Here is a 144,179-nt window from a genome sequence, read left to right as displayed (position 1 = left end):
CTTTCCTCGAACGCGAACTTTCCGCGGAACAGATGATTTCAGTTTCCAATACACAGTCCACTCGAAACAATTCCTTAAGTAGTAAAAATAACCCAAATATAAATTCAAATCAAATAACACCCAAGCGTGTTTTTGCAACAAGTACGGCGTCAGCCCAAAGTCGACCTTACAACGATACAAATAAGGTTCGATCTTGCTTGAAGTGTAAAGGAATGCACTCACTTAATAAATGTTTGGAGTTTCTAGACTTATCAATCCAAGATAGATTTGCATTTGTTCAAACAAATAATGTATGTTACAATTGTTTATGCCCCGGGCACGACTTAAGGAATTGTAAATCAAGTTTTAAGTGTCGTAAGTGCAATAAAAGACACCATACGTTAATTCATTTAGAATCAAACATTCCGCGACCGGCTATCAACGAAGCTGCGGAATCTGTTGCCGTCTCGCTCGCTCTTACGGAGCAGCCCGGCCCTAGCAGCCCGTCTGCAGTTCACGGCGTAAACGAACAGAGTTTAGGTAATGTAGGTAAACGGCCTAGCACGGTTCTATTGTCAACAGCGTTGGTTGACCTTTATTACGTAGGCAATAAAATTGCTACTATTCGCTGTATGATAGATGGGGGTTCACAAGCAGCTCTAATTACAGAATCGTGTATGCAACGACTTAATTTACCGCGACATCACGATAGCGAGCCTTTGGTCGGTGTCGGCGACTTGCCGCTGGAACCTAGGGGTACCTTCGTGTGCTCAATTTCGCCTAAGGGCAAACAAAGTCCGATTATTCCGTTAGAGGCTTCTATTCTGGCGAAGTTAACCCGCCAAATGCCTAGTGTACCACTAGCACCTCTCGCTGATTGGCCTCATTTGCAGGGCCTCGCTTTGGCCGACCCTGAATTTCATAAACCTCAGCCGGTTGATATGATACTAGGCGAGGATATCTTCATGGATATTGTTCGCGATGGCATTGTCAGGGGTAAACCTGGAACGCCCACCGCAATTAATAGTGTGTTTGGTTATTTGCTAGGAGGTAAAGTGAACTTTACTTCCAATGTTTCGACTCCACGCCATACTTGTTTTACGTCGTTCGACAACGACAATCTTCAGAAGTTTTGGGAGCTGGAGTCAGTACCAGAGTTGCGGAGTTACACTCCCGAAGAAAAGCTATGCGAATCCTTTTTTCAAAAGACGCATAAGCGCGACGACACAGGGCGATACGTAGTCGCTCTGCCATTCAAGCCCGACGCACCGCCGCTCGGCGAGTCTCGGCAAATTTCTCTAGCACGATTCCATAAATTGGAATACCGTCTAGAACGTAACCCCCAGTTGAAGGCGGATTATCACGCGTGCCTCCAGGAGTACGTGGATCTCAACCACATGGAGCTCGCGGACGATAACCCCCCCACTGGCGCGAGTTATTACATACCCCACGATTCTGTGTCAAAAATTTCCGAAACTACACGCACACGCGTAGTATATGATGCTGGGTGTCGCACGACAAGTGGACACTCCTTGAACGACACCTTGTTGACGGGTCCTAAGTTACACTTAGACATCGTTGACGTTCTTCTAAAGTTCAGAGTGCATAACATTGCATTTTGTTCCGACATCAAACAGATGTATCGCAATATTCTTGTGCGTGAAAGTGATAGGGACTTTCAGCGCATCCTTTGGCGTCAATCGCCCGAGGAGCCTCTGCGCGACTATAGGCTTCGTACCGTCACATTCGGTGTAAGTAGTTCCCCCTATCTCGCATTACGCACAATCAAACAGCTAGCTCATGATGAAGCTGAGCGTTTCCCACTCGCCTCACCAGTCTTACTAAATGACGTCTTTGTCGACGATGTGGTGACCGGTGCAAATACCATAGCCGAGGCCCTCGCTCTGCAGCAGGAGCTGATAGATATTTGTGCCACGGCCGGGTTCGAATTACGTAAATGGCAAAGTAACTCGCCCGCTATTCTCGCTGCTACGCGATCCCCAGATTCTCATGGTGAGCGGCGCGATAATGTTCATTTTGCCGAAATGGAAAATGACAAAGGGGTCAAAGTCCTTGGACTTCAATGGAATCCGGGATCAGACTCATTTAGTTTCAAAGTACAAAGTACTTCTAAGGCCTGTACGAAGCGGGCAATTCTCTCGGAAATTGCAAAAATTTACGACCCACTCGGGTTATTATCTCCGGTAACATTGTTTGCCAAACATCTAATTCAATTGCTATGGTTAGCAAAGGTTCCCTGGGACGCCGAAGCCCCTATCGATATAGTTAACTCATGGACGAGTTTTGTTGGCGAGCTCCCGCTCTTATCTCAAATTTCATTTCCTCGTCATATTTTTAATATTGACGACTTCGATTCAATCGAAATTCACGGATTTGCAGACGCAAGCCAAATTGCATATGCCGCATGTGTTTATATACGTCTTACGGACAATACCGGTAAGGTTCAAACTTATTTAGTCATAGCTCGAACCCGCGTAGCACCTCTTCGGATTTGCCTTACTATCCCGAAAATGGAATTAATGGGATGCGTGATCCTCTCAAAATTGATAGAACGAGTAATGCCTATTTACGGTGATCGCATTCGCCCCGATCAAGTGTACGCGTGGTCAGATAGTTCCGTCGCGCTCGCGTGGCTTAAGTCACCCCCGCACGAATGGAAAACGTTTGTCTCTAACCGCACCAGTGAGATTTTGTCCCGTGTCCCGGCGAGCTGCTGGCGTCACGTCCCGTCAGCTGACAACAGCGCTGACCCGGCGTCGCGCGGTCTGCTGCCCGCCGCGCTCGTACAAAATGACTTGTGGCTCCATGGTCCTACATGGCTCCAACAAAGTCACGACTCCTGGCCTATACAAAAACCGGTAATAAACACAACGGAGGAAAAACGTAATAAAAATGAATCGACAAATGTTAATTGTGCATGTGTGTCCACACTACCTACTTCCCCGGACGATGATACTCTTATTACGCGATTTTCGTCGCTAGGTAAATTAGTTCGCGTCACGGCATTGATATTTCGTTTCTATAATAAATGTAGAAAACATAAGCAAACGCTCCCGGAGTACATCACCGTACCAGAGTACTACTTTGCATTAAAGCGACTCATATTGATTACGCAACAACAAGTGTTCGACGACGACATTAAAAATATTTCGTCAAATAAATCCCCTTCATTACGTTTGCGGCGTCTCGCGCCTATTATAGATAGTGAGGGATTATTACGCGTCGGCGGACGCATTCATAAATCGTTTTTACCTTATGAGTCAAAACATCAATTAATTTTACCTAAACGACATCCTCTTACAAATCTTATCATTGACGATGTTCATATACACGAATTGCATGCCGGTCCGCAGTGCGTGCAAAACTCGCTCTTACAGCGATATTGGATCATTTCGGGTCGCGATATTGTGCGTCTGCGCGTGCATCGGTGTATTCCATGTTTCCGCGCACGACCTACTCGCGTGCAACCTCGCATGGGCATGCTTCCCTCGGCTCGCTTGCGCCCCGCGCGCGTATTTAGTAAAACCTCGTGCGATTTTTGTGGGCCATTCTACGTTCGCGCTAATAAAGTTCGTAATGCAAAAATAATAAAATGTTATGTTGCGGTTTTCGTATGTATGAGTGTTAAAGCTGTACATCTTGAGTTAGTTTCCGAACTTTCTACGGAAGGTTTTTTAGCCGCGTTGCGTCGTTTCACGTCCCGCCGAGGATATTGTACAGACATATATACCGATTGCGGACGTAACTTTGTTGGTTGTAATAATTACCTTAAAGAATTATACGCGTTCTTACGTAACGATTCGGTCATGAGCGCTCTCAACCAACAAACCTTAGAACAAGGATTAACTTGGCATTTTCAGCCACCGTATGCTAGCCATTTCGGTGGACTATTCGAAGCGGCTGTTAAGAGTTTCAAAACCCATTTATACCGCGTAATTGGTACACAAACGCAAACATATGATTCTATGCACACGCTGACCTGTCAAATTGAAGCGGTACTGAACAGTCGGCCGCTGTGCGTGCTAAGTTCGGACTCTTCTGATCTGTTGCCCCTTACGCCGGCTCATTTCTTAATCGGAGAGCCCTTAACGGCCCTACCGGACGTTTCCTTGATTGACGAAAACCCTAGTCGTCTTACGCGTTGGCGCTGGGTACAGCAAGCTGTCCAGCATTTCTGGCGTCGATGGAGTCGCGAATATCTCCATCAACTGCAACAGAGTACAAAGTGGCTTCAAGATCGCGGTCCCGCCATCCGTGAAGGCACTGTTGTTGTAGTTTGCGATGACCACTTGCCGCCGTTACAGTGGAAACTCGCACGCGTTCACGCTGTCCATCCGGGCACTGATCAAGTTATTCGCGTCGTAACTTTAAAAAGTGGGAACACGTTGTTCAAACGACCCGTAGTTAAGGTCTGTCCTTTACCTTTAGAATAATTCCTACTATCGTTACGACTCTTAATGTTAGCATTTAAGTTAGGTATAGGTTTCTTATCTTTCTAAACTTTCGTAACGTTACTTTTAAAAGTCACTACGTGCTTTTAAGGTGAGCGGCATGTTCCGTCGAGGAACAGATTAGTATTAATTAATTTCTATGCATATTTAGATAGGTATTTTTTTCTTACATACAAAGCAACACAATTAGGATAGAATATATTTTCATGTATGTTAGCGAGATATTTTTGAGCTGGCAACTACATTTATCTCAAAGCCCTTCCTTCCGGCGCGACCTATGACCGCGCCACCTAGCGAAGATAAAAAAAACTTCTCCTGCCGTTGAATCGAAATGGCTGCGATCGCTCCGCGCTCCGGTTAAAATAATTCATATCTCGAGTTCTGTCGCTGCAATTTAAGTGAAAATCAACCAGAAACTACTCAGTGACCCAGTGCCCCTCATGGATATATGCAGCTGTCGATAAAAGCAGAGGATTTCCAAATCACCATACATAGACCACCACGCGGTCCGCCAAGGCGCTTCTGGATTTATGTAAGTTTGACCTCTCAATATATATCGCCGCTACACTTCCACCTCAAAAAACTAAATAGACAGAATTGTGCCCACCATCTGGTTAATCATTTTGATCCTTTAGATTGGAGCAAATGGCTGAAAACGATCAACATTTTTTTCAGTTCGTATAAGATCGACGCAATTCTGAATGATGATCCCAGTATTGATAATCGTCCTTATGCAACGGTACAAGTTAATGGTATTAATATGACAGGTTTACTCGATTCTGGTGCTGCTATAACTGTGTTAAAAAGTGAGGCTCATCCAGCACTCCAAGGTTTACCTATTCATAAGGATCAAATTATTTCAGCCATAGGGGTTGGCAAACGTGTTATGCAGAGCCGGGGTTACATTAACTTGCCTGTACATTTTCAAGATAAGTTCCGTTTTATTACCGCTCATATAGTGCCAGATGTAAACACGGATTTTATATTAGGCGTAGATTTTTGGCGTAAATTTAATATTCTTCCTAACTTAAGTAGTATTACTTTTCGTAATGTGTCAGTAGTACAGGAGGAACCAAAGCCAGATAATCCTACATTTATTCATGGCTATGATCATTTAAGCGTGTCGGAGAAGTCCATTGCTGACAACATCATTGCACAGTTCGAGGATATTTCTGCCGAACGCAAGGGTTTAGGTAAGACCAGTCTTATTGAACACCGTCTAGATACCGGGGATGCTCAGCCGATCCGGCAACGGTATTATCGTATGTCGCCTGAGAAACAACGGATCCTCGTCGAACAGGTCGACGAAATGCTTAGTCTCGACGTTATCGAGCCCTGCGAAAGCGCCTGGTCTTCACCTGTCCTACTCGTCACGAAGAAGAATGGTCAGCCTCGTTTCTGCCTTGACAGTCGCAAGCTGAATTCCGTTACTCGTAAGGATGCGTACAATTTACCTTATGTTACGGAAATATTGGACAATCTGCGTGACGCTCGCTACCTTACGAGTATCGATTTGTCCAAGGCCTTTTGGCAGATTCCAATTGCTGTCGAGGATAGGGACAAAACTGCCTTCTATGTTCCTGGTCGTGGTACATTCCGTTTTAAAAGAACCGCATTTGGCCTCACAAATGCGCCAGCAACGCAGCAACGTTTAGTTGACCTTCTCTTCAGAGAATTTGACTTAAAAGTCTTTGCCTACTTAGATGACATAATTATAGTTTCCGAGGACTTTAATTCTCATGTGTCACTTCTTCTGCGGGTATTAGATAAACTTCGCCAAGCAAACCTGACAGTAAACTTGGAAAAGTGTCAATTCTTTAGAAGTCAACTTAAGTACTTAGGATACGTTGTTGATAGCCAAGGTCTTCGCACGGACCCAGGTAAGGTAGACGCCATCTTAAACTATCCGACACCTACTAGTGTCAAGGACATAAAGAAATTTTTAGGAACTGCCACCTGGTACCGTAGGTTTGTGCCACAGTTTAGTACAATAGCAGGTCCTCTTAATCAGCTGACATCCACGCGGAAAGGTAGACCGCCTTTCAAGTGGACTCCTGAAGCCGATGCTGCCTTTAGCAAGCTGAAAGAATGTTTAGTTTCAGCTCCAGTGTTGTCTTGCCCTGATTACAACAAGTCGTTCGAAGTGCATACAGATGCGAGTAACTATGGCGTAGGAGGAATGCTGACTCAAATTATTGACGGTAAGGAACACCCGGTAGCTTACATGAGCAAATCCTTGTCACCGGCTGAACGTAATTACAGCATAACGGAGCGTGAAACACTTGCAGTAATTATAGCTCTTGAGCATTGGAGGTGTTATTTGGAGAATGGACAGCCGTTCACTGTCTTTACAGACCACAGTGCCTTAAAGTGGTTCCTTTCTCTAAGTAACCCTACTGGTCGTCTGGCTCGCTGGGGAGTACGTTTGTCGTGTTTCAATTTCGAGCTCAAACATCGTCGAGGCGTGGATAATGTGATTCCCGACGCTCTTTCCAGAGCTGTCCCTATTAGCGCTATCGATTTGTCAAATTCTTACCTTAATACGTCAGATGCATGGTACAAAAATATTTATAACTCTTGCTTAACAAAACCTCAAAATTTTCCTAATTTTTTCATTAAGAACGGTTCTTTGTATAGATTGTGTAAAAATAAACACGAGCAAACCTCTGAGTTCTCTTGGAAGGAAGTCGTCCCTAGCGAATTTCGTCACGATGTTTTGGTACAAAATCATTCTGAACCCATGGCTGGACATCTAGGTATCTTTAAAACGTATCGTCGATTGGCGTTGAGATACTTCTGGCCAGGGATGCATAACGACGTCGTAAAATTTGTAGGCTCGTGTAATAAGTGTTTACAGTATAAACATCAAAACCATCAGGTGCTTGGTGAAATGGGTCGCCCCAAACAATGTTGTCGACCTCTTCAAATGGTTTCGATTGACCTTATGGGCCCTCTGCCTATCACTCGAAAACAAAACCAATATATCCTGGTCATAACTTGCTGTTTTTCTAAATTTTGCCTAATATTTCCTATTCGTAATGCCACTTCAACTATAATCACCAAAATTATAGAGGACCAATTTTTTTTAGTTCATGGGGTTCCTCAAACAATTTTTCTCGACAACGGCAGTCAATTTACTAGCGGCATGACCGTAGATTTGTTTAAAAAATATAATGTACCCAATGTATTCTATACGCCTAGATACACACCGCAGGTTAATCCCGTCGAACGTCAGAATCGCACAATTGTCACTTGCTTATCAACATTTGTCAATGAAGATCATAGGACTTGGGATTTGTTTATACCAAAGGTACAGTTTGCCATGAATAACGCTGCAAATGAAGTAACAGGTTACACTCCTTCGTTCTTAGTATATGCCAGAGATCTTGTGACTTGTGGTACGCATTACGTGGATAATGACCTCGGTAGGAACTTAATGTTTTTACCACGTGACATTTACGCCGAAAATCTAGGTTGCATGTCTGAAATATTTGATAATGTACAGGCAAAGTTATATCAAGCTCATGCAAAGAATACCGCTCATTATAATCTACGTCGTAAACATGTCGAATTTAATGTAGGAGATATAGTAATGAAACGTGCTTATGTTTTAAGTGACAAAGATAAGTACTTCAGTAAAAAACTTGCTCCGAAGTTTATACAGTGTCGTATTCTTGAAAAGAAGTCGCCTTTGGTTTATGTTTTGGAGGACATGTCTGGCAAGAATTTAGGGACTTGGCACATAAAAGATTTAAAATTATCAGGTTTAAATAAATAATATATGTTTTATCAAAATTGTTGCATTATTTCCCAATTCGCGTTTTTAATATCTATCTCAGTGCTTAAAATGTATTTGTATTGGTTTCCGGTTGAATGATAACTGGTTACCTGCAAAAGTCCGGGCGCATTAGCATCTGTAGTTAAAAAACTAGATACTAATGTTTTTTTATGATTGCGTGATGTATGATAGGTAGAATGAAATAGTAAATGCAAATACGAAAACGTATATTGCGCGGATTTTATTCTGAGGAACAAAATCCTTTTCCGGCGCCAGGGGGTAATGTAACGTTGCACGTACATATTTTAATTATAAGCTTTAATTATTTTATTTTTACACCTTAAACTAATATAATTTTAACGAATTAACTTATTTATAATCGATTTTAAATTATTACGGCATGAATTATTATTTTACATTTTAATCTTAATTAATTATTATTTTAAATTTTACTAATTATTTATTTATACACTTTTATTAATGAATTTTATATTTACATAAATTGTCTTATTCTACTTTACTATAGTAAAGTAAGACTAAATAAACATTTTGATGTATAGTTATAATCAAATTATATTAGGTATTGCATGTATACTCGGACGTTCACACTTTATTCGTACCGACTGTACTCGCGACCGGCCTATTGGCTGACGTCATGGAAAGATCTAGAAGCCGGTTGCGCGAGCGCAGCCCTCCCGCCGCTGTCCGCGGAGAGTCAGTCCGCGCCAGCCACCTTTGCATACGCACGTACCGCCGCGCACACGGAGCCTATCCGTGTCGTCTCGCGCGCCGTACGAATTTTAACCTTTTTAATTTAATTGAGGTGTGCGCGGACACCTTATTAATTTATAAATTTGCTCAGCGACGTTTTCGCATATTACGATTCCCGCACCCACGTATTGGTAAGTGCAAAGTGTTGAACGTTTCATTAGAATAAGTAGCTTTAGTGTTAAAGTAGTTTGTTATTCGATTCATATTAATCGCAAAACCTAAATTTAATATTACGTTCCATTCCATCTTTTGCTAAATGCTTTTAGCTCCAGAATGATCTAGCAATTTCCTTTGTTCTCGTAGTGGCGGGTACGAGTAAGTATGTGTACGTACCCTCCTACTTATTTAAATTCACTTCTTTGTTCTTTGTTCTTCTTTCTTTCTTTACTCTGTGCTTTTCCTTCGTTTTTGTAACTCCGCTCTGCTTGTGAACACAAACACGCTTTCTGCTTATGGTGCACCGGCTTCCCCATGGTCCCATCATCATCATCACAGGGTGTTCACAAAAGCAGAGCGAGCAGGAACACCTTACTAAGACATCTGGAAATCCACAGGGTGCGTCGTAACGTTTTAAATCCAAGACCGTCGGCCGACAAACACCATCACCACCTCGACGGCAGGGTTGGAGCCATAGCCGTTCGCCCGCCGTCGCCCCTGCTCCTCTTCAGCGCTGTCGAGTGATACCCACCTGCTGCGGACCCTCGACCAGCCAGGGCAGTACCGGATCTCGGGTGCAAATTTAGACGGGCCTTGACCACCCACGACCCTATTCAAAACTTAGTTTTTTTATTCAAATAAATACTTAATTTGTTAACGAGTTGGTAGTACTTCTTTTACCTCCTCTACCAACAGGGACGTACTTCCCCCTTAACGTTACAGGATATCTCACGTTAGACCTGTGGCCTATTTTATAAAGCTCAAGTTACAATTTACAAGCTGAAGTCTCGTTCTAACACATAGGGTTAGAAAGAGACTTCCGCTTGTAAATTGTAACTTGTAGCTTTATAAAATAGGCCACGGGCCGGAGCTTCCGACGCTTACTTTTCTATGACAGATGACCGGTGATCACGTGATGCTTTCCAGCTCCGGAAGCGCCGGCCCGGACACAGCCCGGTCTAACGTGAGTAATCCTTTATTCGTTCAATATAAAAAAGTATACCAAACTAATCATACGGTCGATACACTACTATCATCTATCCGGTCCGGTTCTTTGCAAATATACAAGTATACCGGTTCCCTCTTAGAATCCTAAATACTAGATACCTAGTTTGTTGATACTTGTAATCACTTAATAACTTACTTTACTTGAAGATAGCCATCGTAAACAAGACCTGGGAGTCATTATAATTGAAGTATGTAACTAGCAGGATGATATTAACTTTAATGCTTAAAACTTTTTATAAAGATACACTCTTAGATACTTGATTTTTGAACGGTTTTTAATTTGTGTACAATTTAGTTAGCAGTTTTTTTTTAAAGGCGTATTTATCATTGTATAATACCACGAAGTAGGGAAATAAGCACAAAACCGGCTTAATTATAAGAATGATAAGCGTATACTACTGCCTATGCTGGACGCTTGCACTATTTATGGCTTATGACTTTATCGCTAATCGCTACGTCTTACGTAGGCGAACAACGCGCGAACGCCGCGCGGCCGCCGCGCCGCTTCGCGTCTAAATCGCTCACGTACGAGTAGGACATACCTATACGTATCAACGGTTTGTTTCATCCTCGCCGCGCCGCACCGCGCCGCGCCGCCGCCGCGCCGCGCCGCGTTCGTGCGTTGTCCGCCTACGTAAGCAGTAGCGAGGCGGATAGGCTCGAGTGCTTTGAACTGCCAAGCGATAATGGAAACGCATGTAACGATATCTTTTGTTTTATTTACTCGTTTTTTATCTCACAAGTCTCACAATATAAGTTTATTACATGTGATGTTTCCAAGCAAAAGATTCCACATTGTCGTTTAATTGGCAGCAAGGAGCTACTGTCATGGGCTAAATTAGAAAATGTTCATATTGGAAAACAAAAAACATTGTTGCGCCGCCGTACAGTCACCCGCAATAATATGTTACACAACGAAGGCCGCAAAAATATCTGACGCGATCTTATTTGTAGAGCCATAAGAGCTTGTCACATATTTTTGAGGCCTTCGAAGAGTAACATATAGGTGCTATTTCAATACTAAGATCTCATACTTTAATATTGTAAAAAAAAAGTAAAGTTGTTCAGTATGACCAACATAATTATACTTACACTCATAAAGTAGTGTATAGGTATACACTCGTAAAGTAGGGATTACTATTCAAAAAGCATCACGTAGATTCATAACATAACAGCATCTTTTTATGTATTCGTAACGCGTTTTCTAAAATCGATTTAAATATCCCGTTAGATCACTAAGCAAATTTTATGAACTGACAATCTTAATAAAAAGCCCAAGTAATGGCTGTGCTTCGCCGATGTTTACATGGAACAAGCCCGATTCGAGTTTGAAAACTTGTACCTAAGTGTAAGGCCTGAGTGGACGCTCGAGTTGGGCGTGCAGCGGAGCGGGGCGTGCGGCGTGCATGTTAAACAAATGCAAGCGTAGGTATAGGAGCGGCCTTAGTGCACGCTGCTCAAATCACTTGTGAGCCTAACGCCACGCTGCACGCCCCGCCGAACGTTCCGCTTCGAGCGTCCACTCAGGCCTTACACTATCGCCCGCGCTGATTGGTGCATGCGCAATGAAGTGAAAGTCGTGAGATGTGCACCAATCACCAAGATCGTCAAGGTCGTATCAGAACCATTATAAATTGTTGAATCTGAATCGGTTCGTGGCTAACTTCATCGACATTGCAGCTTTTAAGCAAGTACAGTAGTGCACACAAGTGTTTTGTTATGGTACACAGAGTGAATATAGGCAGAGGCAGGCGTGGCTCACTCCGCGATTTCGTCGCGTCGCTACAAGTACCTACAACTACATGCGGCCCACACCAATGTTGGTGTCTAGCCTTGGTAGTTGCTGCGCACCGATACGGAATGGACGCGCCACCTAGCGGTCATATCTGTCGTAATAGACGCGCTTTGTTAGATAGTGAATCTTCTGTACCTAGTGTACTATTGTTTATTCTATGGCAGAGGTAAAATAGCTGTGACGATACTGGTTTCCCAACTAGCGAGCTGTGAATGCCTCAAATCCGATATGTGGCTATGTGCATGAGAAATCGGCTTGTCATGTTATGAATTCACAGATTTTTCTGAAGAGGATAGTGGACGATCTCTTCTCCATACAAACTTAGTCCGCAATTTTCCTCCTTCGATTCTTATTAAACAACTAGCGACCCGCCGCAGCTTTGCACGGGTTAACAAATTATACACAAACCTTCCTCATGAACCACTTTGTTAATAGGTGAAAACCACATGAAAATCCGCTCAGTAGTTTTTGAGTTTATCGCGAACATACAAACAGACAGACGCGGCGGGGAACTTTGTTTTATAAGGTGCAGTGATTTGTTACGGTTTAGAACTGTACGACCTTGACAATCGTATTGGGGTTTGGCGCGCATCTCACGCACGATTTCCACGTCATTTCGCGTGCACCAATTAGCGTGAGCGATCTTCAAGACCGTACCAAAACAAGATGGTAAAATATCAATTTGTTAACGTAGAATCGGTCTCAAGAAGAACAAACTACAATCCTCTGTGGCCCATCTCTCCACGTTTCTCGGCAGATTTATCACGCCCTCTGTTGGTGACAAATGGAGCGGCGGGATGCGTGATGTATGAGCCGATACACTGAATCCCAGAAAAGGGAATTCATAAAGAGTTACAACACATAGGCCAATTCGAACGTGAACATCAAACCGATATTGGAATCATATCAGATACGCCGCGAGCGTCTCGCTCGCACTAATACTTGTGAGGACAAGTCTGAGCGAAATGAACTCTAGAACAATTCGAATGGTGGACGTTAGTTACTATAGTTTGTTTTTTTAGCATTAAAAAGAAGGTACTTAAACAATCTTAACGTGTCTTTTTTTTGGCGATGGCGGGCCACCGATTTTTGACGAGATACTTACAGGCAAAAATTTGGTCAGTTTTTTTAAGACCGTAGAATTAAATTTAGGTAAGTAGTTATAAAATATTACAACTGTTGAAAATCGACTGATTTCTACCTACAATATTTTATTTTTATTTTATATATTCGCGTTTTTACACTACATCTTTGTTAAAAATAATGATAGGTAAGTTATTCCATAAATTAGCAAAAACAATATCAGAAATCGTACACAAGTCTGAGTAAAACATACAATAAAGGGAGGCCACAATTAAGCATATTATATGTCTGTCCGTACATCCATTATCGCATTAGCCCCCTAATATGACGTATGATGGAAAATCTCATTATGACGCAATTTATGGAGCATGCTCCTTTATATCATTATAGGATAGGGATCTCATAATGCAACATATTAAAATACGTAATACGGATATAATAGGAACCGGAAAAGCAGACACGGTTAACTAAAACTAGAGTCACCTCTCACAGCTATATTCGAACTTTAAGATACATCAAATATTAGATATAGAAACGATATGAATCGGATATTTCAATGTCAAACAAGTGTCAAAAGTGACGTTTCTTCAAACAAAAACATCACTTTTGACACGTGTTTGACACTGCAAAATGTGCTTCGAAATAGGCTAAATGACAAGTTTTTATTAATGGTATTAGAATGATATTGGAAGTATGTCAGTTAGCTGTCATTCGCGCGTTGATTTCACTCAGACTTGTCCGCACAAGTATTAGTGCGAGCGAGACGCAACAATTTTATTGCGTCTCGCTGCAGCGAATGCAACTCTAGCTTGATCTGCTTATAAAAAACCGGTCAAGTGCGAGTCGGACTCGCGTTCCAAGGGTTCCGTACAAGTCCGACTCACGGTTGACTGCATATTTCTAATAGGTTTTCCTGTCATCTATAGGTGTATTTTTAGAGAACTATTTTGTGTATTTTTAGACCCAGTAGTTTCGACGATAAAAGGCCCCGGGGAAAGGTCGGACAGACAGACAGACGTACGAGTGATCCTACAAGGGTTCCGTTTTTTTCCTTTTGAGGTACGGAACCCTAAAAATACTAAACACTTGTGTTCCTGACTGTACCTGTCCGAAGGCGCTTCGCAGGAGTGACGGGCAGTGATAAGAAAATTGCTCAATCAATTATCTTACTTTAAAACGCTTTTATAATTAACATTACACGGCGGAGCTTTTTCACGCTCGTTTGTACAATGCGTTTTTTAAAACGCGGCGTTTTTATGATTTATTTTTTATTTTACTAATAAAATGTAGTTAAATGAACTGAGTAAGAATTGCGATGTTTTCCACATATGAAAGTTTCAGAAACTTCACACATTTTTGTATGGGGATTGAAAATTCTGAAACAACAAATGGATATTTCTTATATTTCTGTGAAATTTTCAAGAAATTTCCGAGAACTCCCAACTTTTAGGAAACTTTCGCATTAGCACATCTGCAGCGGTTGAGTCACTGCACCTATCACCTTGGTGAATCACGGCAGTCACGGCACCTATTTATGCAATTAAAACGGCACGAGGCCATGCGCTTGGCGGGGAACAGAACCCTATGGAGGAACCTGGTCTTCAACAGAAGGACATGATGTCACGATCCTCAGTATTGAGGGACCGACTGAAGAAGAAGAAGCGGTTGAGTATTAACTTAACGTTTATAACCCGCTCTTACAGCCATATTCGAACTTTAAGATACGTCAAATATTAGATATCGAAACGATACGGATCGGATATGTCACTGTCTTTTATTTGACGTTCGATATCTAATATTTGACGCATCTTAAAGTTCGAATATGGCTGTTAAACGCTGCGTATAACCGCCCAAAACAAACACAGTGCGTGATAATAAGTTCATTTACTTAATACCCAGTGTTCAATCATAAATTATGCTGCACTGTAAGTTGGTTCGCGATGTGTATTGGTGCATGCGGCGCATATTAAGATGATATGATGTAATATATGCTAGGTATTATGATAGTAATATATGCTTGCAGCGGCAGCTTGTTATATAGGTATAGTCTGTCAAGCTTGATATGTCAGTAACAATGTAAAGCAAATTAAAGTATGGTATCCCTAGGAAACGAACAAAAAGCAGAAATATACATCGAACAACGATGAAATGTACGCAAAATAAGATACAAATGACACGCAGTTTTCGAACAATTCAAACGTGGTGTTGCTAACTTGCGATTTTTGAAATTTGCCACCTTTCTCTACTGACAAGATTTGTTTGACCAAGTATATTCTGAAGATAATTTTAATTATCGTACTATTAAATGAAATAATAACGATGATGTTATTGATTAAAATTAGTATATCATATGGGTTACCTACTTTCGTAATTTAATAATTTTAAGGGAATGGAAAAAAAACGTTTATTTCATGTCACTGCTCGCTAAAGACATTGTTTTTCCTTTTTTTGGTCTTTTAATCAGCACACCACCAGGCGTGGCTCACTCCGCGATTTCGTCGCGTTGCTACAAGTACCTACAACATGCGGCCCACACCAATGTTGGTGTCTAGCCATAGTAGTTGCCGCGCAACGCCACGGAACTGACGCCTGCGCCACCTAGCGGTCATATCTGTCGTAATAGACGCGTTTTGTTAGAGAGTGAACCTTCTGTACCTAGTACTTTTATTTATTCTGAGACAACACTAAAAATAATATCTAAACGTTTTAACGAATTTTCTTTTATAAATAGGTATTATAAATAAATTAATTACCCTTCTGTAAATAAATAACTAATTTGTCTACCAAAGCTTAAGCTCTCTACTCTATATTGACTGAACTTTTCAAAAGCGCATTATATTCAAAATTAATCGAACATATTCAGCTTATAGAAACCCAATAAAATAAAGCTTTGGAAGCTGCAAATACCTGATAGCTTTCACGAGTTAACACTATTTAATTGTAGATAGTGAATTTTGCTTTTAATATAATACAATGCGGTGTCGTAATACAGTGCATTAAAATAGGTACTGCAAAAATTTGTTATACTTATTCAGATAATAGGACCTTTTTAGGGTTCCGTACCCAAAGGGTAAAAACGGGACCCTATTACTAAGACTCCGCTGTCCGTCCGTCCGTCCGTCCGTCCGTCTGTGACCAGACTGTATCTCACGAACCGTGATAGCTAGACAGTTGAAATTTTCACAGATGATGTATTTCTGTTGCCGCTATAACAACAAATACTAAAAACAGAATAAAATAAAGATTTAAGTGGGGCTCCTATACAACAAACGTGATTTTTGACCGAAGTTAAGCAACGTCGGGCGGGGTCAGTACTTGGATGGGTGACCGTTTTTTTGCTTGTTTTGCTCTATTTTTTGTTGATGGTGCGGAACCCTCCGTGCGCGAGTCCGACTCGCACTTGGCCGGTTTTTTTTTATTTCTACCCAATAGAGGTAAGGGTAGCTTTAGTTAGTAGCATATCGCAGTCCATCTCGCTCGCACTGATGGATCAGTGCAATCGGGAGGAACTGCGAGCGAGGTCACACAGTCGCTAGCGTAAATCTCAAAGTCAAAGTCAAAATATTATTTATTCATGTAGACCTAGCAACAAGCACTTATGAATAGTAATAAGTTATTACTTATATATTATCTTAAGCTTATTATCAGAGCAATTTATTAATAGTATTATTCCATACTAACATTGGATTATTTTGCAAATCAAATTTAACACTAAGAATTTCACAAACGAGTCGTCAAATTAACATGATGTTTTTTTTTATAAAAAAAATACTAGTCTAGAATGTTTCTAGAATAAAATCGATGCAAATGCCAACTCACGGTAGCCGTACAGTTCTCAATCTTTGGTTAAGCATTTTCCTTCTATAGGTAACATAAAAAAGGGAAATTTACAGAACCCTCGGACCCAAACTTATTTTAACTTGACGACGGACGTCATAATAAATTAATAATTATCTCTCATGACCTGTGGATTACGGACAAAGAACACATTCTTGTTTACTTTTAAGTTCTTTCAAGTATAGGTAAGTAAGTAAGCCTCTATAAGGAAGGAGCTGTCAAAGTGTCTTATAGAGGCTTCTGGTGACCAGCCAGCCTATTATGGATAGCTTTATCCATCTTTATCCACGTGATAAAATAACTGTCACTGTTTAACACCGTGGGAAAGAAAGTGACGGACACCGTTTTATCACGCTGTCACGTAGACAAGAACGACCATCATATCCGTACAGAGGGCTGGCCAATATTTTACTCAGCGGATCAGCATTGCCATCCAGCGGGGCAATGCGGCCAGCCTTCTGGATACCCTACTGAGCGACCACGACCTAGGCCAATTTTTTTATTTATAAGGTTTTATTTAAGTGTTTTTATTAAATAAATGTATTATGGCCAAAGTCAAAAGTAAGTAACTTGTATCTTTATTTGCCTACTTAATTTAAAAATGTTGCATTTTTTTAACCGAGTAACCGTTAGGCCAATCAAATTAGATCCAATAGCGTTTTGAGGAATTAATTCCCAGCTATTGGAAACCATTTAATTGACCGAAACGTAGCGAAGGTCTACGTTTTGACTCGGGCATTTTGCTTTTGTATGTCCGGATGTTCTCCTCTACAGGTCACAATTCTCAACCGATTCTTGTGAAATTTTGTGACCAGATTCTATGAGTAAATAATTTTTTTTTGTCGATCCCGTTTTTGGAAATTTTCAAAAATGGAGGAGTTGTGATACCTCGCGCTTAAACAAATAGTCGTATCGATATCATAAGAGTATTGTCTTTTTGAGACATATTTGCATAGTAAATGGCAAAAAATGCAGAAAAATTGTATTACTGATGGTTTAGGCGGTATTTAGATATTTAGTTTGTACTCGAGAATGAGTAGCCGAATTTCGTCAGCTTAGCTAAGAACTATCATGACGCATTTTGTAAACAATCGCTTTTTTTGTTTGCACACAGAAAGTCTGGGTTCGATCCCCAGTAAGACATAACTTTTTGTATTTTTTTTTTTCACTTAAACTTCGATTTTTTTTTTATAAATTAAAGAAAATCTTTGTATTGTTGATTGATCAAACCGCTGTGTGGCGCTGTCATCGTGCACGGTCCCAATAAGCTATGCTCGCGAGGTCTACAGCTCACAGAGCCACTACTACTTTGATTTAGTCCTAAATGCGCGTAATCCATGTTCTACATCGAGTGGTTTTTTCAATGCATGGAAAATTTTGATCTCCCGGGCTCCCAAAATGTATGCACACCTCCTGGGATTGAGCATACTCGGATTGTACGCGCTTAGGACCAAATGAAGGTATTAAAACAATTTCCAGCTTGCTGGGAATTAATTCTACGAAAAAACGATTTTCTGCTATTTTATAACCAGATTTTTGGTTTAAGTATTTCAGAGTGTTAGCTGAAGAATCTCTGGGTACGTAATCTTGTAAGAACATCTCATCGTGTATTGCCATGATTTGGCTGTTATTTTGTATGGCTTTTGCCTCAGCCGACGCATCAAACTGCAATCTTTGCTTATAAGGCCACTGCCTCGGTCCTAATCCAATAAACATTAAAGAAAACGACAAAGTCACACCAAATTCCATCGATATCAACAACAACATTCTATACTATATAAGAAATGGCTCCATAGAAGCAATGAACTTGGATAACTATACTGTGAATCTTATACCAAATGTTGGAACATTTGAAATACAATATTTAACCGTAGATCAAATTACTGGAGACCTTTATAAAGAGTATTACGATCGACCTTATTACAAAATCTATAAGGATCAAACTCAAATCGATGTGCTTAAAAAAAGTAAAGATATGTGGTCTTATAATGGAACAATATATTGGGTTAACAGCGGAAAGGAACTATGTTTTATAACAGGATCATCGCCTCTACATACTGTTGCTGATTTTAAAAACATCAAAGTAAAGGGCGTAACATTTGACAAATTTGGCAATATGTATGTTACTACTAAAAATGAGGTTTACAAACAAAAACCTAATGAGGACAAAAGTATTTTACTATCAGGACTTGAACACAAGGTACTTACAGATGTCAACGGTGATGTATATGTGATAAATTCACATAGACATTCTTATATATCAAGTGGATTTAGAAACAGACCAGTTAAATATAGTCGATGCGTTTGGAGCTAAATATAACAACTATGAGTATTACATGCTTGATAAATAAATTATTCTTATTCTTATTCTTAATAAAAAAAATATAATAATATTATAGCCAAGAGGAAAACTACAAATTTGTGGTACCACTTTAAAGACTCTATGTTGCAGTGCAGAGTCAAATATTCTGACAAGTTTAGGATTGGTGTGGGGCTGGGCATTATTCCTGAAATAGAAATAATTACGCCAGACAAAAATAAATAACTCATAGCCAATAAACCAACCAATTTAAAAATCTATCAGTACGGCTACAATCAGTTTGTCACTGACATAAACGCCATCGGGAACGTAATTTACTTTCTATACATCTCGCTCTTACTCGCACATTAGTGCAAACCACACGAGATGTATATTAGAAAGTAAATTACGTTTTCGACAGCGTTTATGTCAGTGCCAAACTGATGGTAGCCGTACACCGGTTTATAAGTTTTTCACGTGAAGTCAGAGGTATCTGCATGGATACTGGTACCTATTATGTAAATTTTGATAGTTTATTGTAGAACGATAATTATAATATGACACAAAACTCTATTTTGTAATTTTTTAAATAAACGACTTTCGATTTCATATAGTTTTTGGTCTCACTTATCCTAGTTTCAATGGCACATGTTATTTGGTACTTAAAATATTTATTGTTGGAACTTGAAAAATTTTGGAAGGTTATGGTCCTAGGTTCGAATCTCGGTAAGGGCATACATTTGTGCTGTCACGTTGAGTTGAGTTGGGACCATTTCGTGGCACTTTCTCCTATCTAAAATTACTGAACGCGCTTTTGTCAAGGGATCCTGAAAGTGATTTGTTTGCAAGTCGATGGGCAAGTGTATGTCTGAAGTATTGCGAGGCGATGGATGGTAGTGGTATTTTATAAAACTGTTTTTGTAAAGTGTTGTGTACAGTAGCGTATAAGTTAACTCTAAATTGTACAGTGATTTGGTTTATACTGTCAGACTGTATACATTTTGTTTGAATAAATAAATAAAAAATAAAATCTATGTATTTTTTTTTGTAGGTATATTTTCATCTCCTGTGTTTGTGTTTACGAACAAAGTGTTTCTTATCTTGGACTTGGACCTGGTATATTTATTTCTAAGATAAATGTATGTTTTATTGTTAAGTATATTGTATTAATTATCTGTTAAAGATTTTTTTTTGTAATTGATCACAATCCAATGGAATCTGCTTCGAGAAACATCATGCTATACCTACCCTGCCCTGACAAGATTTAATTTGGGCTCATCATGTTGCGGATTTTATTAACCTATTTATTTATTTTAAAATTTACGTATTGCACATCAATAAAGGTACAATTGGCGGACTTAATGCCTCATGGCATTTTCCTCAGGGCTAAATAGAATCTTATTATGGGGCCTAGCCAAGGTGACAATCGCTTGCGCTACGACAGCAAAACGCTTTATGTCTTTCTATCACTCTTCCATATTAGTGCGACGGTGACACACAGTGACAGTTGCGTTTCGTTCGCTACGGAGCGTAAACGATTGGCATGTTGGCTACGCACCCTGATCTACTTACTCGTAGAAACATGTTTGCGGTTACAAGGGTATGTTCGTACATAGAAAGTTTGTTCGAATACAACTTGTTCGAAACTTTGCGCCGCTTTCATGAAGTACGAGGTACGAGGCGCGATATTTTATTTTTAAGTTAACCTCCAGAAAATTACTTTTTAGCTACAAAAACAAAGTTGCAAAATTGCCGGCTATGCGTAGCGTGAACCGGCTGTCGATTTACACAATTTTGGAGCCGTTAAATAGGGTTGACTTTGGAATTTCAGTCACATTTTATTTACAATCTTTTCTGCGATTCCAGGGTAACCTTTTAAGTGTATTGTTCTTTAATAAAATAATGTCTGAGATCTTCAATGGTAGTTTATTTTAAGATTATATCACCTTTATAATTAATTAACATTTTTAGAACAGAGATAGATCCTATGCGTGTAGCTGTCATTAGTAGCAGAGAGCGGGGCTCATAGAAGGTAGGATCCTATAGAAGTGGTATACACGTGCCTCCGTGAGAGACAAAACATAGGCAATGTGACACTATGATTGGTCGAATTTATTTGTTGCCCACCATAACCCATACTAATTTACGGTGGGGAATAAAAAAAATGTGAGACTGTGACAAGGACAAACAATAATAGCGCTTTCGCTGCTACTCCTACTGAAAGATACATAAGACTATCCCTTTAGGTCATTTCCCCCCACCCCTCATGCCCGAGTTAAAATACTAGATTCATGGCGGGGCTAGATGTCATAGCTGTCAGGCTAGTCTTGTTACACATATCAATGATAAGGTTCCTTTACACTCTACTACAATAAGCAAGTAAAACATTTGTTTGATTTTCTTTTCTAAAAACTAAATGGAACACCTACACTTCAGCTACTCCAATTCTAATTTAAATGCCGAAGGCTGTTTCAGGCTTTTAGTTAGGCCTAGGTTCAAAGCAAGGCGCTGAATGCCTGGCATAAGGCTCTAACAATGTCAAACGTAGGAATATTCATGAGAATCATGACATGAGTGTGGCAGGATATAGTGCGTGACTGAGCACAAATTTTGCTTCAAGCGAAAGGACGGTTCAATTTTAACCGACTTTTGAAATAGGAGCTCCTAGGTTTTTAGGGTTCTGTAGTCTTATGGCAAAAGCGGAACCCTTTTACTATTGTTATGTCCGTCTGAATTTTACATCCAAAATTATTCGGAAATTATAAGTTATATTAAAATTTATTTGGAATGCAGGTGTATTTTGTGAGTTATTTACTACTTATTTAGAACTACTATGTGACTAAACTAAAAGTAAAATTTAATAGGTATATTTTGCTCGCCTCTAAGACACCAAAAAAAAGGTCGTGTACTTACATACATTTTTGGAACGTTGGCTTATAATTTATAACAAAAGAAAGGGTATTTTTTGAATACAATGAAGGTGATAACACAATTAAGTTTCTTTTAAACGTTAAAGTAGTGTAATCGTTGTTGCGGATGCATCAACCCACAGCATAGTCGCGCTACCCCCTCTGCCACACACACGGTAGCGTTACTCCATCTTCGAGTCAATCCCGTGTCGTGATTGGTCCGTGTCTTTGAACGGACCAATCACGGCACGGGATTCGCTCACCTCGTCCCCCCGCACCCCCGTATTTTTGGCAGCATCGGTTTCATGAAATAATTGGCCTAAGCTCAGCCTAGAGGTTGGATTGTCAGTGCACCAACCCAACGCTATTAATAGCTGAGGCAGCAGGGCACTGCCAATGTTATCAAACAAATATTCTAGACTAGAATAGAAGTTTTGAACTCCTAGTTATTTCGCAATGTTTTTGCCGCTGATGCACTATAATTAAGTTGCGGGCGTGTTGTTTTAAGTGTTCGTCCGTTGCTAATTGAGCAAACATGGATTTACTCGATATCTGCCTGTTGTTATGATTGACAATATTCTGTCATACTTAACATATGACTTATAAATATGTTTGTCAACTCGACCATACTTCGTCATTGGTTAGTATTCATTAAAAAAGCGCTGGTGGCCTAGCGGTAAGAGCGTTCGGCTTGCAATCCGGAGGTCGCGGGTTCGAACCCCGGCTCGTACCAATGAGTTTTTCCGAACTTATGTACGAAATATCATTTGATATTTACCAGTCGCTTTTCGGTGAAGGAAAACATCGTGAGGAAACCGGACTAATCCCAATACGGGCCTAGTTTACCCTCTGGGTTGGAAGGTCGGATGGCAGTCGCTTTCGTAAAAACTAGTGCCCACGCCAATTACTGGGATTACTTGTCAAGCGGACCCCAGGCTCCCATGAGCCGTGGCAAAATGCCGGGACAACGCGAGGAAAAAGAGACGTTAGTATTCATTAATTGTCATGGGACAATTAATATTAATCAAATAATCACTTAGTCTCATTAATCATTACATGGCCGATCAACACAATCCGCTCCATATGACCTCTTTCAACGTAAGGGCTGAGAAGGAAAACTCCCTGATTAGAACAGGAATCTAATCCCAGAGATATATTGCCTTTACTTTCCCTTTATTAACGCCAGAAATGGCCGCGGATAACTTTTGATAGGCTTTTTTGTTTTGCCACGGGAAACAATTTAATGTTTTGAATGAAAAGGGAATGAGAGAAGTGTAATGTAAGTTGTAATTGAATTCTACTCTAGCAAATTTGTAAAAGGCAGGCACATTGCGGTAACAGTAACATTCATTCATTCATTCATTCTTTTAAAATTATAGCTTCAGTTTAGTATGGGACTATTTCGCCAGTTTCAAGGTATTAGGAGCAAGGTAATACGATTAAAATTGTACGGTTAGTACAAGACAGTGTAAGGTGATTTTATTCGCTCTTGTAAAGCGATAGGCCTTTACAAGAAGCACGTGGACTACCGGCCGTAGACTCCAAAATGGTGGTTAAACGCACTTGAAGATTAATTCTCCATTCACTGCACACGACCACATTAGTTTACTGTATAAAAAGCTATCGGTATTACACTTTAATATGAATGAGAAAAGACAAAGGAATTAATCACGAGCCTAACTATTAAGATGGCGCTCGAACCGGTAACATTCATTTTCTCAAAAATGGACGGCAAAGTCGACGTTGCCGGTTAAAAAATAGGTCGCGAAGTGCGTAGTTTATGGTCATTCAAAAAATTAAAAAGTTAAAAACATTGCAGTCTCGATTTCGGGACTGCAATGTCGCATACAAATTCCATTATTTAACGAGTTCCAAACTTTTTAAAACTTCAAATGGCCATATCAAATGAAGGCATAGGTCCCTTAAACAGCCAAACAGATGATCAGTACTTATTATTATAAAGCCTATAACAGGCTATCGCACCGCACCGCGACCTTGGAGCGTCGCACCCATAAGTGAGAGCGAGAAACAGATATCTCTTTCTCACTCTCACTTATGGGTGCGACGCTCCAAGGTCGCGATGCGGTGCGATAGTCTGTTACAGGCTTAATGTTGGTACCGCGACTATTTAGGTGTCTCAAATAGTTTGGCGTATTTTCAGCAGAAAAATACACTTCTTTTTTTTTAAAGGCGGCAAGCTAATTTTTTTAATGGTTGTACTTTTTTCTGTGAAAATTAATGGAAAATTAGAACGTTGCTTCTGTAAGTTCTGTAAAATATTTCTATTTTTTGCACCATTTTTGAGAAAAGCACTATATATGACTCGGCTGGAAGGCTACTTGCTGGCTTCGGATTCAATTAAACGGACTCCCAAGGTCGTCCGTTTAAAACGAATCCTCAGCCTGCAAGTAGCTACTTCCGAACCTCGACAATAATGTACTATTTATTGCTTGTAATTGCAATGACTAACAGGACAATTCGAACGTACCTACACTGGGATCAAAATGACATGACAGTTACCTATCTACCTACTTATCCGTACCTATATGTATTACCGCGGGCGAGAGGTAACATTATACGGGAATACGGCGCTATATGTATCAATCAATCAATCAAATATACTTTATTCACGTAGGCCTAGCAACAAGCATATAAATAGTAGCTACTTATTACATCATTATATTATCTTAAGCTAATTTTCAGAGAAATATCGCGCCTGCACGTTTCCGCCACGGCTGACGAGGTGGTGGAATATGTTCGCAAGAAGATACGAAGAGCTGAAAGTGTTCCAGCTGCGATCGCGCCATTACGTGCACTTCACCTAGGGTTGCCAGATGGTCGAGATTCGGCGGGATTCTCCCGATTTTTAGCATGTGTTCCCGATTCCCGACAAAGTGAAAATTGTCCCGAAAAACAGCTTCACGTCATAAACAATAATTTCAAGTTCCGAACTGTCGTCGAGCGAGCAAGCGACCCGCGTCGAGCCCGTCAGCGCGCGCGCGGGGTGCGCGTGGTGAGAGTGGGCAGAGCAGCTGACGGAGTGCCAATAATGTAAAATATCGTCGTTTTTAATACAATTAATTTAGTTTGAATGGTTTTTTTTCCCGACTTAAGGCCCAAAATCCCAAAAAATTGATATTTTTTCCCGATAATAGCGCCTTTCGATCTGGCAACCCTAACTTCACCTCGTTCGTGGTGCGCGTGCCGCGGCCGCTGCTGGAAACCATCTCGAGCGCGGACTTCTGGCCGAAGGGTGTGGTGTTTCGGTGGTTCCGTGGGAATCTGCCAAATCCTACACCGGAACATGCGACACAATTTTTAATAATTTTTAGCTTGTAAGATTTTTATTATTGTATATATGTGACACCGTAAGATTGTGAACCCGTTAGTTTGTAAGGTTTGTAGTTTTTTAAGTTTTTTAGGTTACAGTTTTTCTTTGATTCCTTGAATTTTTTATTTTTATAATTCAGTCTGTGTTTTATAGTTCTATTATTAGTATGTTCTTTTTGTTTTCTTCGGATTTTAGGGTCCAATGTTTTTTTTATGCCTGTATGTTTTCATTTCTATATGTACCTATTATATGTTGTGGCGTTAAATAAATGTATTTTCTTTCATTCTTTCTTTCTTTCTAAGGCATCTATGGAACTTAGTTGCCTGACAATAAATGATATTTGATATGATTTTGATTTGATTATTCAGAAATCATTCTGATGTATTCGCCTGAAAAACTTTTTTATTATTTACCTATTCACGGAAAACCAATCAGGGACGATTTTATGATCATAATTTACAATTTACTATTTTCAAGAAGTAGCATATATTATAGCGGGTTCAATAGACTTCCTAAATAATCTCGATAGTTCGTATTACTCTGCAATGTGCCTACACATTTATTTGGTTAACCAAAACGCCGGTTTCGTCGCAATTGCTCTTTAAAAACCACAGGCGTTTGTTTCACGAAGTACGTGAAAACTGGGGTAAACGAATTTTCTCGGGAAACTCACTTTATTGTTTAGCGTATTCTTCATTTTTCACATTAAAACTGGTTTACAAACGGTTGTTACGACTTTTACTTACGTGGCAGCACAGGTACACAACAAAACATTATACAAAATTAAACTACCTAAGTAATATAAATGGTAAAAGCTAGTAGGTACAACGAAAGCGTGTACAAACGTATCTTATTGAATCCATAGGGCATTACTTCGAAAATACGTCGAAATCTTTACTATGAAGAATTTCACGTATATTTACGTGAAATTCTCCCGAGAATTTTAAGAGCTGAGCTAGGTTTTCAGCACATGTCAAGGACCGTAACGAGCACTAACGACCTATTCAGACGTATGATCTTGCTTATGGTCAGCTGAACTTGCAAATATGTACTCTATTTTATGGTAATACGAGTGTAGGAGCTGCATTTTTAAAGTGTTGTGTTTTAACTTTAACACACCTTTCCTTAGTTCCACAAAAATATGTTTTTGTAAGATAGATATATCGCAAATTTTATAAATAGAGAATGGATGTAGCAAGTACTACATCCATTCTAAAACGAAATAATAATAAATATTTACAAAAACTACATTTACTTATATGGAAGATAATCATTCAATAGATTGATAAACTAGTGTCTCTGTGAGCTGTGAGATCTGTATATCTATCTATCTGTGCTGTAGACCTAGCGATAAGCTTAAAGAAAATAATTCCATTCCGTCGAAGAAAAAATATTCCGAGTATTTTGATTTTTTATGGCCAGAATGGCATGAAATACCTAACTAATAAAGCAGTAGTGAGACCCAGACTTCACTCTAGAACAATGAATGCAACTTTGTACAGAATTAACCCTTATCTTGGCAAGGCTCAAAATATCTTAAATATAAATATTTTTTTAGTTTTTGGTCACCTATTGAGCATTCTAGACTATAAAAAAATAAGGAAAAAAATCCAAATTTTCCAGTTTCGGAAAATCATATGTATCATATTTGATACAATGCCAATCCCTCAACAAACCAGTTACCTACTTTTTAGAAGAAAAATTTGGATTATAATAAAAATAAAACATGCTTATTAAACGCAATCTAAACCATCAGATGACTATTATACCTGTAAAAATCAATTATATCCACGAATACCTGATCACATGGAAGAAAAATTTGATCCCGTAAAGTTTCAAAAAACTCGTCGTATCATATTTGATACAATGCCAATCCCTCGACAAACCAGTTACCTACTTTTTAGAAGTAAAATTTGGATTATAATAAAAATAAATAATATTTATGGCAGAATTATTTTCTTAGGTAATAAAGTTAAACTGCTAGATTTTTTAAAGTTCCGTGTATCACGGGTGTTACAATGCCAAGATAAGGGTTAACAGTCTGTATTATTCACTTATCTTTGCCACAATAACAGAAGCCAACATAATGTAGTAACAAAGTCCTTTGATGTTTGTGCAATAATAAAACGCAATGGCGCAGCTTGTACCTACTCTGTACTGCATTCGATACACATGGATAGGGCCATTATACTACGACAATTATGCGAAATAGTTATTTACGATACAAGTGCATAAAGTAGGAAATGCGCAATCAATTAAAACACGATCGAAGGGACTAGGGGCCCGATTCGGATTTTGAACTAGACATCTATTAGATGTCTATTAGACATCACCAATATACGACAACGATATGTTTAAGATCTTGCCTGTCAAATTTGACATTTGTGCGATTCTGAGGGCCTACCGCGAACCACGTTCGACGTGTTGCCTCCCTGTCACACTTACGTACGAATTTACAAGTGCGGCAGAGATGCAACACGTCGAACGTGGTTCGCGGTAGGCTATCTGGAGATACTCTTGAGAACGATTTCCACAAGATATTTTAACGTAAAACTGACATTTGTTGCCCGAGTTGAGCTGTAAAAGAGAACTAGTTGAAATCTAAACTACAACGTATCTAGTACATATCGTATGGTTCTCTAGTCTAGAAAGGATCTTGTTTTCCGAATACCGCGGTATTACATAGTAGGTATTAGTTGTAAATTCTTGAGCAATTCAATACACTTTTAATCGGTCACGACACTCGTGACATCTATTGACAAGTAGTAGTAGTGTCGGTACTGATAAATCCGCTAGGCGCTAGGTACTTGATGCCATAGAGAAAAAAATACATTGATTGCTCACTCCATACATCAGTTTTGGTACCAAAAAGACTATTAATTTCAGTGTCTACATCTAGCATCGAGTAGCGGAACTATTAGTACTGCTACATCTATTGTCAAGTAGCAGTACTGATAGTTCCGCTACTCGATGCTAGATGTAGACAGTAGACACTGAAATTAATACTCTTTTTGGTACCAAAACTGATGTATGGAGTGAGCACTCTTGTCTTACTATATTTCTGTTAATGCGCAAGATGTCGACTATGAAAATAAGCAGCATTTTCGTTACACGCATGTCAAGTCTTGTATTTAAATAATCTCATTTGTAATTTTATATAATTTATGTCTCTCCTATGTATCACAACAATTTTTAATGTACAAATGTATCCAAGAATTGAGTGTCGGTACAAACCCGATAGGTTTTGAATTCATGTAAGATTTTAATATAGAATAAAAAAATAAAAAATTAGGGGATTGGCGGTCAAGGGAATTGTGACCTATATTATACAACACAATACAATACAAATACTCTTTATTGCACACCTCATTACAGAAAAGAATACTAAGAATACAGAAAAGAAGTCTTATCGCTAAAAAGCGATCTCTTCCTTCTCTTATCCCTCTTCTTCTCTTTCTTTTCTTTCTTTTTTCTTCTTCTTTCTCTTCGATTATAGTTGTTTGCCATCCTGTACTGCCGTATGTCAGTAATCCGTACAGTTATCCTTACGCCCGGGCAGCCAGATCGCATCTTAATGCCCTATCTGCTAAACAAACGTTTGTATGGCGCTGCTAATTTCTCTCTTGTTTGTACTTAATACTATACGTATCATATAGTCTACTGTCCATTTAATGCCTGGCTTAAAAGTCGAACCTACGCCAAGAAAATTGAGTAAGTATAGATGCAGTAATGTCGCACCGTAACGTTGCAACTGTAGTGCAGCTGCAGTTAAGGCCCCAGTACACAATGGGCCATCGCCGGCCACTCCAAGTTACGCATTTATGCGTTAGAGGGAGCAAGTGATATTGCTATCTCATTCTACCGCAAGGCTGCGTCCCTTGGAGTGGCCGGCGATGGCCCATTGTGTACTGGGGCCTTTATAAATAGAAACGGACTGTCGCCTTTAAAGCAGTAACACACACCGTACTGTCACGGTGCGGTGCGGTAATGGAGTTACTAATGTGTTGCAGAAAGTTTTTTGACATAAATTTGTATTGCATAATGTTACATGGCAGAAATGTCGTTTGGCAGAATTACCTTTCGCATAGTATCATTTAGCATACAATCACTTCGCAGAGTTTTATAATCCAGAAGCATATTTTGGCATACTGTTGATGATCATAATAGTATTTTAATCGAATATTGATTTCGCCGATAAATACTATTTTGGTGGCATAAAGCTATCAAGTTTAATTAAAGGTGATGTTTATGGCAGTTGACCTTACTTTTCTGGAAGCCGTTCGTTTTTGTAGGAGGTCGCAGCTCTAACCAAACCTAACATATTTTTCTGACAGCCATTCGTTTTTGTAGGAGGTCGCAGCTCTAACCTAACCTAACCTATTTTTCTGACAGCCATTCGTTTTTGTAGGACCGGGTCGCAGCTCTAACCTTTTTTTATTTTATTTATTTTTTATTAGGTGGGAAAATGCATTCCACATACCACACGGGTGCGAGGGGTGACCCGAGTGGTTATGTGGGACTCCCGTCTAGGCTAATGAGACCCACGGTATACCCACTAAAAACCCCCCATATGCCGCCTCGCCGCCCTATTGGTGGGGTTACGGGGACGCTTGCGTAAGCATCCGCGACCCCACCGGCGGCAGCCGCCTACGAGCGGCTCCTTCGCGAATGCCCGAAGGCCCTTCACGTTAGGCGCGCCAGATGCATGGTTCGACGCGCCTTCCTCCTCGGCCTCCGTTCTGCACTGTAGCGGACCCCCCGAGCCCGCCACAAGGAAGCCACGGACGCCAGAAAATTCGCCGGCGCCCGGCGACAGATCAGGTCTATGGTTCTCGCAGCTCTAACCTAACCTATTTTTCTGACAGCCATTCGTTTTTGTAGGAGGTCGCAGCTCTAACCTAACCTAACCTATTTTTCTGACAGCCATTCGTTTTTGTAGGACCGCATCCGGACATCTACCGTAAGAATTTAACTTAAAATGTGTAGTATCGCTTGAAAACGTATCTGATTGATATTAGTTTTTTCTACTCGTCGACGCCAATGCTTGAATTAATACTTCGTATACCAAAGTGAAATCGCATACTTTTTTCACTATGGGACCCCAACTCAACTATAATATTCATTTCGATACAGTTTAGTCAACTATAATGAAATTGACCAATCGAAAGCGCGGAGCAAGTACCAGGGCCTCATGAGTTACGAGAAGGTGTCGTTGACTAACCAGCCGGGGGCGCGGGGCGCGGGGTCGGGTCGCGTACGAGTATGAAGGTATCGCGGCTGCTCGCGAATCTTAGCTGTATACTTTTGTTTTTTTTTACCTACATATATGATTCTTCTACTAGTTTTAAGTTTTTTTTTCACTCGTAGAAAAAGTATTGTATACAATAGTGATATAATCAAGCTTTTCAATCTCGTACCTTATAGGTTATAGGTTATAGGTATTCGCGGGCTTGGTTTCCGCAACTCGACGTCATATTATTGCGCCTATTTTGCGTGATGGGTTGGCGGCCTATTCCTGCCAACCCAGCTCTACCAGGAAGCCTAGCAGACCCTTGACGTTGCCGACGACTTCTGGGAGCGACCCCGGTGAGCCGAGGTGTTGTGCCCGGTATTCTGCCACCCCTGGGCATTCGAGAATGACGTGGGCGGCTGTCTCCTCTGCCTCCATGCACGCCCTGCAGAGGGGGCTATCTGTAACACGTAGGGTTAGTAGGTGTTTGTTAAATGAGGCGTGGCCGGTTATGGCCCCAGCTATAAGCCGGAGCTGTGGTCTCTTCAGCTGTCGCAGCCTCCGTGACAGATTGGGGTTGAGTGTCGGGAGGGCTTCCTTCGCCTGCCTGCAGGTGCCTAGGTTAGACCAGTATTGTTGGTGTTTTACCTTGGTGTTATGACGCAGCATGTTCCGGAGCCAGGCAAATGGCAGAGGTATAATTGGCTCAGGTCCTGCCACCTTCAGTTCCGAGCCACCTCTCGCCAGGATGTCGGCTGCATCGTTACCTCGTGAGTTGCTGTGTCCTTTGATCCACTGCAGAGTTACGCCATTGGTGGTACATACCTCTGACAGAGCTTTGTGGCATTCGTAAATTAGCCCTGAAGTGAGAGTATAACTTTGTAGAGCTTGCAGTACTGATCGACTATCAGAGAGTATGCGGATGGGGTAGTCCAATACTTCCCTTGAGACGATTGCGTGTGCTGCCATTATGATGCCCATACATTCCGCCTGGAAGACTGTGTTATGGGCACCAAGTGGTGTTGAGATGTGTATGTTTAGGTCCTCTGAGAAAACCCCAGCGCCAGTGCCTGACCTTGTCTTTGATCCGTCCGTGAAGATTCTCAGCTCCCTTGGGTTGAGTCCTTCATGGGGTTCTTCATGTAATTGTATTTTGTATTTCTTGTCGAAGACGAACTGCTTGGGTATCCTGTCAGTCACCGCTTCTATGAGCGGTTCCCTACCTATGGCCTCGTAGAGGATTTCGGTGTGTGGCACCCTAGGCGGTCTCCAGAGATTAGATTTTTTAAGACGTACCGCCGCAGCTAGCGCTTCCTGTTGTATAAAGAGGTGCAGCGGCGGCAGGCCCAGTAAGGCTTCCAGGGCCATCGACCTTACTTAGGCAACTCAGCAAGCATCGTTGCCTAAACACGGTACTCGACTGAAAAGCTCTCCATTATAACACGATTGTATAATAAAATACTATTACCCTCTAGCCGCTCAAAGGCCCATAACAAAGGTCTACCGTTATATTCTATTTTGAATCCTTATTTTAACAAATCAAAATTTGCTTTTGTCTTGGCAAGTTTTGATGCGTGGACGGTTAGAGTTTAAGAACCGATAAACGAGTTAATCGATTAGGCTAATGATATATCCGTGTTTAAAACTAACACTAAATTATTATAAGTGCCGATTAGTAAATAAAACGTCTGCCCGTAACGACGAACTCGCATGTCCGCCATCGTTAGTGCACTAATGAGCGAGTGTGATTGCGGGAAACAAAAACATGAGGAAGTGGTAAAGATTTTCAAAGGATTCTAGAATTTTCCGGTGGAGGTACCTACTGGAAAAATAGTTCAGTAATATTTAGGCTAATTACAGTTAGTGCTATGCTAGACCCTGGAATGGAAAAAGAAAATAACATAATATTCTTTCGTCTAACAATTGTTTACAAGTAAGTTCATTGACCCTGTCACCTGCATGTGTAGGGTTGGCAACAAAGTCGTTTTTAGGGTTCCCTACCCAAAGGGTAAAAACGGGACCCTATTACTAAGACTCCGCTGTCCGTCCGTCCGTCCGTCCGTCCGTCTGTCACCAGGCTGTATCTCACGAACCGTGATAGCTAGACAGTTGAAATTTTCACAGATGATGTATTTCTGTTGCCGCTATAACAACAAATACTAAAAACAGAATAAAATAAAGATTTAAATGGGGCTCCCATACAACAAACGTGATTTTTGAGCGAAGTTAAGCAACGTCGGGCGGGGTCAGTACTTGGATGGGTGACCGTTTTTTACTTGTTTTGCTCTATTTTTTGTTGATGGTGCGGAACCCTCCGTGCGCGACTCCGACTCGCACTTGGCCGGTTTTTTTACATGAATGTTTAACATATTTATATAGTTTCCTTGGGGAAAATGTAGTCTTAAAGCTAAACTATCTCCCATTTCTGGAAAGGTCCGTCGTTCTGTTCCACTCTGTATTTTGAATGCAGGCAATCTTAAAATATCCTTCCTAGACACGTTCCTAAATTAAAATGATATCATCCATAAACTTTTAAAGAAATAAATAAAGATATACCGACTAGGCTAGGAAATTTTGCTATTAGATACGAGTAGGGGCCCATTTCTCAAACAGTATTAGACTTGTATTAGACTAATATTATTAGTCGACGAACTGTCAAACCGTAAGGGTTACCATGGCAACACACTAATAATATTAGACTAATACGGTTCGAGAAATGGGCCCTGGGCACCTACTCCGCCAGTAATATTGGGTTAGGAAAACATCACCCTTCTTTTAGGACAGTCAGGAAATGTCAATAACCAATAATGAAGCGCCACACGTACAACATATTAAGGAAATATACATACCTATATTTACTTATACATATATGTACTTATGTTGATACTCTCTTCGGAAACCCGTCACGTTTCTAGTCTAATGAGATCGGCATGCTATTAGTGACACATTCTGTACCTAGTATTTGTTACCTAGTATATTATACTTGTTACTTTCTTTATATGGTAGACTTTTAAGGATGACTCACGCTAGACCGGGCCTGGGCCGGGCCGGAGCTTCCGGCGCTTCGTTTTCTATGGAAAGGACCACGTGATCACCGATCAGCCGTCATAGAAAATGACATGCCGGACTACCCCTAGCCCGGTCTAGTGTGAGCATTGACATATATATATCTCAGGACTAGCCTTACGGGCAATAAGAATGAAGCATGAATGGGGCCAGTACAGCGGTGTGAAAACGCTGCAACGCGATTGGTGACGAGTTCGCATCTCGCGCGCGCGGCTGCGCGATTGGTCGCAAGGTCGCAACTAGTTGCGTTAGACTACACGATTAGCTGGAATTCGTGAGTGACACCGCTGAACTAGTACCATTTTTAGTGCACGTAAGGCCAGTCCTGAGATATAAGTTAATGAGTGTGAGTCATCCTTTATGCTGTCAAGTCAGTGGGATGCAGTGAACGCATATAAACGTGGGATGTCTTCAGAATTTGCTTGGAATACCTGTAATATGTAGGTACCTTTAGTATCCCGGATTGTATACTCGTACGTATTTTTACGCAAGTATTTTCGTACTCGCGTATAAAAGTTAGCTCTTTTATCGCATGATCGTATTTTATATCTAATTTGTCTCCGCGTTGATTCGTCGGGGCGGCGCGCGGAAAATTTACAATTCCACCCTTAAACTTATTAGTGAGCTTGACACCGCGAGATTTTGAATACGAAGCGAAGCGAAGGGTTCCACAGTATTCTTGGCAACGTAAATACGTAATTTTACAGTCTTTTTTTGCTGCATTAAGCGGAAGCGAGACTTGATCTGACTTTTTTTTAAATTATAAATACATGTACCTATGATTCACATTGTCCTAATACCTGAAATAGTTGTCTGTTGAAATATCTGTCTGTCACAATTCCTTAGTTCCTTAGTTCCTTACCCTTAAACTTATTAGTGAGTTTGATACCGCGGGCGGGATTTTGAATTCGAAGCGGAGCGAATGGTTTAGTATGTTATAATGCTATGTTAAATATCAAACTACAACATAATGGCCATGTTGAAGTACAATACTATTAATATCTTTATTCCAGAGATTCCACTCTTTCCAGAGCTAGATCGGACTCATAACTCTCAGATACGAACAGCTATTTAATTCATATGCTCAGCACAAATAATGGATCTCATAGGGATTAGAACTCAGGACCTCTTTTGTAGGCACTCAATACCAACTAGGCTGCGGAGACCGTTCCACCACACTTTTTTGTAGAAGACAAGAAAATTTTCGTGAAGAAGATATTATACACCAAAGAAAAAGTGACCGAGGCATCTTGTATGACTGGATTTAAAAAAAGCAAAATAGAATATCAGAAGCGCGATAATTTTGACCCATCTTTATCATCTGTCATGCTATGCGTCACTTTCGCACTTACATATTTGTTAGAACGTGACAGCCATGGTGACAAATGATAAAGAGCAGGCCATCTTAGCCATACTGGAACGCACTCAAAAACTTTATATAGGTACCTACCGATATCGGAGTTGTACAATTAATAAAAATAAATACATTCTATTCTATTCTATCCTGGCGTATAAAAGGATGCAATAACCACTGAAACACGTCTGCCTTTCTCATTAGCATCCAGACACTACAACACCATACAAACCCGCTTCCAAAACGACGTAAGTGCACCTAACTTATGCTACACTTACGCTTTTTACGCATCGCTTAACGTACAACAACTCCAAAACGGCGTAAATGCATAATATAATTCATACACTTTCACTCTTTCGCAGCAGTGTTCGCAGCGGTATGTTTTAGCTGTAGTTTGAAACAGTCTTAAGAGTGGAGATTGCGAATGGACATAGGACGTGTTAGAAGGAGAGGGAGGATAGTGCATACTTGTCGTACTTGTGCAATTGTGGTGTAACGACGGCGACGCGACATAATTACAGGATGGGCGGTTTTCCATTGGATTCGACACGATTCTTCATACGATTTTTTTTACTGATAAAAATATTTAAACTATAAACAAACACACAATTCACAATAAAATTATACGCATTATTTTAAAGTGAAGTAAGATTTATTTTACCGTAGTCCATTACAATTAGCTTACTGTATGAAATGTTTTACAGATTTCTTTAGGAAAGTTGCCGCCCCCATATTTAACGTTGACCTTTGGCAATATCAGTCAATTGCACATTTAAATTATTTTCCATTGCTATTCATCACGCAACCCATCTATATTTTAGAGAAAATGACGATATAGTTGGTCAAACCAGTTTGTCAGTAAATAAGAACAAAAAATCTATAGGCCTTTTATTTTGGCTGCTAGTATTAGTGTAAGACAAAGATAGTATGATTCTCTCTGTCTATGTTTGAAATAAGACAGTCCTTTGACAAACTATAGCTTAGCGGCCGACGCTCACTGGCAGTAGAGAAGCAAACTAAAGAGGTTCGCCACCTTTTCTGGCCACTGACGAGCCTTCCAACAGTCCAAATAGCGTGGCTGCACTCCAAAATCGGTCCGTGAATGTCAAAAACGTACAATGTTCATTAAACGGCATCCTAATCGTGGATTTCCATTTGGATTGAAATCCAGCACGCCACTCCATTTGCAACGTATCGGCGTGACGACTTTGGTAGAACTGACCGTCAATGCAAGAAACGTACACCAAACGTGCGCCACGCCATCTGGAAACACTCCAAACGCTCCGTGAATGTGCAAAACTACATACTTGAATTTTTATTCAGTCTGCATGGCGCTGCCACCAAGTAACGACACGACAACGAATTATGGTACCTACGAAGTATGGACGTATGAAATGGATCGATCGTCAGTGTACTAAATAATTGGATGCCGTCCGTTTGGATGAATCCATTGTAACGGCATCCATATTATTTGGAAGGCTCTTCTGTGGCCTGCTTTGGACGCCCGATCGACAGTGGCGACCGACGGATCAAATGGAAAAGCACGTAAGGACTCGAGTAGTAAATACGTGAAAACAAGTGAAACTCGACGCAGTGTCGCCTCTCGTGCCACGCGTCTCACGGGTGCGTGGGTTAAAACATGAATGGGAGGCGTTTAGCGTCATTTTACTAACTTTTATTAAACTTGCAATGTTTGTATGTAAGTACGTTCGGGTCAAATATTGCAAGAAAACCCATCAAAAACTTTAACAATATCAAGAAATACTAAAATAATAAAAAAGAGCGTCCAAATGGGCCGAATATGTACTTCGAGAGGCACTTGGGTGTACATAGCTTTTTATACGACTGCCCCCAAAAAATAAGTGTATTGTATACTTCAACCATACCTACAAGCACCAAATCGCAGCGATAATGTTGCGTTTTTGCATCAAAATTGCTCCAATCGCTCCGTCAAAACGCCAACATGCATTAAATGCGTTTTTACGTCCGCTGGCGCTCCATATTTGGACGACCGGTCCCCCAGACTACACTATGCAGCTAATATGTACACGGTTGTAGAGGTACTTGGGTGTACATAGCTTTTTTACTGTAATTCTTGTGTATACGAGTGTTTGTCTGGCCGTCTAATCGTGCTTATGGTGTTCCGTGTTACTTTCAGGGTTCAGTAGGCAGCCTTTTAACACAAGTTTGTTTTTAACAACAGTTTCACTTGTAACTAAAAAAAACTAAAACAAATAAATAACAATGTAAAAAACACTTGCAAATAGATCCTTCAACCTTCTGATAGTCCTATCGAAAAAATTCCCAAACTCTAACATTAGTTATTCTATCTGTCCGTTTAATTTTGAGGATCCTTCGATAAATCCACATTTCAAAAGCCCTTTGTTGACCAAATTATTTTTCAGGGTCCAGCTTTCGGAACCATAGATAAGAATTGGGATAATGTCACATATGTATTATGTACAATACAATAAAAATACTCTTTAAAAGAAGACAATACAAATAAAACAGAAATACAAGCAGAGGTAAACAACAGGCGGTCTTATCGCTAAAAAGCGATCTCTTCCATACAACCTTTGGGTAGCCGAAATTAATAAATTTACATATGTCAGTAGGTGTTGCAAATGCAATGCAAATGCAATGTATGTACTTTCCTTATTGTACAATAAATCCATGTGAAACGAATAATATAAGAGTTGCCTTTAAGATATTCAAATTATTTCCTTGCCAGAAGGTAACGAATCGGAAAGGCGGTATTAGCCCAGCCATAGAATAAAAAGCGTAGATTGCTAACTTTATATAGTCATGTCACTCAGAACTCGACACTAAGTGTGACGAGCTAAAGGCCAGACCACCTGTGGCCATCACATATAATTACGTCGGAGGGGTGCTGACCTACAGCGAGTGTGGCCGCACATTTGCTGCAAAGATTGGCTATGTCAGTCACCTGAGAGCGACTGACGCTCTCAGCGGTAGAAAGCAGTCGCTGTAGCCGAAAATGGCTAGGAGATGATGATGATGATTGTCATGTCTGAAAACGTATAAACCCTTGTTGTTTAGTAACTCTGTTTTGACGGAAATCGGAGTGCCTAAAATTTGTTTTGCACTGCTGTAACATAATATAACAATGCGAGATCATTGGACAAAGACAGGCTACACTTGGTTAGTATTAACAAACTTTTAGGTTTTTAGAAACGTAATTGGAATAATGTGTTTAATAGGGTATTTGACTGTATTTAATAGTTATTTGTACAACAAGAGATCAAAGTTTGATATTTCTTCGAGTGCTTATTTTGAGTCCCGTGCAAGCGAAAGATTCTATACTAGATTCACGAGCGTAGCGAGTGAATCTAATTTAGAATCTTGAGCGTAGTAAGGGACTCAAAAGCGCACGAGATGTAAATAACTTTGATCTCGTGTAGTTCACAAAACTTTTCACCTCAGCAGTGAGAACATATTAGAGAACCCGAAAATGTATTCCTTCTTCATCACTTACCTCTATACACTCATGTTTTCTTAAGATATACCAACAATTAAGTTTTCACCTCAGCAGCTCGAACAAGGGTACTTTGCTACTTAAAAACAGTGAGCAAAACCGCATTTTGCTCACTGAGTGAGCAAAATTGCATTTTGCTCATTTTGTCTCACTCAGTGAGCAAAATGCGAATTTGCTCACTGTTTTTAAGTAGCAAAGTACCCTTGTTCGAGCTACTGAGGTGAAAAATAAATTATTTCACACCATGGATGATATAAAGCACCAGATAATTAGTAGAAAAAGATAGCAGTAATTTTTAAACACAAGTCCAAGTTAATAAATCGGATAGAAATATAAAAAGTAGGTGAGTGACTGTGACGTCACTGTGTAATGTTTCATATAAATTCCATATTAGCAAATCGTTTTGACAGTTCTAAAAAAGAAACAGATTTGACTAGTAGCAAGCGTGGCTCACTCCGCGATTTTGTCGCTTTGCTACAGGTAGCTAAAAGTACATCCGTTCCACACCAATTTTGGTGGCTAGCCATAAGCCGCGCGTGGCGCTGTCGCCACCTAGCGGCCATATCTGTGCTGATCGTAACAGACGTGTTTTGTTAGAGAGCGAGTCTTCTGTACTGTACCTAATACTATTATTTATTCTGTGCTAGTAGGAAAATACCCTATTGGGCGGTGCGTCGCGCCGGTGTGTTGTATTACGGTTCACCAACGTTACGGTTTTGTAATAATTTTCTTGAGTTTTATTTCATGAATGGTGGGAAATAATTTTATTTATTACCTATAACAATATTCCTTTTCTATGACCCAGCCGAGGCGCGAAGTCGTACTGTTTGTATTACTAAGCAGGGCAAGCGTTATTCAGAACCTCCTTGTGAACCTCATACCAATTTAAATTGGATTGATTGAAAAATTTAGAAATTAGAAATGTAATTTTGGGGACACCGCAAACATTTTGAATAATAATTGTTTATATGAAAAAAGATCCTAAGACTGTTTTCTTCTTTAATAGTTCCTGAGATCCCTATAAATACCGTCCCACTAAAAAAAAGTTTTTTTAAAAGAAAGAAGATAATGAAGATTGTTTATGGCTTGTTAAAATTAGTCACACATTTATATTCTTATGATAAAGTGGAACAGTAATACACTCAGCGAAATGAGATAGCGAGTATTTCATAAGAAACGGGAATAACCCGACATATGAGGAAAATGTTGCCAGATTTAAGAGATAAAATACGTCCGGTAAAAAGTGCCAAATCTAGAGACTTTTTTTCACTTAGGCATAACCCGGCACCCAATTCGCAAACTAGTGTGGTAGTGCCACCATAAACGTAGGTATTAAACGTCGAATTCTTATGCAAATATTTGTTATTGCAGTGCTCCTTTCTTATGAGTTTTGTTGATTTTAAAATTATTAATAAGTGCAAAATACACGTTATTGATTTTTCTGGGTATTTCCGCTAAGTTGAAAATTGATGATTTTCATGATTTAATTCTGTTGATTTGATTTTAAAATGAACGTTTTATAACGTAAGTAGGTTCATTTCTATTGTTATATAGAATTTATAGACTTTTGTAATTATTTCTGAAAACCTCGGATGGCTACTAAGGGACTTCCCCCTACTTTACATCGCTAATCGTCTGCATTCGTAACCAGTATAAGTGAAATCTTCGACTACCCACACTTTTTACGGATCTCAAGGTCATAATATACTGGACATTACTCGTAGATATATTTTGAGACCATTGTAAACTATGACGTCATTATTGATGTATATAAGGATCTGTTCTGGAATAAAATAACAGTGCAAAGCGTGCAAGGAATCAATATAGACTTGTTATTTGTATTTGAGTTCCAGACAAAGCCACAGTGAGTACTGAATAACTATTTTTGTGCCCTCCGGCCGGAAAACGTTGACTTTCGGCCCGCTGCACCTCTTTCCGGCTCCGTTGTTAGGCCTTGGCGCCGCCTCGGCCGATCTCAATCTGAAACATTTCTTACTTTACTGACTCAAACTATCTCTATACCTAATTTTATCTAAATTGTTTCAGCAGTTTAAGCGTGAAGAGGAATTAAAAAAAAGTACCTAATAATTTTCATATTTTGTGTGTTTTTACTTCGGAATGGGGTCATTATGATATCATAAATGAATTCGACATCCCCTATTTATATGAAAACGATACCAAACTTGGCCTAGTAACTAAAAGATATACAATCTTACTTAAAATTTTACATCAAAAATCTCGGTGGCTCCACTTCTTAAATCCATCCTTGGGTCCTAAGGACTACTCCTGCCAAAGAAAATCTCTTGTTCACGCAACGCCGTATTTTAGGACCTACACTCTCGACTATTAGTGTAAAAATAGCGTGACGAGCGTTCGCGTTTGCGTTATATCTATTTTTGTATGGGATTTTTAAACAGCGCGCCAAGCGGGACGTTTTGGAAACTCAAAATTCCATACAAAATGATACTTACTTAACGTGTTCGCACACGTCACGTCCCGGTATCGAATGAAATTTACACCAGTGCACCATCAGTTTTGCACTGACATAAACCCCATCGAGAACGTAATTACTTTCTATGCATCTCACTCGTACTCGCATATTAGTGTAGTAGTGTAGTAGATGTATAGAAAGTAAATTACATTCTCAGTTTTGACACTGTCAGAGACTCATGGTACGGGCTTAGGGGTATAGATAATTTATTTATCTAAGATAAATATTTAACATTACAATTGGCGATGGTCCGATACCTATATTTTAATTTTTAATGTTCTGCAGTTTTATTCGAGTCGCTGAGGTGAAAAAGTTTTTCACCTATACCTCCAGAAACCAATAAATCGCCAACTTTCTTTTTCAGAAATGCCTAAGAAGCTGGATGCCGCCAAGATCTGGCCTGGAGGTTGTTGTATCCCAACTATACCACCAACACTGCAATTACCAAACCCATTTCCTGATTCATTTCCAAAGACCTGGCTCTTGCCCGGACCTTTTGAACCTTCAGGTGGTGGTTGCTTTGGGACAGGAAAGAAGTAAATTCCTATGACATAATGTACGCATATTTGTAATAAAGATATGTGGTTCTACGATGTATTTTCATTTTAAGAGCCCATCAACGTGCACACTAGCGCCACTGCTAAATAAGCGGATTATTTAAATTTAACGAAAGATATTTAAAAAAGGAGGCCGCTACGTTCTGTATCTTATTAAAGTACCTTTTGAATACAACAAACTAGTTTTTAAGTTGCTGGATTCGTCAATCTATGCGTCCAAAGTTAAAACGGCCGTTTTTGTTTTGAAATCATAGATCGACGAATTCAGAAAGATAAAAACTAGCTTGATGTATTCAAAACGTACTTTAATATAAGAACAGTACGAAGCGGCCTCCTTTTTAGGGTTCCGTAGCCAAATGGCAAAAAACGGAACCCTTATAGATTCGTCATGTCTGTCTGTCTGTCCGTCTGTCCGTCTGTCTGTCCGTCCGTATGTCACAGCCACTTTTCTCCGAAACTATAAGAACTATACTGTTGAAACTTGGTAGTATTCTGTGAACCGCAATAAGATTTTCACACAAAAATAGAAAAAAAACAATAAATTTTTGGGGTTCCCCATACTTCGAACTGAAACTCAAAATTTTTTTTTTCATTAAACCCATACGTGTGGGGTATCTATGGATAGGTCTACAAAAATGATATTGAGGTTTCTAATATCATTTTTTTCTAAACTGAATAGTTTGCGCGAGAGACACTTCCAAAGTGGTAAAATGTGTGTCCCCCCCCTGTAACTTCTAAAATAAAAGAATGATAAAACTAAAAAAAATATATGATGTACATTACCATGTAAACTTCCACCGAAAATTGCTTTGAACGAGATCTAGTAAGTAGTTTTTTTTTATACGTCATAAATCGCCTAAATACGGAACCCTTCATGGGCGAGTCCGACTCGCACTTGGCCGCTTTTTTTTAAATATTTTTCGTTAAATTTAAATAATCACGATTATTTAGCAGTGGCGCTAGTGTGCACATTGATGGGCTCTTGAGGGCTACTCTCTGAAATTGGTATAATATGATTTGTGTATCTGACACCGTAAGATTGTGAACCCGTTAGTTTATAATCTAACGTAGGTTAGGTTAGGTTAGTTTATAATCTCCCTGCCGTCAGTTTATAATTTGACTAGCGAGATTATAAACTGACGAGTGTTTACAATTTTACGGTGACATATCTATTTGCTTCCCAAAGAGTTTTAAGTCATAATTTATTGTTTGCTCGCATTTTCGTTAGTCATAATTCATTTGGTTCAGAAACGCGTCACTTTTAAGGATTTCCATAAAACAAACCTAAGCTAATAACCTATCTATAGGATAACCTTACGAAAATCCTGAAAGGTGAACGGTTTCAGTTTTATGACTACCTAATGTTTAATATCTGGGAGACCGAGCTTTGCTCGGAAAACATATAAAAACTCAAAAATGCGCGTATTCCCAGAGATAAGACCTAGCTAGATCGATTTTTCGCCCCCGAAAACCCCCATATATTTTATACCTTTAAACGAGCAATTCTTGTTTATTTATTTATTTATATATAAATATCGGGGATCTCGGAAACGGCTCTAACGATTTCGATGAAATTTGGTATATGGTAATGGTATGGTAATGGTATTGTTCAGTGCACATGCACAGAACACGTGACAGGCGCCCGCGACCCAGTTTAGTGTGGCGATGCGGCCGTCCGCACTACTCCGCACAAATCAGTGTACTTTTCGGATTCTTAACGATCGGGTGCATTCAAAACAAATAACTATTTTATTAACATTTATTTAACATTAATATTAACATTTTAGAGTTAACTTATGTAACATTGTAAACCAATAAACATTTTTACTGAGACTCTCCGGTCTTTCAACAACCACCGCAAGCTACCATCCTCAACAGGTATATCTCCCAGATATTTTAGTAAAATACGAGTATCACTAACATAGTATAAAACAAAGTCGCTTCCCTGTCTCTCTGTCTGTCTGTATGCTTAGATCTTTCAAACTACGCAACGGATTTTGATGCGGTTTTTTTTAATAGATAGCGTGATTCAAGAGGAAGGTTTATGTAATATATATAATATATATGTGGTAATTTGTTAACCCGTGCGAAGCCGGGGCGGGTCGCTAGTAAATAAATAAACAAGAATTGCTCGTTTAAAGGTATTAGAATGATAGAATGATAATATGACAAACAATAAATACATTCTCACTCAAAACTTTATGGGAAACAACGATTTCCATATGATTTATTAGACCCTTTGACCGCCAAAGACTCACGCGCGGCTACGGCCCAATGTCAACCTTCGTGCATTCCGACAAGGTTCACGATGACGTGCCACGCACGACAGGTGTGGCGCTCAAAGGGTTAACCCTTATGAGAACAACGAAACCGCTCTAGTACAGTCACCTGCAATAATATGTTACGCAACGAAGGCGGCAAAAATATCTGACACGATCTTACTTGTAGAGCCATAAGAGCGTGTCACATATATATTGTTGTGGCTTTCGAAGAGTATAACATATTATTGCAGGTGACTGTACTTGGATTCCACCACTAGCATTTAGGGTTCCGTATCTCAAAAGGAAAAAACGGAACCCTTATACGATCACTCACATGTCGTGCGTCTGTCTGTCATGCCCGACCATTCCCCCCCTTTGTCTCCGAAACTACTGGGTCTAAAATTTTGAAAAAAATACACAAATGGCAGGACAACCTATTAGAAATATGCAGTCAAGCGTGAGTCGGACTTAATGTACGAAACCCTTGGAACGCGAGTCCAACGCGCATTTGGCCGGTTTTTTTGGGGCTAACGCTCCATCTATGTACAGTCAGCATCAATAAAGTAAGGTTAAGCACGGAGACTGCCATAATTATTACATAATCTAAAAGATTTTTCTTCTGTCTCAATAGAAATTAAGGGCTCCCAGAAAAGTGGGTTAGGTTAGGCAAAGAGAAATAAGTAGTTACTTGTCCCTTGTCTCTGGGTTAGGTGGTTGGGTCAGAACTCTGACCCCGCATAATATTTTGTGTAAAGTATAACGTTATACTAAAACCAAAAAAAGCCAACATGCAATATGTCTATTACGCAGCGAGTGTGATGGGCACCTTTGCGCCGCGTGTTGCTTGGGGAGGCCTCTTTCAGTCGTTTTTATATTGCGTTTTAAATTTTAGATTTGATGATATTTGTTATTAAATATATGGAATCTATTATATTTCGGTAGATATTATATAAAGATAAACATTATATCTAGTAAGTACGGTTTATATTAAATCATAAATGATAACATAACAAAAGCAACATTAAATAAAACTTACATTATAACATGTAACAATACATTAAAACGCATTATAGCAAGTGTATGATATTTTTATATAATTAATTATATTAAACATTACGCACCAATTAATAACACTATTTCTCAAGCTAATAATTTAAAACAAAGCAAATTTTTACGATGATATAACCCATTTGCTTTCCACACGCGATCCTAATCACTCATCAATGAAATGCACTAAATATGACGCGTGCGCATACTCACACGTCACGATAAAAAATTGAGCATTCGAAGCCGATTATCATTAAAGAGGGGGCGTAAAGCCAGAAAATTAGAAGAAAACAAAAGATATGGCACACTGCGCCATACTTGCGACGGAAGATTTGGCCATCGCGCTTGTTTTTATTAACTTTTTCACCTCAGCAGCTCGAACAAGGGTACTTTGCTACTTAGAAACAGTGAGCAAAATCGCATTTTGCTCACTGAGTGAGAGAAAATGAGCAAAATGCGATTTTGCTCACTGTTTTTAAGTAGCAAAGTGGGTCCCTTGTTCGAGCTGCTGAGGTGAAAACTTAATTATTGGTATCTTAAGAAAACATGAGTGAATAGGTAAGTGATGAAGAAGGAATACATTTTTCGGGTTCTCTAATATGTTCTCACTGCTGAGGTGAAAAGTTTTGTGAACTACACGAGATCAAAGTTATTTACATCTCGTGCGCTTTTGAGTCCCTTACCTACTACGCTCAAGATTCTAAATTAGATTCACTCGCTACGCTCGTGAATCTAGTATCGAATCTTTCGCTTGCACGGGACTCAAAATAAGCACTCGAAGAAATATCAAACTTTGATCTCTTGTTGTACAAATAACTATTATCTCTGAAAATATACTTTTGTCTAAAATTTTGCTCGACCGATCCCTCGGCTATATCACCAGCTATTTTATACTAAAACTAGCGACCCGCCCCGGCTTCGCACAGGTTAACAAATTATACATAAACCTTCCTCTTTATTTTTTACTTTTATCTCAGTTACTCTGAAAATATACTCCTGTTTAAAATTTTGCACATCAGATCCCTCGGCTATTTCACTAGCTATTTTATACTAAAATTATACTGCTATGATTATGCTGCGATATAAAACAGAAAATAAATTAAAATTAATAGGTCTATAGCATGGTCTAATAAAACATGGTCTTCTCTTCCCAGAGTGTCACTTGCCTACGTCACAATAACATTGCCACTTTATTTCAACATAACATGTTACATGGGTACATTATATCTATGGTTAATAAGTTAAAATATTTCTTTATAATTTTATAATTTTCATTTATATGTATTTTATCTTAAATTTTACAATAACACGTCATTTTTAATTATTCGTTAGCAATATCTTCCGATTCACGAAAGAAATTTCAGACGTTCGGGTAATTCTGTTTACACTACTGGATAGCGCTGTCACATTTGACAATCCGCCATTTTGTCCCTGACCGTCATCCTTGTCGAACCCGTGTTAATTGTTATTTCCTTCTCGCTCAGTGTCAGCAGTCGCAGTGTTTTCCAAACTTTTCACGTCGTAAGCTTGGTAATTAATGTTTTGTTACGAAAATGGTTGGCTGCTCTATTCGGAACTGTAAGAGTAGGAGTGAAAAGTGCAGTATAGATTTGTTTTATTTTACTATGTTTTTACATGAATAACTTAAAATGAATGCCGTTAAAATAATTTTCACCGTTGGTTAAAATTCTCCCACATTTTAAAGTTTGAGAACCTGTAAACAGCATGATGACGTAGGCAAGTGACAGTTAGGTCATTCGCGAATCTCGGAAGAGAGTACCAGGCGGAGTATATTATTATACCATGGTCTATAGTTTTGTTATATTTGCTATAGAATTTATCCGTTTAACCTTTTAATTGGTTTTGGTACCTAAGTGTGGTCTGGGTGGACGCTGGGTGGAGGTTCGGGGGGGCGTGCAGCGTGGCGTCGGGCTCGCAAGTGATTTGAGCAGCATGTACTAAGGCCGCTCCTATACGTTTGCATTTGTTTGACATGCACGCCGCGCGCCGCACGCCCCGCCCGCCTCGTTTTTACATTACTTTTTTGGCAAATATTTATTTATTTATTGAAAACACGTATACATGACATTACAGTGTAAGTATAACTAATGCGCCATTACAGTTAATTTATAGTTACATTTAAGTTAGAACTAGTATTATAATACATTTATAAGATTAATAACCATAAATACTTATTTATTATCACAGTAAAAGTAATTTCATCCTATCTAAACAGCTCTTACGCAAAGCGTTACAACAATTACTAATAAACCTAATCAATCACTATTTCTTTATTTCATTAAGTAATCATGTAATTGAAAATACCGATGAGAAAAAATCACTTTCTTTGCTCAATGCAATGGAAACGCATGAATAACCCATATTTCCTTCCTTTCGTACTAGTTATATAGCAGTTAGCAGAGTGTGAACTCTTAATCGAGGACCGACGCAGGCCGAAGGAGGTCAAGTTATTTATTAAAACTATTGATAAGGTTGGTGTCTGATAAGGGTTGAACGAACTTGAGTTGAGAGTGAACTGTGGTGATTTGTGCACGTTTGTGAGTTTCATGTTACGTCCCGCGACGAATGGTACCTGTGACAGTTCATTTTAATATAGAGTAGGTGACACGTAAAAAAATTGTGACATTTTTTGAAGTTGAACACCTTTGTTTATTTAAAAATGTATGTTATTATAGTATTTTATGTAACCGTTGTTTAAGAGAGGTCAAAAAAGGCGAGTGGCGTGAGTAACAATTTGAGGCGAAGCCGAAAATTGTTAATAAAGACGCCACGAGTATTTTTTGACTCGGTTAAACAACGTTGCATACAATACTTTTTCTACGACCAAGAACTTACTTTGAAATAAAATTGTAAATTTAACAAATATTTTTCATAGAAGTAGCAAAAATGGAGGGTACGGGCTACGGGCGGAAAAAGAATGAATGAAATTAAAAAAACATGTCTATGGTTCACTTATTTGTCACAGATGACATTTAAAATAAAATGTTGGCCACAATGTATTTCATTCAATATTTTTTAAGTGGTTATTACACGAAGTATCTAAAAAGTGCCAAAAAGATACTGGGTGTATGCACAAATGCTTTTTTGGGGAATAGACTAAAGACTTGTCTTGACAACTATAAGGTAGGGTTTTAAAGGTGTGTGCTCGACCCTTTAAATGGCAAATAAAAGTAAGGGAGTAGAAAAAGTAATTAAAATACGGTAAAAATTTATTCAATTACTGTTAAAAAGCCCAACAAAAGAGACTAGAAAGAACTGTCATGGGGACTGTCATTCGACGCGAGAGATAAGTCATCTCATTTTATGTACGGTCAAGTGTAAAAATATGGGTGTAACTTACTCAAAAATATGTCCCGTAATTTTTAATTCGCTAAGAGAAGGGCTATGGGACTTATTTTTGAGTATGATGAGTGCACCCATATTTTTGAGTACCTATGATGAGTGCACCCATATTTTTACACTTGACTGTAGGTACAACACCTTAGTTTACATGCCTCTCATTTATACTAAAGTTAATTTATTTTATTAATAATTACGTTTTTATTAAAGAACTAGTAAATAGTAATAATCAAATGATTTAATTAACAAACAAATAACTAGATGTAATGTGTTAATTAAGATTAATTATTAAATAATTAATACTTACAAACAGTCATAATTACTATATAAATACAATAAACAACACAAATTGGTACCTACTGAATAAATGAAACACTATTTTTTTCTCATTACTTAAAGATAGGGAAGAAAAATAACAGAAATTTCGTTATGAAAATTATGTTCTTTTGCTTAGATGCGATTGTTACAAGCACTTAGGTATTTATTTAAGTGTTAATAATTTTTGGTTAACTTAACACTTAATTAAGAAATATAATGTATGTATTTAAGTTTGTTAGGTATTTCAATATTTCACGCAATCTAATGATTCCCTAATCAAACTGTTAAAGTTTAAGTTATTGTAGCCTAATTATTTTGTATCAATGTTGTATTACTTTAAAAGAACAATAATTTTAACATTTACTAATCTATGTACTCGCAAATCATAATAAAATATGCTCTCGATTCATCTATCGCTAAGATAACCTCGAAACCTATGAACTGACATGTTTACTTTGTTCCAGATATTTATACAATGCTGCCAATATTACTATTAATGCTATCAACAGCTTTAGCCGACAACTGCTCGTATATATACGACGGCCAGCAATATACTAGATCCTCAATACTAACCATAAAAGGTTTACCAACAAACCTAGTGGTCAACCCAAACAATAAAGATCTTCACTTCACATTGATTGATCTAGAAACCCTACAAAATGACGACATTCAAACCAAAATGGATCAATACATACTTAGAAATGGAGAACCAATCAAAATTGACGATATTAATGGGCAAGCAGCAGCGGTTGACGTCAAAAATGATAGAGTATACATAGGCACTGATGATGGATTGACTTTGTTGAACAAAACTGACAAAGCCAACTTTGTTAGTTTAAAAGACGAAGACATAGTCCAAATATTCAAACCAAATCACGGAGATGATCTATATGTTGTTATATTCCCAAACAACGAAGTATTTAAAGTAAATTTAAAGAAGAATGAAAAGAGAAGGGTCCAATATGTGCCTTGTGCTTTTATCATAGCTGTCGATGCTGATGATAATATATTTTACGAATGCGACTCCAAATACGTCAAGGTTCTACTCAAAGGGTTCCATGAACCTATTGAATTTGTTGGAATAGCTAAAAACGCTGCAAGAGCTATAGCTATTGAGGATAATCATAGAGTAGTTTTAGCTGCTAACGATGGTCTGTATCACCTAAAATCAGATAATTTAATTCCTAAGAAGCTAATGGACCTAGATTTTGTGCCTGCAGGCATTGCGTTCGAGGATGATGACTTCTATATATCTACGAACGGGATGGTATACAAATACAGTAATGACGATTGTGAGGAATAAATGATTTGAGAATTGTGATTAGTTTATTTTCCCATTTCCTTTAAAAAAAATCATCATCATCTAAATCATCTTTTAGATCATATTACAATATTTTCATAAGTATACTTCATCAATTTTCGACGAAACCTAATGTCAACTGGGGCATAGTCCCCAGATCGTATTTGTATTAATTATAAAACTTATAAATCGGACACTGTACTGTGTCTTTTTCCACAAATAGGTACTTATTACAATCGAAAAATATTAAATTAAATATACCTAATAGTGATACTGGTGTTAACTGCTCATAGAGCAGAGAACAACGAACCGCTCTAGTTAGATATGGGCGTCTGACATCTGTTCATCGGTGGAGGTCAAAATGCCAGGCCAACTAATCTATTCTATTGGAAAAAGGAGGCATTCATTTTCCTAAGTACCGAAGTCCCATAAGTAGTTTCTTTTAATAATTTTATAGAGGGTCGATGCTATGTATATTTTATCACCAGAATAGACGACGTTACGCATTATTGCGAAAATATAAACCGTAGGCGGTATGAATAATCGAATTGAAACTGTTGTGAGACATACCTACTAACATTGAATAATTTTACAACATGACACATGTTGCGCGAGTGACAAATGAGTGTAAACCGTAAAATTATTCAATTCAAAGCTATGAATAATCTTAGATTCAACCAACAAATCACATCATTCAATGAACTTGGTCACTTTTTCTTTAGTGTATGATATCTATTTCAGTGTAAATCTAAAGCACTTTACACAGTTATATTCGAATTAAATACATATAGATATTCGTAATTCTTCTTACACCAAAACTCTAAACTCTCTCTCTACCTAAAACTTGCTTCTTTTAAGTGGCATTCATTTTCTGCCCTCCACCGATGTACACCGCCGACGAATAGCTGCCAGACGCCTGGATCTAGCAATAAGGGTAGCACAGTGAAATAACTGTCTAGTTTCGTTGCTTTCTTTGGAAACCATACCGCGGCTAGCTTGTTTTTGGACATATGCCTCCTCCAAATCCGCCAAAGACTTTGTGTTCATTATACAATTCAATTCATCCCTTCTATTTTCTTGCCTTCATATTTCCATTGACATCATCCTCTAGACCTTGTACACCTTGACTGATTTGCTCTACAACTCCTCCGAGCCAAGTCTTCGGGCTATGTGTCCTGCCCACTGCCACAAGTAGGTACCTAGAAATAGAGATTTCATCTTAAGTCTAGGAAGTATTTTTTGTTGATACGAATAGGTGACAACATCTTTTGTGATATAATAGAATAGGACGCATCTTCATATTATACAGGCTGTTTTTTTCCAGAAATTTTGAGAACAATTTGACACAGAGTTAACGGTTTCACCGGTTAACCCCGGGTTACCATTACAACAACAAACAACAAACAATACACGACAATAAACGTGCAGGAAAAAATACCAAAAACATTTCAACGGAACTTAACAATTTTTGAAAATTTTCTTTGGCAAAATGTTAAGGTTGTTTCGCTCTCGGCATATTTCTCGTGGATTCAGCGGATTAGCCACGTGGCAAAAGCAGCAAATGCCACGGGCCCCGCGTTTGGGGGCCCCGCGGCCATACGCATTATGGCCCGAAAAACCTAAAGGGGCCCCGCTGATTATCTCAGTCCGGCGGACGACATCTGCCTGTCAGTTAGTGTAACGCTACGGCTTACGTAGGCGGACAACGCGCGAACGCGGCGCGGCGCGGCGCGGCGCGGCGAGGATGAATCAAACCGTTGATAAGTATAGGTATGTCCTACTCGTACGTGAGCGATTTAGACGCGAAGCGGCGCGGCGGCCGCGCGGCGTTCGCGCGTTGTTCGCCTACGTAAGACGTAGCGTAAGGCCGGAGTGGACGCTCAAAGCGGAGCGTTCGGCGGGGCATGCAGCGTGGTGTCGGGCTCACAAGTGATTTGAGCAGCGTGCGCTAAGGCCGCTACTATACGTTTGCATTTGTTTAACATGCACGCCGCACGCTCCGCCCCGCTGCACGCCCAACTCGAGCGTCCACTCAGGCCTTAGACTTAGAACAAAAAGTTGACAGTTATCAGCGGACTGATAATCAGTGGGCCCCTTAAGTTTCACTTCGTCCGACAAAATTAAAACAATCCATTGTAGAATTTGCTACAGGACCTGTGCTGGCTTAATCCGACACTGTCTATAGTTATTAGTTCATTATGCTGAGTCGTGACCCCTTTTAGCACCAAGCTGTATGACTTAATGATTGACCTTTAATGTAAAATGAAGAAGAAGAAGAAGAAGAAAAGCATTTATTAGCACAATAACATAACTAAATGGTCTAAATGGTCGAAAATAGTTTAAATGGTCCTCACTCAGCTAGGTGTCACGGTATGAGCCACATGGCACACTCCGCGACGCTGATTTTCAGTAAGGCCCAGTGGATATAATTTAATTGGTGTTAAATAAAAATATTCTCTCTCTCTCTCTCTCATTGTTATTCACAGATCTGACATCAACCTGTATCTCTTTCAGTCGGTATTAGATCAATATTATAAAACAATTCAGTCATCGAATGACGGCTAAAATGTTTTATAAACGAGACGGACCTATGACTTCAGCAGTCGTGATCTAGTTGTGAAAGAGGTGAGAGTTCTTTTCATTATTTTTCCGTTAAACAAAACGGAGAGTTCAAAGGTCTTAGGTAATAGTTATTTACAGTACATATGGTGCAACTTTCCCGCACTAGTGCGGAAATAAGCAATTTCCGTGGCTATGTCAAAAATTTTTTGGGGCGTATGTACTGTAAAACGTTGTACGATACACGTGCGAATAGGTAATTCGCAACTCGTGTCGATTTAAAACACTCCCTTCGGTCGTGTTTTAATTGATCACCACTCATTCCGATTTTCCTGCTTTAGCTTTCCGCACTTTTATCGTAAATTTATTTAAAGGACGGAGCTATATAGTCGCATAACTCCGTCCCTTAGCAATTCAGTTTAGGTCCCAAACAGAATCTGGCCCCAGATCTGATCTGGCTGACTGTTCGTGCATTTGCCGAGTGTTGTAAAAAGTCGTACCTAACCATAAACAAAAAAAAATAATGTTTAGCTGCATATTGCCCAATATAGGGGAAGTCCGGGCATAGTGAACACCTTTACCTTTGACTTGACATAACAGAAAAAAATAACGAGGAAGAAATGAAAAAAGTATCAATAATAAGTCTTTATTTAATAATCTTTTAATTTAAAACAACACTAGCCTCCAATGTTTAATAGTTGCTGCAATTTTGAACAAAACGTAAAAAAAGATACATTATTCGCTTTGCCCAGGGTGCTGGGCAAAGTGAAACAGCCCCCCGGGCAAAGCAAATATTACTCATAAAATCTTGGTGAACTTAATAACTAAGTGAAAATTAATCAACATAAGATCATTTCGATAATATTAATTAGAAACAGCTGTCACAAGTAACTTTTGATATATTTTCACTGATTTCATAAGCATAAGTCTTTACGGCATTTCTAAAGACATTTTAACACAGCGAATCCACGTTCTGATAGCCATTTCCATGACGTCTGTTAGCCAGGAGCCATTATCGATCTTTTTTTGATATTTATATACCATCTGTAACAAAATATTATCATTAAAAAAAATTACCTAATAAATTCAAAGTGAACACGCTATCCGCTTTGCCTGATCCACTTTGCCCATTCAGTCAGTTAAAGAAATTAAGAATTTCAAAAAAAATAACCGTTGGATTGTTTTAAAAGAAATGCGTTGTAAAAGGAAGATACTATAATAAGCAATACAAGCATCTTGAATTAAAATTCGAGATAATTACTGTGACAAAATAACATACAATGTACTTACCTTTCAAAATCGAATATTTTGCACTAAAAACACATTTTGACTCGTCACTGACGACGCTCACAGCGACCGCTCCCTGTGACGCTTGCCGCTCATAGAGCGAAGGATCCTGAACATCATATAGGCGCGTGGTGCGACAAAGTCGAATAGTTTAGGATTGGGAGCCCGAATTCGCTTTGCCTGGGGTGTTCGCTTTACCCGGACTTCCCCTAATACGGCTGGGGTTTGTTTTTACACGTACCTATGAACTTTGAGAAATATTATGTTTACATTTTTCCCTTGCTCCTTTGTAACTAGGCGATAAATGTGAACTTATTGACGTCGACTGTACCTCTTTAACTGAAAATCGTGACAAAAACAATGACCAGTAAAACTGATTACAATTATATGCATAGGTACTTCTTAAATTTCCCCATCCGAATGCCTGACACTGCCCTATTAGCTGGCGCATTTATTATAATAGCTGCAGAGATGATAAACAAAGTGTATATTATAATATTTAGGATGTTAAGAACTGGGACGCTTACCTTATTTTGCAGAGAAAATTCGTAGTTAGTTTTTTAATTGGTATATATCAAATGACTTCCTATTGTTAATATTTTATATACTTAGGATTAGGTACATCGGCCGAGTCGAATAGAACATGTTTGGGATGTAAACGCCTGACAAGATAACACGGGCAATGTAACTAAAATATTTAACAAATCCAAACTGGACTCGCACTAAAATAGGTAGATACGGTCGCCATCAAATATATCGGAGCGGCTAAGGCGCTCACAAATATCTGAACACGCCTCTATTTTCAGGGCGTTAGAGTGCGTGTTCAGATATTGTGAACACCTTGGCCGCTCCGATATATCTGACGGCGAATGTACCTATCAAAATGGTCAAACCAATTTGTCAGTCAGTAAGATCCAGGAAAACTATACTCAACCTTTTATTGGGTGCTAGTACTAGTGTAAGACAAAAATAGTATGATTCTCTCCGTCTGTTTGAAATGAGACAGTCCTTTGACAAACTATATTATTAAACATTGTCAATGTTTTGTTTCCAGAATCATCATGCGTTTACTAAAGGACAGCTTCATCTCTGTCCTGCCTATCTTTGCACTCTTCACACACTCTGCAGAGGCTCAAAAATGCGACCGAATCAAAATCGGGAACGAGTACTACAAGAGACAACTCATAGCTACCATAGACGGCTACCCAACAGGCATCGTCATCGACCCAAGGAGTGACAACATTTTTTTCATCCTCCACAAAAGAAATTACACCAGAGGAATACATTTACTCAAGCACGGCGCTTTGGGTATCAAAGAGATACCAATCGGCGATGACATGACAGGCCAATGTGTCGCTATAGATGTCCCAAGCAATGTGATCTATTTTGGGACAAACCAAGGACTTGTTACCTTCGACTCTACTAGAGATATCGTTGCTTCAGAGAGACCTATAGGCGATGATGACATTCGTTCTATATTCATAGATAAAACAGACAATCAAATGTACATGTCCACTGGCCCTAATCATGAAATCTTCAAGTTTGTCAATGGATCTTATGCCGTAAAAAGGTACGAAAAAGTCATGAAAGCATACAGCTTTGTGCTAGACGCTAACGGCAATGCGTTTTACGAATTCGTCGACGGAAGAATATACTTTTTCGCTACTGATTACTATGAGCCTATACAATATAAAGGTTTTTCTAGAGAACTTAAATACATACTAAGATTAAACACGCAAGACGAAGCTATTGTAGCTGTAAAGGGTTCTCTGTTTAAACTAAGTACGAAAAGCATATTGCCTGTGAAAATTGGACAGCTAGGTTTCAAAATTACTGGGTTAGCGTTTGATGCAAAGAATAATATAATTGTTGGAACTAAAGGGAAGTTGTATAGATATAAGCCGATAAATAGTAATGATCCTTGTCCTGCTGACGATTATTTTATGGCCACTATTTAGAATGAATCAGTCTTAGTTAATCCGAAGATACAGTTACTAACTTACGACAACTGTCTTCTTCCTCGCGTTATCCCGGCATTTTGCCACGGCTCATGGGAGCCTGGGGTCCGCTTGACAACTAATCCTAAGAATTGACGTAGGCTCTAGTTATGTAACTTATACGACAACTGCATTTAAGAATAAATCCATTTCTTATTTATGTATTTTATTTTAGAAACATTTTTAGTTTCAATAATAAATAAATATATTCTGGCAAGCCAGCTTTGTCACTAGGAAAGGGCGGCAAATTTTAAGAAACGCAGGCGTGAACGATAAATTAATTAATTACCTATTTTTTTGAAATGAAAACTTCTTTAGCGGCGCTGTGCACTTTTTGTGATAGGGAAAAAATGTTAAACTCGCGAGAGCGTAAGACGTAAGATGTCATTGACTTTTTGTGATGGGGAAAAAATGTTAAAATCGCGAGAGCGTAAGACGTAAGATGTCATTGACTTTTTGTGATGGGGAAAAAATGTTAAACTCGCGAGAGCGTAAGACGTAAGATGTCATTGAGTTTTCACTTCTGTCGGCACTCCCGGAGTACAACCCGTTGTTTTTTTTTTAATTTCTCACCTTTTTCTAGTGAAAAAGTTGGCTTGCCAGAGTAGGTATATACCTAACTTACAATATAAATAAATAACCTGTCCAAGAAAAATACTTGTAGCATTTCTAGACTAGAAAGTAATGACGTCATTTAGAAATTAATGAGGGTTTATGAACACACAAAACTAAAAAAAAACATAATAACACTTACTAAACCTAGAAATTAATTAATTATAGTTATAATGTTAGTACGGTATAGTTTTCCACAATTTCAGAGAATAGGATTCAATGTTCCGTACCAATAGTTATAATAGTACCTAATAATTATAATATACATATACAGGGTGCTTCCTGTAACAGGAGCAATAAATTAAACTGTAGGCTGTACTCCTCAAACTAACCAACATTTGTTCAGCAACTTTTGAAAATAACTCATGGTTTGATTTTTATTACACTTTAAAGTTTATTCTAAGACGCAATGTATTGCAAATTTTGTTAAGTATGTTTAAAGCGTGACAAGCAACGTCAAACACACTGATGTCAGCTTACATTGAAAGCAATATTTATTTTGAATGGAAAAGAGGAAGTAAAAAAGAATTCATAATTTTTAAAAGTTGCTGAACAGATGTTGGTCAGTTTGAGGAGTATAGCCTTTAGTTTAATTTATTGCTCCTGTTACAGGAAGCACCCTGTATAGTAGGTACCTAATTAGTATAATTTAAACTTAAGTAACGAGTCTTCCTAATCCGTCTTCTTTAATTAATAATATATTATCTAACAGTCAGAGTGTGTTTTAATTGATTTGCATTCAAGTAGGTACCTCGGTAACTTATTTATTTGTAGGTCATATGATAGTAAGTAAGTGTTTTATTTTTATTAGTGAATATAGGTAGAATTACAGCGGTGGCCAGTTTATAATATGTACAGTTTTAGTATATTTGCCAAACGGCGTACAAAAACATTTAACTACTTAAATAATAAATAAATAAAATAAAAATAAAAATAAAAAGCCTTTTATTTCATGAATATTTAAAAATTGTTTACATACCTATTTGATTTATGTTTTAAATAGTTATTCAAGAACCCCGTGTTCACAGGTGAAGGCCTCCTCCAAAGCCCTCCATGTATCTCGATCCTTGGCCACTTGTATCCAATTAGGCCCGGCAATTTTGGTAACATCATCTTGCCATCTCATAGTGGGTCTTCCTTTCCCTCTTTTACCTAAAGGTCCCTTCCATGACGTTACCCTTAGTGTCCAGCGCCTGTCTTGGGTACGTGCTACATGGCCTGCCCACCTCCATTTAAGTTTTTTGGCATAGCTGAGAGCATCTATGCTCTTTGTGTGTTGTCTTATTTTTGTATGGTTAATCTTTTGTATTTTTTTTGATGTTTAGCATACTGCGCTCCATTCCGCGCTGGCAAGTCCTTAATTTTTCCATAGCTTTTTGAGTAAACCTCCACGTCTGACAGCCGTATGTCAGACAAGGTAATAAGCATGTATTCATGACTTTAGTCTTCAAGCTGACCGGCATGTTACTCTTAAATACTTCTTTTAGCTGCCAGTATTTGTTCCAGGTCTTTTGTGCTCTCCGTTCAATTTCTAAGTCGTTGTTCGTTTTATTAAAACTTATCTGTTTACCTAAGTATATGTATTGTTTTGTATAAGTCAATGGCTCATTTCCTACCGTTATGGTTCGCTCCTTGCCATTTGTCATTACCATAGTTTTTGATAGGTTCATTTCTAGTCCCACTTGCACACTGGCCATATGTAGCGAGGTAATCATATATTGTAGTTGTGAGCTTGTCTCTGCGAATATTACCAGGTCGTCTGCAAAACGAAGATGATTTAGGTAGCTTCCGTTTACATATATTCCTTTGTTCTTCCAATCTAGCTGTCTAAAAATAGTTTCCAGGATCGCTATAAACAGTTTTGGGGATAGAGGGTCTCCCTGCCTTACTCCCCTTTTAATAGGGAAGCTCGGGCCCATGGTTTCAAGCTTCACTTTACCGGTACTGTTCCGGTATAGATTTTTGATAACTTCTATGTATTGTTGCTCTACTCCTTGTCTTTCTAGGGTCTCCCATATCCATTTGTGTGATACTGTATCGAAGGCCTTCTGGTAGTCAATGTAGGCAATATAGAGACACCTTTTTTTTTCTTGAAATTGTTCTATTAGTTGTTCTAAGCTGTGGATATGGTCGACCGTTGAAAAACCCTTTCTGAACCCTGCTTGTTCTACTGGTTGATTGTTTTCTAAAGTGGCACTTATTCTTCGATTGATGATTGATGAGAATAGTTTATAAACTGCTGGTAATAAACATATTGGCCTGTAATTTGAGATGTTTTTAGGGTCTCCTTTCTTGTAAATTAGGATTATATTTGATTCTGTCCATTGAGATGGTATAGCAGCGGTTACAATTATGTGATTAAATAATGTCGATAGTGGTAGAGCTAAAATATTGCTTGCTGTCTGGAGAGCTTCATTGTTGACTTGATCTGCACCTGGACTCTTGTCTCTTTTTAGGCTTTTAATTGCATTGTTTACCTCTAGTTCAGTGATGTCTGGTACTTTATTTATATTGTGTGATGTTGATACAATATCTGTTTGGTTCTTGTCTGTTTTTTCACTGTATAAGTTTCTATAAAATGCTGTTGCCACTTCTATAATGTCGGTTCGTTTGTGTGATGCCTTTCCCGAAGATTGCAGTTCCCCAATCCATGTTTTGTGCTGTGTTAGTTCTTTATAGGCTTTTTTAGTACTTCCCGCCTGTATTAAGTGCTTCATAATGGTCTTCTTTCTGTACTCTGTATAATCTTTTTTTATGTACTTGCTAATTAATTTGTACAAGGCACATAGTTCATTTTTTTCACTGCGAGTCTTGTTTTTGGTTTTATGTAGTGTTCTTCTTCTATCCATAAGTTTAACTGTGCGATTTGATAATACCTCATGTTCATTTTGACTTGTATTGTATTCACTGTGTGAGCTTCTCTTAGGCTTCGAGTAATGGCACCAATTAGTGTGTTATACTGTGTTTGAATACTTTTCGTTTCCTGTATGTTGGGCAGATATGTTGATAGTAGTTTTCTATATTGGTTTGTTTCTTTTTCGTTTTTTAGTGTTGTAATTTGTTTACTTGAGAAACTGGATCTGCATTTCTTAGTGTTTGGAAGCGATACACTAGCTCTAACAGGTCTGTGATCTGAAGGAAAGTCCACATTTAGTATTTCTACATTTAGAAATAACTCTGGGCGGTTGGATAAAATATAGTCTATCTCATTATGATGCTGGCCATTTGGTGACCGCCAAGTCCATCTCCGGGTTGGTTTTTTCTTAAAAAAGGTGTTTAGTATATGTAATTTATTTTCAATAGCAAAGTTAATCAATTTTTGGCCTCTCTCGTTTCTGTCCCCATACCCATACTGTTTCATTGACAGGTATTCATTTTTCTGGGGTTGACCTATTTTTGCATTGAGATCTCCCATTATGATGTAGTCCTTGTGTGCTTTTTCTATAGCTTGGGTGACAGTATTGTAAAAGAGAGTGATTTCTTCTTCGTTTGCCGCTTCTGTAGGGGCATACACTTGGATAATTGATATATTGTAATTTTCAATATTGAGGTTTAAAAGAGCAACACGCTCAGTTATTGGCATGAAGCTTTCGATGCACTGTTTATAAGATTTCTTTATTAGGAAGCCAACTCCATACTTTCCAGGCGTTTGGCCTGTGTAGCAGAGTAAGAAATCCTTGTATTCTTGGATTTCTGTTCCCAACCTTCTCATTTCTGCTATTCCAATAATATCATATTTTATTGACTTAAATGCTTCTTTTAATTCTGTTAGTCGCTCATGGGATGAGAGTGTCCGGACATTGTAAGTTGTTACATAAAGTACTTGTTTTTGTTTTGCCATCTGACTGCTTTCTTTTATTGTTCTTGGTTTGTTTGTATTTTGTGTGTTCATGTGGCAGTTTGAGTTGCTTTGCTCTGGAGGGTTGTAGTCTACTACCCCCGCGGTGACCGGCCGTATTGGGGGAGGTTTTGTAATGTTATTTTCTAAATTTGGTTTTGAATCTTGTACTAGTTTCAGGGCTGATGTTTTTGAAGGAGGCTTTGGTCGTTGCTATGTCTCACTTCCTTCAATGGATGTCACCGAAGGTGAACGGGTGTGTGAACCACCGTCCGTGTTCTTCATATAGCTAAGTATAGTGTTTTGGTTTTCTATGTGAGTTTTGTTCTTTTTAGCTACCTGCCTCTTCGAGCTTCCATGTGTTACATAAGAATTTCCTACCTGGTTTGGAGGAGTTACTTCTAATTCTCTTTTTTTTGAGTTCCGAGGGGAATTGCTCGGACCCGCCTGTTGCATGTTATATGGTTCCTTGATTACTAGTTTATCATAGCGTATAAATGCTTTTTTACCTTCCTTTCTCGCCTTTTGGAGTTGGTCTTGAAGTGATTTGCGAGTTTCTAGTACTTGTTGAGAAAAATCTTCTTTAATATAAATTTTTGTCTTTTTCAGATGACTACTATTCTTCAAGATGGATATTTTCTTTCCGAATGTGGTAAATGTTACTTTCACTGGTCTTATTTTGTTTTCAGTCTTTTTTCCTACCCTTCGCACTAACTCCAAATCGTGGTGATTACAGTCCACTTTCATGGTTTGTGTGGTTATCATGATAATATATTTCTCCAGCTCTTCATATGAATTTTCGGTTTCCTCCACACCAAAGAAGATTATATTTTTTATTCTTATTTGCCTCTCGATATCAGAGATTTTCTTGTTGAACGTAGTGTTGGTTTCTTTGACATTTTCTATATCTTTTTGGATGTGGTCGAATTTATCCTGCAATTTCTCATTTAGTTTGCTGATATTTATTGAAAGTTTGGCCTCTGTGTCGTTTAATGATTCCTGTAAGTCTTTTTTAAAGTCGATTCTTAAGTCTTTGATAAGTTTTTCGAGTGTTTCTAATTTGACGTCTGTCATTTTGTGGCGAGTATGCGAATGTTTCCGAGTTCGTCGATAGAGAGCAGCACTGGTCGTAATGGCGATATTGATTTTTTACAACGATCTGATTAATTTTGAGGTTAAGTCTTTTTCACAGATTTGTTCAATGATCGCTTTTCGATTTATTAGTAGTATTGTCTTTGTGTTAAAATGTATTTTTTTGCACTTCACACAGTTTATTTTTGCACAATCAACTGTCCTTTGTCTCTTGAGCGACAATGACCGTTACGTATTGATAAGTCTATTTCTTCACTTTTTGGCGTTTTTGCACTGTTTTTGTATGTCCCGTTTGAAGGTTTTGGTTTTATTCACATTATTCTATTACTTCACATTGTATTAAGCAATTATTTCTACGTAATTAAATTAAATCATCGGAACGACCGTAAGTTCGATGTTCCCATTGTAGTTAGTACAAGTAAAAAAAAGCTACTTAAATACTAGCAACTAAACCATCTTGCTCACCGAGTAGATATTTAGACGTACAACTGTTGCAAAATGTGTAGGTAGCTAGAGATGGGCGCCGACCCCTAAAATCGCAGCGGCGGCGCGCCGGCAAATAGAGGCCGGCGGCGGCGTGACGCCGGCGGCGTGGCCATGGATTTTGATGACGTTGGATACCTATGGCTCCTTAAAATATATTTTTAATGATATACGAGGCAAACGAGCAGATGTAACACCTAACGGTAATCGATTACCGTCGCGAGTAAGTGCGTTGCCGGCCTTTAATATGAGAATACGCTCTTTTCTTGAAGGTTTGAAGGTCGTATCAGTCCGGAAATACCGCAGGCTTACTCCGCAATCCACATTTCACAGTTTAGCTGTGCGAGGCAGGAAGTTTCTGGAGAAACGCACAAGAACTGTCAACCATCTAAGTGGTGAGGATAGAAGTCTTGTCTTGGCAGGGAAACAAATTCCTCGGAGCACTCCCCGTTGTACAAGTAGGTACATGCCAGCATGGAACTACATCTGTACGCAGCGCCAAGGAGTCAAGCCCATCTGAATTATTACGATGGCAACTGCCAATTCGTCACTCTTCGTTGGATGCAGCCCAGAGGGAGAAGCTGGTACTGGGGTGCCCCTGCCCACTGATGAGAACAGTATTCCATGTGTGGGCAAACCCGTGCCTTATAAAGCTGTAGGAGGTGGGCCAGTGTGAAATACTATCTCGATTTGTTGAGCACACCAATGCATTTAGGAGACTAATTTGGCCTGACCCTTTAAAAGGCCGCAGAACTGAACTTCACTCGAGATGTAATCGAAGTAAAGAAGTGATTTACGCACTGAGCTTTAATTGGTTGAACCAGACATCCGCTATACAGCTCTCCCACTGCGATATATTAATTAGCTCGGCTTTCCCGTCATCCAGTGTCGAGTTGGACGCAAAGAGCTTAACCAGAATATCGGCTTGTCCGACCGATGAATCATTTCCCATGTGCAGAGACGGAAAAGATGGCGTGCAGTAATTCCCCTGGATAGCTTTGACCCGAACGCACGAGTTCCCGAAGAAAGGGGCTCTAACTTCTCGCAAATCCTACCAATGTGCAGCGACTATGCTTTGGCAACTACCTAGTCTTTTGAAAGACCTGGAGGCAAAGTTAAACTCGTTTTTTAACGCGCTAGTCTAATTTACGAATAGAAATATTAATAATGCGCTATTTTTCGAATTGTATCCACATATCTATCGTAACTAGATATTATATTGAAGTCTAAAATGCGCTCCGATAGCGACTCGTAACTCCCGCTAGTTGGCGCTGGAGAGCACGGCGTCACGCCGGGCTTTGGTCAGGCGGCGGCGGCGGCGCGCCGCGGTCTGACGGCGCAGCGGCGCCGGCGCGGCGCCCATAGCTAGTAGGTACCTGAAATAAATAGTCTCTATATCTTTAGGCATAAACTTTCTTTACATAATTATACATTTATCTGTTGAATACATAACAAAACAGATTGACAACAGTGTGGACATAAACAAAACCTGCATTGTATAATTAGGTAACAAGATACAGTGTTATCTAAAAAGCTTTTATCTCAAGGTGACTTTAATTTCACAAAAATATAGGTGTATATGTACGAGTAGGTATATATCGGTGACCGTCACAGTTAAATCTGTCGTTACTTACGGAACCAAAATATATTTGGTTAGATTTAATATGTACAGACAGGTGAAAACCGCATGAAAATCTGTTCAGTGTTGGCAAGATGGTTGCATTTTTATCGCCTGTCACTATGCTTGTTACTTTCGCACTTGCATACTTGTTAGAACGTGACAGGCATGGTGACAGGCAGGCGATAAAAGCGACCGTGCTACCACCACAGTCGTTTTTTAGTTTATCGCAAACATACAATTACAAACAGAGGCGGGGGACTTTGTTTCTTTATCAAAAAAATACATTACAGAAAGCTCATCCACCTTAGGTTTCGTCTAAATCAAATACCTATCCTCCTATTTAAATGACGTAGCTATATTTACTCTCGGTGAGATTTCGGGGCAGATTAGAGCAAAAACAGGCAGGCATGACATGAGGCAGGCAGAGCTGCAGAGAGCTTTCGTTATCTTTCTCTGGTTACGACAATTTACACCATGAATGAACATTAGGTAACCTACTATCTTAAAATTGAAAATCATTAAAGTAAGTCAAATACATGATGATGCGGTTAAAAAGTAAACCGAGACTTATGACGAAATCGTGAAAGTAGGGGAGAATTTACATCACGATTAGCATTTGACCGGAATGATAATGCTTATTTTTGCGGCCGATTATATCTTATTGCTGCGCAAAAATATTATAGGCACATCTTTATCTTTACACTTTTTCTACGAATAAATTATTGTTTGTTTTGTTCGTTTAGGTCTAAGAGGTTCGCCAGGGAGGGTAGGGAGGGTAGGGAGGGGGGGGGGGACTATCACTTACAGTAGAGAAATATAGTAAGACAAGAGTGCTCACTCATACATCAGTTTTGAGACCAAAAGACTATTAATTTCAGTGTCTACATCTAGCATCGAGTAGCGGAACTATCAGTACTGCTATAGTTGACAATAGATATTTGATAGTTCCGGCACTCGATGCTAGATGTAGACACTGAAATTAATAGTCTTTTGGTCCCAAAAGTTCCCAAAACTGATGTATGGAGTGAGCAGTCTATGTATTTTTTTCTCTATGCTTACAGTACCTAGTGTGAATGATGAACTTCTCTCTGAGTTTTACGAGTATCCTCCTAAGGCCCAAGGTCCTATCTATAGTACCGATTCATTTCGATGTAATTTAAACCATGTTCAATTGGAACAGAGTGGCTTTTGCTTTGTTTCGTTCAATTTTCAAACAACGTAAAATCAAATCTATTTTCCACAGTTTAGGTTCAAATTTCAGTGGCAAATTTTGGATGTTTCGTTTGTATGGCTGGGCCTTAGGAGGGTACCTATTATTTACTGACCAAGAGATTCTAAATTATGTATTTTGTAATTAATAGCTATTTGAGGATTTCCAGCAACATAACATATACTCGTACCTATTGGTTGACCTCATTGTCATTGTTGTTTTAGTGACCTTTTTAGATGTGTACAGTAAGTAACGGCCTGTGAGTACGGAGTAAGAATAATAAATCAATATGCATATAATATATTAGTTTGCGTGTTGCTGACACGGTAAAATGTGCCGCACGCGTCGCTGCACCGCCCGCGCGCCCCCCGCGCGAGCGACCGCCCCCTGTCACCTCGAAGTCACGTCAGCGTGCACATGCTGACGTCGCCGGTCAGCCTGTCGCAGCTAACCGGGTCAACCCGCCTGTCAAGGCGAATGAAGCACGGGCTCCACTTAAGGAGAAGTCCTCCCGCACCGATGTGGATAAGGAGGGATTCACACTGGTGGAAAGAAAACGCAAAGCGCGCAGGGCGCCTTTTAAGACTCTGTGTGGCACTGCGGAGCCTGTTAATTCTGGCCTACGTGTTGCGACACCGAGTAAGGCGCTTTACGTGTCACGCCTACATTACTCCGCCGTGTCCGAAGAGGTGGTGGAGTACGTCCGCCGGAAGACTGGCTACACGCTGAGGGTGCACCAGCTACAGTCGCGTCACTATGTGCACTTCAGTTCATTTGTGGTGCGCGTGCCGCGGCCGCTGCAGGACACCATCGCAAGTGCGGACTTCTGGCCGAAGGGTGTGGTGTTTCGACGGTTCCGGGGCAACCTGCCGAACCCCACGCCGAGTCAGACGACGCTACGGAGCCACGCTGTTACGTCGTCGCCCAAATCTAATATTTAGTTAATTTAATTTTTATGTATATTGATTTTCCTTGTATCTTTTCTTTTATACTTGTAGTTTCACAGTGCCTTGATTTTATACTGTAATGCTGTGTTACTTATTTGATCAATAAATAAAAAATAAAATAAAATAAAAATATCAAAACTTTTATTCTGTCAAAACAACAAACAAAATTACAAACGGCTAGAAACCTTCGTGTTCTTGTAAGCGTTGATCTGTTCCTTCTTATCTTCAAAGAACTCGTTCAGTTCATCAATATTCATGTCATCGAACATGGTAACCAGGTTGTACAAGTAAATCTTCTGCTTGTAAGCATAGTATTGATACACAAAGGTGTCCGGGGCGTACGCGGTGGGTTGAGACTGGAACTTTACCGACGACTTCTCGCAAGTACCGTTCACGTTCAGTTCATAAAGATAGCCGTCGATCACAGCGAAAGCCTGGTCGATCAGAACTGGGGGCCTGATGAGCGCTACTTTGGTAGGGTGCATCGGGAGACCTTGGATTTTAAGGACACGCTGGCCGTTGTAAGTGTAGAACTGGTGGTTGCCGTCGTAGAAGAACATGATGCCGTCGTAATCGAAGACCATATCTCTCGCATCCTTGACTGCTTCAACTTTAGTGGCCACCTTCTCATCTTCATCGTATTTGTACATAACGTAGTTTGAAGTTAAGTAATATACGTGAGCGTGTTCGGTATCAACAGCCATTCTGATGATGCTCTCAGTAACGGTACCATATTTGGTCGCAGTCTGGTCTTGTTCGTTGTACTTGTAGATGCCGTCGCTAGCGCCGAAGTAGACGATCTTGTCCTTAGAATAAGTGGTGCACTGTCCGTTCTCAAGCACCTTCTTGGCTACGCCATTCTTGTAGGTGTACAATCCTTTGTAGTCGTAAGTTCCGTCGTCTTTAATATCAGCTTCGACGAAGAACATGGTGAGTTTAGTTTCGTCAGTGTCTTCGTTGCTGTCATCAGAGTAGTTGATCTGGTTGAGGGGTACAACGATGTCGACGATGTCGTGGTGGCCGGTGTAGACGGCGAAGGAGTCGGGGTAGAACTTCTTGGTGATGATGAGCTGCTCGTCGTTGCTGGGGGGCGCAGCGACGGTCAGGGCAACAAGGGCGGCGAGAATTACGAACTTCATTTTGGAGTCTGGAAAAAAAATGCATCTAAGTAAGGAATGGAGTCATGAGCGTTTTGTTATGGATGGAAATCTCGCAAAAATAATTGAACGGGCACATTTCAATTATGATTTACTATTAAACAATTCGGCTCTAAATTATTATCGACTAAGAACCCTAAGCAGTTGTCCAATTTGGTGATATACCTAACTAAAGTAGCACATATATACTGTAAAATATTTAATAAAACGGGGTCACGCATTTTGACAAGATGAACTAGGTAAACATATTATTACCTGCAAAGTTAGTAAACAATATCTAAAAACTGGCGTTTCACCACACCACCTCGTAAAAGCCCTATTTTAATATTTAATGAACTCATGAAAGAATTGCATTTTATCCACAGAAATGGCAAAGTACAACTCAATGAACTCATGAAAAAGTTGCATTTTATCCACAGAATTGTTTCCTCATGTTGGCTAGTGGTATAGACTTTCAAGTAATAATTTTGAATAATAAGTATTTAACTTTGATCATCTGGATTTGATTTCCAATGTTCTCCTTCCTTCTTCTAAAAGAAATAACTATTTTCATTCTTCAACATCAGAAAACAAAGTAGTTTATATTAGTATATAAAAATAAAATAATATTCAAGTTTTCTTACCTGTACCGTTGAATCTCCGGAACAACACTAATTTCAAGTCACTGCCAATTCGCTTATATCCTCATCAAGTGTGACCTAACTTGATAGCCTAACTTTTATCTCACATATTTTTCAACAAATAAGGTAAGGCTTATTATTATTCGGGCACCTAATTAAACAGGTACTTTCATTGGGTAAGTATATTTTAATATAATTTGCCTGTGTATTAATATATTACCGCCAATAAATGTATATCAACCCCAAATAAAACTTCGTGTAGGTAGCTACCAACTTCGTACCGGCGGCGACACGAGTACGCTCGATAAAAAATTATAAGCGGTTAAAGGAACCTACTAAAATTAGTAATACATAGTTTCATTATGAAGGTTAGCTAAAGTATGTATATACCTACGTCAAGTCCGCGTCGTCCTTAGGGTTGGGAAGTGGGAATCTCGACTAAATGCGCATTTTAATTCTTTTGTGTTGAGCGTTCCGACTGAAAATCTAGCGACCTTCAACAAGGAGGAGTTTTGGCCGAAGGGCGTCAAGTCCCGGCGTTTCCGCGGCCGGCTCCCAGACACAGCGGGGTTGCGAAATACATCGCATAATGGGTGTTTTTAGTATTTAAGATATATGTATTTGATGATATACAGGGTGTCCCAAGAAGTAGTGATATACTGAAGCTGGGAGGTAGAGGACCTAGAGGGCTATCTGAATCACCCCCATGTATGTTCCGCGATTTTTCGTATTTTCGGAGTTATGATTTTTTTTAATTTTTCACCTATCGCCGAGTACGATGAGATTTTTATTTATGGTGACGTGAATTATTGCGGTAGATGCTTGATTTTTTTTGTGTGCTAAATCTCATCGTACTCGGCGATAGGCGAAAAATTAAAAAAATCATAACTCCGAAAATACGAAAAATCGCGGAACATACATGGGGGTGATTCAGATAGCCCTCTAGGTCCTCTACCTCCCAGCTTCAGTATATCACTACTTCTTGGGACACCCTGTATATACTAGCTTTAAGGTATTATATTTATCTATGGGTCAATAGTTGCCTGAAAATAAAGATTTTCATTCAACATTATGTTTCCGCATTATTTTTTTCGCATCAGTTTGGTGACCGCGTAACATCTGCCATTGTACAAAATATGTATTATTCAATCGAATACTTAACTCCAACAGTTTATAATGGCGTAATGTGTTTTTATTCTTCAGTCTCAATTATACTGTATGAGCATACGCCTCAGATAACCAGGATAACGGGAACCCCAAAATAAATTGCTGCCCAAAGTCTCAAACATCCAACACAGCCAAATAAAAAAAAAAGCGGCCAAGTGCGAGTCGGACTCGCCCATGAAGGGTTCCGTATTTAGGCGATTTATGACGTATAAAAAAAAAACTACTTACTAGATCTCGTTCAAACCAATTTTCGGTGGAAGTTTACATGGTAGTGTACATCATATATTTTTTTTAGTTTTATCATTCTCTTATTTTAGAAGTTACAGGGGGGGGGGGGACACACATTTTATCACTTTGGAAGTGTCTCTCGCGCAAACTATTCAGTTTAGAAAAAAATGATATTAGAAACCTCAATATCATTTTTGAAGACCTATCCCACCCCACACGTATGGGTTTGATGAAAAAATTTTTTTTTAGTTTCAGTTCGAAGTATGGGGAACCCCAAAAATTTATTGTTTTTTTTCTATTTTTGTGTGAAAATCTTAATGCGGTTCACAGAATACATCTACTTACCAAGTTTCAACAGTATAGTTCTTATAGTTTCGGAGAAAAGTGGCTGTGACATACGGACGGACAGACGGACAGACGGACAGACAGACAGACATGACGAATCTATAAGGGTTCCGTTTTTTGCCATTTGGCTACGGAACCCTAAAAACGAGCCTGGGCCACTTACTGATGAATTGTGACATTTGCTAGCAATGGAAGGACTTTATTCGTACTCGCAGTCCTAAAAATGGGACGTGGGGCCTTACAAGTTTAAAGGGTATAGCACATCTGCGTCCGATTCGCACGTGGCTCCGAAGTTTCAGAAGAGTTCCGAAGACCACGCATAGTTATTTCGGACCTGGAGTTCAATTTATACTAGACAACGGTGTTTACTTACAGCGACTTACCTACCTTACCTAGACTTACCTAGATTTAATGACTAACCTCTCTCCTTGGGTTTTATTATTTACTGACCAAGATTCTTATGTATTTTGTAATTAATAGCTCTTTGAGGAATTTGAGCGACATATATTGGTTGATCCCATTGTGTCTAGATACGATTCAACTATTATTTCGGGACTAATTTAGGTGTATACACATATTTAATTACACAAACGGGTTTACCGCGCGCGCGCGCACTGTCCGGCGCGTCCCAGCAAATGTCAACGGAGATATAAAAAAACAACACTGATCTACCCGAAATTAGTTTATAAAAATGTTCGGGGTATACAAACGTTGACATTTGCTGGAACGGTCTTTCCCTGACCACAGCTGGTGCAACTCAACTGAAATGTCGGAATTCAAGGTAAAAACAATGAAAGTATGTCGCGGTAGACTCGTTTGTGTAATTAAATATGTGTACATAACGCTAGATTTAAAGTCTTAGGTGTATACTACTTAAATAACAACCTATGTGTACGGAGTAACAATAACAATCAACAAAACAACAAGAATAAATCATAGGAAAGTTTTTATTCAGTCAAAACAACAAACAAAATTACAAACGGCTAGAAATCTTAGTGTTCTTGTAAGCGTTGACCTGTTCCTGCTTATCTTCAAAGAACTCATTCAGTTCATCAAAGTTCTTATCAGCACACAGGGTAACCAGGTTGTACAGGTAAATCTTCTGCTTGTATGCATAGTATTGGTACAGAATGGTGTCCGGGGCGTACGCAGTCGGTTGAGACTGGAACTTAACTGGCGTCTTCTCGCTGGTACCGTCAACGTTCAGCTTATAAAGACGGCCGTCAATGACAGCGAAAGCCTGGATGCACATATATGGAGACCTGATGAGTGTTACTTTAGTAGAGTGCGCCGGGAGACCCTCGATTTTAAGGACGCGCTGGCCGTTGTAAGTGTAGAACTGGTGGCTGCCATCATAGAAATACATGATACCGTCGAAATCTAAGACTATGTCTCTAGCGTCTTTAACTGCTTCAACTTCAGTGGCCACCTTCTCACCTTCATCATATTTGTACAGAACATAGTCTGAGGTCAAGTAATATACGTTAGCATGTTCAGTATCAACAGCCATTCTGATGACGCTGTCAGAAACGGTACCATATTTGGTCGCAGTCTGATCTTGTTCGTTGTACTTGTAGATGCCGTCGCTAGCGCCGAAGTAGACGATCTTGTCCTTATAATAAGTGGTGCACTGTCCGTTCTCAAGCACCTTCTTGGCTACGCCATTCTTGTAGGTGTACAATCCTTTGTAGTCGTAAGTTCCATCGTCTTTGACATCAGCTTCGACGAAAAAGATGGTGATAGTTTCGTCAGTGATTTCATTACTGTCATCGGAGTAGTTGATCTGGTTGAGGGGTACGACGATGTCGACAATGTCGTAGTGGCCGGTGTAGACGGCGAAGGAGTCGGGGTAGAACTTCTTGGTGATGATGAGCTGCTCGTCGTTGCTGGGGGGCGCAGCGACGGTCAGGGCAACAAGGGCGGCGAGAATTGCGAACTTCATTTTGGAGTCTGTAAAAAAATGCATCTAAGTAAGGAATGGAGTCATGAGCGTTTTTTTATGGGTGGAAATCTTGCAAAAATAATTAAACAGAACATTTCAATTATGATTTAGGTACTATTAAACAATTCGGCTCTAAATTATTATCAACTAAGAACCCTAAGCAGTTGTCCAATTTGGTGATATACCTAACTAATGTAGCACCATATGTACTGTAAAATATTTAATAAAACGGGGTCGCGCATTTTGACAAGATAAACTGGATAAACATATTATTACTTACAAAGTTAGTAAACAATATCTAAAAACTGGCGTTTCACCACCACACCACTTCGTAAATGCCCTATTTTATTTAATATTCAATGAACTCATGAAAGAGTTGCATTTTATCCACAGAATTGGCAAAGTACCTAATTAAATGCAAATTTCGAGTTCATTCCTTATGTTGGCTAGTGATAATAAAAAAAAATATAAATTTAATTTTGATCACTTGGATTTGATTTCTAATGTTCGCCTTCTTGTAAAAGAAATAACTATTTCCATTCTTCAACATCCGAAAACAAAGTAGTTTATTCAATTTATTAATATATATAAAATGAAATTAAAATTATATTAAGCCAAATAAAAATAAAATAATATTCAAGTTTTCTTACCTGTACCGTTGAATCTCCGGAACAACACTAATTTCAAGTCACTGCCAATTCGCTTATATCCTCATCAAGTGTGACCTAACTTGATAGCCTAACTTTTATCTCATATATTTTTCAACAAATAAGGTAAGGCTTATTATTATTCGGGCACCTAATTAAACAGGTACTTTCATTAGGTAAGTATATTTTAATATAATTTGCCTGTGTATTAATATTTTACCGCCATTAAATGTATATCAACCCCAAATAAAACTTCGTGTAGGTAGGTACCAATTTCGTACCGGCGGCGATATGAGTACGCTCGATAAAAATTATAAGCGGTTAAAAGGTTAATAAAATACATAAAGGAACCTACTAAAATTAGTAATACATAGTTTTATTATGAAGGTCTAGTATGTAGGTACCTATGCGTCAAGTCCGCGTCGTCCTGAGGGTTGCGAAGTGGGTATCTCGACAAAATGCGAATTTTAATCCTTTTGTGGTGAGCGTTCCGACTGAACATCTAGCGACCTTCAACAAGGAGGAGTTTTGGCCGAAGGGCGTCAAGTCCCGGCGTTACTAGGTTTAAGGTATTATATTTATCTATGGGTCAATAGTTGCCTGAAAATAAAGATTTTCATTCAACATTATGTTTCCGCATTATTTTTTTCGCATCAGTTTGGCTGGTTTTAGTGTTATGCGGACCGTCCGTATGGTTCGCTCCGCACCGGAACTACCTATATTATGTACGTTCAGGGAGCGTAAAGCTGACGGGTCTGCGCGGACGCCCGTCCGCGTGGACAGCTCTCATACAATTTGGCGGTGCGGAGCGACCCGCACGGACGGTCCGCGTGACACTAAAACCGGCCTTTGGTGACCGCGTAACATCTGCCATTGTACAAAATACTTATTATTCAATCGAATACTTAACTCCTACAGTTTATAAGATGGCGTAATGTGTTTTTATTCTTCAGTCTCAATTACACTGTATGAGCATTCGCCTCAGATAACCAGGATAACGGGAACCCTAAATAAATTGCTGCCCAAAGTCGCAAACATCCAACACAGCCAAATAAAAAAAAACGTGCCTGGGCCACTTATTAATGAATTGTGACATTTGCTAGCAATGGAAGGACTTTATTTATACTCGCAGTCCTAAAAATGGGACGTGGGGCCTTACAAGTTTAAAGGGTATAGCACATCTGCGTCCGATTCGCACGTGGCTCCGAAGTGTCAGAAGAGTTCCGAAGACCACGCATAGTTATTTCGGACCTGGAGTTCAATTTATACTAGACAACGGTGTTTACTTACAGCGACTTACCTACCTTCCCTAGATTTAATGACTAACCTCTCTCCTTGGGTTTTATTATTTACTGATCAAGATTCTTATGTATTTTGTAATTAATAGCTCTTTGAGGAATTTGAGCAACATATATTGGTTGACCTCATTGTGTCTAGATACGATTCAACTATAATTTCGCGTCCAATTTAGGTGTATACACATATTTAATTACACAAACGGGTTTACCGCGATATCATTTCATTGTTTTTGCCTTAAATTCCGACGTTTCAGCTGAGTTAAAAGATGAAAACAATGAAATTATGTCGCGATAGACTCGTTTGTGTAATTAAATACGTGTACATAACGCGAGATTTTAAAGTGTTAAGTGTATACAGTAAATAACAACCTATGAGTACGGAGTAACAATAACAATCAACAAAACAACAAGAATAAATCATAGGAAAGTTTTTATTCAGTCAAAACAACAAACAAAATTACATACGGCTAGAAACCTTCGTGTTCTTGTAAACGTTGATCTGTTCCTTCTTATCATCAAAGAACACGTTCATTTCATCAATGTTCATGTCATCGAACATGGTACCCAGGTTGTAGAAGTAAATCTTCTGCTTGTAAGCATAGTATTGGAACAGAATGGTGTCCGGGGCGTACGCGGTGGGTTGAGACTGGAACTTTACCGACGACTTCTCGCAAGTACCGTTCACGTTCAGTTCATAAAGATAGCTGTCGATAACAGCGAAAGCCTGGTTGATCAGAACTGGGGGCCTGATGAGCGCTACTTTGGTAGGGTGCATCGGGAGACCTTGGATTTTAAGGACACGCTGGCCGTTGTAAGTGTAGAACTGGTGGTTGCCGTCGTAGAAGAACATGATGCCGTCGTAATCGAAGACCATATCTCTCGCATCCTTGACTGCTTCAACTTTAGTGGCCACCTTCTCATCTTCATCGTATTTGTACATAACGTAGTTTGAAGTTAAGTAATATACGTGAGCGTGTTCGGTATCAACAGCCATTCTGATGATGCTCTCAGTAACGGTACCATATTTGGTCGCAGTCTGGTCTTGTTCGTTGTACTTGTAGATGCCGTCGCTAGCGCCGAAGTAGACGATCTTGTCCTTAGAATAAGTGGTGCACTGTCCGTTCTCAAGCACCTTCTTGGCTACGCCATTCTTGTAGGTGTACAATCCTTTGTAGTCGTAAGTTCCGTCGTCTTTAATATCAGCTTCGACGAAGAACATGGTGAGTTTAGTTTCGTCAGTGTCTTCGTTGCTGTCATCAGAGTAGTTGATCTGGTTGAGGGGTACAACGATGTCGACGATGTCGTGGTGGCCGGTGTAGACGGCGAAGGAGTCGGGGTAGAACTTCTTGGTGATGATGAGCTGCTCGTCGTTGCTGGGGGGCGCAGCGACGGTCAGGGCAACAAGGGCGGCGAGAATTACGAACTTCATTTTGGAGTCTGGAAAAAAAATGCATCTAAGTAAGGAATGGAGTCATGAGCGTTTTGTTATGGATGGAAATCTCGCAAAAATAATTGAACGGGCACATTTCAATTATGATTTACTATTAAACAATTCGGCTCTAAATTATTATCGACTAAGAACCCTAAGCAGTTGTCCAATTTGGTGATATACCTAACTAAAGTAGCACATATATACTGTAAAATATTTAATAAAACGGGGTCACGCATTTTGACAAGATGAACTAGGTAAACATATTATTACCTGCAAAGTTGGTAAACAATATCTAAAAACTGGCGTTTCACCACACCACCTCGTAAAAGCCCTATTTTAATATTTAATGAACTCATGAAAGAATTGCATTTTATCCACAGAAATGGCAAAGTACAACTCAATGAACTCATGAAAAAGTTGCATTTTATCCACAGAATTGTTTCCTCATGTTGGCTAGTGGTATAGACTTTCAAGTAATAATTTTGAATAATAAGTATTTAACTTTGATCATCTGGATTTGATTTCCAATGTTCTCCTTCCTTCTTCTAAAAGAAATAACTATTTTCATTCTTCAACATCAGAAAACAAAGTAGTTTATATTAGTATATAAAAATAAAATAATATTCAAGTTTTCTTACCTGTACCGTTGAATCTCCGGAACAACACTAATTTCAAGTCACTGCCAATTCGCTTATATCCTCATCAAGTGTGACCTAACTTGATAGCCTAACTTTTATCTCACATATTTTTCAACAAATAAGGTAAGGCTTATTATTATTCGGGCACCTAATTAAACAGGTACTTTCATTGGGTAAGTATATTTTAATATAATTTGCCTGTGTATTAATATATTACCGCCAATAAATGTATATCAACCCCAAATAAAACTTCGTGTAGGTAGCTACCAACTTCGTACCGGCGGCGACACGAGTACGCTCGATAAAAAATTATAAGCGGTTAAAGGAACCTACTAAAATTAGTAATACATAGTTTCATTATGAAGGTTAGCTAAAGTATGTATATACCTACGTCAAGTCCGCGTCGTCCTTAGGGTTGGGAAGTGGGAATCTCGACTAAATGCGCATTTTAATTCTTTTGTGTTGAGCGTTCCGACTGAAAATCTAGCGACCTTCAACAAGGAGGAGTTTTGGCCGAAGGGCGTCAAGTCCCGGCGTTTCCGCGGCCGGCTCCCAGACACAGCGGGGTTGCGAAATACATCGCATAATGGGTGTTTTTAGTATTTAAGATATATGTATTTGATGATATACAGGGTGTCCCAAGAAGTAGTGATATACTGAAGCTGGGAGGTAGAGGACCTAGAGGGCTATCTGAATCACCCCCATGTATGTTCCGCGATTTTTCGTATTTTCGGAGTTATGATTTTTTTTAATTTTTCACCTATCGCCGAGTACGATGAGATTTTTATTTATGGTGACGTGAATTATTGCGGTAGATGCTTGATTTTTTTTGTGTGCTAAATCTCATCGTACTCGGCGATAGGCGAAAAATTAAAAAAATCATAACTCCGAAAATACGAAAAATCGCGGAACATACATGGGGGTGATTCAGATAGCCCTCTAGGTCCTCTACCTCCCAGCTTCAGTATATCACTACTTCTTGGGACACCCTGTATATACTAGCTTTAAGGTATTATATTTATCTATGGGTCAATAGTTGCCTGAAAATAAAGATTTTCATTCAACATTATGTTTCCGCATTATATTTTTCGCATCAGTTTGGTGACCGCGTAACATCTGCCATTGTACAAAATATGTATTATTCAATCGAATACTTAACTCCAACAGTTTATAATGGCGTAATGTGTTTTTATTCTTCAGTCTCAATTATACTGTATGAGCATACGCCTCAGATAACCAGGATAACGGGAACCCCAAAATAAATTGCTGCCCAAAGTCTCAAACATCCAACACAGCCAAATAAAAAAAAAAGCGGCCAAGTGCGAGTCGGACTCGCCCATGAAGGGTTCCGTATTTAGGCGATTTATGACGTATAAAAAAAAAACTACTTACTAGATCTCGTTCAAACCAATTTTCGGTGGAAGTTTACATGGTAGTGTACATCATATATTTTTTTTAGTTTTATCATTCTCTTATTTTAGAAGTTACAGGGGGGGGGGACACACATTTTATCACTTTGGAAGTGTCTCTCGCGCAAACTATTCAGTTTAGAAAAAAATGATATTAGAAACCTCAATATCATTTTTGAAGACCTATCCCACCCCACACGTATGGGTTTGATGAAATAATTTTTTTTTAGTTTCAGTTCGAAGTATGGGGAACCCCAAAAATTTATTGTTTTTTTTCTATTTTTGTGTGAAAATCTTAATGCGGTTCACAGAATACATCTACTTACCAAGTTTCAACAGTATAGTTCTTATAGTTTCGGAGAAAAGTGGCTGTGACATACGGACGGACAGACGGACAGACGGACAGACGGACAGACAGACAGACATGACGAATCTATAAGGGTTCCGTTTTTTGCCATTTGGCTACGGAACCCTAAAAACGAGCCTGGGCCACTTACTGATGAATTGTGACATTTGCTAGCAATGGAAGGACTTTATTCGTACTCGCAGTCCTAAAAATGGGACGTGGGGCCTTACAAGTTTAAAGGGTATAGCACATCTGCGTCCGATTCGCACGTGGCTCCGAAGTTTCAGAAGAGTTCCGAAGACCACGCATAGTTATTTCGGACCTGGAGTTCAATTTATACTAGACAACGGTGTTTACTTACAGCGACTTACCTACCTTACCTAGACTTACCTAGATTTAATGACTAACCTCTCTCCTTGGGTTTTATTATTTACTGACCAAGATTCTTATGTATTTTGTAATTAATAGCTCTTTGAGGAATTTGAGCGACATATATTGGTTGATCCCATTGTGTCTAGATACGATTCAACTATTATTTCGGGACTAATTTAGGTGTATACACATATTTAATTACACAAACGGGTTTACCGCGCGCGCGCGCACTGTCCGGCGCGTCCCAGCAAATGTCAACGGAGATATAAAAAAACAACACTGATCTACCCGAAATTAGTTTATAAAAATGTTCGGGGTATACAAACGTTGACATTTGCTGGAACGGTCTTTCCCTGACCACAGCTGGTGCAACTCAACTGAAATGTCGGAATTCAAGGTAAAAACAATGAAAGTATGTCGCGGTAGACTCGTTTGTGTAATTAAATATGTGTACATAACGCTAGATTTAAAGTCTTAGGTGTATACTACTTAAATAACAACCTATGTGTACGGAGTAACAATAACAATCAACAAAACAACAAGAATAAATCATAGGAAAGTTTTTATTCAGTCAAAACAACAAACAAAATTACAAACGGCTAGAAATCTTAGTGTTCTTGTAAGCGTTGACCTGTTCCTGCTTATCTTCAAAGAACTCATTCAGTTCATCAAAGTTCTTATCAGCACACAGGGTAACCAGGTTGTACAGGTAAATCTTCTGCTTGTATGCATAGTATTGGTACAGAATGGTGTCCGGGGCGTACGCAGTCGGTTGAGACTGGAACTTAACTGGCGTCTTCTCGCTGGTACCGTCAACGTTCAGCTTATAAAGACGGCCGTCAATGACAGCGAAAGCCTGGATGCACATATATGGAGACCTGATGAGTGTTACTTTAGTAGAGTGCGCCGGGAGACCCTCGATTTTAAGGACGCGCTGGCCGTTGTAAGTGTAGAACTGGTGGCTGCCATCATAGAAATACATGATACCGTCGAAATCTAAGACTATGTCTCTAGCGTCTTTAACTGCTTCAACTTCAGTGGCCACCTTCTCACCTTCATCATATTTGTACAGAACATAGTCTGAGGTCAAGTAATATACGTTAGCATGTTCAGTATCAACAGCCATTCTGATGACGCTGTCAGAAACGGTACCATATTTGGTCGCAGTCTGATCTTGTTCGTTGTACTTGTAGATGCCGTCGCTAGCGCCGAAGTAGACGATCTTGTCCTTATAATAAGTGGTGCACTGTCCGTTCTCAAGCACCTTCTTGGCTACGCCATTCTTGTAGGTGTACAATCCTTTGTAGTCGTAAGTTCCATCGTCTTTGACATCAGCTTCGACGAAAAAGATGGTGATAGTTTCGTCAGTGATTTCATTACTGTCATCGGAGTAGTTGATCTGGTTGAGGGGTACGACGATGTCGACAATGTCGTAGTGGCCGGTGTAGACGGCGAAGGAGTCGGGGTAGAACTTCTTGGTGATGATGAGCTGCTCGTCGTTGCTGGGGGGCGCAGCGACGGTCAGGGCAACAAGGGCGGCGAGAATTGCGAACTTCATTTTGGAGTCTGTAAAAAAATGCATCTAAGTAAGGAATGGAGTCATGAGCGTTTTTTTATGGGTGGAAATCTCGCAAAAATAATTGAACGGGCACATTTCAATTATGATTTACTATTAAACAATTCGGCTCTAAATTATTATCAACTAAGAACCCTAAGCAGTTGTCCAATTTGGTGATATACCTAACTAATGTAGCACCATATGTACTGTAAAATATTTAATAAAACGGGGTCGCGCATTTTGACAAGATAAACTGGATAAACATATTATTACTTACAAAGTTAGTAAACAATATCTAAAAACTGGCGTTTCACCACCACACCACTTCGTAAATGCCCTATTTTATTTAATATTCAATGAACTCATGAAAGAGTTGCATTTTATCCACAGAATTGGCAAAGTACCTAATTAAATGCAAATTTCGAGTTCATTCCTTATGTTGGCTAGTGATAATTAAAAAATATATAAATTTAATTTTGATCACTTGGATTTGATTTCTAATGTTCGCCTTCTTGTAAAAGAAATAACTATTTCCATTCTTCAACATCCGAAAACAAAGTAGTTTATTAAATTTATTAATATATATAAAATGAAATTAAAATTATATTAAGCCAAATAAAAATAAAATAATATTCAAGTTTTCTTACCTGTACCGTGTCGTTGAATCTCCGGAACAACACTAATTTCAAGTCACTGCCAATTCGCTTATATCCTCATCAAGTGTGACCTAACTTGATAGCCTAACTTTTATCTCACATATTTTTCAACAAATAAGGTAAGGCTTATTATTATTCGGGCACCTAATTAAACAGGTACTTTCATTAGGTAAGTATATTTTAATATAATTTGCCTGTGTATTAATATTTTACCGCCATTAAATGTATATCAACCCCAAATAAAACTTCGTGTAGGTAGGTACCAATTTCGTACCGGCGGCGACACGAGTACGCTCGATAAAAATTATAAGCGGTTAAAAGGTTAATAAAATACATAAAGGAACCTACTAAAATTAGTAATACATAGTTTTATTATGAAGGTCTAGTATGTAGGTATAGTATGCGTCAAGTCCGCGTCGTCCTGAGGGTTGCGAAGTGGGTATCTCGACAAAATGCGAATTTTAATTCTTTTGTGGTGAGCGTTCCGACTGAACATCTAGCGACCTTCAACAAGGAGGAGTTTTGGCCGAAGGGCGTCAAGTCCCGGCGTTACTAGCTTTAAGGTATTATATTTATCTATGGGTCAATAGTTGCCTGAAAATAAAGATTTTCATTAAACATTATGTTTCCGCATTATTTTTTTCGCATCAGTTTGGCTGGTTTTAGTGTTATGCGGACCGTCCGTATGGTTCGCTCCGCACCGGAACTACCTATATTATGTACGTTCAGGGAGCGTTTTAAAGTAAAGCTGACGGGTCTGCGCGGACGCCCGTCCGCGTGGACAGCTCTCATACAATTTGGCGGTGCGGAGCGACCCGGACGGACGGTCCGCGTGACACTAAAACCGGCCTTTGGTGACCGCGTAACATCTGCCATTGTACAAAATATTATTCAATCGAATACTTAACTCCTACAGTTTATAAGATGGCGTAATGTGTTTTTATTCTTCAGACTCAATTACACTGTATGAGCATTCGCCTCAGATAACCAGGATAACGGGAACCCTAAATAAATTGCTGCCCAAAGTCGCAAACATCCAACACAGCCAAATAAAAAAAAACGTGCCTGGGCCACTTATTGATGAATTGTGACATTTGCTAGCAATGGAAGGACTTTATTTATACTCGCAGTCCTAAAAATGGGACGTGGGGCCTTACAAGTTTAAAGGGTATAGCACATCTGCGTCCGATTCGCACGTGGCTCCGAAGTGTCAGAAGAGTTCCGAAGACCACGCATAGTTATTTCGGACCTGGAGTTCTATTTATACTAGACAACGGTGTTTACTTACAGCGACTTACCTACCTTCCCTAGATTTAATGACTAACCTCTCTCCTTGGGTTTTATTATTTACTGATCAAGATTCTTATGTATTTTGTAATTAATAGCTCTTTGAAGAATTTGAGCAACATATATTGGTTGACCTCATTGTGTCTAGATACGATTCAACTGTAATTTCGCGTCCAATTTAGGTGTATACACATATTTAATTACACAAACGGGTTTACCGCGATATCATTTCATTGTTTTTGCCTTAAATTCCGACGTTTCAGCTGAGTTAAAAGATGAAAACAATGAAATTATGTCGCGATAGACTCGTTTGTGTAATTAAATACGTGTACATAACGCGAGATTTTAAAGTGTTAAGTGTATACAGTAAATAACAACCTATGAGTACGGAGTAACAATAACAATCAACAAAACAACAAGAATAAATCATAGGAAAGTTTTTATTCAGTCAAAACAACAAACAAAATTACATACGGCTAGAAACCTTCGTGTTCTTGTAAACGTTGATCTGTTCCTTCTTATCATCAAAGAACTCGTTCATTTCATCAATGTTCATGTCATCGAACATGGTACCCAGGTTGTAGAAGTAAATCTTCTGCTTGTAAGCATAGTATTGGAACAGAATGGTGTCCGGGGCGTACGCGGTGGGTTGAGACTGGAACTTTACCGACGACTTCTCGCAAGTACCGTTCACGTTCAGTTCATAAAGATAGCTGTCGATAACAGCGAAAGCCTGGTTGATCAGAACTGGGGGCCTGATGAGTGCTACTTTGGTAGGGTGCATCGGGAGACCTTGGATTTTAAGGACACGCTGGCCGTTGTAAGTGTAGAACTGGTGGTTGCCGTCGTAGAAGAACATGATGCCCTCGTAATCGAAGACCATGTCCCTAGCGTCCTTGACTGCTTCAACTTTAGTGGCCACCTTCTCATCTTCATTGTATTTGTACATAACGTAGTCTGAAGTTAAGTAATATACGCGAGCGTGTTCGGTATCAACAGCCATTCTGATGATGCTCTCAGTAACGGTACCATATTTGGTCGCAGTCTGGTCTTGTTCGTTGTACTTGTAGATGCCGTCGCTAGCGCCGAAGTAGACGGTCTTGTCCTTAGCGTAAGTGGTGCACTGTCCGTTCTCAAGCACCTTCTTGGCTACGCCATCCTTGTAGGTGTACAATCCTTTGTAGTCGTAAGTTCCATCGTCTTTGACATCGGCTTCGACGAAAAAGATCGTGATTTTAGGTTCGTCAGTGTCTTCGTTGCTATCCTCGGAGTCGTTGATCTGGTTGAGGGGTACAACGATGTCGACGATGTCGTGGTGGCCGGTGTAGATGGCGAAGGAGTCGGGATAGAACTTCTTGGTGATGATGAGCTGCTCGTCGTTGCTCGGGGGAGCGGCGACGGACAGGGCGACGAGGCCGACGAGGATTGCAAACTTCATATTGGAATCTGGAAAAAACAATTGAGGATTTTGCATTTTTTTGTTGTGTGGAAAATTGGAAATCTCGAATAAATCAGTGATGCTTATTTCAATGTTGATATTATATTAAACAAAGTGATGGCCTCTTAAGTAATTATCATCTATGTCTGTAAAATATTAAATATAAATTAAATATACCTAACACTATATAAATAATTAAAAGGTACGTTTATGTCGTAAGAGCTCTAGAGCACTATTTGACTTTATTAAAGGACTAAAATACAAATAGTACTTAATTGCACAAAAAATAATCTGATATTCTTATTTAACAAATAAGAACACTGAACCAAGAGGTGTTGCCAATTTGATGATTTATATACCTAAGGGCCAGCCAAAAATATATATCGAATATCACCTAGTAAATCTCAAAAATAGTTCTGTTAACTTTAGTTCTTTCATTTAGTTTTAGTTGCAGTTTAATTAATAATAATTTTATTGACATTATCCGCCTGTTTAAAGTGTTTAATCATAACATAAGGTATGGCAAATATATGTTATTTAAGTAAAAATATATTAATAATATATTAACAGGTAGTAATACTATTTCAGTAACACAGTTTTATTAAAATAATGATTAATTAAAGATTTTGTACACTTACTTGCTTGTGCAGAACATATATTTGTTTAAGATTTAGTTAATTTGAGCGCATCGACATGCAAACTGCGTCAGGTTTGTTTATTTATTAATTTATACCTTTAAACGAGCAATTCTTGTATATTTATTTATATTTCGGGGTTTTCGGGGGCGAAAAATCGATCTAGCTAGGTCTTATCTCTGGGAAAACGCGCATTTTTGAGTTTTTATATGTTTTCCAAGCAAAGCTCGGTCTCCCAGATATTATTAAAACTTTATTTTAGATAAAGTAATAAACACTTTTATATTTAATTAAATGATATTTACTCTTTGTGATCATTCTAAATAATCATTCTTATGTTGTCTTGTGATTGGCAAAACATTAATTTAGATACTAACACAATTTTAAGTCAATCAATAAGTAAATCATTTAAAAAATAAAAATTGAGTAAATTATGAATGCAATTAATTGGTTTGAATAGGCACTTTGAATACAAATAATATGGGGTTGGATAGATACGATCTACCTATTCAAGGTTTTTATAAAAAAATGTAGTAAATTATTGTTTCAATTTAACTTTTTTTACATTATTATTTAAATAAATAATTTAAATTATTTTAAGCCAAATAAAATATAATTCAACTTATCTTACCTGTGCCGTTGAATCTCCGGAACACACTAATTTCAAGTCACTGCCAATTCGCTTATATCCCCATCGAGTGTGACCTAACTTGATAGCCTAGCTTTTATCTCAAATATTTTTCTACGAATTAGGTATTACTTATTATTATTCGAGCATTAAAAATATTACCAGGAACTTTCCTTGGGCATAATATATCCATACTAATCCATATAATCATATAATAATAATAATAATGTGAGCCTATATGCGTCCCACCGCTGGGCACAGGCCTCCTCTCATGCGCGAGAGGGCTTGAGCTATAGTCCCCACGCTAGCCCAATGCGGATTGGGGACTTCACATACACCTTTGAATTTCTTCGCAGATGTATGCAGGTTTCCTCACGATGTTTTCCTTCACCGAAAAGCTAGTGCTAAATATCAAATGATATTTCGCACATAAGTTCCGAAAAACTCATTGGTACGAGCCAGGATTTGAACCCGCGACCTCCAGATTAAAAGTCGGACGTCATATCCACTCGGCCACCACAGCTTAATCAATAATCCATAAATCTCTTGTCTGTCTGTTACCTCTTCACGCTTAAACCGCCCGCGTCTAGCGACCTTCACTAAAGCACAGGGCGGACACGCCATACATCAAAAATCATTTGCGTTTATAGTGTGCGCGGCACGTCTCTACACGCTTCATTGTGTATGTGTGAGCAAGTCGCTTTACTGAGAGGACGCCAGAAGTCCGCCAGATTCATGTCGCAAACAGTCGCGGGACGAGGTAATGCGAGTCGGGGCGGGGCGGTGCGTGGCCGTTCTGTATGATAATACTATTACTTATTCTGTGACCAAAGGGTGTTTTGGCCGAAGGGTGTCAAGTTCCGGCGGTTAGTTCCGCGACAGCGGGTTGCGAAATGCATTGCATCCATAGTGTGTGTTTATAGTTTTTAAGATATGTGATTTATCGGACTATTTCTGTCACAAATTGTATCATACAAAATGTAGTATTATTTTCAATCGAAAGATAAAATTTGAGTGGGTATTTTTTGAGACATTGTCAGGTAAATTACAAAAAAATAAGTTTTGTCCCTATTCACCCCGGATGGCGGTATTTACCTATGGGTCAATAGTTGCCTGAAAATAAAGATTTTTCATCAACATTACCTTATGTAAGTATTCGGATTATTTATTCCGCATCATTGTGGTGACCGCGTAACATTTGCCATTGTCAACCATTGTACAAAATATTATTCAATCGAATACAACAACCATAAGATACATAACCAACAGTCATAAGATGGCGTAAAGTGTTTTTATTCTTCAGTCTCAATTACATTGTAATTACACTAATTACATTGTATTAATGAGCATTCGCCTCAGGTGACCAGGATATCGGGAACCCTAAACAAATTGCTGCCCCAAGTCGGAAACATCTAACACAGTTGCACCATCCCACTAACCCGGGGACCCCGGGGTTAACCCGTTAAACCGTGAACCCAGTGTCAAATTGTACTGGTAACCATGGCAACTCCAGGTTAAACTGGTTAACCCCGGGTTAGTGGGATGGTGCAATTGGTGCAAGTGGCGCTTATTGATGAATTGTGACATTTGCTTGCAATGGAAGGACTCTAAGCTATTTCGTACTCGAAGTTATGTAGGTACTAAACGTGAATTTAGGTTACGTATTCTTACTTATAAACAGCATTCTAAATATGTTAGCGAATTGAATTTAGGTTACGTATTCTTACTTATAAACTGCATTCTAAATATGTTAGCGGATTGAATTTAGGTTACGTAGGGTAACAGCACCAGTGACCAGCCAGGTACCAGTAGTCAGCCGTTTGAGTCGTTTATTGGTCATAAATATCTGGTATATTCGTTTAAACAAATCGCGAGTACTCAAATAGGAGCTTTGATTCCTTATTGGTTAATACGTCACACGACAGGTGCGGTGAGGGAACGGGGGGAAGAAATATACTCGTTCATAGAGGTGCTGTTTGTCGACGAGTGCAATAGTGTCATGTCCGCCATATTTTTTACTGCACGTGGTGTTCTCTTAACAGGCAAGAAAAACTATGTTTTAATGTTAAAAGTTATTGTTTTTGTTAATGATTGGTTTATTTATTAGTTTATCTATTAAATTGCATTATATTTGAATGAAAATATCAATATTTCACTTATAAATTGAGGGGGCTGGCCACTGGATAACACTTTTTTCCAAAGAATCCAGTGCCCAGCCCCCCCCCCCCCGGCTGACCTTTGGGTTATTCGTTTATTTTATTATTTTCGAGCCAATGCGACCGTTAGGACCGTTAAATTTACATTTTCAAATTTAGTTAGGCATGCCCTAGTCAATTTAAAGTAAAACCCAGTAGTCAGCCGCATTTGAAATAACGTTTTAATGCGGCTGAGCACTGGGTTTCGCGGATCCAGTACTCAGCCATTGACCCTGCTTGGTACGTCGCCGTCAAAAATATGTCCACATTTTAAAACCCTATCTCATTGAAATAAGGTTCAAAAGTGTATACATATTTTTGACGTTAACTATACATAACTATCATTTTGTTTTTTCCTGGTCGGTATACTCGGTATATGACTTTGTTTATTAATGATAATTAGATCTGCATAGACTCTATCAATTATTTTTACCGAATACCTACTAGGAACATAATTATATATTACCTGATTTACCTCGTTAATTTTTGACGGATTAATTATTAGAAAATAAATATTGCGATTCTTAGTTTGCAAGAATAGTGTTAGTTAATTAAGTACCTATGGCCAACAAATTTTGTGTCATAAGAATTGTATGTACCTACCTATAAGATTTTTTTTTATTAAATAAATAAACAAGTAGGTAAGTAATACATATATGGAAAAAAAATATAAACTAAATTTAAAAACTACAACTAACTACAATAACTAAAATTATAAATAAAAAATAGATATTATTTTAACATCGTTGATTTTGATATACTTATGCAAAAAATTCTAAACTAAAATTAAAAACTACAACTAACTACAATAACGATAACAATAATTATAAAGAAAAAATAAATATTATAATATCGTTGATTTTGTTATAAATATTAGTGATTTTAATCTAATTATTATAAATAGTTTATAGGCTGAGTACTGGGTACACAGAGGCTGCTTACTGGATTTTGGAGGCTGACTACTGGAGAAAAGTGCCACTTTTTGTTTAAACTTAATTAGAGATATTATAAAGATGATTGTTATATTTTTAAATATTTTGTTTTAAAACTATGATAAACAATTGATCTAACCATGTTATTTGTTTAATTATCCGACTAATCCTGTAGAAATGCCGACCGTTCAAACTTAAAAAAGTCGTTATAAGGCTGACTACTGGTGCCTTTACCCTATTCTTACTTATAAACAGCATTCTAAATATGTTAGCGGCTTGAATTTAGGTTAGGTATTCTTACTAAAAACCGATTAATCATTTATTTACAAACAAGATAAATACAGTGTATTACTAAAAGAAATTAAAAACTAGCTTAAATCTAAAATAGGCCCTTGAGGCATTGTACCAAGGATGCTGGCGACATTTCCTCGCTGTATCGCAATGCTGATACGTTGTGCGAGGTAGCCGCCAGCTCTTCGGTCACCAGTTACGTCAACCAGACGCTTCGCGATTTCTGCGAACAACTTATTCTTACTTATAAACAGCATTCTAAATATGTTAGCGGATTGAATTTAGGTTACGTATTCTTACTTATAAACAGCATTCTAAATATGTTAGCGGATTGAATTTAGGTTACGTATTCTTACTTATAAACAGCATTCTAAATATGTTAGCGGATAGGCCAGACAGTCTTTTATAAAGACATTGGATGTCCGCACTAATAAACCCCCATTCTGGGGATGTTTATTATTTAAATTAACCCCGTACTGGCCGTACTGCAAGTAAAACTAATTAATTAATTTTGAACTTTAATAGCAGTCAATAGAGTTGAATATTATATCCGCCATAAATGGCTTCGTATGCGGTAAAGGGTTAAAATAAAAATAAGTAAAAATAATTACCTGTACCTATATTTCTAGTGTAGTATGTAAGTACAATTAACCTAGTTTATATGTAGCCGAGTAATAAATATGGAATTGCCTGAATAAAGAAATTATTTATTATTTATTTCTTATAAAACAGCTAAAAAGATGTTGTCTCTGTAAGCGATAATAATTACCTGTAATAAGAATTTAAATTCTGCACGACAATATAATTTACCGCACAAAAACCAGTATTCAATGATCTCTGATTACGCATAGTTATTTTGGATCTGGAGTTCAACTTATACTAGACGACGGTGTTTTGTTAATAAGGATGCGTGGGATAATTTCACTTGAAATACAATACACAATAGTTACGTTATAATGAGCATTGTTTACATATTAACAGAATTGATGGGATCTACTCTGATTGTACAAATCATAAAAGCTGTATTTAAGTTGGTACTTGCACTACTTACAAGCTGAAGCTTGTTACGTATGTAGGTACGTGGGATTAAAAAAAAAAATACTGGCAACAAATCTTAAGAAAACAATGTATAATAAAATAACTAGGTGCAAAGCTTTTAGAATGTAAAAAATATATATAATAAAAAAGTCGACACAATGTGTTACACTCTCAATATGTAACATTGCTAAATAAAATTTACAGTTATTATCAAGTATCAATGAATGTTATCATGATGCTGACGTAACGGCAAATAGTACCAAGATAAAGCTAACCAGTAATTTCGTCATGTCTGTCACCCGGCTCGTTGGTCTAGGGGTATGATTTTCGCTTAGGGTGCGAGAGGTCCCGGGTTCAAATCCCGGACGAGCCCAATTCACTTTTTGTTTTTAAATTAGTTGACAATTAGCTTTTGTTTTGTTTTTCCCGTTTGTATTTTTAGTAAATATTATGTTTATCATTTTCTTAACTATTTTCTTGACTGAGTCGGTCGACTCAGTATCGCCATGCAAGGAAAAGTTTGCGTGTAAATTACATATTTACAAAATAAATTGATATAATAATAATTACAAATTAAATACTCTTGATACGCGGTTATTTTAAATTAAGTACCTAGGTATATCCACAAGCACTGTGGAATCGTCAGTTTACAATCATCATCTTTCGCAGCGCCACCTATCGGAGTTCGGACGTAACTATTCATATAATGCATTTCTTGTAATTAAATATAGATGGTGCTGATGTACTTTGCGTGTAAACATAAAAGTTTAGTATATGAGTATAATTTATATACTACATATGTATTATAGTTAGAAGATTTAGACCAAGCATAGTCTGCAACGATTGTGATACCATATGCAGTGCAGGTGTTATTTATATACGTCAAGTCATAGAATTATGACGTTTAAAATAAAATAACACTTGCACTGCGTGTGCTATCAAAATCGTACAGACTTATCTTGGTGTGAGTCTATAATATAATGTAGGTACTAGTTTAAATGTACCACTCAATTTTTTGCGTAATAACAATATATTCTATCTAGTAGACGATAATGGACTAGTTAGTATTTCTTATACCTACAATTTTCTTTTAAATTTTTACAATCTTATTGTGAAAATCTTATTATTTTTGATCTGGACTTAAATAGGTATAACAATTCTATAATTTAAAATATGTTTAATTTTGTAGGTATTTTTTCTGGTTTTATATTTTTATGTTTGTAAATAATAAATTAAAATTATCACATTTTAAAATTAGTAATAATAGTAAGATGATAATATGGGGCATTATCTATGAAAAGGGACCTTATTGTCGATGGCGCTTACGCCGCACAGCATCGCGCGGCATTGTATTTATATCGGAGCATCGTTAATAATGGCGTAAGCACCATCGACAATAAGGTCCCTTTTCATAGATAACGTCACATATATGTATTCGTTTTAGACTATTCATAAGTTTAGTGCTTGTTGCTAGGCCTACAGTGAGCAGCAGAAGTTACCTACTAAGCGGGCTAGGTGTTCAAAATGATCTTGGAGCGACTTTATTGTTAAGATAAAAGTTTAGCAACTTCTGCTGCTGACTGTACATGAATAAAGAATACTTATTTTGAATCTTGAAATCAGTCATAGTCGTAGTACCTATGTTTTACATTTGAAATACTTATAATACATGTTATAGCTTTTTATTAATTGGGTAAATAAGAAACTTTAAGAAGTTTGCAGATGATTGTAAAGGGCATGCACTTTGATTGGACTTGAACATGTAGGTACAGGTACTTTTCCATTATATATTCAAGTGATATCCAACCTTATATCAATATAAATAAGACCTATAGTGATGTGAGTGTTTTCGTCGCTGTGTTTATCAATGTAGGTACCTCTTATGTCTTAAGAATAAGAATAACAATAAGGTTTTTATTGTCCACTGTGTATACATATAGATGATCTTACAAATAAATGGTATCAAGAGCTGCCCTTTGCGAACATACAATACAATTCTTAAAACTACTTATAAACTAAGTATACATTAACTAAATTATTTACAGTTCGTTGTCACATGAATCGTCAAAAAATTCTTTAAGATTGTAATACACCTTCCTTATGTACCTAATACCAAAGATATATGTGACTCCGTATAAGATAAGTAAAGTCTATGGAAAAAACATGCCTCGGAAATCAAGAAAAAATTATACTCGTATAGATGGCGCCACACCTTTGGCCTACAGTCATCTAGATGGCGTTGGCGACACGGTTTGATATTTAACAAGTTTAACATATATCAGTGAAAGAACATGGGTCAAAGTCAATCGTTCTAAAAAATGAAGGATAAAAAATAATTATATATATCTCGATATGCCCGAGTTTACGATCTACCACCAACATATATATATGGTACATTTTTTGATGTTCCTATATATTTTCATTTTTAATGCTGTGTCGATAGATGGCAGTAAATTTACTGTGGTCTGTGACTACAACATTTACTATGACAGTAACTCTCTATCCACTCTATTCTCTTTGCTAATACCTAATTTGTTTAAAAATAAATAAGATAAATGTTAGGCTATCTAGTTAGGTCATATTGCAGTTGCATATAAGCGAAATTCGCAGAGACATTAAGTACTTATGTTTCGACTATTCAACGGAACTGGTAAGGAAAATTTTATATTTATGTATATTTTTTTAGTAACTATTTTATTTTATTTGGTTCTATTGGTTGTTTATTTGGGGCGCGTAATACTTAGGCGCTATTATTTAATGAAAACCTCATACTAAATTACCCCGTTTTCTGATGTAGACGGTAAAAACTTTTTTTGTGATATTTCTCTATCTCTCTATATTTTCTAATGTTACTGAACCAAGTTAATGGAACTATGTACCTATTATAAAATGTGCGGCCCTAAGTAATTTTAAATCTATTTACAGAAATCTAGGTATACTTACTACTTAGGTAGGTAGGTAGGTAGGTACGAGGGTGGATCAAAAAGTACCCGTGTTAGAAATGAAGAGGCATATTTTTTTAACTTTATATATTTTATTTTTTAACGTAATCTCTTCCTAGGTCCTTACACTTTTTTTAACGTTCCGCGGCCACTTATTTAACTAGGTACTCCAAAAAAATAATTTGTTAAAAGTCTCAAAAAATTCAAAAATACGCTTCTGTCTCGCGGCGACAACTTCCTCGTATGACCAGAATTTCTTACCCCCGAGCCATGTATTTCGTAATTTTAAACAGAAAAAAGGCGCAGGAAGCTAGACCCGGTGAGCAAGGTGGGCATAGCAGCAAGCGACAAAATCTGTAAGAATGCGCTGGTGAGTTGTTGTGGTGAAACAACACTGTCTTCATTGCCAATGGGGCCGTGTCTCCTTTATTTTTTTATTGAAATGGTCCAATTATTATTATTATTATGATTATTTATTCAGGTAATTACAACACAATATCTAAACTTAATTACAAAAGTATCGGTAAACCAGTAAGGTTTGTCTCGATACTCCATCCGCGGTAGATTTTATACAACAATAGAATATCTTTTAACTTAAGAAACTACCTACTTACATTCATAACATGCTCAACTTAATCTATCATTTAAATTACAACAACCGACACCACTGCACTGAGCGCTAAATAAATAACATTTTTCCTTATCCTATTGTTCTGCCGACCGGCCGCTCTGGCCGGACAGGACTGCACTCGCCTGGGCACAGGCTGCTCCAATTTTGTTTGAGTGTTTAATTATCTTATTACGTACCTATAGTTAATTAATAACCCTACCAATGATTTCAAATTTTGTAGTTTAATATTTGAAATTAATTACTATTATTACTTATACAGTGTGTAAGTCTAATACGGGCAATAAATTAAACCAGATATAGAATTTACCCGTCTTATCATTAATTAAAATGTTTTTTTAAGTTACACTTAATTATGACCCCGTGATTAATTTTTTCCACATGTACCGAGCAGCAATGTACTGCAAACATTAAGAAACAGAAGATGACATGACATTACTAGATACGAGCTTTTTATAGTAACTGCCAACAAGCGTTGACAGTTACTTTAAAAAGCTCGTATCCCGTAACTTGTGTGGTGTATTACATTGCGGGCCGAATTATTTTGTATGGTTAAAATTTTCAATGCATTTCTAAGTAAAATCTATCTCAATATACTTTTTAGGTCCTATGCTAACCACCGTTTAAATATTCGCCCGTATTGGATTTACACACTGTATAATAATATAAATACCTATAAGCAATAACTCACTGTAGTACTGCACGGTGATATTTTTCCAGCTGATAGGACCTTTTTCGCCTTCTTCGGGTCAGATTTATCCGAAAAAATCCATCGTTTTGACTGCCACTTGGCCTCAGGTGTATAATAATGGATCCAAGTTTGATCAACGGTAACGACACGACGCAAAAACTCTTGCCAATATCGCTCACACAAGTCCAAACACTCCTTCAACATTAGCAGAAGTATCGCCAGTAAGTATCCATTTTATAGGGTTCCGTAGCCAAATGGCAAAAAACGGAACCCTTATAGATTCGTCATGTCTGTCTGTCTGTCTGTCCGTCTGTCCGTCTGTCTGTCCGTCCGTATGTCACAGCCACTTTTCTCCGAAACTATAAGAACTATACTGTTGAAACTTGGTAAGTAGATGTATTCTGTAAACCGCATTAAGATTTTCACACAAAAATAGAAAAAAAACAATAAATTTTTGGGGTTCCCCATACTTCGAACTGAAACTCAAAAATTTTTTTTTCATCAAACCCATACGTGTGGGATATCTATGGATAGGTCTTCAAAAATGATATTGAGGTTTCTAATATCATTTTTTCTAAACTGAATAGTTTGCGCGAGAGACACTTCCAAAGTGGTAAAATGTGTGTCCCCCCCCCTGTAACTTCTAAAATAAGAGAATGATAAAACTAAAAAAAGTATATGATGTACATTACCATGTAAACTTCCACCGAAAATTGGTTTGAACGAGATCTAGTAAGTAGTTTTTTTTATACGTCATAAATCGCCTAAATACGGAACCCTTCATGGGCGAGTCCGACTCGCACTTGGCCGCTTTTTTTTTCATCCGTGAGCAATCGCGGCAGCCATCGGGCGGACCGTTTTTTTATGTGTAATTTGTCGTGTATTATATTAATTGCTGTTCCAAACGACACCCCTATAGCCTCTGCTAATTTGTGCACTTTGGTACAACGATCGATGAACATCAGGTTTTTGACCTCTTCGACTACTTCTTTGGTAACCACGTTTGCAGGTAGTCGTGGGCGTTTCTCATAAACACAACCTCGTTTAAATTAATTATACCAATATCTTACGGTTGTCATATACGGCGAAAGAACTCAATAGACCAATAGACCTCAATAGACCATTTAACTTAGCTTTTAAATGGTTTGTTTTTTCATCCAAAAATAAGAACCAAATTACGGAACGATACCTACTGCTCTTTTTCCATTTAGCATGTGAAACACAGACAGGTCTCACGAAATTTGCCACCTAAGAAAAACTAAACCTCAGATACCTGTCAGTTTTCATATTTTAATTTGAAAATGGCAAAACTACACAACGGTAATACCAAATTTCCTAAGCAATGCCATCTATCATCAAACACGGACCTATTTGACCCACCCTCGTATGCTTGAGATGAACTCAGCGATTACTTTTTATATTACCTATGTAATAAAAAAAAATAAAATGTAAAAACATGATATCTGCGGTCCCGAGCACGCACATCCATCTCGCTCACGCTTACTCTCAGTGAGACTGAGAGAATAACACGAACCCACAGAACATATTAAAGAGGTTAGAACGGCTATCGCGCGTAGTTAGTATCGGAACCGATGTCGCCGCTCGTTCCTCTCCACATTTCCACATTTCTCGCGCAACGGTAGTAAAAACTTGTGTGCCTGGTGAATGGATACGCCTCCTTTAGACAGATTTGATGTCTGGCTTCTTAATCTGAACCTTATTGTGGCGCAAAACGCATGTTTACGTTTTTCGGTCAGCGCGGGCGAGTACTAGCATGCGAGCGTTTGCTCATAACCGGCGGCGACACGTACCCTGCTCGCATCGCCATTCTACTTGTTCTGTGAACCTACTGGACCTTAAAAAATTATTTTTGTCCAATATTTCTACCCAACAAATAAACAAAAGAAGCTCACGATTCCTTATTTATTCCTTATTTTCCAGTCTCCAAAATGAAGTTCGCAATCCTCGCCGCCCTCGTCGCCCTGGCCGTCGCCGCGCCTCCCACCGAAGACGAGCTGCTCATCGTCACCAAGAAGTTCTATCCCGACTCCTTCGCCGTCTACACCGGCCACCACGACATCGTCGATATCGTCATACCCTTCAACGAGATCAACTACTCCGAGGACAGCGACGAACAGACTGACGAAACTAAACTCACCATCTTCTTCGTCGAAGCTGATGTTAAAGACGATGGAACTTACGACTACAAAGGCTTGTACAGCTACAAGAACGGCGTAACCAAGAAGGTGCTTGAGAACGGACAGTGCACCACTTTCGCTAAGAAGAAGATCGTCTACTTCGGCGCTAGCGACGGCATCTACAAGTACAATGAACAAGACCAGACTGCGACCAAATATGGCACCGTTACTGAGAGCATCATCAGAATGGCTGTTGATATCGCACACGCTCACGTATATTACTTAACTTCAGACTACGTTATGTACAAATATGATGAAGATGAGAAAATGGCCACTAAACTTGAAGCAGTTAAGGATGTTAGAGACATGGTTATCGACTGGGACGGTATCATGTTCTTTTATGACGGCAACCACCAGTTCTACACTTACAACGGCCAGCGTGTCCTTAAAATCGAGGGTCTCCCCGCTCATCCCGCTAAAGTAGCACTCGTCAGGCCTCCAGTTATGGTCAACCAGGTTTACGCCGTTATTGATGGCCGTCTTTATGAGCTGGAAGTGAACGGTACCAGCCAGAGGGGGGCTATTAAGTTCCAGGCTCAACCGACCGCCTTTGCCCCTGACACTATTCTGTACCAATATTACGCGTATAAGCAGAAGATTTACTTCTACAACTTGGCTACTGTATTCGCTGACTTGAGCCTTGAAGAACTGAATAAGTTCTTCGAACATAAGCAGGAACAGATCAACGCTTTCAAGACCACGAAGCTTACTAGCCGTCTGTAATCGGTTTCGACTGAATAAAGTTATGTTTTTTTTTTACATTTGTATCACTTGTGTATTTGTGTAAGTCAATCGGTCCTCGCTAGAAATACGGGCGGCCGGTTGCTCTTTGTCGGATAGAAGTCATAAAGTATGTGATGTGTCTAGTAGGTAAAATAAAGTTGTGTTAACATTTATTTTTCGTTCTTTGTTGTCGTCACTTGATTGTAATCACCCCCTTTTTCACCCCCTTAAGAGGTGAGTTCTGGTATAAAAAGTATCCTATGTCGAATGCACCAATCAGCGTGAGCGAACTTTAAGGTCGTATCAATAAGATCAAAACCACAGAACAAGTAGAATGGCGATGCGAGCAGGGTACGTGTCGCCGCCGGTTATGAGCAAACGCTCGCATGCTAGTTACTCGCCCGCGCTGACCGAAAAACGTAAACATGCCTTTTGCGCCACAATAACGTTCAGATTAAGAAGCCAGACATCAAATTTGTCTAAAGGAGGCGTATATCCATTCACCAGGCACACAAGTTTTTACTACCGTTGCGCGAGAAATGTGGAAATGTGGAGAGGAACGAGCGGCGACACCGGTTCCGATACTAACTGCGCGCGATAGCCGTTCTAATAAACCGTAACAGGTTGTTAAACTGAATCGGGCTCCGGAGAGCCTTCCGGGAACCACGTTCGACGTGTTGCCTCTCTGTCGCACTTGTAGACTCGTATGTAAGTGTGACGGGGAGGCAACATCTCAAACGTGGTTCGCGATAGGTCCTCTGGTTATGGCTATGGCCTTGGCCCTCGTGTACAAAGGTTTGGAGAACCCTATTAAATTTTTCTAATCAAGTGTAAGGTCGAAATACCGACTAATGTTCGACTATTTTCGTATAATATAGCGTATTGTTTTGTCATAGTTTAATTAACTTAACAACTGAAGGTTTGCTCATTCCCGTGACATTGTTTCTTAAGTAGTTTAATGACAAACACAACTGAAATAGATCTTAGATTTATATCGACCGGGATATGAAACGTGATTATAGTACCTTTTTGTATTGTTTTCGAGCTCCCGATATTTCGACGCAGTTACATGCCTCTATTCATATCACGGTCGATATAAGTCTAGTGAAACTAACCGTGAATCATTCAAAACTAAAATAGATTATTCAGCTGATTAATTAAGTACAGTCAGCATTAAAAGAAGCGGATCAGGCGGCCTAGCTAAGCTAAGGTGACAATCGCTATCGCTTCGCCATCGAATCGCTTTGTGTCTCTTTATCACTCTTCCATATTAGTGCGACAGTGACAGTTGCGTTTCGATCGCTACGGAGCGTAAGCGATTGGCACGTTGGCTACGCGGCCAGCCCTAGTCGCATTTTTATCGTTTATCACCATGCCTGTCACGTTCTAACAAGTATGGAAGTACGAAAGTGACGGGCATAGTGATAGTCGATAAAAATGGAACCGTGCTAAGCCCGCAGACTACACGTCAAAAGTATCATCCATTCTCCAATAGTTTAACAAAAACAGATAGGTACATAATTATAAGGAAGTATCTAAGTGTATCTTATTATTTGAACGCGAACTGTTGAGATATATCTCTATTTGGAAAGTAATTCCAGGGTTGCAGATATTTTTGGGGCGTTGTTTCATCCACTACTATTGATGCTGACTGTACCTACCTACCTGATGACACTGATTAAGGACCAGTAGGTTCGTGTTCTTCTCTCCCAGTACATTTCATTATGTACCAGTCACATAAACTTCTATTAATTGTGATCATTTATTTTAATCATTTAATATTTTTAGTTGTATAACTATACAGGGTCGCCCGTTTAGATCGGTCAGTATGGGAAAGTCTGAAACTATAAGACATACGAAGATCTGTTCTTAGGACCCATGTCATCGATTTTAATAACAAGAAAAACTGCATTCATACATTAAAAAAACATGTACTTACTCAAAATAATAAAAAGGCGGTGGTCATTTCGAATACTTGTTAAAACTAGCAAAAAGCAGAGCTTTGTAAGGGCTCGCGGAGTTTTTCTACCTAAACGTACCGGACCGCGACTTTGATCCAGTCCGAGGCTTGTTCCATGTTCAATCGAGTGGGTAAGTAATAAGTCCGTTAAGGACGCAGCTATAAGTGAGAGCAAGAAAGAAATATACCTACGAATTGGCCCTCGGTCGCTGTCCGGTACGCCTGTCTGATACAACTTTTACTTTGTCCATTAAAAACGTGTCCAGACGACAAAATCAAATTGCCAATATCATCCACACGTAATATACAATTTCATAAGCCCTTATTACATCCTACACGGTCGCCCAGTACTTCTTGTAAGGAAGCCAACTGGCTTTTCTTTTCTGGCAATGTTGGGTCAGCGAGCCAATGTCCTTGAATTTATTTATGCGTCCACACCACACAATTGAGCGTAAAACTATCCCGTTTGGACACCTACTGGCGGTAATCATGCTGCTCCGCACATAAACTTATGTATAATTTGCTCTCTTAAGTGCTCATCAAGACGAGTGAGATGACCAAAACAGCGTGTGCCTATGTTGCAACAAACGTGAGTTCCATTAAATACTGCCAGGGTTCAGCTACAGCTATATCGTGAGTATCTCCTAAGTGCTCAAAAAGACGAGTCGGATGACCAAAACAGAGTGAGCCTATATTGTATAAAACCCGAGCTCTACTAGGTACCTACTGCCAGAGTTCAGCATCAGCTACCTTGGGTACTACTCTACCAAGTGATCATCATGACGAGTCGGATGTCCAAAACAGCGTGTGTCTATGTTGCACCAAACCCGAGTTCCACTAGGTACTGCCAGGGTTCAGCATCAGCTCTATCTTGGGTACTACTCTCCTAAGTGCTCATCAAGACGAGTCGGATGTCCAAAACATCGTGTGCCTATATTGCAAACGTGAGTTCCACTAAATACTGCCAGGGTTCAGCTACAGCTCTATTTTGGGTATCTCCCAAGTGCTCAAAAAAACGAGTCGGATGACCAAAACAGCGTTTGCCTATGTTGCACCAAACCTGACTTCCAATAGGTACTGCCAGGGTTCAGCATCAGCTCTATCTTGGGTATTGCTCTCCCAAGTGCTCGTTCTGACGAGTCGGATGTCCAAAACAGCGTGTATCTATGTTGCACCAAACCTGAGTTCCAGTAGGTACAGCCAGGGTTTAGCTTCAGCTCATCAGCTCTATCTTGGGTACTGCTCTCCCAAATGCCCATTAAGACGTGTCGGATGACTAAAACAGCGTTTGCCTATGTTGCACCAAACCTGAATTCCACTAGGTACAGCCAGGGTTCAGCATCAGCTCTATCTTGGGTACTACTCTCATAAGTGCTCATCAAGACGAGTCCGATGACCAAAACAGCGTGTGCATATGTTGTATTAAACTCGAGCTCCACTAGGTACTGCCAGGGTTCAGCATCAGCTATCTTGGGTACTGCTCTACCAAGTTACCATCATGACGAGTCGGATGTCCAACCCAGTGTATGTCTATGTTGCACCAAACCTGAGTTCCGCTAGGTACAGCCAGGGATCAGCATCAGCTCTATCGTACTGCTCTCCCAAGTGCTCATCAAGACGTGTCGAATTACAACATGACTGATCAGTTCATCGGCGTCACAGAACAGAACATACGAGTAAATTGACCTCCGCAGTGAATATGTCGTAGTCCGATCGTATAATCCGCCGTATTACATTACGGCTAGCCGTTTTCAAAAACAGGAGCGTTTTGAAATGCGGCGGTTCGACGATTAGGCGGATTGTCATTGCGATACGTTCTTCAATAATCGGCCTACGTGTAGCCGCATCGTATCTACTATTTAGATTGTAGAGTGACCAGTTCTTTCGGTCGCCTACTACGTAACCGGAGTTTGACAATGTTTGCAATTTAATTTATTTTTGCTATGGTCCCACCGCACTACATGTTTCTTTTCCAAAACATTTACGTCACAACTTAAATAGACGGAGCCCCGCAAATGCGGGTCTCCTATTTCTGGGCGGTTTGCCCTTCGGGCATCTGAAGCTACCTAACGAACCTAACCTACTTACCTACCTACGCTTTTTTCCCTAAAGTGTAATGTTTTCACGGACGTGTCACTAAATCAATAGGTAGGTAGGTTAGGTTCGTTAGATAGCTTCAGATGCCAGAAGGGCAAACCGCTCAGAAATGGGAGCCCCGCGAGGCCGGGCTCCATCTAGTTAAGTTGCGAAGGAAATGTTTTTTGAAAAGAAACAGTTCGACGAACTCCAGATTTGATGGACACCCCAGCGTTTTTCATAGTTTGTTGTTGTTATGTCAGGCAGCGCCACGAGTGTTAAAAATGGGAACTAAAAACTGTCAAAGCGGCGGCTAATGACTCGCTGTATTACATTACGGCTAGCCGTGTTGAAGAACGTACTTATGGCGCCGAATACATTCCGGCGGATTCTCATTCAGCCGCATTCAATCCGGCTAATAGTTAAACCGCCGCATTTCAAAACGCCCCTGTTTTTGAAAACGGCTAGCCGTAATGTAATACGGCGGATTATACGATCCGACTGCGACAAATATACAGCAAGATTATTGTTCCAGTATTTAGAGAAACTTAATTGCTAAATTGGGAATCAAACCGAGCGAAGCGAAATGGGTCTGAATCCAAAATTTTAACCCTTTTTAGGGTTCCGTACCCAAAGGGTAAAAAACGCGACCCTATTACTAAGACTTCGCTGTCCGTCCGTCCATCCGTCCGTCCGTCCATCCGTCCGTCTGTCACCATGCTGTATCTCATGAACCGCGATAGCTAGACAGTTGACATTTTCACAAATGATGTATCTCTGTTGCCGCTATAACAACAAATACTAAAAATAAAATAAAATAAATATTTAAGGGGGGCTTCCATACTACAAACACGATTTTTTTGGTGGTGCGGAACCCTCCGTGCGCGAGTCCGACTCGCACTTGGCCGGTTTTTTTGTATTCATCGTTGTTAACACATAGTACATTGACACGAATTTTAATTCATAATATTTCTAACAGATGGCGCTAGTAGTCATACAAAGTGTTATTCCTTTATTTTATTTTATTAAGTTGATAAAATGATATTTTTATGTTTGATAACACATCTAGACATGAATTTAAATTACTATGTTAAATTTCAAACCTATAAGTGCGATAGTTTTTCCGTAAAGTGTACCACAAGAATGCATAGTTTGTCGAATAGTGTTAGGGCTCGCTTCGCTCGCCCTAATAAATTAAATAATATGAAAACAATGCATTTTATTCATTTTAGACATCATGTTTCATAGTAATAGGTGTGCTTAATTAAGACCTACACAATCAATATTATGACATAATAAACCGTTCCATTTAAAAAGTAATCATAGAAAAGATCTCGTTGGATAAATCACTCGAATTAAAACTTAATGAAAGCTCAATCTTCCACTATAATCATGATACATCTTCACCACAATACTATAAAACCAAATAGTTTTGTAACCATTGCTGGTTTTAATATACACACATGTATAAGCTGTCATGTATCAGCAGCAATGTATAACGAGTTATTCGATATGGTCAATGTTTACCACCACGCGGTGCCGTTTAAAACGAAAAACGTTGCCTTTCAACCTGCCAGTTCGAAGTTTGAACTCAATCGAACGATACGTTTGTTTTTAATTTTTTTTATCGATGTGAAACAGCCAGGATTCTATGGATAACTTATTTTTTATGTTTAGTGGAAAGTGTGTTTGAAATCTTGGATATTGGGTTAGCTTTTTAGAGAAGTTCGTTTTTTGGAAGCTTAGGATTTGCGAAAATGCGTAAGTATACGTATTTATAATTAATATTATTTATATTTTACTAAAATCACTAAAAGGTATCACCGAAGTTTTTATAAAAGTAAAGTTGTTACTAATAAAAGTCAATCCTACCAACTGCTATCAGAAAATAGATAAATATAAACCGACACTTCTGTTTCGGAAAAATATTTTGTTTCAGTCGAACATTACTTATATACCTATAAATTAGGTTTCCAGTATGTCACGATATAATAAAATAGTGACGAACTGGAACTAATCAAGTGGAACATCTTTTATTATAAAACAAATTGTAACGATATTAAGTGCGGAGATTTAAAAAAAGTTCTAAACTAAAACAGTTTTGAACAAAAGTTTGCAACACTTGTGGTACCTAGATGTTACGTAATATTTATTTTTAGAGCTACATTAAGAGACGAATTAACATAATATAACATTAAGGTTAATATGGTCTTATTACTACTCTATTTATTAATATTATTAGTACTCTAAATTAATGCAATTCAGGGTAATGTTAGCTGCACCTATTTCAGATGCATGGCCGAGATGAAATCTTAATTATAATTTCGTAACGCAGAGGAAGTTAGAAAGGTCAATCTTGTTAAACTTTAATATAAATTATATATTTATGAGATAACCGGTATAATATTTCTTCCTGTAAGCTAAATGAGACTTACTTCCCATTATTCGATTGAGCTGAGGATTCACATATATAATACATATAGGTACAGGGTGCTTCCTGTAACAGGAGCAATACAATAAATTAAACTAAACTCCTCAAACTGACCAACATTTGTTCAGCAACTTTTAAAAATTATAAATCCTTTAGACTTCATATTTTTCATACAAAATAAATATTGTCTTCAATGTACGCTGACATCAGTGTGTTTGACGTTGTTTGTCACGCTTTAAACATAACAAAATTTGCAATACCAATGTATTAACAATCACGCAATCGTCTTAGAATAAACTTTAAATGTAATAAAAATCAAAACACGAGTTATTTTCAAAAGTTGCTGAACAAATGTTGGTCAGTTTGAGGAGTACAGCCTACAGTTTAATTTATTGCTCCAGTTACAGGAAGCACCCTGTATTATGGTACCATGTAGCTGAAACGACGAAGCTTTTATTTATTATTATAAAACAAGCAATATTTATTACTCTCATATTGTTGGTGCAGGATTATAGAGCAATCATGTAAACATGAGAAACACTATGTTTATTTTGATTGATATTTAAACATATTAAAATTATAATTACGAGGTTTACATTTACACTTCCACACTCTGTTATGTCAATGTCAGTGCAGAATCAACTTAGACTCTTCAATTATTAATATTTGAAGATCTTTTTCAATTATTATTTTATCTGTGAGATATAGGTAAACTATTATCATATTAGTACATAGTACATACAGCTAAATGTATTATGATTTTATCGACTGATCGATACCTACATCAATTCATGTACTTAGATAAACCTTAGCATTTCCCAACCAACATCACCATGAAACTCAGGGTAATGTTTTAACCATTACGTATTAAGTTGGTAAGTGTGATAACGGTGCTTATACACTCGGGTTAAGGACGTCCGCACACCTGGCAATTTGTCGGAGGCTATCGGCTTTCCTTAACATTGTACACATCCTTGTGTATTGCACAATTGTGCGACACGCTTTAAGAGGCCTATTTGAACTTTTGTAAACTTTTCTTGGCCTGTTATCAATATTTGTGGATTTCATTCGTTGGTATTCAGAGATCCAATGCCCTAATACCAACGCTATTTTCACTTTTATATAATTACTAGCTTTTGCCCGCGACTTCGTCTGCGTGGAATTAGTAATTTGGGTAGGTTTTTTTATATCCGATCTGATTTTTATCGATTCACCATACAAAATTCTACCCCCTTTTCACCCCCTTAAAGGGTGATTTCTGGGATAATAACTACCCTATGTCCGTCCCCGAGACTCAAACTATCTCCATACCAAATTTCATCTAAATCAGTTCAGCGGCCTCTTAAGGGGTGAGTTCTGAGATAAAAAGTATCCTATATCCTTTCCCGGGACTTAAACTACCCCTATACCAAATTTCAACTAAATCGGTTCAGCGGTTTAAGCGTGAAGAGGTAACAGGCAGACATACAGACAGATACACTTTCGCATTTATAATATTATATATAGTATGGATTATAAGGGCTAATCAAATTCTAGACAGACACTTTTGACGTCTCTGGTGTTAAGTACCAAGAAATAACGTTTCCAATTTAATATTTGTCTAATTTTAGGTTTATCAGAGAGCCAATCCCTGGGTTTGACGTATAACATAAAATTATATAAAAGTAATATATATAAGTGAAATTTTCGATTGAAGTTTAAATGTCGTAGCCAGATTAGTGTCGTTCTAAAGTTGATTCGCCCATAAATCTCCCAAGTTCTAAGGAGATATAGAAAATGTATTACGTTTAAAATAACACTTGCGCAATCTGGGCTATTAAAATCGCTGCAGACTTATCTTGGTCTAACTCTAGCTGCGTCGTCAGTTACTGAATTTAGTAAGTAACGTGTATGACGCGTTTAAAAGCTAATTAAGTAGATAATAAGGCTAAAGCAGTTAGAAATCTCTAAGAACATGAAACTTTATAAGCAAGATATATGAGTTATGATCTTGGCTTTAATAGTTTCGTGCATTGCGTGTATGAAATTCGTACGTTACCTACTTATAATATGTAATAATCATTCACCGGTCACGTATCTTCTCATTACTAATGTAGTTACTGACCTTACTCAAGTAAGATTACTATGAATATTTTAACATCATTTATTACACAAATTTTCACTAACGATAAGTACAGTTAGTTTTTATCATCATTCATTATAATACTTGACTTTAATAAATTATTACATAATTCATGATTAGATATACATATATGTATGATGATCTTATTTTATATACCTATGCTAAATTGTTTTAATCACAGATTCATCAAAACCCAATGTTACTAGAGTCTGTGCAAAAAGAGAAAAGTCGTGGAATGTATGGGGCCTAATACATTCCATTCCACGACTCTTCTCTTTCCGAACAGACTCTACAGGAAACTCTACAGGATTTTAACATTATCATACATCACATCCTATGATAGAGTCTGTGCGGAAAGATAAGAGTCGTGGAATGTATTGGGCTCCGTACATTCCACGACTCTTCTCTTTCTGAACAGACTCTATAGGATTTTAACATTATCATACATCACATCCTATGATACGTAACACGCACAAACTATAGCTGGTCAACCAAATCTTGTCAGTAAACAGGAACCAAAAAAACTATACTCATCCTTTTCTTTTGGGTGCTAGCACTAGTGTAAGACAAAGATAGTATGAATCTCGCTGTCTATGTTTGAAATGGAACAGTCCTTTGACACACTATATAAACGCATGCTTTTGAATAAAACATCACAAATACTGGCTGAATACATAATCCCTTTGCGCGATTTGTAATTTAAAACAAGTGAAACCTATCCTTATTGGCCGGACCGGAAGAAATGGCGTCAAAACACGCGTTCCGTTACGTCACATTACGTAAAGTCATATCATCCACGCTTTTGTGAAACGGAACGTATTCTTCTATTGAATTTATTATGTGAATTAGGAAGTCTACTTTTATGTAGGTTAGTGGATGAATGGTGAGCGAATTCGAGTTGTGTTTTACATTCCGATCTAACAAGGTTTTTAATTTAGTGTTGAAATGGTAAACTGAGCGTAGTGCTGCAAACTTTAACTTTACAATGGTAGTGTTGGGTTAGCGAATTTTGTATAACATTTTTTATTAGGTATATTTCTTTCATTAATAATAGTACATTACTGCAGACGCCGGGAAAGAAGGGCTTGCCGGGTGAGTAGGTATAGCCGGCCGACCGTAGGGAGGCCGGATAGTGATACGAAGCCGGCAAGACCTTTTCACGGCTAGGCATGTATAGTGCTTTTCTCAAACATGCAATGAAATAAAAAAATACACCACTAAAAAAAAACAAATTTATAATCTTTATAATAAAAATCCAACTTCACAACAAAAGTTTTTTAATTTTCCTTCCAATCCCGCCATATTTTTTTTTTACGGAAGTCGTCCGTATTTCGCGTGTGTCGTGTTCGAATAGACCTTATTAGGGCCATTATACACAATCTGATAATAAGAATCTCAATTTCTATAAATAAAATAAATGCAGAGGATTTTAAATATTGTCTATGGTCTCTGGTGACTTACGTATAGACAAAATTTTAAATTTATTCATCAACACATTGAATCATACAGATTCGTATTCTTAATATCAGTACGTTCGTGTATAACAGGCGTTAACACGGATATTTTGGTCCGATAACCATTCATTCACTAAAAATATTTAAAAAAAAATATAATTCGGCTGTTTAGCCTGTTCATGGACAGAGACCCCATGTTTACATTAGAATTTAAAAAAAAATTACTTCCCGGCCTAGGCCTTCAATTTCGTATGAAATTCCTTTACAGTTCTCTGGAGTTGCTCCGCCCTAAACGTGATACTTCGAAGCCTGATATAACGCCCGGAGCGACGACATTTCATTGCATGTTTGAGAAAAAATAGTTTTATGTTATTAAGTTAGTTTAATAACTTACACACTGCTGTATCTAAAATGGCATTATACCTAGATACGTATAAGTATGCGAATTATAGTCATGTACCTAAGTCCAAACAGGTTCTGAAAATAAATGCCTAAGTGGTCTAATGTAATCCAAATAGGTATGTTCTTTTAGTCGAGTCTGTTAAGTGCTAATGACCTACTTAATCTGATAATGATTGTACATTTTATAATTAATGCTCTCAGAAATGTATTATGTTTTAGTTATACAATGCGCTAATAGTTGATTATCACTTAAGGTAGGTGCCCTGAGCAAGTTTTTGAAGCGAAAACTTCTTTAGCGGCGCTGGGCACTTTTTGAGGTGGGGAAAAAATGATAAACTCGAGACAGCGTAAGGCGATCACGTGACCGTAAGGGGCGTAAGGCGATGACGTGACCGTAAGCCCCGTAAGGTGGCCACTCATAATTTAAATGGCATTTAAATTAATAAAGAAAAACTCAATGTTATTTGACATTTATGTTGCGGACTCCTTTTCAAGAATCTTTACCTATGTTCAAATAATTTGTTATGGCAGTATGTAAATAAACATGTCAATGAAAAAGTGTGATCTTATTTGAGAATGATAATAATATATAATAAATAAATAGAATACCTCCGCTAAACGTATGTATCGTGTTACCGGGCGTCGGTAACATAGTGAGGTGAGTTTTCACTTCTATCGGCACTCCCGGAGTGCAACCGTTGTTGCTTGTTTTTGTCACACGGCTTTTGGTAGGTACCTTATGTTTTTTGCTTAATAAAGTTTATATTGTCCCGGCCTTATCTTGTCAACAACAAAAACCGATAAGTATTAATTTCAAACCATAATTGCTTCTGACAATGCTTTGTCATTTCCGTATTGATAATTTGATATTACATATATTAGACGGAATATGATCTTTTTCATGTATGTAAACGAAATACAGTACCGATGCATGGTTATTTTTCCATTTTATTACATATTTTTATTTATTTATTTCCCACGTAAAGTCTATTTTTTTATTCGGTAGACTGATATAACAGTTCTTAGTTCATACTAATATGTTCATTTTATGTTCATACATAAAATGTCATTTCATACTATGAAATGTCATTTTAGTCTACCGAATTAAAAAATAGACTTTAGGTACCTATACAAAATACACTTGTGTCCGTCGTGTACATTACATTATTGTTACGAGGGGTGTTCAAAATATTCTCGGTATGAGAATGAAAACAAACAAGTACGAAAAATTTGATATTTTTATTTTTCAATATACTCCCCCCCTATGTTCATACACTTAAAAGATCGATCAATTATTTTTTTTAATCCTGCATAAAAATATTTTTTATCTTTGGTGTAAAAATGCTCCTCCACTGCCGCCTTCAATGCTTCATCATCGGAAAATTTATTTCCACGCAGATCCTTTTTAAGATTGGGGAACAAAAAGAAGTCGCTGGGGGCTAAGTCCGGACTATACGGTGGGTGAGTAACAGTTTCAAACCCACATTCAACAATAGCTGCCTTGGCAATATGAGCAGTATGGACGGGGGCGTTGTCATGCAGAAGCATAACACCTTTGGTTAACTTTCCTCGCCTCTTTTCTTTGATTGCATCCTTTAATTGACGTAGAATGTTAGCGTAGTACTGTCCTGTGATATTTACACCTTTTTCTTTATAATCGATCAGTAATACTCCTTCACAATCCCAAAATATCGTGGCCATGACCTTGCCAGCTGAAGGGATGACCTTGAACTTCTTGGGATGAGCTGAACCCTTAATGTGCCACTGCATGGACTCTTGTTTACTCTCTGGGTCATAATGATGAACCCAGGATTCATCTCCAGTAACTATTCTTTGCAGCACCTCATCAGGATTTTCACCGCACAGGTCAATAAAATCGGAACAACAAGCTACACGCATGTCTTTTTGAAGCCGAGTCAGCATTCGCGGAACCCATCTTGCACTTACTTTTGACATATTAAGATGGTCATGGATAATATCATGTACGGTACCAATAGAGAGATTGGTTACTTGTGCTATAGATTTTACCTTCACTCGACCATCTTCCAATATAAGTTTTTCCACTTTATCAATATTTTCTTGTGAAGTAGCTACTACAGGCCGGCCAGGTCTAGGGTCGTCTTCAACACTCTCCCTTCCACGTTTAAACTCGCTTGACCACTTTTGAATGGTAGATAAAGAAGGAGCAGACTCACGGTAAACACAATCCATTTCCTCTTTTATGGTTTTTTGATTTTTACCCTGTTTTGTCAAGAATTTTATCACGCATCGATGTTCTAATTTAGTTAACATTGTCAATTCCCACATGATGTTCATGTTTGTTCAGCAATTGCAGAAAAACAAAAGAACATCTCGGTTCGAATTATACTTTTTTTTAATGTCAATGAATAAACCTTAGCGGCCAGTAACGAAAGAAATTTTAGAAGAGGTTGTAAGATATCAATACCGAGAATATTTTGAACGCCCCTCGTACATATCAGTTTGTATTATAAACATTTTCATCAGTTAAATAATCTGATATTTTATAGTAGGTAGGCTTACTTAGTTAAATTGGTTTATACATCTCTTTTAAATTGTCAAATCTAGTCTACTGCATAAGGCATATTACATAGTCAAAGATTATATGAACGATAGAGATGCATGGCCGTCTATTAATAAATGAAATGTATTTGTAATATTTGTATCGCTAGTAAATTGTGATTGTTGAATTTTGTATTTTGTAAGCTGTTATTTATTTTTTAATTTATTTATAATGTAATTTGACGATGCAAAAGAGATTGTAAAATCCTACTTGATTAAATGAGATTGACGGTATGGAAATTCTGTTTTGTCAGTTATGTGACTATAGGTACCTATTTTGTTGTAAAAATGTAATTGTAATTAGGAAAGCTGTACCTATAGTTCTAAACTTGATATCCTTTGCTAGATATTAATGTTTAAACCCTGTTTTACAAGCTAATCCTCTATTAACCAACGCCCACAGCTCGACAGACTTCTATACTAATTTCTGGTTTCAACACGTTACGTTCACTTCGTTAAGGGCATCGGGTTGAGATTCCAAACTTGTGACACAATTTATACTATGCCTATTGCATTGAAAATAGGTCATTTTGTTCGCAAATTTTCTTAGAAGTGAGTCATTTTTATTGCTCTGTTATTGATACATTTAGGTTCAAAAGGTTCTATAAGTACATTTACAATTTTTTATTTATTGTTTAATCATTGAACGCTGAACCCTTAATTTGAACTGGCGATGCAGCCATTGCAGCCACATGTCAACCAATAAAAAATTGCATTTGATTTACTGTATTTTCAAGCTAGGTAGCTTACAATAGGTGGCTTATAGATAGGTACATGCATGGCATGGACAGTCGACGTCAAAGATATGTTTACATTTTTCGCCTTATTACAATGGAGTAAGGTGCAAAATTTGTCGTCGACTGTACCTATCTATAGAGTTAGACAGTAGACAGTAAACAGTAACCCAGGTAACAGATAAAGTAAACTGTTTGAACTGAGATTGAATCAACAAAAAGTGAGAGTTAACGTAACCGGCGATCACGCAAGAGTTCAATATCACGCGTCAATGGTAAAACTCACATACACTTACGTGCAAGTAGTGCAAGTACAGTTGGCAAGCAAAATAGGAGCGCTAAATATATGGAAGCGGAACGTTTTCAAATTAATGTATTATTTATTTATTGATAAATGAGCGTTTTCCAAAAAAATGTACATTTCATTCATGTCTTCAAAATATTGACTTCTTGGGCTCATTTTACTCATAATCATTTGTACATTCACGCCTCATACATAAAAAAATGTGTCCTAAAATTTTGTATGAAAAAATCTTTTTCCAGTGCGTCGCGTTCATACAAATAAAAAAATTATTCATACAAAAATGTGAATATCTGGAAAGGAAATCTTGGGACTCATTTTTTCATGTATGAGGCGTGAATGTACAAATGATTCTGAGTAAAATGAGCCCAAGAAGTCAATATTTTGAAGACATGAATGAAATGTTCATTTTTTTGGGAAACGCTCAAATACTAGTGGCGTTATTCATAAACGCCTGCTAACTTAATCAGTTGATGATCGTCGTTTGTCCCTATCTGTCGTTATGCAATAGAGAGGGACAAACGACGATCATCAACGTACCTAGAAAACGAATTTAATTAAACGATTTTAATTTGTATAATTTCATTAATGCGACAAAAAAAATCCATATCGTCAAAATGGTAAAAGCTAAATTCGTGCTAAGAATGCTAAAAGCTAAATTCACATTATGGAATCTCAGGAATGCTCCCGATACTGAATTTGTATGGCGTGAATTCCGGTTCCGGTACTATATAATTCGGAAATACACACGCTAATAGTAGCTAAATAGCACCAACAATATTTTCAAAATCTAGTTGTGAACAGTATAATTAATTATTTGTCAAAAATACTTCACAAATCTGCAATCTTTCTAGACTTCCGTTGCTAACTGTACACTCACAATAAACTCCCATACATACATGCATTGCATAACACAATGATGGTCGCACGACACTTTCGTCGGTTTTGCTGTGCGCAGACGCCGGTTTTTGTGAACCCACTTAATTGGGACAAGGTTGGAATGAACTTTATGTTCAGTGATAATTAAATTCAATATTAACAGCGCGCATAAGTTGTTCGCAGAAATCGCGAAGCGTCTGGTTGACGTAACTGGTGACCGAAGAGCTGGCGGCTACCTCGCACAACGTATCAGCATTGCGATACAGCGAGGAAATGTCGCCAGCATCCTTGGTACAATGCCTCAAGGGCCTATTTTAGATTTAAGCTAGTTTTTAATTTCTTTTAGTAATACCACTGTATATATCTTGTTTGTAAATAAATGAATAAGTATTAACTTGCATTGTGTGCAACGAAAGACGGTCGATATGAGAACAGGATATTTAAAAAAAACAAATGATTTTTTTTTTTCACGGGAAAAAATAGCGGGATAAATTTAAATATGTAATTGTATGTTTTCCGCCCAAAACAGCTCTATTTCTTCAAATCTCGCAAAAAATAACAAGATTATAATTGAATACTAACATAGTATCACATTTAATATTATTCTTCTTTTGTATTACATCGTATATATGACCTACTTTTCTTAGTACGATTATAATCACATCGTCCATCAACGAATGTAATTATCTTATCAAAACAATTGCTGTCATAAATTTAAAACCAAACGCACCTTTGTTTATGTGATATCTCTTCTAATCAGTAACTAAAAAATCTTGTAAAACGCGTATCGATGTCAAACAATGTTGAAATGTTATTGTACTCGTAGTACACGAGATAATTACACATTAGTTGGATTTTTTTGTCATTGACACTAATAAGTGGTACAGTGGCGTGCACAGAGATTTGAGACTGGGTAGGCAAAAAAAAACCGGCCAAGTGCGAGTCGGACTCGCGCACGAAGCGTCCCGTACCATTACGCAAAAACGGCAAAAAAAATCACGTTTGTTGTATGTGAACACCACTTAAATATTTATTATATTCTGTTTTTAGTATTTGTTGTTATAGCGGCAACATAAATACATCATCTGTGAAAATTTCAACTGCCTAGCTATCACGGTTCATGAGATAGAGCCTGGTGACAGACAGACGGACGGACGGACAGCGGAGTCTTAGTAATAGGGTCCCGTTTTTACCCTTTGGGTACGGAACCCTTAAAATAAGAGCTACTAACAGTCTTACTAGCTTACCAACAAAAATCCGTCATGGTTTCACATCCTTGTCAAATCGGTTAATAATGACGTACGTAAGTATGTAATTAACCACGGCAAATATACGAAAAGTGATTGATTTTACTTTACCACTTGTTTGTGTTAACTGCAATTCCGATGTTCACCGGCCCTTTTCAATCACTAGTGCCGCGTGGCCCGCGTGGTGTAAACTTCGTCACAACGGACACCGGTAGATGGAGCGCTTATTAAATTTTAGAATGTTTTATTGATTACAGATACGATCAAGTATAAATTAAATTAAGTAGTTTAAAAGGAATTATCGGAATTATAGTAGGGTAGGCAGTGCCTTTTTGCCTTTATGAAGTGCACGCCACTGAAGTGGTATATATAATGTAATGTAATGTGTGTGTAAATATTTATTTTATTACCATTGTGTGATATTGGTATAAGAATAGGATTTTGTCATTTATAGAGAAAAGAAAAAAACCTTTTAAATACTTATTAATTATTCAGTCGATTTACATAAATAAACCTCCACAAACATTTTCATGAAAATTAGATGACTTAGGTACCAGCTAATTATATTGTATGGTAGGTTAGGCAGGGATCGGATACCGGTATTTTTTGTATGGGAACGGAAACGGTATTTTTTCGTTCTTTGCTAATTACTTCATTTCTAATTGAGCAATCTAATAATACGAAGTCGTAACCTAAAAACACAACTGAGTCCTACATTTCGAGTATAAAATAATTCGAAAAATTTGGTTATTTCTAAGTTTTTGCAAAAGACCGGTTCGTATCCCTGAGGTTAGGTTATACTTATTGATGATTAGTGTAATTTGCTTGTAATGAACATATTTGTTGACATATAAGTGAAAGCTTTTTAAACTAATTGTCATGCAAATACAAATTTCTTCATCTTAAAAATTACAAATCAATTATGATCTAACAGATGAAGCGACCAAGTAGGCACAAAAGTGCGTGTGCTTATGTGCTAGGACATCCATCGCTCTGGCTTAGGTAATACGTTTGAGGAACAACAATACTTAACTTAAGAGTAACGTTATACTTAATAACTACTTATGTTACAAGTTTAACATTAATTCACCAACATCTGTGATAAGCTAATTATGTCTTTTAATATGAAACTGTAGGTCTATAAGTCTGTTTTACCGTTCGTTTTATGTACATATGAGGCTAACATATGCGAAACACGTTCAGCCCAGATAGACAGACGGACGTACAACGGGTTTACCGGCGGCCGATAGTGAAAGTCTTGGTCAATGCGCTGGTGACGGAAACTGCATGTATGGACGTTTATTTGTTTAACTTAGGTACAAACTTGCTACTGAGAAATAATCATTTATTTACAAACAAGATATACAGTGTGTAAATCCAATACGGGCGAATATTTAAACGGTGGTTAGCATAGGACCTAAAAAGTATATTGAGATAGATTTTACTTAGAAATGCATTGAAAATTATAACCATACAATATAATTCGGCCCGCAATGTAATACACCACACACGTTACGGGATAGGAGCTTTTTAAAGTAACTGTCAACGCTTGTTGGCAGTTACTATGAAAAGCTCGTATCTCGTAATGTCATTATCATCTTGTTTCTTAATGTTTACAGTACATTGCTGCTCGGTACATGTGGAAAAAATTAATCACGGGGTCATAATTAAGTGTAACTTAAAAAAAACATCTTAATTAATGATAAGACGGGTAAATTCTATATCTGGTTTAATTTATTGCCCGTATTTGACTTACACACTGTATACAGTGGTATTACTAAAAGAAATTAAAAACTAGCTTAAATCTAAAATAGGCCCTTGAGGCATTGTACCAAGGATGCTGGCCACATTTCCTCGCTGTATCGCAATGCTGATACTTACTACTTATAGGACCGGCTCAAAGATGTTTTTGTCGAGACTAACGATTTTGTCGCTAACCTAACCGTACTTTTTTACAAAAATCTGTAGATGTCAATCATGGTTAATGAAAAAGTTAAGACTGTCAAAAAATCCATGTGTATAATGTGACCTATGGACAGGTATTGAAAACTTGTGTAAAATGACTACCGTAAAACGGGGTGAGTAGGTGTCGCGGGGAGAGGTGGGTTATGAATGGGGAGAGAAGGTTTGAGAGGGGGGTGAGAACGGATTTTAAGGCTACTGCTATAAAAATAATGTATTCCAATTTAAAATGGAGCTATAGTAATACGCATAATAATAAAAAATCGATCCAACAATCTTCCAAAATCACCTTTGTATGAAAACCCAGCCCAAATACGAGGCACTACGGGGTGAGGTGGGTTTTCCTCTTTATCGTCAAAGTTATGAAATGGAACTACCCAAAATAAAATAAAAACTAAAATATAAACGTCCGGAACACTTATTATATACACCATTCAGTTTTCATATGTAAAAATAAAATGTTATCGAGGTTTGAATTTCAGTTTTGACCCTACTCACCCCATTTTACGGTACCTAAATATAATTATGTGATGTACAAGCCCACGTATTTCAAAACGCATTGTGAGAAGAGAGGGGCCCTAAAACCTAACCAAAGGAAGCTAGGTCTTATTACTGTGATGATTACTGTGATTAGCTTTAAATCTATAAAGAAACATCTATTATACCTACACAAGAAATACAAAAATATATTTCACTTTAACAGTCATGGACATGATAGAAATTCTGAGCCGATTTATAGTATTCATTACTCAAAATGCCTTTATAAACTTGTAGTGACAATAAGTATTTGTCGAGACAATCCGTAACCTACTGTACTTAGGTAATTTGTTCAGTTGTTCACAAGCAAACTTACACAACAGTGTTCAAATATTTATTCTCTAGTATGAAATGTCATGACATAAACTTTCTTGTTAACTATATATAGGCACATATTATTATTTTCCAATTTCTTAAACAAATTACGATTTATAGATTTTTATTTTCTGAGTTTCTTACTCAGAATCGTAATGATTTCTTTCATTTTTAATTATCTTTACCCTCTGTAAGGAATCAATCCAAATAATTCCTTTTTTTTGTCGCCATATTTTGTTTCCGGTGCGTCACGTACAAATGATAAAACGTGACCCTCCAGGACGGGTATCTATTTCGAAATGTTTGGTACATACTAATCAAACATATCTGAGTTCTAAAAAAAAAGCAGAAAACTGGCTTTATTCATTTTAACAAAATAAATATAATTTATAATATAACATTATGATAAAAACTAAAATAACACTAAAATAGATTTAATATAAATGGCCCCGCGGCATAGTACCGAAGACGGCTATTACTGCTTATTAGACTCATAAGTAGGAGTAAGTACAACAAAAAGATATTTAAATTGTTGTTTACAGTGTAATTTAAGACAAGTACAAAGAGACAAGTGATGTGACAAGCATTAAGTACTTAATTATATCTATACGACATACATTTTCCTAAATACACGGATGAACTTGAGTGAATTACTTTTACATAACCAACCATTACCTCATTAATCATGTAACACGATCATGATCATTCATAAATATCTACACCCCCTTCAACCTTAAGTCGATGTATTAAGACCCAAAATTGTATACATTATTATGAATGAAATACGGGTCGTGTGTGTGAAAGTTCATTTGTCGTATTTATGTATGATGTAATACATATTAAGTATATGATCGGGTTGACCTTCCTTCCGGTTACTTAGACAAGAAAATATATGGATTATGAATTATTTATACAAGGTTTCCCAAGAAGTAGTGATATACCGAAGCTGGGAGGTAGAGGACCTAAAGGGATCTAAATCACCCCCATGTATGTTCCGCGATTTTTCGTATTTTCGGAGTTATGATTTTTTTTAATTTTTCACCTATCGCCGAGTACGATGAGATTTTTATTTATGGTGACGTGAATTATTGCGGTAGATGCTTGATTTTTTTTGTGTGCTAAGCTGATAGATAGGCTAATTCAGTATGGTAACATTTACTATCGTTAGATCTTTGAATGGAATTAAAAAAAAAAATTAATGCCAAGAAAGATAAAATTACCCAGTATGTTCACAACTTCAAGGGCGCTTAAAAAAATAAAACATACTTGGTAATTTTATCTTTCTTGGCATTATTTTTTTTTTATTCCATTCAAAGTTCCCGAAAAATCGCGGAACATACATGGGGGTGATTCAGATAGCCCTCTAGGTCCTCTACCTCCCAGCTTCAGTATATCACTACTTCTTGGGACACCTTGTATAATAATGTAATTGAGAAGTCGTTATGGTGTCGACATTTTATTAACCTCTAGCCGCCCAGAGACCTATAAAAAGGTCTCCTGTTCCATTCTAATTTGAACTTTGTGTTGACAAAATAAAATTTCATTTTGCTTGGCAAGGTTTGACGTATGGGGCGGATAGGGGTTAAATAATGTTACGAAGAATGTAATCGTGACATTTGCAAATAAAAGCTATTGTATAGCATTGCATATGGGACAAAGGTCTGGTAATTTAGAGAGGCGAATGGAACAAATGATGAACAATGGTAGGTATTACGCACAAGTAGATAGGCAAAGTTCTTACTTCATAGAGATAAACATTCTTTAACTAAAATGGCTCTGACAACGTGTTGGGTTCTCTTTACAATTTCAATTTATTTATTTCGATTTTATTATTATTTATTTACATTGCGACCGCGACACTTACCGTGACCCGCTAAATATAATCTAGAAAATCTAAAAAAGCTAATGAATAGGGAAAACTTCCCGATTAGTACCAACGTACTTTGTTTTTTTTTTCGATTACTTAAAGTGGCATTTCGGTCTGCCTATTCACCTGTCCAATGCAAGTCATTTAAAGTAAAAATATCTGGGTGGAAGCTCGGAAAACATATAATAACTCGGAAATGCGCGTTTTCCCAGAGGTAAGACCTAGCTAGATCGATTTTTCGCCCCCGAAAACCCCTATATACCAAATTTCATCGAAATCGTTAGAGCCGTTTCCGAGATCCCCGAAATATATATATAGGGTTAGTTGTTGATCAATGAAACACTAAAAGTTCAAGCCTTCCTATCTCTGGTGTTATTAAAGTTATGAGTGTGATATTTCGTATGAAGATAAACAATTTATTTGGCTATCATATGGCGTTCTTGGTTTCTACTTATTTTTAACAGTTTCTGTATTATAAAGCTTTTTTTGAAAAATGAGTTTTGTTTCATTGTGTACTTGTGCATGTTTTCAATGAAACACTCTAATTTTTACAGTGAAACAGATATAATATATATAGTCTACCATGAAACATCCTTAATAAACATTGAAACGTTGTAATAAATACATCCTTTCAATCAATTAATGAGAAAGGAAAGGAGAACATAGTGGTAGGCTGAAATTTGTTATTTAAAAGGTTTCCGAAATATGGAATCGTTATAAGATTGCTAAAATATCTAAAAGCGAAAGACTTGTTTCATTGTACACATACCTAAGTTTCATTGTGAATCGAAAATCTGGGCGGCACTTACGGCATGCTGCGAGAAAGGCGCCTTTTATATCCACGGAGCATGATTGTCAACTAGGTGGACACGGGAGAGTTTTAAGCATCTCCATGCTTGATATCATACACTTTCTTGCAACATAGTGTTTATAAACGACTGTTTCAATGTTAGACATGTGACCTTAACCTTGCCATCAATGAAACATTCAACATATAAACTATCCTATGTCAGCCATTTCTAAAGTTAAGTATCTTATATTTTGTCATATGATAGACAAATTATTATCAATTTTCATGGTATTTTAGTTTCACAAATTTCGCACATAGTCTTTAATTAATTAAAAAAAATATGAGTTTCTTTCATTCTGTACTAATACTGGTGTTCAGTGAACATCATGTTTCATTGTTTACTACATAAAAATGTTTCATTGTGAGACTAGGGGGTGTTTTTTGAAACAATTAAAAAAAACTGCACCAAAGAGTGAAAGAAATTAAAAAATATTTAGCTCCAAAGTAACTTTAATACACATAGAATACAAAAAAAATTAAATAACGCCAAACTAGACTCTATATCTTGGTAAAAAATTGCGAAACATAAATGAAAAATATTACTTTTGTCGCACGAATTCACAATAACGCTCGTAGCAACGTGCTCCTTCTCCGAGGCGCGCTCGCGTATTGGGGAGGTGCTGGGGGTCCCTGAGCCTGCCCTTGCTTGACAGACGGCACAAGCTGATAACACCTAGTTTCCGAGATATCGCAAAGTTTCACTGTGTACGATTGTTTCAATGTTCGACAAGTGACCCTATATAAATAAATAAACAAGAATTGCTCGTTTAAAGGTATTAGATAACAGAGAGATTATCCAATGGAAGTAGGTAATGAATTTTTAGTTTCAGGGACAAAAAGCATATAGCTTGGTTAAAAAGTCGCTAAAAACTAAAAGATACCTACCACATTCTTTTAATTTTTAAATTCAAGCCCTCAACCTGTCAAATATTTCGCAATCATAGCCGTATGAATGATATGATTATACATATGTATAATCCCATCAAAAACATTACATGTCAAAAGGTGCAAGTCTCGCAACGCTTTTACTACAAAAAAGTTTTGAGATGTAATGTGAAACCAAGTCGGTTATTTTAATCAGCGCCAGGGGGTGTTAAAACCGTATCAATAAGATATCTTTAATTTGTAATACGTATAATGACTTGGCCATCGCACGGCTGCATAATGACAAAAGGATCATCGTCACCTATTAAAAATAATTCTAATTGAACATAACGCTAGCGCTAATTGCAGTTTGAGCATTACACATATTTACGAGTACGGTACGAGTAAAGCATTATGTGCGATTGCCAAGTCATTATATGTATTACAAATTAAAGATATCTTATTGATACGGTTTTAACACCCCCTGGCACTGATTAAAATAACCGACTTGGTTTCACATTACATCTCAAAACTTTTTTGTAGTAAAAGCGTTGCGAGACTTGCACCTTTTTACATGTAATGTTTTTGATGGGATCTCATCTCTTTTTGTAGGCAGTCCTTCTTTTCGGGTACTCATACCCATACTATGTATACACATATCATAACTAAACATATCTTCATTCATACTCACATCGTACATCGTAGTGTACCTTTACTTTACCTACTATTTGTAGGAACTGCAACAGTAACTTTGTAATATCATATATTTATATGGGATTACAAACTTACTTATGCAGTTCTTAGATCTTTAAAACGTGACTGATATTGCAATATTTTTAAGTTTTCCCTTTATGTGGCCATTAAACCCTAACTCTGTACCAAATTTCAGCTCTCTGAGTTTATGGGAAGTACTAGTTCTATTCTGATGATCATGAGTGAGTGAGTGAGTGTCATAAATGCGAAACTTTGCTTTCGCTTAACTTCGGAACTAAATGACCTACAGACTTGAAATTTTGGATTTTAACCTGTGGAGCGCCCCAGAATTACCGTAGTATGGAACTCCTATACTAGTTACTAGCACACGTGTCTTGGTAGGGCGCTCCACGGGTTAAGTATGTGATTATAGCTTACTGGGTGACGAAAATTTCTGCGTTCTGGTCTTATCCAGAGGTTCTCAAATAGGGGCCTGAAAATGCGGCGAAATGGTTCCAGTAAAGGATGGTACGGCAGTGTTTGCTTCGCGCTCGACTTGGCGGGGGCACTGCCGTGCCCCCAGATTTGCCTGCCTGCAATTCTGGCATTCGTATTATGCATCCATATAATCCTAGGATACCGGAAACACTGATGCTTGAATTTGGCGGTTGAATACCCTGTCTCTAATGGAATTGCATTGGATATTAACATTTCACCGAAACATTCTAATCCTAAATTGGACCTCATCAAATCATCATTAAAATAGGAGAGACTGGCAACTATCTATCAGATGATAACTATTATAATCTCTTTCTATATCACGATATATAATAACGATAAAATAAATGTGGGTATGGGTAAACATGGTTTATATTCAGAAAGATTCCTCCAGATTCAAATATGCTCATAAATATTTTAAGACACCTTACCTACTTCTTGTTAGGTATTTGATATCGACTGTATCTTAACTACAATGTTTAAATTTATCTCAGGTATCAATTTGACAAGCATATTTTTTTACTTATTACCTATTTTTCTTTTTTTTTTTTCAGGTACAATGCCGCCTTCCACCATACTCACGCTACTCCTAATAATACCAGCAATCACATCAAAATCAGTGAAAACAAATGCGCGCCCAGTCCATGAAATCATTAACGAACAATCCAGAATAGACGAACAGAAACTCACCACCCCAGGCTTCCTACCTTATGGTAACCCTTTAGCCGGGAACTCTCAACAAAATGCAAGATTACATGCGCAGAATCAACAAGCTATGTTCAACGCAGAAAGAATCAGGCAACACAGAGCTCAAGTCCAAAGATGGACACAAACCCCGATCAAAATGGACAGCTATATGAAAGCTTACCACGAATCACAAGAGAGTCATCAACTAGCTTTAGAAAAACAGCAAGCCAAGTTAAGAGACGCCAAAGTCGTAGCTACTACTCCTAGATCTAGGCAGACAGAACAAAAGAGTAGAAGACAGGAGAAAAGAGTTGAAAGAATCAGACTTCAAAGTCCAAAGCCTACGCAGATTACTAAAGCTGATGCGATTATTAAAGAGAGAAGCAGAAACCATAGGTCACATGGTTCACTAGATCTCCAATATCATCAATATCTTCAGCCAAAAAGATACCAGACTGTCTATGTTTCACCAGGACCTACCTATGATCAAGGAGTAACTATCAAACCTAATGGCAATGTTGGTCTGAAACACTATCAAGCTACGCATGAAAGTAAGTTGTATACAGAAGCTATACCAAGCACGGAGAAGCCTATTTATCCTAAGCAATATTATCAAATGCAAGAGTATCAATCTGCTCAAGATATCGATGCTTTAAAATCACTCCTGAAAACGAATTCTAAAGATCAACAATTATCTGGGCTTAACGCTTTGATAGTGTCAGGAAATCAGAATAAAGAAGAAGAAGAAAAACATAAAAATCTAGAGACACCAATAGATCTATATTTCTACTTAAAAGATGCTCCAAACCCAAATCTAGCGCAACAGTATGATCATACAAAATATGCCCAAATACCACAATATGCTAGCGCTTATATGCCTGAACCTGTAGTAAAGGATCACACAAAATATGCCCATATACCACACTATGCTAGCGCTTATATGCCTGAACATATAGTCAAGGATCATAAACCTATAACTGAACAAGTAGACGATATTGAAGATCCTAATAAACATCAAAGACCAAACCTTATCAAACCTTACGGAGTACCTGTTGTAACCCCAGCGCCTGCCACACAACAAGATACTACAACAACTAAAAACAACAATTATTATAAAGTTGAAGTAGCCAGTCAAACTATTTCCTCAGGACTCAAGTATAGGGAACCCGATTATTATGTAAATGAAGATTCAGCTAAACCAAGTCATCAGGCATTACAATATGCTCAGCCCCAATATCCACCGTCGCAGTATGGGACACAGTATGCTGCGAGTGCTGGGACTCAGTATGCTCCGACACAGTATGGAACAGATTCAGACGAGAGCGACCAAAGCGAAAGATATCTTCATCACAACGCGCAACACACAGGAATCCAACATTTGACAGGAGATGGCACAGGAGTCTCTGCTTACGGCGACGACAGTGTAAGTAATAAACCTTCTGCATCCCTAAAAAGGACAAGCAGATCAACCCTTGAAACTGCTCCCTTTCTTTTGCCACCAATTACTAATTCCTCCGTTTCTGTAACTAATGATACATCTCCTAAAGCAGAATCTCTTATCAGACTAAACTCAAGAGGAAGACACCGCTTTAACCACATGTCAACATTCTTAATTACCCCAAAATTCCCTATAGGCGAAGCTACTGATTACACATATAGCGATTACGAGGATGATATTAGACCGCATCGTCCCAATAGACATAATCAAAGAGATTACGATGAAGACTACGAATACGATGAAGATTTTGATTACGATTACGACCATACAAATAAAGATTCTCTATACAGCTTACCGACGCAAAGTTACGCTTCTACTGTTGGATATAATACGAATCCGAATAAATATAGGAAAAGATTTCCAGAAGTGCAGTACGGTGTTCCCGAAACGTCTTACGGTACACCTTTAAATTTTGATACTTCTTCTTCTTACGGGCCCCCAACTTACGGACCACCAAGTTACAATCCTAGCCCAAGTTATTCCTTTTCCAGTGGACATAAAACACAACAGACCGAACCCCTCTACGTCTTGTCCCAATCACAGCTAAAAAACTTGATAGGACATCACAATTTGAACATTCAGCACTTGGATATTTTCCAAACTGCGTCGCCTAAAATAAAACGTAAAAGACCGACGGGCCATAGGAAATATAAAAGATGGTATCCCGATAGCCACAGGCAAGCCAAAATAAAGAAAACTTTGCATAAAATACACAAAATTACGGGCCATTGACCACCTCAATTATTCAACTAACTTGGTGATTTATCACAGTATAAAAAATATGCATGTTAGTAAAATACCTCAAATTTAAAAGTTTTAAATTCACCGAGTACGCATTTAGATAGTTCCCACAAAGTTTTAGGGCTACAGTTCCCTAAATATGTTTAATTAATTTTTTCAGCGATCTCTGAATATAAACCTATTATTTAAATTAAATACGTATACCTATTATACCATTATTAGTCGTTATAATCTAAGTATAAATAGGTATTTATAGTCATCAAAGCAAGACCGTGAACTAAACACAACCAAGGTTTCTATACAATCTCTATTGAAGCCCAGAACAAATAATAGTTAGGTACTGCCAACCCATTCTCGCATTTAAACTAGCATAAGATTATTTAAAGGTTATGCCCTAAATTGTTGAAATAAAATTTATTATTATAGTTTTAGGTAAACACAAAACATTCAATTTGAGCTTAAGTTTTCTTGCTAGGTTTAATTTCTTGTGATCGTGTTAAATTTTCTTGAAACTGAGTTTGTAATACCTGTAAATTCCATTTCTAGATGAGTAAGAATATTTATTTATCTTGCAAGAAACCTAAGTAATTATTATTGTTGATGAAGTTCTAGATTTAATATAACATTTTACTTTCTATGATCCTTTGAAATAAATAGACATTACATGAACACATCGTTAAAAAGTTTTATAAAACATATCGTTTATGACTGAATTTAACTTTTTATAAGTACCTCAGATAATAATCATTATGATGATGATGAATCATGTACCTAAGCATTATAAACATGTAAATACTGATATGCATTTGTTGAATTAATTTTAATAAGTTATTTGATTAATTATTTAAGCACGTTTATGTTAATTTGATGTATAATTAATAAACATGAGTTAATTTAGTTCATTCATTTATTTTGTTACCTTAATTTATTTACATGTTACTCAAACAACATTATTTCTATTTAAACGTAATCATAAGTGAATACTTACATAAAACACAAACCATATTATATTTCTGTTAATTATGAACTTTTATTAGACATACAGGGTGGATTTTCTTTTTGGGTCAGTGAGGGCAGCTACCAGACCCCGTGCTGCTACGAGAAAACGGTCTTAGAAGACCTTCCCTCGATTTCAAATTAATGAAGATTAGCTTTTACAGATTTTGAAAAAAACATACAGGGTGCGAGAAAAAGGTCATTTTTGACAAACTTTTTTTTGATGCCAATCGATCCCATTCCTATTGAGGATCAAAAGCTTGTACGGAACCAACAAAAAAATTTCCGGCTAGAAAAGCCACAAATCGAGGAAAACTTTTCCCATACAATTTGTATGAAAATGAAAACTTTTATTTTTCACATGCTATTTTTGTATGCCAATCGATTCCATCCCTATCCAGTATCAATAGTTTCCTAGGAGTCAACTTTCGATAATGTACTACAAAGCCACAAATTAATAAAAACTTTTTCCATACATTTACTATGGAGAAAACGTGAAATTTTATTCACGATTTTCTATCAAAAATTATCTTTTTCTTGCATCCTGTATGTTTTTTTCAAAATCTTTAAAAGCCAATCTTCATTAATTTGAAATCGAGGGAAGGTCTTCTAAGACCGTTTTCTCGTAGCAGCACGGGATCTGGTAGCTGCCCTCACTGACCCAAAAAGAAAATCCACCCTGTATAGATGGTGACACACAAAATATGGGGCATTATCTATGAAAAGGGACCTTATTGTCGATGGCGCTTAAGCCGCACAGCGTCGCGCGGCATTGTATTTATATCGGAGCATCGTTAATAATGGCGTAAGCGCCATCGACAATAATGTCCCTTTTCATAGATAACATCACATATGTTAACAAAATATAACAGTATAAAACCTGCACTAAAGTAAATGAAATTATGAAACCACCTTGGAGGTATCTCCTTCACCATACAGTTAACAAATAAGTAAATCTATGTGGAAAAATAGGAGAACATAAGCATTTTAAAATCAAAAAACCTAATATGTTCTTCAACAATACCTACTCGTAAACAAAGGCATATGATTTTTTTTTTCTTCAGAGGTAAGTACCTGCAGTCTACCAAACCAAGAGCATTATGCTATTTACGATGTAGTGTTTTGGAACAAATGCCAGAATGAGAAGTAGGTACCGTAAACCGGGGTGACTTTCAAATGCAGGGGCGACTTCGATATTTCAGTTTTTCAGCCGTTACATATTTTTATTCGGATTTTTTAGTAGTAGGTAAACAAGTATGTATAATAATCTAACTTGTTACACGAACAGTTCGAGAAAATAATGAATAATGATAATTTAGTGGCAGTTTTAAAACTATCAAAGTATCCCCAAAATTTCCTAAAGTCACCTCGTTTTACGGTATTACTGAAAGGACTTACCAAACAACCGTTATCTATACTATAACTTGATTGACTAAGACTGTGAACAATATCTTCCTAGTTATTCCCTCATGTCTGATGATCGTGAGATCTCAATACTTAGGTACTAGGGATTGCAGAACCGGTACTGTTTAAAAGAACCGGGATTTTCGGTACCGGGCAAAAATGGAACCGGGATTTCCCGGTATTTTCGGTACTTTCGGGACTGCCTTCAATAATCAGTTTTCACATCAATTTTCAGTAAAAAAAAAGCGTAAAACGACAACGAATCTTTCTTAAAACAATAAAAAAAGTAGCACAGTGAAGGTACACACTTCTTTTGTATCATAATATGTGTCTTTAAGTCACACAATCATTAATATAATTTGTTTTTTTTCCTAAACTACATGATATTTTTACTATCTTTGTTGATTGGCAAAAACTGAATTGTGGCTCAGTAATATCATATTTTTTTTTAAATATGTAAGACGTTTTGTGAAAAAGGATAAAAAAAATTGATAATTTTCGCATGCGTTCAAAATGGGCTGTAGACCTTCGAACACAATAATAACAGAACTATCAATACGACAAATCAAGAAATTATTCAGCCAGAATTATTAATTCATTTAAAATTTTTAAAATATCATTATCAAATGTGCGTTTCTTATATCGTGTTTGAATTTGAATTAAAAGTAGTATTTTATTAATTACAAAATTTTCTCTATTTTTCTTCTAGTTACTATACAAATATGAAATAACTAAAACTTTTTCCTGGTGCAAAGGCTGTCCATCGCAATTCAACGCGGTAACGCAGCGAGTGTGATGGGCACCTTTGCACCGGGGGTAGCGCGGGGAGGCCTCTTTCAGTAGTTTTTATATTCCTTGTTTTATTTTAGATATATTTAGGATTGTTAGTTTTAATTTAGTATTATTCATAGTTGTATTTAGTTCATAAGTTATTTATTTGTCTTTTTACTGTATTTTTCAATGAAATTGTTCGTATAAAATTATTCATCGTACAAACATTTATGCCCTTAAAGTATCAAATTACGCAATTTTATATTGTCGGCATTGTCAAACCCATTGAATTTTTTTTTAATTTTTTTTAATGTAGTGATCAGTCGTAAAAGTATTACCATCAGCCTTAGATTGATAAAATATATTTATTTTCTTTATAAATATCAATTTCATGCTAAGTATCAGAAAGCAGTCAAATATTGTACCGGAAATTTTAGTCCCGAAAATCCCGGGAGTACCGGGATTTTAATTTTGAAATCCCGGTTCTTTGCTTGGCTCTAAATCCCGGGAATTCCCGGTACTTTCGGTACCGGTATTTCCCTGGAGCAAACCCTATTAGGTACCCTTGTTTGTCAAAAGTACCACTTGATTGTTATAGAAATGTAGTTTACATTTAGCAGCACTCTTATTTCTGTCTCTCAGCCTAGTTACCTACTGGATATTTCCCTCAATGGCAATTGTTCCCAAGAATAACATTGATTTTTTTTTGACTAAGCCCAAGCCCGCATAACATGCCCGGTTTAGAATACCTTTTAAAATTATAAATTTTATAATTCCACATCCCATCGAATTCCATTAATAGCCGTATACAAAGGAACGCAGAACGCCCCGGGCAACATTAGTGTGTATTCGTTTTTAGGGTTCCGTAGCCAAATGGCAAAAAACGGAACCCTTATAGATTCGTCATGTCTGTCTGTCTGTCTGTCCGTCTGTCCGTCTGTCTGTCCGTCCGTATGTCACAGCCACTTTTCTCCGAAACTATAAGAACTATACTGTTGAAACTTGGTAAGTAGATGTATTCTGTGAACCGCATTAAGATTTTCACACAAAAATAGAAAACAAACAATACATTTTTGGGGTTCCCCATACTTCGAACTGAAACTCAAAAATTTTTTTTTCATCAAACCCATACGTGTGGGGTATCTATGGATAGGTCTTCAAAAATGATATTGAGGTTTCTAATATCATTTTTTTCTAAACTGGATAGTTTGCGCGAGAGACACTTCCAAAGTGGTAAAATGTGTGTCCCCCCCCCTGTAACTTCTAAAATAAGAGAATGATAAAACTAAAAAAAATATATGATGTACATTACCATGTAAACTTCCACCGAAAATTGGTTTGAACGAGATCTAGTAAGTAGTTTTTTTTTATACGTCATAAATCGCCTAAATACGGAACCCTTCATGGGCGAGTCCGACTCGCACTTGGCCGCTTTTTAGATTTAAGCTGTATCATCCCGCTGTCTGTCTCTCCCTATGTATGCTTAGATCTTTAAAACTACGCAACGGATTTTGATGCGGTTTTTTTAATAGATAGAGTGATTGAAGAGGAAGGTTTATGTATAATTTGTTAACCCGTGCGAAGCCGGGGCGGGTCGCTAGTTTCATATATTTTAACCTCCACACAGCTCATATCACCTTTTGCTTCCAGCTCCACTACGCTGCCAACTACGAGTTTGGTTACCGAGTTCGCGACCACCACAGCGGCAACGATTTCGGTCACCAAGAGGCCAAACACGGCGAGAACACCAATGGGGCCTACCATGTGCTCCTGCCAGACGGACGAATGCAGAAGGTCCGGTATTCCGCTGGTCCGGAGGGCTTCCACGCCGATATATCGTATGATCATTTGCAGTATAAACATTGAGTTCATACACAACGTTAGATTGTGTGGACATACTCAAGTTAAGGGCTATAAAGCCCTTTAGGGCCACACTAGCGTCTCCCGAAAGTCGGCGTCTAGTCAAATCTAAGGCTACTCTACGCAACTGCCAAGGGACGCCATTTTGCATAGCGCTGACTAGACGCCAACGCTCAAGAGACGCTAGTGTAGGGTGGTCCTTACCCTTATTCTCATAAGAGTATTCCTTTTATGTGCGTGATAAAATCATTACTTGTGAGATGAGCTGTAAGCTATGGTCCACAGGAGTGACAAAAGTTGTTATAAAATCTATCCAAGAATACGTTGTTAAAATAGGTATTTTAATCGTGGAATTTAAAATGCCCCGTGAATGAAATAAAACTGATTTCCAGATCATATAAATTGACAATTTGTCTTAAAGGATTATCTTTTAAAACTTTAAAAAAAGGTATTCATTATTTTATTTTAATTTCCACGCTTAAAATAAACTTCATTTTTATGCTGGTTTGTCTAGAAAGTTTAGAAATCTGGGAAATAAGTACTAAGCATATTGCAATTTAGCTACGCCTTCGTTACATTGCAAACGACTCGACTGAGTCATAACATGGATACCTAATATAGGTATTCATAAAGGCACATGAAAAATACTTGTTTCCCAGCACTAACTTTCTAAACTTAAAATAAGCATAAACCTGTAAATAATTTTGTGATACAAAGTTCGTTATTTTAGAAACTAGGAATGTTAGTACAAAATGATACAAACAAGAGCGATATAATTTATTCACTATACAAATAATATCTTAAACTAACACAATGCTTAAATTAATAAACATTAAAAATAGTGGAATTAAAAAAAATCTTGGCTGAATGCAATTCAGTCGAAGTCAAACGAGCGAATGGCGATTGAGAAAAAGGCGGCAAAATTTATAAACATTTCCCGCCAAACCTTAGAACGGCAAATAATATGTGCAAGTTATTTTGTGGAAAGAGAAACCGTGAAAGTAAGTGCGGCATTTATGGTGTACATTACTTGTATGTCGTCGTTTACTGTTCATTACATAACTTTTGCGTAATTATAATTATTATGGACTTCCGTTTTATATTGAGCTTAACAATACAACCTACATTTACCTATTAGGCGTATCACATTATACGGCGATCAGAGAGAGATTATTAAGATCGGTTTTCCTAGGATAGCGGTGCCGTCATATAGCGGCCGTCTCCATACTAAATAATATGGCTAAATATGGATGTCGTAGTATTTGTATGGAGACGGCCGCTATATGACGGCACCGCTTTCGGAGGAAACCAAAGCTTTAGATAAGTTGCATATTTGGAAAGGTTAATTTTATCTGTGCAACAATTATTGTTATAGATTCGGACCAAGTTAAAGGCTTCTACAGACGTTGCAACAAATGACATGAGATTTTAGATGATTGCTGGCTAAGTAGGAGCAACGAATACAATCGATCGACCATATGCCGCAATGTATTGCAAATCACATGCGATTATCTGTAACGTTTGGGTCATAACTTTTAACAGATTTTGAATTGACAGAGTGTACTACGATAGGATATTCATATATTTTCGATAGTGGCATCGAATGAATATCCTAATTCCTACACAAAAGACGATTGATCGTCAAAGTGAGTGAGTTAACTGGGGAGGAAAAAGTACCTTCTAAAAGATTTTTTTATTTTATTTTATTTTATTCGGGATGCTTACTGCCTAATATACATAGGTTGATAGACTTATCTGCTAAATGCAAATTACAAGCTTCCACATTTAAAATTCTAATTTCAAAATTTTCTTTCAACTAAATGTACACTAATTAATCTAATTATCAATCAATTAATGCATAATCATTTCAAAACCTCGAAACCTTAATTTTAAAATTAGTTACGCAAAAACGGGTTTTGTTTTTATGGCTCATTAAAAATTCAAGATGTAGGCAACATTTAGAAATTTTACGATTTTTGACCCCAGTAAAAAAAAAGAAAGTGCGTGGTTTAGACGATGGTCTATTAGATTAGGTCTATTACGTGTCAAAATGGCTAAATATTACCGGAAGCTTGAATGTTACTAAACTTTTGCAATTTATTAGATGGGCCGCGGTTTGCGTTGACCACTATAATGACATTAAAAAGTTATAGTCGGACTAAGCAAACTCTTCATGGCATTAACAATGACAAAGTGTAATAGTTCTATTAAAATATGACGTTTATAATGACATTCCTTACTTTGTTCTGTTCATGTCGGTGCAAAGTTATCTTAGACGGACTGTGTGACATTATTTTAAAGCATACGAGTAGGTATATAGGTCCACAAAAAACTAGGTATGCAAAATGTAGTAGTGTCATTATATGGAACTTGCTAAATATCTATCTATATTAATACCTTTAAACGAGCAATTCTTGTAGGTATATTTATTTATTTATATATGTATACATATTTCGGGGATCTCGGCAACCTACCTTACCTAGATAGTAAGTTCCATAGAATGACACTTTAGTGCATTATAATGCCCAAATGACAGCTGCAGCAAATAGCGCTGACAGTCAGCGCGTTTGATATTCAGCGTGAATGTAACGCTACCTACCTACTTCAGCTGTCAAATCGGTTGATGCTATAAAACGACATTTTACATCACTACATAGTATAAAACAAAGTCGCTTCCCGCTGTCTGTCTGTATGCTTAGATCTTTAAAACTACGCAACAGATTTTGATGCGGTTTTTTTCAATAGATAGATTCCAAAGGAAGGTTTATGTACCTATAATTTGTTAACCCGTGCGAAGCCGGGGCGGGTCGCTAGTTAGGTAAATTTGTCTTAATTTTATCTTGCCAATCATTACAACTTGATTTGCTGTGTAAGCTGTATTAATTCAAATGTTTATAAGAAAAGTTAACGAAATTAACCATCATTTATTTAGAAACATGTGCCTTTTGTTTATTAACTAACTTATTATTATTATTAAATTATAATAATGGCGAGTAATTGCTAGTCGTTTTTTGGAGATTCGATCGATTTATATAATCAGACATACTAATTATACCTATTACGGATAATAAAAAAAATATCTTTAATATACTTTAAATCAATTTGTGAAAAAAAAAAACATTTTATGACTTATATTTTAATCGGGTTGTGCAATATTTTATGTAAAATCATTTTATATTTTATTATATGTTTTGTTTGGGTCATGTGCAATAAAAGTGATTTTTAGAAGCACCTGACGACTTATTTGATATCAAAATACTCGCTTATTATGTGCCTTATTTATACAAATAATTAAGTTGTTATTGTTAATAAAATATAAATAACGAGTGAAAAGACAGTTTTCTTTAATTATTTTATTTCCAAGATTCACCCTATCCATTCGATCAAGGCTAAACCCGATATTTCCAAATATTTTTGATTGTATAATATTAACATATGTAGCGTAGGGATGGACGTATGTCCACACTTTGGGCGGACAATAACATAGTTCGTTTTTTTTAGCATTAGAAAGAACTTGAAAGAAGGTAAGCGATCATGACATGTCTTTTAATTGAAAAACGCTTTTTAAAAATCAGTAACTATTACTTATGAAGGCAGAATTCATAATTGTTACATATTTGCCGTAACTTATTTTTAAAATGTGTTTTTCAAATAAAAGACACATCAAGATTGTTTACTTATTTCTAATGCTAAAAAAACGAACTATAGTCAGAAACGCCACACTGCAGGCTAGCATGCACTAAGCCCAGGACAGAGCGGCCTGGAGAACACTGGTCAAGAGTGCCCACAATAGAGCCCGAAGGCTAATCCTATTGTCTATTGTTAAGTAAAACCGCTCGTGCCACGTGCCACAACCACCTGCATAAAAAATCGGTACTTCGGTTACTGAGTGCCGGCGAGTCGAACGCTACAGAACCAGTCTAAAATGTGTCATCAAGATACGTAACAAAGGCGCGTTATCGGAGAGCGCACCTACACTGGTTTTTTGAGCGTTGGACTAGCTCGCGCTCAGGTGCCAAATAGAATAATTAGGACCCTTTTTTGCAGGTAAGTAGCACGTGCGGTATTACTGAACAATAGACAATAGGATAAGCCTTCGGGCTCTACTAGAAAGCTACAAACTATAATAATGTCAACGTATGCCGCATGCACCCATAGAGGCAAAATAGCCACGGTGTTAGTACCGCAAAATAGGCGGGAAGCCGGCAGGCACAGGCGATAGGGTTGCCAGATCGAAAGGCGCTATTATCGGGAAAAAATATATTTTTTTCGGGATTTTGGGACTTAAGTCGGGAAAAAAAAATTCAAATTAAAGTAATTGTATTAAAAACAACGACATTTTACATTATTGGCACTACGTCAGCTGCTCTGACCAATCTCGCCACGCGCGCCGGGCGCGCGCGCTGACGGGCTCGACGCGGGTCGCTTGCTCGCTCGACGACAGTTCGGAACTTGAAATTATTGTTTTATAGCGTGAAGCTGTTTTTCGGGACAGTTTTCACTTTGTCGGGAATCGGGAACACGCTAAAAATCGGGAGAATCCCGCCAAATCCCGATCATCTGGCAACCCTAACAGGCGATGATGGGATGAACTGGGCTATAACCGCGAAAATCGAAGTTCGCAAATTGTGGGCATCTCTCTCTGACACTCTAATTGCGCCTTCATTGCAGTAAAAGAGAAAGATACCGCAGTTTGCGAATTTCGGTTTTCGCGGTAGGCCCCGGACGTATATCTCGATGTACTTAACACATTCACCGTCAATAACACGTATGTGAGTTCATTTTGTATTGGAAATGGTACTCCGATATTGCAACATTTCGGATCTTCGAAATCAAAATGTTCCGTTTACAAAATAAAAGTTTCCTTAATTTCCTATTTTTGAAACTTTTGCATGAAACTTGCACATCTGTAAATTGACTAAATGTAGGTTGTAGGAAGATTTAACTGTATGTAGGTACCTAATACCTAGCTCGGGAATTTATATGTAAATTTAAAAAGAATCGAAATAAAAGATGATTGTCGAAATAATATATTTATTTCTAATAAAGGAGTATTCACATAATACTTTATGTATTCCCACACTTGTTAGACACAATATAAGTTAGTTCGCCTTACTATGAACACATGAATATAATATAATTATACTATACCATACACTGTCATTAAAACTCCGTATTATTACTTTCTATAAGTAAGCGCATACTTAAAATGTATGCAACATACCGATAATACATGCAATATTAGTATTATATAAAAACTTAAGGTCCATTGGGGTAACTTCGACGAGGTAATTTTGAAAATCGCTTTCGAATTTACCCCAAAGCACCACACCGTTATAATGACAAATTTGATGTTATACATTTCAGCCCATTATTGTTTTGAAAAGTGACAATCGAAAACAATAATCCAAAGTTTATTATTTTGCGTGTTATATAGGCATGGTAGTGCTAGTGCCAAGACAAAAAAGGCACCACCTAACTTTTAACAAAGGATTAATACTCTTTTTAATGGCTTTATGTATAGTATAACTCAATTAGTCATTTAATAACGCTGCTTAGGTTGGTATTCCAACTGTCCGATTTCTTGGTCGAATGTGCATTGCGTCTCACTCTCTCACTAAGCAAAATGTGAGACGCAAATACACATTGGGCAATGTGATATTTAGAACTTTAAATATGTGAAATTAACTACCTACTGTTACCCAGAATCGCAGATTGTATATCATTCTATACATCATCAGTGATACCCAAAAGTTATAATTATAAGTGAATAATGAAGGAAAATACAAAAATCAAGTAAACTTACATGGTCAAAACTTAAATTTATATGGGTGCTGAAAATAAAGTGTACGATAAATATTCCCAAAATATTTGACAAAGTTATAAGTTAAATACTTACTTGCTTGTATATTGGCAAAGTTATAAGCGCTAATGTTTATAACTTGCGAATAAAATGTGTTTTAGGATTATTTAATAAAACCATGTTAAAATTTAGGGGTAATCCACTAACATGGCTATTTATAATATAGTTTTTATAACAAAAACATAAGGTGTCTAAATGTCGTTAACTTTATTTTATTTCAAAAGTGCAAAAAGAAAACATATACTGATTATAATTGCTCTTTAAACTAATAAACATATAAATCTAATTTACTTTAAATCGAATAAAATTTTCGACATACAACTTATTCATAGTATTTAAACTAAACATCAACTTCCTTTCTTATTTTCTCAAAACATTTTTTATTGCATTAAATAAGGCTTGTTTTATCAAAATCTTATACATAATACCGCTAAAGCACACCATATATCTGCCACACATCCAACGACTTTCAAAAACTTGGCCTTAACACTTTCGTGCACACGTTATAAATGTATAAATCCGCAAAAACCCTTATATTAGTAATTTAGCACAAATTATTCGAATCAAAAGGTGTCCAATCATTAAATCAGCAATCATGAAAACAATGTCAGTTATTAACTATGATAAAAACTGTCAATATTTACTGATTGCGTAAGACCCATTTAAAACTGACCAATAATGTCATAAACACCTAATATAACAATTACAACTAGGCGGAATTTAAAACACCAAAACTTTAAAGTACGTGTACAGTCAGCAGCAGAAGTTGCTAAGCGGGCGAGGTGTTCAAAATGATCATGACGCGACTTTATTGTTCAAAGAATAAGAGCGTGTCAAGATCATTTTGAACACCTCGCCCGCTTAGCAACTTCTGCTGCTGACTGTACTAAGGACGGTAAACAAGAATTTACGATCGAGAGTGAATTGAATTAACACGAGTTCGTAATACCTGTACCGCCCGTGGCACGCACAATGTTTTTCATCACACTTGTAGAAAAAAAAAGAAATAAAACTTCGAAATAAATTAAAAGTGGAAAAATTCACTGTCTTGGGTGGGACTTGAACCCACGACCACTGGATCACTAGTACAGTGTTCTGCCATCTTCGCTGAATTGGGTACGGTCTTGGTAGCTCAGATGGCAGAGCACTGTACTAGTGATCCAGTGGTCGTGGGTTCAAGTCCCACCCAAGACAGTGAATTTTTCCACTTTTAATTTATTTCGAAGCTTAATAGCATCGTTCGCAGACGTTTCTGCTTAATACAAAATTAATGAAATAAAACTTGGTCGAAATTTAGGATTTACGGATCGCATCGCGTGCGTGTAATAACATTTTTACAAGCAAGTGTGATGAAAAAATTTTTTAGTCTCGTAAATCTGAATCGAAGCCATGTTGAAATTTCTATAAAATATCATAATATCTAATCACATATTCTTAAGTAAGAGATGTACCAAACCGACAAGTTATTCACTAACATTTATTCCGCAAATTTGAACTCTATTCATAAGTCCTTTAGGTTCACTTATCTAAAGCACACATGGCAGTGTAGTAAATTCGTGTTTTTAGGGTTCCGTAGCCAAATAGCAAAAAACGGAACCCATATGGATTCGTCATGTCTGTCTGTCTGTCCGTCCGTCTGTCTGTCCGTCCATATGTCACAGCCACTTTTTTCCGAAACTATAAGAACTATACTGTTGAAACTTGTTTTAAACTAATTGAGTATTGGTACATCCCTACTTATAAAGTAAATTTCATACATTGGCCTGTTTCTATCTCTATCGCACGCGCGTATATTGCTGTCCCGTTCATGATGCCGGCGGTCAATGACACTGCGAGCGAGACAGCAATATCGCGTGCGATAGAGGCAGGAACAGATAGGTCAATGTACGGAATTCTTCGTATTTAGCGACCTTATTTATAAACATGAGCAATCACAAAAAAACCGGCCAAGTGCGAGTCGGACTCGCGCACGGAGGGTTCCGCACCATCAACAAAAAATAGAGCAAAAAAATCGTGTTTGTTGTATGGGAGCCCCCCTTAAATATTTATTTTATTTTATTTTTAGTATTTGTTGTTATAGCGGCAACAGAGATACATCATTTGTGAAAATTTCAACTGTCTAGCTATCGCGGTTCATGAGATACAGCCTGGTGACAGACGGACGGACGGACGGACAGCGAAGTCTTAGTAATAGGGTCCCGTTTTTTATCCTATTATTATTATTATTTTCTAGTCAATGTTCAAAAGATAGGTTGATATTGGTTGTCCCTTATGTTTTTTTATAAGGGTATAAACAGACTTACAATTATTGCTGCGTTACTCCAGTTTCATTTACTTCAATTCATAAAGAAAGTACTTAATCGACCGAGCGATCGCGAAGCGCGAGCGAAGCGTCACCCGTTTCATTTTGGGCAAAAATGCTTGAATAAATGTCGCATTTCTCAGCCAATGGGGTCGGCCGATCGAAGTATTTAACAGATGGCGCCATCATAGCTGTTAATCCCTAGAATTGTGTCACTCAGACGCCACGTGACCGAAGTGTCAAAACTGAAATTGAACTTTATGCATATTGCACAGACCTAGGTCTATGTTGCTCTGTGGTCTATGACCGATTAATCCGTCTTTGGCGTTGGACCTGCGGTGCGTATATATCGGTCATTGGCGTCCAAAAGGTTAATGCCCTGGATGCCCTTTAGGCCAAATCTCATAGAAAAAGGGGCAAGCTATGATGGCGCCATCTATGCAAACCTTTGACAGTTGCCAACCCCATTCTCGGGAAATATTATACTTGGTCAAGCAGATCTTGTCAGTAGAAAAAGGCGGCAAATTTGAAAAATTAGGCGCGAAAGGATATCGTCCCATAGAAAATATGAATTTCGCGCCTTTTTAGGGTTCCGTAGCCAAATGGCAAAAAACGGAACCCTTATAGATTCGTCATGTATGTCTGTCTGTCTGTCTGTCTGTCTGTCCGTCTGTCCGTCTGTCCGTCTGTCTGTCCGTCCGTATGTCACAGCCACTTTTCTCCGAAACTATAAGAACTATACTGTTAAAACTTGGTAAGTAGATGTATTCTGTGAACCGCATTAAGATTTTCACACAAAAATAGAAAAAAAAACAATAAATTTTTGGGGTTTCCCATACTTCGAACTGAAACTCAAAAATTTTTTTTTCATCAGACCCATACGTGTGGGGTATCTATGGATAGGTCTTCAAAAATGATATTGAGGTTTCTAATATCATTTTTTTCTAAACTGAATAGTTTGCGCGAGAGACACTTCCAAAGTGGTAAAATGTGTCCCCCCCCCCCTGTAACTTCTAAAATAAGAGAATGATAAAACTAAAAAAAATATATGATGTACATTACCATGTAAACTTCCACCGAAAATTGGTTTGAACGAGATCTAGTAAGTAGTTTTTTTTTAATACGTCATAAATCGCCTAAATACGGAACCCTTCATGGGCGAGTCCGACTCGCACTTGGCCGCTTTTTTTTTACTGACAAGATTTGCTTGACCGGCTAAATTTTCAAAATTTTACTCAGTTTAAAGTAATTATTGTACGGTTACTCTAGTTTCATCTTTTTCACCTCTTCTAAATCCTCAGCGGTGCAATGCGGTCTTTTCATCGTGCCCTCAATGTTGCGAGATAAGTTGGTCAGGTGACGTATCTCATTGGTGATACCACGTATCTTGGCTAACGTGGATTGGGCCTGAAAATTAAACACATTAACAATAATTGGGTCAATCAACTATTTCTAGTTGTTATCCTGTCCCATCAGCGAGGAGACAATAGTAGCATAGATTGTTAGAAGAACTGCTGTACCATGTTCTACTAACATGCTCAGTAGATGTCCCATTATGGAAACGTCTTATATTAGGTAATGCGCTTCTTGTTATCGATTCGCTTGAATTTTCGGCAGATAATTACGCGATTGCTTGGGAATTGCTACTGAATCGGTATGACAATAGTAGATTGCTAGTGCACAATCACGTAAAGGCATTATTTTCTATACAATCGCTTAACAAAGAATCGCCGGCACTGTTAAGAAAGTTATTAGATACAGTTTTAAAGAATTTACGCGCTTTAAAAATGCTCGGTGAGCCCACAGAAAGTTGGGATACACTAATCATTTATTTAGTTGTCTCTAAATTAGATTCCACTACCGAACGTGAGTGGGAGCAATATAAAAGCACTTTATTACCAGTGTCGAACGAAAACAAACCCGCGCTTAAGGTAGATGATTTGCTAAAATTCATTCGCGACCGCGCCGATATGTTAGAAACCTTGTTGGTTACGCACAGCCGGTCTAACTCAAATAGCACTTATCCGCAGCATGATGCTAAAAAATCATACACTCAAAACACGCACACGGCTCCAAAGGTTCACTGCAATGTTGTTACCGAAAAGTCCGTGGACAAATCTCACTCCAAACAAATACCTAACAAAAAATTATGTTTGATGTGTAACGGTAAACATCCTTTGTATTCGTGTCAAGCATTCATTGATTTAACTTTGCAAGATAAATTAAAGTTAGTTCGCGATAAATGTTTGTGTGAGAATTGTTTACGAACAGGGCATGCGTCCAGTGAATGCCGATATGGCCCGTGTAGGAAGTGTAACAAAAAACACAATTCCATAATTCACGAGGACGAGAAGGAAGGTGCCAGTGACAAGCGCTCCGTAGCATTGCTGGCAACAGACAACGCATCAAGGTCGCCCTCCTCCTCCTCCTCGATCCCTGATAATAATGTCGCACACGCACAACACGTATTGCAGGTATCGAACGCACACATAGACGAAGACTTATACGCGCGATTGTCTTCGAAGCGTCCTGTAATTTTAGCAACCGCCATTGTCGAAATCCTAGATAGTTACGGTAATTATCATAAAACGCGAGTGATTCTCGATAATGGGAGCGAAGGTTGTCTAATTACCGAAGCGTTGTTTAACAAATTAAACCCGCCATCTATACAGTCCACAGAAGAACTAAATGGTATCATGAATTTAGCTACACATAGTTCGCGAGTATGTGAAATAAAAATAAATTCACTTGTTACCGATTTTAAAACGCGATTACAATGTCGAGTTTTACCGCAGTTAACCTCGTCATTGCCTACGTTTCCGAGCAAACGTAATCAATACCGCATTCCAGACAACGTACGTCTGTCAGATCCTAACTTTTATGAAAGTCAGCCTGTTGAGGTACTTATAGGAGCTGACCTATTCTGGGAGCTCCTCGAAGGGATAGTTGAGATAAAGCGCTTAACAAACGGATCATTCTTAGTAAATACGAAGCTAGGATGGATCGTTTCGGGTCCCGTCTCCTCTAATACGTGCAACACCAAGCCTATTAATTGTAATTTTATGCAATCTCTTGACGCGCCATCATTAGATAATCAATTACGTAGGTTTTGGGAAATAGAGGAGGTGCAGGTAAACAACAAATCGCACGATTCGCGCAGCGAAGAGGAAATTGCATGCGAAGACCATTTTGTCAAAACGACCACCCGTCTCGAGGATGGTAGGTTTTGCGTGCAACTTCCTCTCAAAGAACCTCCCGAAACTCTCGGTGACTCATTCGCGCAAGCAAAAAGACGCTTTATGTCGTTAGAAAAACGTCTCAATCGCGATCCAGTATATAAAGGCATGTACAGCGACTTTATAAAAGAATATCTCGCGTTAGGTCATATGAAACGAGTATATACCTACGGAACCCCTAATTACTTTCTGGCCCACCATGGTGTATATCGTGCACATGCACAAAAAACACGTCTTAGAGTCGTATACGACGCTAGCGCCCCCTCGACCAGTGGCAAATCGCTGAACGACATACAACGCGTAGGCGCGCCCATACAAGGCGATTTGATTGCTATATTGTTAAGATTCCGCGAAAATAGGTTTGTTGCATGCGCCGACATCGAAAAACATTATAGACAAGTCTTAATTGACGAATCTCAACGCGACTTACAACTTATTTTATGGCGCGATAATCCAAGCGACGACCTTGACATATATCAGCTGAGTACCGTTACATACGGCACGGCGGCCGCTGCCTTCCTCAGTTGCAGGTGTCTAAAACAATTGGCGCTAGAATGTACAGATCCTGAAGTAGCCAGAACGATTAGAGACGACTTTTACGTAGACGATCTCATCTCTGGATCGTCTACAATTCCCGAATTGCTACGAATTTGTGATGAAACCGCGAAAGTTTTAAGTTCTGGTTGCTTCCCATTACGAAAATGGGTTTTTAACTTCGATTGTACCGACCAACGTTATAATGATGATACGTCGTCAAAAGAATTATCATTAGGCGAACACGCGCATAGTAAGACTTTAGGTCTTGGTTGGTACAACAAAAGTGACGAATTGTTCTACCATACGCGACACGAGCCAGATCCTAAACCTGTCACGAAACGCATAATATTATCCACGGCATCACAGGTTTTTGATCCGCTCGGATTATTAAGTCCAATGGTAATTATCGCCAAATGTTTATTACAACGGCTGTTTTTATTAAAGGTTGATTGGGACGCAGCGGTTCCCGATGACGTCACGCAAGCCTGGCACCGCTTCGTAAACAACCTGACTATTTTGCCTAGTATTCGCATACCACGGCATGTTATGTGCAACTATCCTATATGTATAGATTTGCATATATTTTCAGACGCAAGCCAAGTAGCTTATGGCACTTGCGCCTATTTACGCACGATTGATGATAAATCAGCTGTTACCGTCCGGTTGCTGTGCTCGAAAAGTAAAGTGGCCCCAATTTCGCCTCCTTTGAGTACGCCTCGACTGGAGCTGTCTGCGTGTTTGTTAGGCGCAAGGTTATATAATAAAATAAAAGCATCGTTACGCGCGAAATTCAACCGAGTAATATTTCATACCGATTCAACCATTGCATTGAGTTGGCTCCGAATGCAGCCTAATTTACTAAAACCTTTCGTCCAAAATAGGGTTGCGGAAATCCACGAAATCACGAAGGATCATTCGTGGCATCACGTTAGCGGCAAGTGCAACCCGGCCGATTTGGTTTCTAGGGGAGTACAGTTGGACGCACTTCGCACCTCCAGTCTCTGGTGGAATGGTCCCGACTTCCTTCACGACATTAATTATAATGCTCAGTCTGTAGATCCGTCATTGTTGCCAGACGAGTCCCAGATACCCGAACGTAAAACTAATCCTATGACTAGTCTGGTATGCAACGACAATAACAATAATATACTATTTACATTCGACAGGTTTTCTCAGTTCAACCGTATGCAGCGCGCGGCCGGGTACGTACTTCGCTTCATTCATAACTCGCGCAATAAAGATGCACGTCGAACCGGTGCGCTCACTGTAGATGAACTGAGGGAATCTGAGATATTACTCGCGCGCTTATCGCAATTGGAGTCATTATCGGATGTTCACAACGCATTGTCAAAGAACAAATGTATCGCAAAGGGGTTTTTAGCCAAATTAAATTTGTTCATTGACAATAATAAGCTTATTAGAGTCGGAGGAAGACTTACAAATTCTTCGAGGTTTGATTACGATAAGAAACACCCGATATTACTTTCTAGTAAGCACCATTTTACTATTTTATTGTTCCGATATGAACATAAAAGATTATTGCACGCGGGACCGCAGCATATATTGTTCTCGCTTCGCGAGGCCTGGTGGCCCATAAGCGGTAGGAATCTCGCTAGGAAAGTAGTTCACAGCTGCGTTGTTTGCGTTCGTTTCAAAGGTAAAACGCTAACTCCTATTATGGGTAATTTACCTTCAGAGCGATTAGAACCCGGTTTCGCGTTTGTCAATTGCGCTGTGGACTATGCAGGTCCATTTTACATTTTAAACCGCAAAGGTCGGGGAGCCACGACTGTTAAGGCGTATTTGTGTATATTTATATGCTTTGCTACACGCGCAGTTCACTTAGAGTTGGTTACCGATCTCTCTTCGGAAGCTTACCTTCTGGCGTTGAAAAGGTTCATTTCGCGTCGTGGTAAACCTTCAAAAATATTTTCAGACAACGGACGGAACTTTGTAGGTCTTATGAATGATTTTTCAAAGTTTTTAAAATCATGTTCAGGCGAAATAAAAGAATACGCGAACTCGCATAAAATTGAATTTATTATGACGCCACCTTATGCTAGTCATTTTGCCGGCCTGGTCGAGGCTGGTGTTAAGAGTTGCAAGCACCACTTGCGACGTGTGATAGGTGATGTCAAGCTAACTTACGAACATTTTAGCACGATTTTGACGCAATGCGAAGCCATCCTGGAATTCAGGATTTCATCAACCTGCCATCCACATCAGCGCAAATCCTGGCCATCAGCCCCAACGTATGTCTATACGCGCAGACAACTACCATAAAATGCAAGTTTGGTTCATTTAAATACGAAAAACCTAGAATTTTAAGAGTGACTCAGGAGACCGTAACGTGTGACAAGAAAAAGTTGATTAACCCAATTATACATTTTACATACATGTAAAACTACAAAGAAATAAGCGCTGGTGGCCTAGACTCTAGAGGAAAGAGCGTGTGACTTGCAATCCGGAGGTCGAGGGTTCATACCCCGTACCAATGAGTTTTTCGGAACTTATGTACGAAATATCATTTGATATATTTACCAGTCTCTTTTCTGTGAAGGAAAACGTCGTAAAGAAACCGGACTAATCCCAATAAGGCCAGATGGCAGTCGTTTTCGTATAAACTAGTGCCTACGTCAAGTCTTGGGATTAGTTGTCAAAGCGGACCCCAGGCTCCCATGAACCGTGGCAAAAATTCCGGGATAACGCGAGGAAGAAGAAGTAAAACTACGTTTAAGTTATATTTTTCAATGTTACAAATACCGGAAGGCATAATTTTTTATTTATTTTAGTTAGGTAGTCTAGTAGTATTCCTTTGTGCGAGCGATGAGCAAAATTGGTTTCATGTATAGTACGGCTCTTCTGAGGTGAACTTTTCGCTTCGAGCCTTAATCTTTCAAACAAAGGCCATTGTCTCTATTATCGCAAAACCGCTTGCTCCCGAGTTAGCACGTGCCAGTACAACATTCATATTGAAAAACAACCGGTATCGTCATAGCATTACGGTTCAAATTTAATGTCACTGATATTCTAGATATTACGTTTTGGTAGTGTAGGACGATAGACCGCCCCGAAGCGCCATCGACAATAAGGTCCCTTTTCATAGATAACGTCACATATGTATTTTTACCTTGGTTTTGGGGCTGGGTCTCGCCGCGTCGTGGGAAGTAGATGGCGTGTCTGGCGGTGTGGGGTCTTCAGACAGACTTGGCATACGGATCAACGGTTTTCTAGGCCTTATGTTCGGCAGCACTAGAACAGAAAGTAACATCTTTATCAGGGATGTTGCGAACATCCGCATCCGCATCCGCAACCGCGGAACTTCCGCATTATTTTCAACATCCGCATCTGCATCCGCATCCGCATAAAATCGATGCGGAGCTTATGCGGATGCGGATGTCGAACAAGTCGGTACAGGAACGTCTTAGCGGCGGCGTAAGTGCTAGGTAATTTCGTCATTACCTATAACGAAATCGTCTAGATCCAGAAAAGTCGGCCAAGTTACTTACTGTTTATTAAATATAATGCACCTATATTCTTGCTCAAATACTAAACGTTTAGTTTTTTTTTAATAAAAATATACTAAAAATGTAATATTTGACGTTTTCTAAGTACCTAATCTTGACATCCGCATCCGCATCCGCGGATGTGAGCCTTTAAATATCCGCATCCGCATCCGCGGATGTCAAAAAATCTGCATCCGCAACATCCCTGATCTTTATAACCTAAGTAACCATTTTAGGGTACCGTACCCAACCCTGCAATGTTCTGTCGCCAGAGTGCAGCACTAGCACCCATCGTAAACCATAGAGTAACTTATACATACTGTGCCTTAAACTGTTTTTTGACAAGTTTTCACAGACAATCAAATATGACATTGATACATCAAGGCGGTTTTACAAAGGGCCTACCGGGAAACGCGAAATCGAAACTCGGCTATCTGCCTCTTTATCGCCCGAATATGCAAGAGTGATAGAGAGGTTAGATAACAAAATTTCGACTATATCGTTTGCGGTAGACCCTCAGATTGTGAGTAATTGTGGTAGTGGCGCCCCCTACGCAGATTCGCGTAATATTCCTTATTATACGAAGTGAAGTTAGGTCACAGGGCGGACACGCCATACATCAAAAATCATTTGCGTTTATATGTGTGCGCGGCACGTCTGTACACGCGTCATTGTGTATGTGTGAGTATGTCGCTTTACTGAGAGCACGCCAGAAGTCCGTCAGATTGCAGTCGCGGGGCGAGGTAATGCGAGTCGGGGCGGGGCGGTGAGTGGCCGTTCTGTATGATAATACTATTACTTATTTTGTGGTTAGGTACCTAGAGTCTGGCTAACCAAAAATTGTTGACAGATATTTCGTTGTTGTATCACCAATTGTCTATGATTAAAAAAAAAAGCTAAAAGTCAGTTGTCAATTTATGTCATTCATTAATTGTTTGCGGTTTATAAGGGGTTTATTTTAAATAATATTTATAATGTCTATACTATACTTTGTCATATTGAGTGAGGTCCGCAAACTATTATTTAAGCTCCTAAATAAACACGACAATGTGCGAAGTCGACGTGTAGCGTTGTATAACGAACAACTGCAATGTTTACAAGTCGTAACCAAAAGTAAACAAATGTGACGTCCCACGGATAAAGGTACCTTATGGCCGTTGGCGCTTACGCTATTATTAACGCCGCTCCGCCGCCGCGCGCTATTATTATTGCGGCGCTATGCGACGTAAGCGCCAACTGCCATAAGGTACCTTTTTCCGTGGAACGTCACAAATTAGGAGGTTGGTGCTCTATAAATATTTTGATACTTAGCATTTAGCATATTTGGCATAGTACTTATGTAATTTTTCTGGTGATGGATTAATATATTACGGTATTATCGAGCTAGGTTTTATTTACGCTACATTTCATTTTTCGCCTTGTTAGAGTAGTATATGGTGAGAAAGTGTTAACATATGTGTTTATCGTTGACTGTACATATACAGGGTGGATTTTTTTTTGGGTCAGTGAGGGCAGCTACCAGATCCCGTGCTGCTACGAGAAAACGGTCTAAGAAGACCTTCCCTCGATTTCAAATTAATGAAGATTGGCTTTTACAGATTTTGGAAAAAACATACAGGGTGCGAGAAAAAGGTCATTTTTGACAAACTTTTTTTTTGGTGCCAATCGATCCTATTCCTATTAAGGATCAAAAGCTTGTATGGAACCAAAAAAAAATTTCCGGCTAGAAAAGCCACAAATCGAGGAAAACTTTTCCCATACAATTTGTATGAAAATGAAAACTTTTATTTTTCACATGCTATTTTTGTATGCCAATCGATTCCATTCCAATCCAGTATCAATAGTTTCTTTGGGGTCAACTTACGGTAATGTACTAAAAAGCCACAAATTAAAGAAAACTTTTTCCATACATTTACTATGGAGAAAATGTGAAATGTTATTCTCAATTTTCTATCTCACCCTGTATAGTGGTAGAAATTATGTGAGCTGACTTTGAGTGCACGTCAACGTATATTTAACTT

General features: G+C 38.1%; 10 protein-coding genes and 1 non-coding gene across 14 annotated transcripts in view; 5 read left to right on the top strand and 6 right to left on the bottom strand.

Moving 5' to 3' along the window:
• Positions 1-29,973: 29,973 nt before the first annotated feature.
• Positions 29,974-32,016, bottom strand: LOC134658633 (uncharacterized). The gene is made up of 2 exons (XM_063514285.1): positions 31,297-32,016; positions 29,974-30,258 (listed from the first exon to the last, which is right to left on the bottom strand). The coding sequence occupies exons 1-2, from the start codon at positions 32,014-32,016 to the stop codon at positions 29,974-29,976; spliced, it is 1,005 nt and encodes a 334-aa protein (XP_063370355.1).
• An 8,391-nt stretch (positions 32,017-40,407) lies between these two features.
• On the top strand, positions 40,408-49,915 carry LOC134658833 (uncharacterized). 4 transcript variants are annotated; one of them, XM_063514503.1, is made up of 2 exons: positions 40,408-40,428; positions 49,063-49,915. In XM_063514503.1, the coding sequence occupies exon 2, from the start codon at positions 49,074-49,076 to the stop codon at positions 49,899-49,901; it is 828 nt and encodes a 275-aa protein (XP_063370573.1). In that variant the 5' UTR covers positions 40,408-40,428; positions 49,063-49,073; the 3' UTR covers positions 49,902-49,915. The 4 variants fall into 4 exon arrangements, with proteins under 4 accessions (XP_063370573.1, XP_063370571.1, XP_063370572.1 ...); XM_063514501.1 differs by lacking the exon at positions 40,408-40,428 and adding an exon at positions 41,553-41,611; XM_063514502.1 differs by lacking the exon at positions 40,408-40,428 and adding an exon at positions 47,358-47,412.
• A 4,879-nt stretch (positions 49,916-54,794) lies between these two features.
• On the top strand, positions 54,795-55,729 carry LOC134658723 (uncharacterized). The gene has a single exon (XM_063514373.1). The coding sequence runs from the start codon at positions 54,806-54,808 to the stop codon at positions 55,700-55,702; it is 897 nt and encodes a 298-aa protein (XP_063370443.1). The 5' UTR covers positions 54,795-54,805; the 3' UTR covers positions 55,703-55,729.
• Positions 55,730-65,685: 9,956 nt separating this feature from the next.
• LOC134658685 (uncharacterized) lies at positions 65,686-67,342 on the bottom strand. The gene is made up of 2 exons (XM_063514340.1): positions 67,325-67,342; positions 65,686-66,691 (listed from the first exon to the last, which is right to left on the bottom strand). Exon 2 carries the CDS (start codon positions 66,681-66,683, stop codon positions 65,712-65,714), a length of 972 nt encoding a protein of 323 aa, XP_063370410.1. The 5' UTR covers positions 66,684-66,691; positions 67,325-67,342; the 3' UTR covers positions 65,686-65,711.
• Positions 67,343-70,008: 2,666 nt separating this feature from the next.
• On the bottom strand, positions 70,009-71,671 carry LOC134658701 (uncharacterized). The gene is made up of 2 exons (XM_063514355.1): positions 71,654-71,671; positions 70,009-71,011 (listed from the first exon to the last, which is right to left on the bottom strand). The coding sequence occupies exon 2, from the start codon at positions 71,001-71,003 to the stop codon at positions 70,035-70,037; it is 969 nt and encodes a 322-aa protein (XP_063370425.1). The 5' UTR covers positions 71,004-71,011; positions 71,654-71,671; the 3' UTR covers positions 70,009-70,034.
• Positions 71,672-73,384: 1,713 nt separating this feature from the next.
• Positions 73,385-75,036, bottom strand: LOC134658693 (uncharacterized). Its single transcript, XM_063514347.1, has 2 exons — positions 75,019-75,036; positions 73,385-74,385 (listed from the first exon to the last, which is right to left on the bottom strand). The coding sequence occupies exon 2, from the start codon at positions 74,375-74,377 to the stop codon at positions 73,406-73,408; it is 972 nt and encodes a 323-aa protein (XP_063370417.1). The 5' UTR covers positions 74,378-74,385; positions 75,019-75,036; the 3' UTR covers positions 73,385-73,405.
• A 6,055-nt stretch (positions 75,037-81,091) lies between these two features.
• Positions 81,092-82,087, bottom strand: LOC134658719 (uncharacterized). The gene has a single exon (XM_063514370.1). The coding sequence runs from the start codon at positions 82,082-82,084 to the stop codon at positions 81,113-81,115; it is 972 nt and encodes a 323-aa protein (XP_063370440.1). The 5' UTR covers positions 82,085-82,087; the 3' UTR covers positions 81,092-81,112.
• A 6,017-nt stretch (positions 82,088-88,104) lies between these two features.
• Trnap-agg (transfer RNA proline (anticodon AGG)) lies at positions 88,105-88,176 on the top strand. Its single transcript has one exon. It is a non-coding gene; the product is annotated as a tRNA-Pro (tRNA).
• A 2,273-nt stretch (positions 88,177-90,449) lies between these two features.
• On the top strand, positions 90,450-94,985 carry LOC134658632 (uncharacterized). Its single transcript, XM_063514284.1, has 2 exons — positions 90,450-90,453; positions 94,006-94,985. The coding sequence occupies exon 2, from the start codon at positions 94,014-94,016 to the stop codon at positions 94,983-94,985; it is 972 nt and encodes a 323-aa protein (XP_063370354.1). The 5' UTR covers positions 90,450-90,453; positions 94,006-94,013.
• A 5,635-nt stretch (positions 94,986-100,620) lies between these two features.
• On the top strand, positions 100,621-126,751 carry LOC134658809 (uncharacterized). Its single transcript, XM_063514473.1, has 4 exons — positions 100,621-100,782; positions 119,312-120,328; positions 120,395-120,867; positions 126,505-126,751. Exons 1-4 carry the CDS (start codon positions 100,779-100,781, stop codon positions 126,718-126,720), a joined length of 1,710 nt encoding a protein of 569 aa, XP_063370543.1. The 5' UTR covers positions 100,621-100,778; the 3' UTR covers positions 126,721-126,751.
• Positions 126,752-136,131: 9,380 nt separating this feature from the next.
• LOC134658867 (F-box only protein 28) overlaps positions 136,132-144,179 on the bottom strand; it is a 21,089-nt gene continuing 13,041 nt past the window's right edge. The window contains exons 9-10 of the mRNA XM_063514537.1: positions 141,783-141,904; positions 136,132-136,286 (exon numbers count right to left, since the gene is read on the bottom strand). Coding sequence (XP_063370607.1) covers positions 136,140-136,286; positions 141,783-141,904 — 269 coding nt within the window. The 3' untranslated portion in view covers positions 136,132-136,139. The remainder of the gene's footprint in view (positions 136,287-141,782; positions 141,905-144,179) is intronic.

The sequence above is a fragment of the Cydia amplana genome, chromosome 23 (genome assembly GCF_948474715.1).
Source record: "Cydia amplana chromosome 23, ilCydAmpl1.1, whole genome shotgun sequence".
NCBI classification, from domain to species: domain Eukaryota; kingdom Metazoa; phylum Arthropoda; class Insecta; order Lepidoptera; family Tortricidae; genus Cydia; species Cydia amplana.
Note: the sequence above shows the minus strand (reverse complement) of the source record. Positions and strands in the feature narration are given on the sequence as shown.

Excerpts from the sequence above, each read along its gene's own strand:
- LOC134658633 (XM_063514285.1), bottom strand. The coding sequence starts at position 32,016 with ATGGCCCTGGAAGCCTTACTGGGCCTGCCGCCGCTGCACCTCTTTATA. Across the intron at positions 30,259-31,296 it reads TGCTGCGTCATAACACCAAG|AGCTGCGAGAACCATAGACC; the intron begins GTAAAACACCAA and ends AGGTTAGGTTAG.
- LOC134658693 (XM_063514347.1), bottom strand. The coding sequence starts at position 74,377 with ATGAAGTTCGTAATTCTCGCCGCCCTTGTTGCCCTGACCGTCGCTGCG.
- LOC134658809 (XM_063514473.1), top strand. Across the intron at positions 120,329-120,394 it reads TAGCGCTTATATGCCTGAAC|ATATAGTCAAGGATCATAAA; the intron begins CTGTAGTAAAGG and ends ATATGCCTGAAC. Across the intron at positions 120,868-126,504 it reads CTGCTTACGGCGACGACAGT|CTCCACTACGCTGCCAACTA; the intron begins GTAAGTAATAAA and ends TTTTGCTTCCAG.
- LOC134658833 (XM_063514503.1), top strand. The coding sequence starts at position 49,074 with ATGCTGCCAATATTACTATTAATGCTATCAACAGCTTTAGCCGACAAC.
- LOC134658723 (XM_063514373.1), top strand. The coding sequence starts at position 54,806 with ATGCGTTTACTAAAGGACAGCTTCATCTCTGTCCTGCCTATCTTTGCA.
- LOC134658632 (XM_063514284.1), top strand. The coding sequence starts at position 94,014 with ATGAAGTTCGCAATCCTCGCCGCCCTCGTCGCCCTGGCCGTCGCCGCG.
- LOC134658685 (XM_063514340.1), bottom strand. The coding sequence starts at position 66,683 with ATGAAGTTCGTAATTCTCGCCGCCCTTGTTGCCCTGACCGTCGCTGCG.
- LOC134658701 (XM_063514355.1), bottom strand. The coding sequence starts at position 71,003 with ATGAAGTTCGCAATTCTCGCCGCCCTTGTTGCCCTGACCGTCGCTGCG.
- LOC134658719 (XM_063514370.1), bottom strand. The coding sequence starts at position 82,084 with ATGAAGTTTGCAATCCTCGTCGGCCTCGTCGCCCTGTCCGTCGCCGCT.